This window comes from Thamnophis elegans, chromosome 4, assembly GCF_009769535.1.
Source record: "Thamnophis elegans isolate rThaEle1 chromosome 4, rThaEle1.pri, whole genome shotgun sequence".
NCBI lineage: Eukaryota > Metazoa > Chordata > Lepidosauria > Squamata > Colubridae > Thamnophis > Thamnophis elegans.
In genome coordinates, this window is record NC_045544.1 from 30,160,037 (window position 1) to 30,262,460 (window position 102,424).

The 102,424-nt window shown below is 38.4% G+C and overlaps 1 protein-coding gene across 4 annotated transcripts; it reads right to left on the reverse strand.

Moving 5' to 3' along the window:
* Positions 1–8,731: 8,731 nt before the first annotated feature.
* PDSS2 (decaprenyl diphosphate synthase subunit 2) lies at positions 8,732–99,987 on the reverse strand. 4 transcript variants are annotated; one of them, XR_004255274.1, is made up of 9 exons: positions 99,364–99,987; positions 71,141–71,275; positions 55,020–55,218; positions 37,163–37,237; positions 26,368–26,541; positions 25,584–25,715; positions 23,993–24,028; positions 13,358–13,574; positions 8,732–10,353 (listed from the first exon to the last, which is right to left on the reverse strand). XR_004255274.1 is itself a non-coding variant. In XM_032216565.1 (8 exons), the coding sequence occupies exons 1-8, from the start codon at positions 99,624–99,626 to the stop codon at positions 13,416–13,418; spliced, it is 1,173 nt and encodes a 390-aa protein (XP_032072456.1). In that variant the 5' UTR covers positions 99,627–99,987; the 3' UTR covers positions 12,417–13,415. The 4 variants fall into 4 exon arrangements, 2 of the variants coding, with proteins under 2 accessions (XP_032072456.1, XP_032072458.1); XR_004255273.1 differs by lacking the exon at positions 8,732–10,353 and adding an exon at positions 12,417–12,523; XM_032216565.1 differs by lacking the exon at positions 8,732–10,353 and having other exon boundaries at positions 12,417–13,574.
* Between the last annotated feature and the right edge of the window lie 2,437 nt (positions 99,988–102,424).

The window sequence follows — 102,424 nt, forward strand, 5'->3', positions numbered from 1 at the left end:
CTATTTGGGGCAGGCTGAACTTCTTACAGGGCACGCAGGTCGGGAGAATCCGCCATGAGCTAACTAAGCGTAGAGCTTACTTAGAAAAGCTTTCTCCCGATCGCTTTTGTACCCCACTCGGCGTGGGGCGAAAGGCAAGAGGGTTGGTGGTTGTGTTTTTTGGAGCCCTGCTGCTATGCGCCCATGTGTGAGCGGAAAAGTGGAAGAATTCGCCCTCGAATTGCTTAAGGCGTATCTTGAGAAAGCAGGAACACGTGAAAGACGCCTCTGGCTCGGTAGCCCTTGCAAGGCCATTAATAGGGTGCCTTGCATGGAGGCAGTTTCCTGACATTTGTCAGATAATATCTTGGAAAAGTCCTAATGATGACGGTTAAAAAGTATTTCTATGGACCTTTTGTAATAACTATATGCTATCACAGTTGTGTGGTAAGGTTTCTTCAGTAGTATGGTTTTCTTCAGGCGTTTTCTTTTTTTTATCCCACCTTTATCATTTTTATAAATAACTCAAGGAAGCAAACATACCTAACATTCCTTCCTCTTCCTATTTTCCCCACAACAACAGCCCTGTGAGGTGGGCTGGGTTGAGAGAGGGACTGGCTCACAGCTGGCTTTCATGGCTAAGGGGGACTAGAACTCAAGAGTCTTGGGTTTCTAGCCTGGTGATTTAACCCCTAGACCAAATTGGGTCTTGTCTACATTATTATTTTAATAATTTTATAATTAAATAATAAAATTATGATCTACAATATTTATTGGAGTTATATACCTTCAAATTCTTATGGATTAAATTTGTAGCACTGCAATATGTCGTGTATGGAAAAAGTTGCAATGCAAGATAGTCAATAAAAGTTCAATTATATACAATAAATCACTAGTGGTATAGATGGCAAACTGCAATGCTAAATTAATGAAGTGTTCCTTGACATAAATCATCCAAATGCTGTTGCTTCACACCTGTACGTGTGATAATCTCGTGTGTGCCATCAATTGCTCCCCCCCCCAATAAACTTTGCAAACAGACCTTTACAAACTTAGAAATATATAAATATATATGACTGTGTTACTGTTATAACATGTATCTGTAAATTGTAAAATAGCTTCATGGAGGGTGAATCCTCCCTTCGGATTAGATCTTAAATACCAGTTTTTTCATGGAGTATTTGATTTAACTTCTTAGGCCCCTTTATAGAAACTAAAACCAAACAACTGTGCTATATACACATAGCTGCCATAATCCCACTGGGTGCATGGGAACTTAACTAATAAATATTTGTATACTTCCCCTGAATGGCATATAATTAAACAATTTTACACAATACTAATATCCTTTCCACATTGCTTTCTATAAAAGTTTTGATTGCAACCTAATGAGAGATTTCAAATATATGGAGCTCTTATTGCTCTCTGAGTTGGTTCTTTGCTTGCAGACATTTCATTACCCAACTAGGTGTTAACCCATAATTGAATATACATTTATATTGGTTATACTATTCTTAAGCATCAAATACAATAGTTATTTCATTTAAATTGCCAAGAGAAGTGGGCATTGCTCGTGGATGCTCTTTGTATTCTAGGTTTTATAATTATGCTGATTACATTTCTCTGAATTATTCAGAGTGAATCAAATGTGAAGTATCCTTTTTAAATATCCCACAGTCCCATTATTTTTCAGAAACTAGACACTGTTAACATGACTTTGTTTACATTGGCACATCAATATTATTTATACAAAAAGCAAGATCACGTGAAGTGTTAATACCATTTTATAATGCCTTGGTAAGGCCACACTTGGAATACTGCATTCAGTTTTGGTCACCACGATGTAGAAAAGATGTGGAGACTCTAGAAAGAGTGCAGAGAAGAGCAACAAAGATGATTAGGGGACTGGAGACTAAAACATGAAGAACGGTTGCAGGAACTGGGTATGTCTAGTTTAATAGAAAGAAAGAAGGACTAGGGGGAGACATGATAGCAGTGTTCCAATATCTCAGAGGTTGCCACAAAAAAGAGGGAGTCAAACTATTCTCCAAAGCACCTCAGGGTAGAACAAGAAGCAATGGGTGGAAATTAATCAAGGAGAGAAGCAATTTAGAACTGAGGAGAAATTTCCTGACAGAACAATTAATCAGTGGAACAGCTTGCCTCCAGAAGTTGTGAATGCCCCAACACTGGAAGTCTTTAAGAAGATGTTGGATAGCCATTTGTCTGAAATAGTGTAGGGTTTCCTGCCTAGGCAGGGGGTTGAACTAGAAGACCTCCAAGGTCCCTTTCAACTCTGCTATTGTAAAAAATTGTGTAGATGTTGTTTATTTAATCCATTATTATTATATGTATTCAATGCATACAAAATGTAGAAATACGTATAATCTATAATTATTAGGCAATAAAAGTATAAAATTTGAATGCTTTAAATATAGACACATTTGGAACACTTATGTTAGATTCTGATTACAGATAGTCATTGATTTATTAGTAGCTTAGTGACCATTAGACGGTATGATGGACCTTCCAAAAGTATACTTTTGATCCAGATTTGAGGTTTAGATGGCTGCTTCTCCTTTATGCAGTCATGTGCCTGCATTTTGGGTGCTTGGCAACTAGCCTTCATTTATGGCTGTTTGCAACAACTGCAATTGTGACCATGTTTTACATTTTTGCCAGAAACCAGTATTTATTTCCAGTTTCTGCCAAAAAGCTCCCATAGCAAACAACTAGTAATGACCATCACATTTGCTTTATGATTGCCGTAAAAAAGAAAAAATGGATGTCATGTGACCTACTTAATGACCATTATGACATTACCAAAATTGTCAGCTCAATTGAATACCTATATTGGAGGAAAGTTTCTCCTATTGGGGATAATAGCTTTTTTCTCGAGCAATATTGTATGTACTAACGCTTTATTTACCTTTATAGTATTTCTATTAATTTCAAAAATTCAAAAAATAATTTCCTAAGGAATTACTACTTCAAGTAGTAATTCCTTAGGAAATTATTGTTTGAATTCCCTAAGGAATTACTACTTGAAGTATGAAATATTTCTGTTCTTTCTCTTATACATTCTTGCACTAGTACAGAGGAAGTCATACTGGTAGTAGTGCAGAGGATGCTACATTCCTTGCTGCTGGAAGCCAGGTTTTGCTATAGAATCTATTGCTATATTTGCATATCTTAAAAAACTACAAAACTTGAATAACATGGGTCATTTAACTCCAGCCAGCTCTCTAAAACAAAATTAGTGGCTTTTATAATCAAATTATATTTAAAATATGGTCTTGGTGACAAAGAAGCTACAATACTGGGCTTACATGTCATAATGAACGGAAAATGAAATAATACATGACTATGGTAATTACGGTAACCAAGATTTTTTGTTTAAAATATAGCCAACATGTACTTTTAGTTGTTAATTTTTATAACTGCTTCTAACCACTTTTATCAAAAGAAAGCTGTAGGGATACCTGTGTCAGACAACATTGCCCATTTATAAAATAAATAATATAAAATATAAAAAGGATGAAAATTTTGTCTGTATTCTAATATGGTAAATTATACTATCTATAGAGTGTATAATACATGACTGTATATTGTATGCACCTGTCTCTATCTCTGTTTTCTCTTTTGACTTTTCTCCCAATAGATCTCCCTAATCTTAAAGCCATTTTTACTGTCAGTGTTTAACCAGTTATTTGAGTATCACTTTGTTTTCTAGAGTCCAGAAATTCCTCATCCTTATATTTTACCTTAGGTCAAATTTATGACTTACTTTAACACACACACACACACACACACACACACAAAAAAAAAATACCATTCTCAACTCCAAATGTTATAATGAATTTATTTTAGCATATTATAAACCAAATTGGAACAATTTTGCTTGAAAATATCAACAACTTAATATATTGAAATCTAGTCTCTTAGGTAATGGATTTTAGTTATGATTAATTTTCTTCACCCCTACGTGATAAACTGAACTTGTTAGGATACATTTTTCATCTTCACATCTATTAAAAGAATGGAAACTATTGATATTTCTTTAATTTGAAGTGTAACTAGTGTTTTAAAATAACTGTACTAGTTACTAGTAACTGTAGTTTTTGTTAACCTGAAAAAGTTTTTTTTTACATTATGATATTTAGCAAACCCTGAACACACAAAATAGAAAAAAAGCATATTCCTGTAAACCCACTATGTTTCTGAAATAAACAAAAAAATCCAATTTGCACTACATCTAATTTCTACAATGTGTATAGGCCTCAGGCATCACTGCTATTAGGGGACTTAGGCCCAGAAGGGACCCTGCAGGATCTTAGTTATTCATTCAGAATGCTATTTAATTTTTTTCTCTAAGATTGAAAAGAAATAATATGCAAGCCTACTTCAGGTACACTGCCCAGTATTTGTAAGCTTATTTTCCACATATTTTCATATCTATAAAATATTTAGATATTTGTAACAAAAGCATTAATTCAGAAGTGCTTTCTGCTTCCTTTTCAATGTCCTTAAATTACTCTTCAGATGCTAAGGGAAAAAACCTTGTAACCAATCTGTAATTGAAAGAGAAATTTTTAAAGAATCATGGTTAAATAAAAAATTATCGTATTTTTGGAGAATAAGACACACCTCCCCCCCCCCAAAAAAAGAGGGTGAAAATTTGGGTGCGTCTTATACACTGAATATAGCATTTTTGGCCCTAAAACCCACTCCGCACATCCTGTTTTTTGCAAAAATGGATGCGCAGAGGATTTGGGAGGCCTACAAAGTCTCCTGGGGGCTGGGGAGGGCAAAAAAAAGCAAAAAATGGGCCCATTTTTCACAAAAATGTTTTTTGCCCTCCCCAGCCGCTAGGAGCATTCTGCAGGCCTTCAAAACTCTGCACATCCCGTTCTTTGCAAAAGATGGACCCATTTTCATGAAAAACAGCCCATTTTCTGCCCTCCCCTGCCCCCTACAGGCCTCCCACACCCTCTGAATGCCCCTTTTTTCACCTCCCAAACACCCCACGCATCACATTTTTGCCCTCCTCGCCCCCCAGGGCCATTTTGCAGGCCTCTCAAACTCCCTGCATGCCCCCTTACCACAAAAAATGGGGCATGCAGAAGGTTTGAGAGGGCAAAAACATTTTTTTAATTAACCTCTTCAAAATCTTGGTGTGTCTTATACTCTGGTGAGTCTTATAGTCCAAAAAAAATGGTAGCACTAAAATAATCTATGGAAAATTGCTGTTCTAATCTATGCTACAAATCTCTAACTACTTATTAAGAATAGTCGTTTTAAACTCTACTTCAAAAGAAAGTGATAGTTTTATGCTCTAATCTCACATCTGTATATCTTGGAATAAACTCCATTCAGTTCAGTGGCCTTTAGAGTAGATGTGTATAGATCTGTTCCAAAAAACTGCATGATTGGCTTAAGATAAGTAATTTGCATAACTAGAGCTTGAACAGTTACCATTGAATGGGGTTGTAAAGTACAAAGAAATATGCAATTATACTATAAATCTGATATCTGCTCCTAATTTAGTATGGACACAAGTAATAATGCCTACTGAAAAAAATGGACAATATACAGTATCTTCAACTGTTGTTCTGTGATCTTGCCATTTTTTTGTTCTAGCCTGATTTCTATTTTATGTATCTGCTACAGTGCTTGGCTTCAAATATTAATAATGTTCTAGGGCAATGCAAATTTTGGATTTGAAGGTAATATATTGTAGAGTGAGCGAGGCAACACTTTCCTGCAATTCCTTAAATCAAGGAAGGCAGTTGCACACTTGTAGAAAAAATACATTTTTTTTTACCTTCAGATCTTGTTTATGGTTATGCCAATGAATTCCACATCATAAGAAGGGAAGCCTAATATGACATTCCAGATTTGCTCTCTGGTCTCTGTGGAAGCACTAGTATGTTTTAATTGAAAATTTGAAACTATTTGCGGAAAATTTTTTAAAAGGGTAATCTTACTTAACGTAAGTAAACCAGCTAAAACTACCAATGTGTAGCTTTGTATTTATAATAAACATTTAAATACGAAACAAAACCCTATGGTGCAATTTTAATACTATCATTGTCAAAATTGTGGTTTTATGCTTTGCTATATACCCTATATATACACCATTAATTTAAGCAAATGATAGAATTCTTTTTATAGAATGGAATGGAATAGAATAGAATTGTCTTTATTGGCCAAGTGTGATTGGACACACAAGAAATTTGTCTTTGGTGCATATGCTCTTAGTGTACATAAAAAGACAAGATACATTTGTCAAGAATCACAAGATACAACACTTAATGATAGTCATAGGGTACAAATAAGCAATCAGGAAACAATATCAGTATAAATCATAACCAGCAACAAAGTTACAGTCCTGTAGTCATAAGTGGGAGGAATGGGTGATAGGAACGATGAGAAGACTAATAGTAAGAGTAATACAGCCTTAGTGAATAGATTGACAGTGGTGAGGGAATTATTTGTTTAGCAGAGTGATGGCGCTCAGGAAAAAACTGTTCCTTCTGTCTAGTTGTCTTGGTGTGCAGTGCTCTATAGCTTTGTTTTGAGGGTGGGAGTTGAAACAATTTAAGTTCAGGATGTGAGGGGTCTGTAAATATTTTCACAGCCCTCTTTTTCACTCGTGCAGTGTACAGGTCCTCAATGGAAGGCAGGTTGGTAGTAATTGTTTTTTCTGCAGTTCTAATTATCCTCTGAAGTCAGTCTGTCTTGTTCTGAGTACTCAATCATGCATATTCTCAACTGGCTCTGGACTTGTCGATTGCGAAGATAAAATCATAACTTTCAAACTATATGAACTTCCGAGATGTCCTCTTTGCACCTCCCCCCCCCAATTTCCTCCAATATTCTGTCTTCTTCCAGATACCTGATTTTCTCATCTGGTTTTTCATCTCAACTATTTACATGACTGATAAGCATGCTCTATGCTCTGTTTTTTAACCTTTGAAAGATCCCACTCTTCTTACATGTTTTTGTACTTTATCAAATAAAGTGTTAGGATAATGGCAAGTTTGCTTACATAAATACCCATATTGAAACAGCTAAGTTCGCTACCACTACAAATAATTGTCTTACTTTTTATTCATTTATTTGTGCTTTATGTGAAATCACCACTCATTGGAGCACAAAAGGGGAGAAATCAAAAATCTACATCACCGGGCTGAAAGTTTACCTACCAGTAAAGAGGAAAAAGAAAAATAATTAAAATACATCAAGGAAATCCTCAGAATTTTTAACTATCGAAACAGCCTTTATCAAATCCAGCCAAAGACCCATCAGGAGTTCCTCCATAACAAAGAAGAAAACAACAAACAAAGCAACATCATTCTATATTTTGCGGCAATATTTGAAAAGCTCAGGAGGATTTTTCAACCAACACTACATACATGCATACTTTAAACCCAAGAATACACCAAGACAGAGGGTTGTCTCCCTCAAGGATAAAATATTCAGACACAAATTAAGCAATGTGATATATGCAATACAATGCAGTGAGATATGCAGATCTATATATTGGAGAAACAAAACAAACACTTCACAAATACATGGCACAACACAAGAGAAAAAAAACCCTCAGGACATGATTCAGTGGTCCATCTGCATTTAAAAGGCAAAGGTCATTCTTTTGAAGTCAGCAAATTCCACATTCTGGATTGGAAGAGCCATTGGTTTAAAGAGGGGTAAAGGAGGCTATCTATGTTAGAATTGAACATCCTTGCCTCAACAGAGGAGAAGGAATACAACACCACCTATTTCCTGTCTGCAATGCAGTCCTTTCAGTAGTTCCAAGAAGATTCCAAACCCATTTGCACTCTGATTCAGGTGACCCTGAGTGCAGATTAACCCCCCAAATGGTTAATATGAAATATGATCCTTCAATCCCTCCCCCATCCTGTTAGAACAGGGGTTCAAACTCATCTATCAATTAGCAGGCTTAAATCTAAGAAGCCCTCTCTGGCACTCGCTCAACACCTGTCTTAAGAATTTTGACGTCAACACACAATGGAAAGCCGAATGGGCTGCTGAACATCCAGATACAGTCAGTTACATAGATGATGCTACACGAAAGGTGCCAGGTTTTGATCTTCCTCTCCAGCATTGGTCAATTCTGAACAGGATCCGTACCCAACATGGTGTCTGCCAGGACTCATTGTTTAAGTGGGGTCTTGTCTCTACCCCTCTACCTCTCAGTGTGACTGTGGTGCTCCTCAACAAAATATCCACCACATTATGTCCACATGTCCATCAAGAGCTTACACCAGCCCAATGTCTGATTTTTTTCAACATAGACCACCCTGTCCTTGAATGGCTGGGTGGACTGGACATTAACATTTGAACTACTATAAGTCCATATATTTGCCATATGCTAAATAGATAAAAGAGTTCAAACTGGCGTTTCACATGAAGGCTATGCCCACCTTACCTCCACGAAGGGGGAAAAAACATCACGATACGTCACGTGACGTGGCAAGGTTGACACCCGTGTTAGAACTAATCCATTCCCACAATATACACAATATACACAATAGCAGAGTTGGAAGGGACCTTGGAGGTCTTCTAGTCCAACCCCCTGCCTAGGCAGGAAACCCTATACCGTTTCAGACAAATGGCTATCCAACATCTTCTTAAAGACTTCCAGTGTTGGGGCATTCACAGCTTCTGGAGGCAAGCTGTTCCACTGATTAATTGTATTAACTGTCAGTTTCCTGAATCTGTTTTTTTTCCTCTTTTTTGAAGATGGGAACCACATCAGCTCTTTTCCAGTCCTCTGATAGTTCCCTGGTGCTCCAGAATCTCTGAAAGATACAGTTCAGTGCTTCTGAGATTCTCCCCACCATCCAGTCAGAACTGATGAAGCTTCTTGGATGAGAAGTGAAATGTCCTCTTGCTCAAGGAAAGAACACTGTCCAGTTGCCTTTTGAAAAAGCACGAGACTTGAAGCTTTTGCTTGAAATTAAAATTGCTTGAAATCTGAGTCTCAAGTCTAATAACCAATTATAGACTATCCTCCGTGAATTTATCCAACCCCCTTTTAAAACCATTAAAATTAGCAGCACTAATTATCACATCTTCTACTGTTTTATTCTACAGGTTTATTACATGCTGTAATTATACATATATTTTTCTGATCAATTTCATTAGTTGATTTGAGGAGAGATAAAATTCTATCTCCACCTTGTTTTTTAAAACTTTCAAATCGCTTATATTGCAATAAGTAAAATATTTTAAATGTGTGATGTTCACAAAATGATGTACTTTACCAAGAAGCACAAGTTATACAATTAAACAATGCACTATTGACAAGTATCATCAAAAATGTTTTAAAAAACAGCACTCAATTTTGTATTATGGAAGAATTATTCAAGCACAAGCATTAAAAATGCAGTGACATAATTTATTCAGAAATTTTGTGGATGTGAGAGAATCTGTTACACACGGGGGAGCCAAAGTATTCTTTTGACTAATGCAAAGAATGACTTTATACAGCACATCACCAAATCAATAATACAGCATGTCAGTAATCTTAGAAGAATATGAAAAACAATTACAAAAACAATGTATTTTCTTTGTGTACTCGTTTCCACTTCTGTAGGTTTATTTTCTTTTAGATTTAAGCCATGTGAATTTACTGATCAAGGCCACTAAGTTGTGTACTGCATTCAAACACTCTATAGAATAGAAAGATGAATTGTTGCAGGCAGCTGCTTGAAGATTTCATTTCTTAATAAACCTTCAGTAAACAAAAATGATATTGATGTCCTGTAGGGTATAGAGGATAGGTTGACCTAATACAGAAGTATTTATGAGTCTCTTGTTAATAACTATACTGTGTATGAAAATACTAGGTTTCACCCCCAGGTCTTTCAAAATAAGACACCAACCCTAATAGATGACACAAGTAACCCAAGACACTTTCATTTTAAAGTGTTTTAATAGAAACACTGGATAAAAAACCTGGATGTACCATAGAGTGTGCCTTTCTTAGGGGAAAAAATTCTGTCATTGAAAGTAAACATAAGAAAAAAAGCCAGTAGGAGGAGAGATGTGGTGTTAGTAAAGAATATGCTCTATTTTCCAGCAGTACATTGCTGATTGTTTTTGTTAGGTTTCAGCTATCTCAAAAAGATGTACAGAATGGATCAGTTTCTGCATTCTGCCTGTACTAATTACAGTGTTAGACCAAAAACCTTAATTCAGGAAATGGAGTGATTTCTAACACAATCCCAACAGAACTGAGCCACTTGATCATGTTTCCTAAAATAGTTAGTGCGTTGAAAGAAACAATCGTAGATTCAGGAGAGATTATGATTTGCCTTTAGTTAGAGATTAGGATTCCAATGCCTGAAATATAAAATAAAACCAGATATAAAAATCCTATGACTCTATGAATAAGTAGAATTACTATGATACACATCAACAAACTTGAATGGAAGAAATCATGTTATCTCTTACCGATGTAGTGTACCATTTTTAATTTATACTCATTTACATAATTGATTTGTTTGCCCTATTTAATCTTCAGTTATTTATTGAACCAAGTATTGGTTTACATAGCAAAGCAAGAAAACTTGATTAGAAGTGAGCTTGTATAGAAATTGGTAACTTGTGATTTTGCAGTGTAAGGCAGTACAGAAAATCTATTCAAATATATCTCCAACTTCCTATAGTTCAATTGGCTAATGTTTTTCACTGAACTCCCCAATAAAACTTGATTTTGCCCACCAATGCATTATTTTTTTAGTCTGTTTCAAGATGTCTGACATATCTCTAAAATGAAATTATTTCCATGAGAAAATGATCATTTTCTTTAAAACAATCTTACTGCAAATAGGTGCTAGATTGGCAGTTTCCCTTGATTTAGCATGTGTTCTAAGCCTAAAAGTATGGTATGTACTCCTGCACAAGAATCAAGGGGAGCTTTTCTCTTTTTTGGGTTTATTGTATTATTATAAAACAGAATTAATATATTATATTGAGTACGGTATTTATACAATATTGACTAGAGATTATTAACACCAATACTTAGAAAACAAACTTTTAAAGATGAATGGAAAGCTTATATCAAAATTAATGATTTCTAAAATGTCAATGTCGAGGAACAACTATTGAGCAGTATTAATGTCATCACAACCGTGACAAGCCACATATCTCCCCTATGAATTAGGCATACGTACAAAGTACCCACCTAATTTAGTTGGAATAGAATAGGCTTTATTGGCCAAGTGTGATTAGACACACAAGGAATTTGTTTCCGGTGCCTATCTTATCAATCTGTCTAATTTATTAGCCGCCCAATTTGCCACATGGTAACTCTGGTGTATTTAAACTTGATGTATTTAAATTATTCTGAAAATTCAGAATCAATTTAATTACTATTCAGTTATTTAAAAAAATTGTAGAAGCTAAATACTACACAATAATACCAAATGCTCCTATTTTCAGATTCCAGAAAGTATAGAAAAATTAAGATTGCATGAGAAGATTTCTGTTCATGTGACATAACTTTCCCCTAAGGTCCCTTGTGTATTTTATCAGATGATATGAAAGCGTCTATAGCCAGAAAGTCCTCCATAGATCAAGCAATTGTTAGGCTAAAAAGTTATTGTTAAATAAAAATTGAAGTTGTTAAAAATTCTGACAATTTTGCAGCCATTTCACTTTCCCATCTACTTTTATCAAAATCTGAGTATCTTAATAATTTAGCTGTATTGTTTCTGTGTCCTTTTTGTGGGTACTTCTACATATTTATTACAAGGACTGCTATAAGATTAGATTGGTGGCATATGTAGTGTAATATTGATAATAATTTTGTAAATTTCAAATTATGTTACATGTGCTAATTTTTAAAAGTAACCTTTAATGGTAAAATATATTTGAAACAAAAAAATTGCTATGCATCTGTCCATCCATCCTTCAAAACTGAATGTTCCTTAGGACTGAAATAGTTTGATTTATTCATGTAATTAAAAAATATTAAACGTGTGATAATATTTTTGGAAACAAGTAAAGTATTAAAAGTCCAGTCTAGTCAAGGTTTGAAAATTACTTCCTCATATGTACCTCATGAGTGAAACTAAATATTCATTTTTAAAAAATAATGTTTCTGTTGGTGAAATATTTGCCATTATGCAGAAGGTGTATGACACATCACTGGAGAGACACAGAGAAAAAAAAATTAACTAAAATAACTCCACTTAGTGTTTAAAAGAGCAATGTAATGAAATCTGTTTGCTGTGCTAGCTGTCTCCAGATTGGGCTGTAATTACACCACACAAGGAAGAAAGGTAGCTGAGTCTCAATCTGGATCATTTATGTAAACTCAGCCTTCTTGTCAACGATGTTCTCAGATTGCAAGCATGCAAACCACAAAAATCATCTCCTATGAACAAAATAGAGACAGTGTCTGATTGCAGGCTTCTGATATACCATGTATTCTCTCTGTAATTGGACTTTAACGTTTGACACAGTAAGGTTAAAACACTTCTTATACATCCATTCAGGGAATGAAATCCTGTACGGAGGGAAGAGAGGAAGAACTATCACTTAATCCTTTATGATAGGAAATTGAAGCAGAAATTGATTTAACATTTGTCAAAAATGAAAACAGAGAAAAAATTCTGGGTAAATGTAGGAAAATACAGTATTTGTTTTTGGACAATATAAAAAAAGCAAACACGATTTAAAGCTCCATTTTTTAAATCAGAATTACACAAACAGAACAGAATTTCACAAACAATTCAACATCACAGTAAACGCTTCCCATACTTACACCGCTCTTTCAGTAACCTGTTTAAACGTGAATAGTTACAAGATTATTTTATATTTCAGGGCACACAGAAAGTGCTACAGAAACATTTGAAGTAGTTTGACTAAAAAAAAAATCTGTTACTTTCTGCCAATTCATCAAGCTGCTTTTTTGTGTTGATACATTGCTACATTAATTCTACTTTTAAGCACTCCGCTTAAAAACGTGCTTAAAAACCACTGCTCCCAACACCTGCAGCCTCATGGCCCCCTCTGTCTTCTCTTCTGCAGGAAAACCACAGGCCACCATGCTGGCGCCATCCCTGACTATGTCCAATCAATAAGGACTTATTTCCTGTCCATTTGCTGAGGTCACAGAAGCTTGTGTCATTAATTATTTCTACCAGTGCAGCCTCAAGTGTGCTTCTGGCATGACAACTGAAAACTGTTTGACCTTTTTTTCCCTAATTTTGTTTGCAGCAGTTCCGAAGGAGACGTGTTCATTAGGGAATGTAGTGAATGGTACAGAAACACTTTAAAAAAAAAAAAAAGCCACAAGTGCATTTGGACTAGCAATGACAGATGTGACTTTTGCAATCACCTGTTCTGTTCGGCTTGTTTCCGCAAATGAACAGCAGTTTCTCCCTCCCAATTCTACGTTATGAAAATCTTGTCACAGCATAAACAATGTTTTCTAAGGCAGATCTGGCCTCAGAGGGAGGGAAAGATTCTAGAGCTTCCAGTGCGCTGTTTCCATGGCAACGACATAGGTCAATAGCTGAAGTCACACCTTTGCTAGCCTTGATTGCATCTTGCAACTGTGAGAAAACACATGCAGAGTATTACCAGCTTGGACAGAAATAACTCTATGCAGATTATTTAAAAAAACATTATGGATTTTGTAGTTTCATGAACTGGATTTCAAAGGCATATTTAACTATATTACTTAAATTATATTGGTATCTTCAAATCAATAAAACAGTTTAATTGATTTAAATTAGTCCATCATTTACAGATAAGTACAGATATTAAGCCATTTTATTACAGTTACAACATAACTACCATAAAAAGCTTTCAAATATTCATCTGTGTGATGTGTAATTAACTAGAAAGGATGAAACAAAGCACTCTGTATTTAATGAACACATGAATATACATTTTGAATTAAATTTCACTACTAGCAAGTACATTACTATACTATAATTTTCATGTTGCGCATTCCAATACAATGTGTATTGTGCTATTTACACATTTTTCAATTTGAATTGGATAGAGATTTCAGAATACATTTTCCAAGATGGTAACAATGATCTCTGGAGTACATTTTTTTTCTGCACCGAGACCTAAATAAGATTAATCAAGAACCAGAAATAATGTACATACACTTCAGTTCTTGGGAATATTCCACCAACCTGCAATCATGCAGGTCTTTGTGCTGATCTTGCATTGTGCAAATTTTTTTGAAACTTTGATTGGTAAAAGTATTTCATTATGAACAATTAAACAATCCTGCAGGATAGAACAATCTTGTGGAACCTTAGAGTTTAAATATACAGTATGGCACAAGTTTTCTGATTCCTAAATTGTAATATTTGAAAACTTTTGCCATAATATGTAACTTAATATTTATAATGCCCAAACACTGGCATTTTCACAGCAAAAGTATAATACACCTATTTCTCTGGGGGCAGAATCTAAAAACTAAAATGATATTAAAAAGTCAAAACAATAATTAACAGTTTCTTCTTGGATTTAAGGATCTAGATGTTTCAGACCATATCTGTCACTTCAGTCAAAACTCAAAATATTTGAGAGCTGTAGTTTGAAACATAAGATGGTACCAGCTTGCCTACCCTAAGTTAATACTCTTGGATCATAAATTCAGCTAGAAAATATGAAGCATATGTTTAATAATGTAGCTGGATTAAATGGTATTTGAAGTGTTGGAATTTGCAACACTTATATGAGCTTCTGTTTCTGCAAAAGAGAAAAGGGAACCCTCATCCTGAATGGAAAAAACATTGCTTTCCTACTAACATTTCAACTTCATAAGAAACACAGACAATAAGCCTTTTCTATCATTGATTTTTTTTAAAAAAATATAATTTTATTAAAATAATATTAAAGAATAAAAAACAATACAAATTTCGAAAGTGGAAAGTAAGGAAAGTAACAAATAAAAAAAGTGAAAAGAAATACAGCAAAGAGGGAAGGGAAGGGAAAGGAAGGAGAGGGAAGGGAAGGAAGAAAGGGGAAGAGGGAAAGGTTCCAGTCTTCTTAGCAGCAGTTGTAAGTACATTTATGTTTTATCCTCTCGCAATACAGTTACAAAATAGCCTTCTTCTTTCCATTGTTTACCCTCTCTAATTATTAAACCCACAAATCACAAGTTCATTTTTTTCTTCCTTCAGCAAAAAAGTCCAATTGCTAATAAATGTTAATTATTGCCTTTCTCTAGTCAAATCAATTTTGCCATCTCTGCTAATTCTGTTATCTTTGCCAACCATTCCTCCATCGTGGGTATTTCAGAGCATTTCCATTTTTGTGCATATAATAATCTCACAGACGTTATCTATCATACCCAAGGACAGTCTTCCACAACTCTTTCCTTATTGACTATCCATTAGTACCAACAAGAGCAGTTCTGGTTTCAACTGAACATTAATTTTCAAAATTCTTTATATCATTCTATCTATCTGAATCCCAAATTTTATGACTTTTTTGCAAATCCACCAAGCATGATAAAATGACCCTTCATGTTCTCTACATTCCAACATAAATTTGAAACACCTTTACACATTTTACGCACTTGTTCTAATATATCACTTTACAAAAGTTCTTTTGTATATTATAATATAATGTACATTTCAGTCTTTTCAGCAACATATTTTCGCATTGTTTTATCAGTATATTATATCCAAAGCCCATTTTATCACACTCTTTCACTTGTTCTTCTTCTGTTTCAAAGTTCAACAGATGTATACATTTTAGCAGCTACACATTCATTTGCACATTGTTCAGTTTCAAATTATGCGTTGTGCTGTTCAATTCCAAATGTTATCTACTTAAAATATTTCTCTTAACTGTGCATAGCAAAACCACTGAAAACAAAATCCCTCTACAGCCAATTGATCTCTTGATTTCATTTTATATCCTCCATCCTTCATGGACATCTGATTGTGAAACTGTCCTAACAGAGGTAAAAAAAATAGCACTTGATCAAACCTTTTTATTTTAGCCTTTTATTTTAAGCTCTGTTCTACTGAATTTTAAGCTCTGTTCCACTGAAGTTTTATTACCTTTCAATTTTACTGTTATTATTTATATGCTTAATTTTGTGACATTTTTCTCTAATTCTCTGAGAAAAGGCAGTTTAAAATACCAACATTAAAGAAATGAAGATGTAATAGAGAGGATATTTATATTGTACTTTATTCCAACAATCTTAAATCAATCTCCATGATTCTATCCATCCATCCATCCATCCATCCACTCGCCTCTCTCTTTCTGTCTTTCTCATTCAGAAACCACACATCTCCCTCACAACAATCTGTAATGATGTCTACAACTGAGATAGTGTGACTTTCCAGGACCTCTGCTAGTCACAGTGTTTCTTTCTTACTTGTTGAAGCTTTTGCCTTAGAAGGGTATTCTTTCTAAGTTTGTTTATACATAGTTATCATGAAGGGACAATTGGTATAAGCTACAAGGAAAAGATGCCTTATTCCGTTTATTTAAACTATGTCCAACTTGACCACCATTTCAAACCTTATAATATGAAAAAAACAATTTATCATCCTACAACATGGGCATTTTACTATTTGACACACATATCACCTTATTTCTTTTAAAGTGAGTAAAGCCAGCCATATTAGCAATAGCAATAGCAATAGCAATAGCAGTTAGACTTATATACCGCTTCATAGGGCTTTCATCCCTCTCTAAGCGGTTTACAGAGTCAGCATATTGCCCCCACAGTCTGGGTCCTCGTTTCACCCACCTCGGAAGGATGGAAGGCTGAGTCAACCTTGAGCCGGTGAGATTTGAACCGCTGAACTGCAGATAACAATCAGCTGAAGTGGCCTGCAGTACTGCACCCTAACCACTGTGCCACCTCGGCTCTTCAATATTCATATTCTTGTATGATAATACATATTCAAGTAAGAAATGGATAGTTAACACCACAAATGTGTTTGTACTTTCAGCTATGAGCAGGCAACTCGTACTTTAAAAGAAGCAGTTGAAATAGGAGGGCATTTATCTCAAATGGAGCTAACAACAGGATTGAAAAATCACTTTTAAGGAGGTGGTCATGTTCAGATAGAAAGGTTAGGGCCAGCCACAGATCCTGTAATTTAATGTACCTTAGAAACCTGAGATGTTCCATAATTGCTTTCTCCAAGTGTCCTTGAATTGAGATACAATGTGCTTTTATCTATTTATTTATATCATGTCTAATTTTTAAATAAACCAAAACTGCTGACCTAAGTCAATAGAGTACAATAAAAATTACTTCTACAATAAACTAAAAGCTGCAGTACACAGAAGTAAAACAATTATTATATTGCTTTCTAATAGCAAATGTCTATTCCTCAGAATTTTTTCCTACAGAGGAATTACTTATATATTTTTTAAGTCTTAGAAGTGAGGTTTTTGCAGAAAATAGAATAAGGCACACATTGATTTGAACTTGAAGTCTGGCTAATTCTTCATAACAAAACACTATTTTCTCTAAGGCCCTGATTCCCCTTAAGAGCCTTTCTCCCAGATTGTAGGGCATTTTTGAAGAATTTTGTACAGTCCTTCAAGTTCTAACTTACATTTTAAAAAAAGCAGTGGTGTTTCATATACTCCTATGAAATCTATCAACTAATCAACAAGAGATAACCTGTGCCTCAGGTAATTTTAAACAATAATTAGTTTCCCCCCTAATACCATTTCTAGTTCTAGATATTTAGCCTATTCAAGAAGTGGCATTTTTAACTCTGGCAATGTACATTTCTAGAAGTAAATATAAGCATTTAAGCTCCTTTACTAGAAAGGATTGTTGGTGGCACTGACGGTCTTCAAAACCGTGTGAGTTTTTTAAATTATTATTTAAGGTGAGAATACTGAAGGAAAATTCCACTTCGGTTCCAGCTAGATTGAACAAAATTATTCAAACATTTCACACCCAACATTGAGAAAAATCTGTTGATTCTGATTAGTTTCCTATATAGGAGAGACACTGACAGAGCGCTACAAAAGTCTGTCCAAGCTGAAAAAGCAGGGAAAAAGAATAGTTCAAACCCAGCTACCCTTGTTTTGCAAGCTCATACTGAAAAAGTACATTCTTTATTTGGAACTTCAACTTCTCACTGTCCCATCTGAATAAACACTGCATCTACCATGTCCAAGAAAGCAAATGTATGCAGCTACAACAGTCTCTCAAATATAAATAGAATCCAAGCCTATCCATCTTTAGAAAAAGAACAAAATCACAAAATAGTGAGGGTTTCCTGCACTAATTGGTGACCCAACTCTCACTCAGACCAACCATTCCCTGCTCTCTCTCGCTCTCATTTAGCTCTCATCCTTCTTTATTGGCTACTTACATGGCATCCTATATCAAACCTTGTAACTTGCTAAAGAGAAAAGAAAAGAAAAAAAAAGCAAACCTAAAATTGATTTGTGGTCAAGCAACTAACTAATCTATTAAGAGTTTGCCATGCTTTTCTAATTTTGTTTTTCTCTTGTGGAGAACCTTCTGCCTCACTAAGTGCTGATATTTCGTCTACCAAGCTGTTAGCCTGAAACAAGGCCAACACAATTTGTAGCTAATAGATTTACTTTTCCTTGTTACAGTTGGAAGGTCTCCGTATTTCTTACTACAGATCTGATTGGTGTTTGTGGCTTCTCTCCTTAACCTCTTCCTCCTTTTCTAAATGGCAGCTGGACAAACATTTATTTAAAGTGCTTCATTTTATATAACTTTTTGGCTGTACTATAATGCAGCTCTTCCTGTCAAAACACAAAATTGGAAAGATACTGCCAAATATTTAACAGTTTAGCTCTTCTATTATATATAGGGAGTATAACTTTACTACAAAACTATGCCTACTGGGCTGGATCCAGATTTTACCATTAAAAAAAATAGAAAGTCTCATTTGGGCTATAGAAAACTTTTGAGTCAATGAAGAGATTCTCTCACTAAGTTATAGGATATGTGATTTTGTTAATTTCCTTTTTTCTAGTGTGGTCTGCAGCAATACTTCCTCGTGATTCAAAGGAATTTCCACCTCCAATGAAAACGTTTCAAGGCTCCAGGGAAATTAGGAAACAATCTACAGGTGATTTGTCCTGCCAAATCTGGATTCTTAATCTTTATTTGGCTCACAAGGTGTGAATCTATGAAGTCTAAATGGCAAAGAAGGAAGGTTCAGTAAGATTGATTAAAAAAAAAAGCCAGCTGAAGCAATTGCATAAATTATTTACAGAAATACATTATTAAAGAAATGTATTAATATGGGAAAAGCACTGCTCCAAATCTGCTTATAGAATCAAAGCAAAGTTAGAAAATTACTTCCAAACAATTCAATTGTACTTATTTGTGAACCTGAATACTGTAAAGTTTTTAATATTACTTTTAAGTATGGCCTGAATGTGTAATCATATAAAAGCAAAAAAGTAAAATACATGGCACTTTATCCAATTTAGCCTTTCCCCATGGGCACACAGACATGGCACAAACAGTCCTCAGCAATCTTTTTATTTCCCCATGATGCTGTCGTCATCTCATCCCCAACTGTACCTTAGGCGGTCTTATTTTAGGTGTACTTATTTTAACTAGTGCTTAAGCAGGCAACAAGTCATAGCTATTTTACATAGCTGTGGATACAATCCAGAGGTGGTATTCAGCAGGTTCTGACCAGTTCTGGAGAACCAGTAGCAGAAATTTTGAGTAGTTAGGAAAACTGGTTAATATCACCTCTGACTGGCCCTACCCCCATCTATTTTCTGCCTCCCAAGTCCCAGCTGATAGGGAGGGAATGGAAATTTTACAATATCCTTCCCCTGACACGCCCACCAAGCCATGCCAGCCCACCAAACCACACCCACAGAGCCGGTAGTAAAAAAATTTTGAATCCCACCACTGATACAATCTGACATGCTTTCTGTGATCTGTTTTATCAGTGATGCTGTAAAGGCGACTGTAGCCAATCAGATCAGCTGGGCATCAATTAGCCATTTTGAGCTGTTGCTGAGGACACAACCCTTCCCTTCTGCTCTCTGGGTACAGTCTTCCAAAACCACTTCAAAATAAATTCTCCCTCTTTACCTGTTTGGTTCTTAAGTCAATCTCAGCTCGGAGACCTAGACCCAAATAGTACTTATCTGGTAGCTATGGTGGTGGTGATGGGGTGGCTGTGTCATGGAACAGGAAAAACTGGTCCTTCTCCCTGCTGCTTCACAATTGTGACCCCATTCCCCCTCTTTCCTTGTTGTTGTTTAGGCTGCTTGAAAGGTGGGTTTAGTATTTTTCTGGAAGAATACTAAACATTTATTTAAACATTAATGCAAACAAAGCACCTTTTGAATCAGTATAATTTTCAAAAATGTAGCCATAAATTTTGCACAGCTAACATTGCAGCTGCTTTGAAAAATGTCCCTAGTTGTCTTTTGGGGTTTATGAATGCAAAGATTCCACTTCCATTGGGCTTTTATTCCATGAATTTAAGTGCTTGCAATTCAAGATTCCGTGTAAGCCCAACCAGTATTTGTTATGTTTATTTACATTTAATTACACCAAGCCATTTTCAGGAAGGCTTTGTCATTTCCTTACATACAGCCAGAGGTGGTATTCAGCCAGTTTCCTCCGGTTCGGGCAAACCCGTAGTGACGGCTGCAGGAGGCTCCGCTCACCCGGCCCAATGTAATGCGCAAGCACTGGGCATAAGCAGTAGGCAGCACACACTCACATTTGCGAACCGGTAGGTAAGGTAAGTGAATCCCACCACTGCATATACAGCTATTACCAGTATTGTTCTTTTTCTTAATTTCTGAACAGAAGAAGAGACTACATCTGAAAAGACTATGTCTGCAGAGACAGTATACAAGTTTTGAGGACCTACACTTCAGCAGAGCTACTTCAAACACTGCTTCTAAGGTTTTTACATTTAACCTATATTTTTTATTCCTTTTTGTTCATGGGAGTTCAAAGAATCCCCCACCCCTTTTACCGGAATAGGATATTAATTGAGGATAATTGATTTTCATATGGTCACAATTCTCTAGAATATTTAACTAGTTTTAACAGATTTAAGTATCAATAAATGGTTTCTCATAGTAGTAACTATGGGCTTTTGAAGTGGGCCAAAATCATTTACAGAAAAAAGATCCTGCAGAATACAAAGGACATATTGGCATGAAAGATCAATGGGACTTTACATTTTCGGAGTGCGCAAGCCAAGTCAGAACATGTTAAGTTGAATGATTGTATATTATGGAAGAGGAACTTCAGCATGAGTCAAACTAGTGCTCGGGTCTCTCCTTGAACTAGCTCTGATTCAACAGAAAATACCTGGACATTTGCCATGGCGGATCTAATTAAGAATCTTTATTGTACACTAGACTGAAGCCAGTTAAATTAGTTGACTGCCTTCTATAAAACGTAGACAACACTTATTGCACCCTCCCAATTTAAGCCAGGACCTCTTTCTCCTGCCTTTTTCATGGCTTAATGGACACCTTGCTTTGAGTTCCTCATGTTTATTGTGAGGTAGCAGTTGGTTATTGACATATTTGGCATTCCTGCCAAGAGAAACTCTAGCTCCCAATGTATCTCCCACAATAGCATCATGTGTATCAAACTGAAAATAGATGATAGGATACATTACAGTCTCAAGTCATCTTTACTATGATTAACTGTGCAAAGTTAACATTTTCCATTTCCTTTGTTTTTGTTGTGAGAACAATAGCAGGGTATTTTATAGAACAGTGCAGTGTTATCATTATTAATCATAACACAGAATTTCCATCCCTTTCCCATGTATATTTTAAATGGTAAATGTGTTTTCTTCCTGCCCCACAATACGAATTGTAAAATTGCTTCAACTTCCATCAACAAGGTTCAAATCAGACAATTAAACATTAGTAAGAGATACAAGGGACTTATTAGTAAGATACAAGGGAATCGGTGGCTCAGTGGTTAAGATCCTGAGCTTGTCGATTGGAAAGGTCAGCAGTTTGGTGGTTTGAATCCCTAGCGCTGCATAATGGAGTGAGCTCCCGTTACTTGTCCCAGCTTCTGCCAACCTAGCAGTTCAAAAGCATGTAAAAATGCAAGTAGAAAAATAGGGACCGCCTTTGGTGGGAAGGTCCGTGTGCCTTCGGCATTTAGTCATGCCGGTCACATGACCACGGAGATGTCTTCGGATAGCACTGGCACTTCGACTTTGAAACTGAGATAAGTACCACCCCCGAGAGTCGGGAACGACTAGCACATATGTGCAAGGGGGAACCTTTACCTTTTTAAGAGATACAAACCCCTACAGTATTAGGCAGGGTTTGAAACTTAAAACTCAAGCAAAGTGATAAAAACAATAGTCCTAACTAAATGTCCTTGTTAAAAGTATTATAGTTCATACATTCCTATAATGTTATGCTTGGGATGGTGTAGCTAACTACTATATGACGCATATTTTGTATGTAGGACAGGAAATATTCACTCAAGGCATTCACGTTACAGTTCACTATGGTGGCCTTCTCAAAGAGTTATTTGTAATTTTCAGTGTGTTCTTATAGGAGGATATAGTTTGGATGCTGATATGCACAGGATCAAAATTTATACAGGTAGTCCTTGACTTATGATCACATCCAAACCCAAATTTTCTGTTGCTAAGTGAAACAATTTTGAAGTAAGTTGTGCCTCATTTTACAACCTTTCTTTCCAGTTGTTTAATTAGTAATAAGGGTGTTAAATGAATCTGGCTTCCCCATTTGACTTTGCTTGTCAGAAGATTGCAAAAAGTGATGACATGACTTTGGGACAGTGCAACCATCATAAATATGAATCAGTTGCCAAACATCTGAATTTTGATGACATGACTATAGGGATGCTGCAATGATCGTAAGTGTAAAAAATGGTCATTAAGCGACTTTTTTCAGTGCCGTTTTAACTTTGAACAATCATAAAACGAATGGTTAAGTCAAGGACTACCTCTGTCATCTGACTATACTAGCAAATTCAACAAGCCAAGACTGTTATAGAATCCACATTTCTATTGATACTTAAGCCTTGATAATTAGGGCTCAAACACTTGCCTTCTTCTGTCTCCCTGGTGCCCTTAAGTTTAGTACTCAAAGGCAAAAGCTACAATGAGAAAATAGCAGCAGGTTGATCCACAACAACAGACCAGAAGTGGTATTCAGGCGGTTCTCTCTGGTTTGGGCGAACCGTTAGCAGTGGCTGCAGGAGGCCCCACCCACCCGCCTTGACGAAATGCAGGACCTTCTGAGCACACTCAGATTTGCGAACCGGTAGGAAAGATAAGTGAATCCCACGACTGAACCAGACATTCATGCAAATCATCCCTTTTCTCTGGGGAATCTGGAAAATGAGACTTTCAAATGAGACTCAGCAACATGATTCCATTACCAAAATTTGTGAAGCAGCAGAGATTTTAATGCATATGTCCATTCAGGCAAGTCCAACCTAGGGGAAGCTCTTCCTATAACCACTCTTTTGTTACAGTTAAATTCTGGGGACTGACAGAGAATATAATTGGTAGAGAATAGCGATGCATATAAGCTGAAGTTACATGGGTTCCCCAAAAGTAAGTTATTAGAATATAATTAGCCTAAAGGCTGTCAAATCTGATCCTAATTAGTCTTCTAAAAACAAGAACAATAATAATTGCATCAGTAATATACAGGAGCAATAAGAAACACACTTGGATATGGGAATATTTGCTGGCTGTACACCTGATTGCTGTGCTATTTTGTAAGTGCATCCAGTTCTGAGTCTATCATGCCTGAAATCAGACTCAGCTGAAAATCCAATCCTGCCCTATTATTGCAGTTTATATACCTGTATCACACACACTGTACTGTAATTGTTATAAGCTGCTTTACGAGGCAATTTGTGATTGAAATCTGAGATGAAATACTATAATTTAATAGCAAGGCTCATTCATATATTCCTTCAAACATAAAAGTTAACAAGTCTTTAGAATGAAGACATATTTTAGCTACTCACCTTGCTATAGTCTATTAAGTCTTCTTCGCCTTGAGTCTTAAACCATGTAAGAAAAACAAATAAAATTATATTACTACAAGCCTGTAAATCATAAGCTGTACAAAGCTCTAAGAAAAATCTAACACATTGTGCTAAATAGGTAAAGGTTTTTCTGTCAGTCATGTCCAACTCTAGGGCCCGCTGCTGATCTCTGTTTCTTGGCCAAGGGAGCAGTGTTGTCTGAAAACAATTTCTGTGGTCATGTATCCAGCACAGCTAAGCTATACGCCAAAGGCACACCAAAATGGTACTTATTAATCTATTCTCATTTGCATGCTTTTGAACTGCTATGTGGGCAGGAGCAGAGGCAAGTAATGGAAGCTCACCCTATTGCATGAAGCTCGAGTCCCAATCCCAGGCTATCAGTTCTCCAGCTGAGAAGCTCAGCTTCTTTAATCATTGAGCCTTCATGCCCCTGTGCTACATAGTAAACCCATATATTTTTTCATCAGGTTTAAGGGCTCACATTTGGCTTGTCAGGTGTCTACTGGTTTCTGTTCTACTGACATCTTTCAGAGAGTGGACATGATACGTGCTGCTCAAAGAAACTAGTTCTTTCAACTACCCCTCAAGTGGAATTCTTTCTTTTGTTTCTGAGAAAGACTGTGATGAATTTATGGATCAATGAAGCATGGCCCTTAGCCACATTCTGCATTACTTTCCTCTATGCAATTACAGTCTCATGAGAAAGAATGGGAGCAGGCAAATTACGTCCACCTCTGCATGTAACCCATAGTAGAAAATACAGCTCTGAAGGATCAGCCTCACATAAAGACAGAGCTTGCAATGTAGAAAATACACACTGTCAAACTTTTTGAAGGGTTCCCCAGGAAGAAAAGAAGCAAGGGAGCAAGGTGGGGTGCTTCACTCTATTTCCCATTTAAACTACCCATTGAAGAAAGAATCATGTATTAAACGACTTATATCAAGGCTTACATTAAAATGCTTCTATTTGAGATAGCTTTTGGGAAGGAACCACAATCATAAGATAAGCAATAATATCAAAGCCAGTAGGCTAACATGTGCCCAACCAGCTGTGTTTTGAATTATAATCATATATGCATGAGCAGCTCATTCCCTCTGCTTTATGCTAGAAATATTCAATTATTGTAAAACTAAAACTGTAGGGAAGGAAGGCATATTTTAAATTACATTTATTTTTGTATTTTAATAAAATTGAGTCTAACCGGATGAATTTTAAAAAGAAATTACCATAAGAATCATAGACTTTATGCACATAAACACACTCAACAGTAGCACATTTAATTTCTAGTTCTACTAAATAATAAACATGCAAAATGGGAAAACTATTTCTTTTCATAAATGTTTAGTGTTCTTCAAATGGAAGAGAAAAAAAAAAGAATTATAACATTAATACCTTTTATGGAACTGAATAGTTGGATTCAGACTCTATAACTGTGGTTAATATTAACTATTAACTATAATAGCTATTAACTGTTAACTATAACTAAAAACAAATTAATATGAGGGGATGATTATGATTTTGTAAGATGTACAAACATAGCCACTATAGATGTAATTACTTATTTACCTCTTTAATTTGCTTAATCCAGACTTCTCTTCCAACAAACTCTTGATGGAATACTACAGGAGCAGAATTTAAGTTAAATGGCAGGGAATCATTCGAATTTCCATCAATAAATGGCTGAATATCAGCATTTAGCTGAAAGAAGGGGATTAAAATAATGAAGTTAAGAGTAGTTATCCACAGGAAATACATTTCACAACAACTAATATATGAAGATTGCAAAAGACAGCTGATCTTTATACAGCTATTGAGATTTGATTATTCTAATATTTCAACTGAATTTTTATGTTGATGGTTTCATTTGTTAGTTGTTAACATTACATCAATTACTTGCCATACGTACCATGAATAAGATGGGATGCAATTTTCTAGATAAATACATTGACAATTTCCAAGGAGGCCTAGTACCCTCTTTTGTCCCCTTCCACAGATGTTCCAGCAGCTATCATAACTCCCCAAATCTCTCTAATTCCATACTGAGCTCCCTGTAAACCTTCTGCTCACTCCTCCTATTCGCTCACATTCGCTTCCTGGGATTAGTTGGCTACTTTGACAGCTGTCTCAGTTTTAAAGGCTGTAAGTATATCGAATCAACATAGCACAAGGAAATGAATTCTGTGATATGCTAAATACTTCATATAAGTATTTTTCCATGCAGTTTAGTCACAAATGAACTAAATGTGTATGTGTTTTTTTAAAGAAACATGTTATCTACAGAAAGACATGCTTCTTGAAATATGTATGCTGGCTGCTTGGCCATTCGGGAAGCTTTTAAAGGAAGTCATACCTTGTGACACATAGACATGTGCTTCCCGTAATTAAATGCCATCTTCTGAATTCCTACAGCGTGCTTTGCCAGCTCCATTGCAGCATGGCAGCTTTTTGCCAGCAAGACACAATGAGATTGGAAAACCTGCTCTTTCCAATCTGATATTCTGATGTCGTCTGTGAGAATGTTTTCCTAGAAACACAAAGAAAGATGTTACACATTCTAAAAATAATCAACAATGATAGAACAATGTAATTGTTCAATACGTGCCATTTGAAGCAATTCATTCTGCTGGCTTAAGAGACAGAAATGATAGAAATAAATGGTTTTTCAAAAAATGTTAAGCTTCTGCGCAATATTCTCAATATCTTTCTCCCCCCCCCCCTGGCATTTACCTTTCTTAACTTATAAACCAAACTATAAATTCCTGTGATCTATCTAGATCTCTATGTTGGGATTTTAATGTGACTGAATTATAGCTAACTACTAATTATCACACTACTAATGTAAGTATGATTACAAAACAAAACAAAAATATAAATATTAGCCTGGAAGAAAATATGAGTATAAAAAATAGGTGGTTACAGGAAAAGCTTTGTGATGGACAGAGGGAAAACTGAACAGTTACTTGCTTTACATCTAGAATCATCCTCTTCTATTGCTTTAAAAGAGTAGTGACAAAAGAGGTTTCAGGATGAAAGACATTTAGAGAGCCAGTTTGGTCTAGTGGTTAAGGCACCAGGCTAGAAAGCAAGAAACCATAAGTTCAAGTCTTGCCTTAGCTATGAATTTATAATTATTGTACAATTTTAAAGGTGGGATATAGACAAACAAACAAACGTCAAGATGCCTTCATATAAATCCTGTTCTAAAAGCATTTAAATCTGCCTGGGATAGTCCAACAACTATGGATACTCAGTGTCTTAGGAGAAGCCTTCAGAACCCCAGATACTGCTGATTTAACTTGAGATCACCTGATAAACAAAAATCCCATAATGTACAGACAGAACATGCATTTGTTTATATGAGAAATGTAATATCCATAGACTGTATGTTGATATGATATATATTATTCAAAGTGGTTCACCAACATTTTGATTACATCTAGGACTTTTTATTATTGCAGTGACTTCTCTTTCTTTTCTATTATCTACCATGAAGAGATTTAATGGTCTCTATCAGGGGTGGGTCCCGGCTGCCGCTACTGCCGGTTTGCTCAGGGACATGCCGCGCATGCACACTTGATGTGCGCTGTGAGCACATGCTCAGTGCAACAAAAATTGCTATGCGCAGAAGGCAAAAACATGATGGTGTCATCTATGGCACTGCTGAGAGAACCGATTCAGGGGAGTGGCAGGCCTGGGTCGCTGCCGGTTCCAGCGACTCAGGCCGCCAAGTTACTACCGATTCAACTGAACTGATAGGAACCCACCTCTGGTGTCTTATCAAGAGTAAATAGCTGCAAAAAAGCACAGAACCTATTTGGTGACTGCCTTCAGGATGGGCTGGAAGACAGCTAAAGATCCAGGCAAAAAGTGATTACGCCAGCTACACAATTCTGGCTCTATGAGTTACTTCAATTAAGTTGCTTAGAAGAGAGAACTAAATCTGCATGACACTATAATTTTCTAGTAAGGTATTATCTGACATAAAATTGGTAAAAAATGAAATAAAATCCCTGCATTCAGTTGTAATCTTCCTCCTTTGTGGCTACTGCCAAAGAGTGCTGTGTTGCAAGGAGATAATATGAGACTGATGGGAAAAGTAGTACAATTCCTCAAAGCCAGCTTGCTGAACGTTGTACCATTTCATTTCATTGTTTTCAACTTCCATGAAGGGAGGTGTTAATGGGAAAAGAGAAGGCAACAAGGGAAACCACACATTTGCTCTTCTATTTGTGACAGTTCAGTAAATGGCAATCACATTTACTTTAGAACAGGGATCTCCAACCTTTTGAACCTCAGGGACCACCAAATCCATAATTTTAAATCCCGCGGACCACTGGAGGGGAGGGTCATCTGCCTTTCGGGCCTAGGTATGCTTCTGCGAGGCCTCCGGGTAGGAGGTCCGAGAGAAAGCACCTGGTCCAGGCACACAGCATGGAAGCCTCTTTTGCGTTCTTTCTCTCAAGAAGCTTGGTCAATCTGAGTGAAGGAAAACGAAGATGGGCAGACTGACGGTGGCTTGCTGACGTTGGTGGGAAAGTCGGTCCCATATTCCAGAGCTGTAACAGTCACAGGACTGGCCCTTTGGTTATCCTGGAGAAGCTCCTCCACCTAGGTGCATGGGCCTGCGGAGGAGCTCCCCATCAGGCCGGTGTACCCAGGTGGAGGAGCTGCTCTGGGATGACCAAAGGGCCAGTCCTGTGACTACTACAGCTCTGGAATATGGAACCAGCCCATGGTGGGGCTGGAAACCTCTGCCATAGGTGGGTGGCATGTGCAATGTGCAACTTTGCAGGTGGTGCAACATGCAAAAGGAGCGCAGCCCTCGACAGCTGGAACAAGGTAATGACGCTATTGCGGGGGGGGGGAAGCGGCCCGAAGCAGTGGTAGTGATGGCTGGAAGAAATGAAAGCAACGTCCTACTTACATTTGCGCGGCATCAGCATTCCACCTTTGCTGCGGTAAATTTACACCAGCTGGTGGTGCCAAGGCAGCCCTCGTCTCCTGCTGCTTGAGGCTCGGAACGGTAAACCACATTCAGGAAACATTACAGCAAAGAGAAGCAGCCGGAGTCAACCCTACCTTTGCTGCCCATTGTGGACGGTAGATCGGCCCCCTACAAACTCTTGTCACTCAAGGAGCCTGGCCAAAGTTTACTTCAGTGCTGCTTCAGCGAGCACGCGAGAGATGAGAGTTTGCAGGGGGCTGCTCTAGCGTCCGCAATGGACAGCAAAGGTAGGATTGACCCCGGGCGCTTGTCTCTGCTAACAGGCAGCTAAGCTAACTGCCTGAAGGACCCCATCCTGTCCCTGGGAGTCAAAGCGGTGAAGTGCTAGTGGTATGGGAAACCTCTGCTGGGCTCCTCGAGTGAAATGCAAAGATTTCTCTGTGGACCACCGAAATGTTCTTATGGACCAAGGTATGTGCTCTAAAAGTATGTTCACCTAAAATCTGAATTACTATTTACTTATTAAATTTATATGCTGACCACCTCATTCTGAAATGTTATTTTATTCATTTTTATTTACATGAGTATGATTCCATTTAAACGCTGTTAAATCTTAATCTTTATTTATGCAGAAGAATCGTACGGCTGGCAAAAAGTAACAGATTTTGAAAGGAGTTATGTTTGTTGTCAAGTAAGGCACATGTTCATTTTCATTTTTTACATTTTACCTAAAATGAATAATCTCACTAGGTTGGGTATAAATGTTTGGCTATTATCATTTGCAGAAATGTAGCAACCGCTTCCTCCAGAACCAGAGATTTGATGTGACACTGAATGAATGTAAGAACAGAAGTGGAAGATGTAGAAGAACGGGCTGAAACAAGGAAGTGTATTGTTTCCAACATTGTATAACATATATACAATTGATTAACCAGTTCCCAACAACACATGTCTATTCATCTATGCAGATGATACAGCAGTGGCTGCACAAGGATCAATTATTGATGAGCTATCTGGGAAGCCTACAGTAGCACTTGTAGAATAAAGACCATATTACACTATCAAAGGATAGTCTATGTTGCACACATCAGCTTTGGCCTTGATGTCTGCTCCAGTGTGGGGCACATCTGCACATACGAAACACATTGATATCACCATCAATGAAGAAGGAACAGAATGTCTCAAACCTACACCAATTGAGAAAATATATCATCTTGCTGGCATTGCTCCATCTAAGATCAAGAGAAAGGTAGCAGCAGACGCCGAGAACTAAACAAGAGAATGATCCTTGACATCCTCTGAATGGCCCCAAACCTGCTGCCTTAGATCTAGGAACAGCTTTATGGCACAAATAAACATTATTGTGGATACACAAAACCAAAAACAAATTAAAAGATGGAGGAAGAAGACCATCAAGCAAGGAATAACATTAAAGGAGGATTTGGCTGAAGGATCCGACCTACCTTATAGTACCTGGCGAACTCTGAATAGGTTGGCGTGCCTAAGTGTAAAGTCAATGTGTCAAGTGAAGGCTCTTAGCAGATAATAACATGCTGTGTGAATGTGGAGAGAAACAGAACCCAGCCTATCTGCTAGTATGTCATCTACTACCAGAAACATGTACCAAGAATGACTTATTTTTGGCCAGCGACAAAACCAAGAAGGTGGCTTCATTCTGATAGTTTAAAGTTTGATCTAGACATGGAAGAAGAAACAACGGCATCCAAAGAAAGCATTCAGTCTGAGTACCTATTAATAATGGATGCAAATCAACTGCTTCATTTATTTGAATTAACATTCCACAAGGCTTGTCTGCCCACATGTGAAACAGATATCGTCCTATAATGTCAAATGTATTTAAAAGTAACTAGTATACGTACATAACAAAGGGTGGGCCCTGTCCTGAAAATAACTTGCAGACCCAGACATTTCTGTTATCAGTCCATAGTAACTGCTATTATAAATATATATATTTGTCTTGACCCTTAAAGAATAATTACTGAATAAAATGCTACAGTATTATGAAAATGATCACTTTTAAATATGGAAATACATACATTCCAATCAGTAGTGGGATTCAATTTTTTTAACTACTTTTTAACTTTAACTTTTAATAAATTTATATGCCGCCCAATCTCGTAGGACTCTGGGCAGCTTACAGAAAAAGTTAATATAAGGAGTTAAAAATAAGGAACAATTTAAAAAGAAACAATTTAAAAAACAACAACCATACACTCAATCTGGGTGGGGCAGGACCTCATTCCTGAAGTCAACAGCCCCAGGCTTGCCGGAAGAGCCAGGTTTTGGTGGCTTTTCGGAAGGACGAGAGAGTGGGGAGGGTCCAGATCTCTACGGGTAGATCGTTCCACAGGGTCAGAGCAGCTACAGAGAAGGCCCTCCTCCGAGGAGCCGCCAGCTGGCATTGTCCGGTCGACGGCACCCGGAGAAGGCCCAGTCTGTGAGTTCTTATCGGCCGTTGGGAGGTATGTGGCAGGAGGCGGTCTCCCAGATATCCAGGTCCTAGGCCATGTAGGGCTTTAAAGGTGATGACCAGCACCTTGAAGTGTGTGCGGAGACAATCGGAAGCCAGTGCAGCTTGCAGAGGATAGGTGTAATATGGGTGTATCTAGGAACACCCATAATCGCTCGCGCAGCTGCGTTCTGGACTAACTGTAGTCTTCGAACACTTTTCAAGGGCAGCCCCATGTAAAGCGCATTACAGTAATCGAGCTTAGAGGTGACGAGGGCATGAGTGACCATTCGAAGTGCCTCCCGGTCCAGATAGGCTTCATGTAGATGTTAAATAGGAGGGGGGACAGGACCAAACCCTGCGGCACCCCATATTTAAGGGGCCTAGGGGTCGACCTCTGTCCTCCAACCAACACTGACTGCGACCTGTCCAAGAGGTAGGAGGAGAACCACCGTAAAACAGTGCCTCCCACTCCCACCTCCCGCAACCGCCGCAGAAGGATACCATGGTCGATGGTATCGAAGGCTGCTGAGAGGTCAAGAAGCACCAGGATAGAGGAATGTCCTCTATCCCTGGCCCGCCAGAGATCATCGATCAGCGCGACCAAAGCAGTTTTGGTGCCGTAACCAGGCCTGAAACCAGACTGAAAAGGGTCTAGATAATCTGTTTTATCCAAGGACCGTTGGAGTTGAAAGGCCACCACCTTCTCAACAACCTTCCCTACAAAAGGGAGGTTGGAGACTGGACGATAGTTGTTAAGGATAGCTGGGTCCAGAGAAGGCTTCTTAAGGAGGGGTCTCACCACCGCATCCTTCAGTGGGTGCGGGTCCTGTGGGCATGGCATGGCTTGCTGGGCATGGCAGGGGAAGGATACTGTAAAATCTCCATTCCCACCCACTCCAGGGGAAGGTTACTGCAAAATCCCCATTTCCACCCAATCACTGGGACTTGGGAGGCAAAGAATAGATGGGGGTGGGGACAGTCAGAGGTGGTATTTACCTATTCTCCGAACTACTCACAATTTCCACTACCAGTTCTCCAGAACTGGTCAGAACCTGCTGAATACCACCTCTGAATCCAATGTAGGAGGTCCTGAGAAGATTCTTGTATAAGGATTATCTATCAATAAAGATGTGTGCATATACACACAAAGCAGGGAAGCTGCTTTCTCTTAGGATATTTCTAAGTAATAGCAAGATGGCATCAGCATACACAATAGTGCCTTTGATCTTACAATGTTGAAAAAAAATTAAGATGGATGAAACTTCCTGAAGATAGCCAAGTATTATGAAATCTCTGCATTTTGACATAATCTATGAGATTTTAGCCATTTACATTTTAAACTTCACACTTTATAATAACTAACTTTCTCTTATAAGAATTATGGCCATGCAATCCTTCACTTTTGATTAAAAAAAAGTTTTGGAATGCCCAGAAGCATGAACACAGAACTTGCTTGCAATATTCTAGCTAGAGAAGTCTGGAAGTTGAAATCCACATATCTTAAATTTGGCAAGTTGGAAAAACACGGACCTAAACCTCAGTGCCAGGTTTCTGGAGGACATCCTTCTCCCAAAAACATCTGTCCATACAATAAGCTCCAATAAGGAGGACCTGCATCAGGTTCCTCTTTTAAACTTCGCGATCTCATGGGACCTAGAAAGTGTGCTTTTTCACACTGCTCCTATGGTCTGGAATAGTCTCCCATCCAATACAGGACAGGCCTCAACTCTGCTTTCCTTTCTACTTTCATATACCCCCCCCCCCAAAGAACCTTTTATAAATGAAGCTGAAACTTTCCGCAGTACTAATAGAAACACCATACAGTATGATAAATTGTGACACATACATAATTCAGAAGTAAACTGTAAAGTCTTAGTATAATTTAAAGCTCCATAAATATATTTAGGATGCAAATACAAAGATAACATTTCTGCCAAAGTTTATATAAATGCAACCACATTTTAAAAAGAAAGTTAAAGTATGACAGTTCCTGCAATCTGGTGAAACTGTTCGATATTATTAAACACACACAGCATATATTATACTGTACACTAAAATGGACAAAGTACTGGGAGAAAAATTTAGAATTTGGAAATAGGATATTCTGATTCCATCTTTCATTTTTCTTCTAAATTCTATCTAGTCTTCTCTATGGTTAAGCATTTGCCCCCATTCCTATCCAGGTAAGTCTCACATATGCAGGCCAAGCAGGTCCACTTGTTCCACAATTAACAAATTGTGGAGGATTGTGGTCTTATTACAAACAAATCTGGCATTAACTAACAGAAGCTGAAGCAATATATCCAGAAGAACATAGGGAAGAGGCAATTAATTCTGAAGAGGACGGCATATCCTTCTAGAACTCCATCTAGGACTTTCCATCTTATCTCCCTCTGCCAGTCACTGTGGTAATTTGTCTTCTGTCCCTATAACTCATACGAAATATCCTCAGTTTAAGCAACATCCTCAAGCCCTGAAACATCCTTCCAATCAAACTTTCTCCTCGCTGTCAAACGTCATTCGAGTCTGACTATCAAGCTAAATGGGCTTTTCTGTCAGCACTATTACAGTATGCTGTATATTCTGCTTCCAATTGAGTTCATATTACTGGCAAAAATATGTTTGGTTGTGTATAAGAATATGCACTATACCTGCCCTCTCCCCAAAGGTGGGTTCCTACCGGTTCGAGGGATGGAGGGAGGAAGAGAGAGAAAAAAGAGAGTAAAGAAGGACCACAAGCCTGGCACTAGACACAGCTTTGAAACAGCAAAGCAATCCAGGGCTGGAAGGGACCTCAGAGGTCATCTAGTCCAACCACCTGCTCCAGCAGGAGACCATCTAGTCCACTTTAGCACATAATATTGTCTTGGGTATTTAAAGCAGCCAATGGAACTCTCAATTGTCTTGGGTATTTAATGCAGCCAATTGGACTGAATTCTCCAAGCCATCAGGCTATAGAGCAGTGATGGCTAACCTTTTCCGGAGCAAGTAGCCAAAGCACATGTGTGCCATAGGTTCGCCATCATGGCTATGGAGAAAAGAATAGAAAATAATTATAAAAATATTTGAAAATGAAATGCACGAACTGCAATAAACTAAAGTTTCTTTTAAAAACAACCCGGATTCTAAATGATTTGAAATACATCTTAATTTGTGACACTGCTGTTCGTCACACCCTGTCACAAAGACAATATGGCATTGCAAACTTCAGTTAAATCTAAGTCAGAACAATGCACAGGCTGGAAAAAAAAAACATGGCAATTTGGATCATTCAGTGCTTCAGCTATAAAGTGAGATGATTCAACGATCTTTATTTTCCCATCTGTGTAGGAAAAAAGCCAATAAAATTGTGAGTCTTCAGCAGCAACACAGTAACCCTGCAAACATCTTGCATGTGATTGATGTCTCACTTAGCAGATGTCTTACTGCTTGTTGGACATGACAGGACATATTTTATTGGTCTATTAATATATGCCTTTGATGTTTGTGATAAAAAGGGTTAGAATAAATGGACCCATAAAATGCATTATTTTATTCAAATTCCACAGTAAACTGTGTTTAAATGAGAGAAAAAACAGGGCTCCATCCTTATTCCACAAAATATACCTTAAAGGGAAAATGAAATGTGAAAGGAGAAAGAAAAATGAAATGAAGATAGATAATAAGAGAACACAACTTTCTCTGATTACACTATTATTTAGAGGTAAACTTCAGCTGCAAGCTGACCTTCATTCTCTTCCATCTTTCACCACTCAATCTTTTCTCCATTCCTTTTCAGACAATTACAGAAACACATTGAGAAATCTAGCTTTGTCTGAAAGGGCTCTGACAGATACTACAAAGATAAAAGTACACTATATAGAACTTCCAAAGAGATGTATACAGGTAATCCTTGACCTACACCAACTCAATTTCATTGAGGGCCTCATCAGGGTTGTGTTTGACCTCGGGGGGGTGGGGTGGGACTGGGGTAGTTGTGGCCAGGGTAGGTGTGGCCAGCATGATGTCACACAGTAAAAACTTGCTTCCGAGCCGTTTTTGGCTGCAAGGGCCCCCTGCAACCCTCTTAAGACTGGATTTTGGGTTCTACATTGTTGCGGTTGTTAAGCGAGATACCACATAATAGACTGGATATCATGATGACTTCGATGATAGTCATTAAGCAAGTCACCACAGTCATTAAGCTAATCCAACATTTTCAATGGGTGTTTTTTGCCATTTTCTGTTGAAAACGTGAAAAAAAATTGCAAACCCTGGTGACATGATGTGAGATGCTGCAAACGGTCTTTAAGGTAAACCAGTCACCAAGCACCTGAAATGCAATCACACAAGTGTGCTCAGATATCTATCTGAAAGTTGAAACTTCGAGATTGTGTCATATATAGCTTTTTAAAAATCCAGCTTGGTTTTGAATAGTTGTTAAATAGCACTAGAACTTAGATTTATATACTGGTTCACAGTGCTTTACAGTCCTCTCTAAGCGGTTTACAGAGTCAGGACATTGCCCCCAATAATCTGGGTCCTCTTTTTACCGACCTTGGAAGGATGGAAGGTTGAGTCAATCTTCAGCCAGTGAGAATCGAACTGCCAAACTGCTGGCAGTAGGCTGTCAACAGAATTAGCCTGCAGTACTGCATTCTAACCCATGACCCGTCAAAACCGAGGTCCACAAAAGCGCGCTCGCCGAAAGCGTGTATGTGACGTCATCACAGCGCGACGAAAAAAATTAAAAATTGAAATAAAAATAAAATTAAAGCAAGCCGATTCACATAAAGGTAAGGGTTAGGGTTAGGGTTAGGGTTAGGTTAAGGGTTAGGTTTAGAGCATTAGGGTTACATTTAGCGTTAGGTTAAGGGTTAGCATTAGGTTTAGCGTTAGGTTAAGGGTTAGGTTTAGGGTTAGGTTAAGGGTTAGGTTTAGGGTTAGGTTTGGGGAGGTTAGGGTAAGGTTTTCGCTTTAATTTTACATTTACCAATCACAGCGCGATGTTTTCGTCGCGCTGTGATGACGTCACGTACGCGCTTTTGTCGAGCGCGCTTTTGTCTACCGCGGTTTTGTGGTGGAACCTTCTAACCCACTGTGCCACCATGGCTCTTAAGTCATGTTAATGCTATTTGCAACCTTCCCAAGGGCCTTCCAACAAGACAGACAGATATTCCTCAACTTACAACCATTCAAAGTTACAATAGCAGTGAAAAAAGTAACTTATGACTATTTTCACACTTATGACCGTTGCAGCATCCACATGGTCGTATGATCAAAATCTGGATTCTTGGCAACTGGCATGTATTTATGACAGTTCCACTGTCCCAGGTTAATTATGTGATTACCATTTGCAATCTTCTGACAAAGAAAGTCAATGGGGGAAGCCAGATTCACATAAGAACTGCAGTGATTTGCCTTTATAACCACAAAGGTCACAAAGGTCGTAAAATGGGATGTGACTCACTTAACAACTTTCTTAGTAACAGAAACTAAATTGGGTTAAATTGTGGTCATAAGTGGAGGACTCCCTGTATTTACAAATACAAAACATACTAAGAAAGAGAAACGTGACATTTTATATAATTAGAGCATCTGACTAATGGGGCTATGCTCTGAAAAGTTACGCTCTAATAATTGTAACATGAAGGGAAGTTTTGATTCAGATTAACCCAAGCTTTATTTTTTAAACTAAGAGGGAGAAAGTGATTTAAACACAAGGACATTTGTGAACTATCAATTTACCTTTCCCGGGCTTGAATTTTCGCAATATATTCCTTGTATTAAGTCGCCAATGGCACTTGACATTATCTCTACCACCTGAAAGAAAAAGAACAAGTTTTCAGCAAGATAAGTACACCGTTACTAAAGGATGCTAAACTAAGAACACAGGGAGGCTTTAATAAAAAAAAAATCTGTATCCTGAAGGCACTTTATGCAGAGATATATTTTTAAAAAACTACATTTCAAGTTAATTTAAAAAAAGCAAAACACATTTGTTTGTTTTTATTTATTAAAGTGAAGAGTTCTCAAATTGTACATTGAGACACCCCCATCCCCAAGGGACTATGAGCAATTTAGAGATTTTAAAAAAAACCAAAATCAGGTTTTGTGCAGACAAAATGGGAATACTGTCAAAACTCACCCTATGGTTGGTTCCTTATTTTGTATGAACAAGCCCCAAGTGGGGAGCTGCTAAATTACAAGGTTGTATGATGTATAGGTTAAAATTTAATTATTAAAAACAGTATACTTATTTCTTGCACAAACCCAACACCAATAAAGTATTAGTTTTATTCATGAGGGAGTTTTGTACAAATACGTCTTTCATATTAATGGGTTGTGGTACTACAAAGTTAGAAAACCACTATATTAAAATATAAATTAAATAGGCTACCAGGCGTACAGAGATCAGAACAACCTTCTGGGAACTATTAAAAATTCAGCCTTTTATACCTAAGATGTTTGTTTTTAAACCCAGTTAATCTTTATAACTCATTTCATATACTGGACACACTGTATTTGCATTTAGCAGCCTATCCCAGAAATGACAGTGACTTGTACATATATTTTTTTTGGCCAACATGGAATTGTTATTTAGCAAACTGTTTATCTTTAAGGTTCTCAGATTTTCCCATTAAAAACTGAATAGAATCCAAAATAAAAAACCAAACATAGTTTCAGCTAGATTATGGTCTCACTGGAAATAAGAAATCGGAGCTCTGATTACGAACCCCCTTTGCTAGAATAATATAGGACTATTCAGAGCAATATATTTAATATATACCTACCTTACGGCTATCCTGCCTGCTATAGGTTTATTCTTCCATGATTAATTTCCTAGGTATATGGGTCTATATCAAATTCTCCCTCCCTCTTGCCTAAAATGGTGTCCATTTATTATTGAATTAAGAGTATTCAGTTTCAGGTTTTTATCATTCTTGTAACTGAAGCCGGTATGGAAAATAAAGGCCCAAATGTTACTTCTATAAACCTCTTAACATTCTTGATGACCATTATAGCTTCATATACTGTATAGGTCTTCCCCCACTCTATTATGTTTAGATTAAAATCCTATATACTTTAGCTATGAAAGAAAGCCACACTGAGCCTTATATGGTTTACTTCTGAGTAAACATGGACAGCAGCATGCTTTTGATCTCTTAAACAAACATGCTTAGCAAGACACCTTTGCAAATGGAACCAATTAATCTTTTTTTAAAATGATGTACGGGAATTAATTTCTAAGTCTCTTTAAGAACAGCCTCCTTTTCAGAGAGAAAATTTGTCTTGCCCTTTCAGTAATCAGATACTTAAGGAAATATTGTAGCAATCTGATCTGCAGGAGAACTGAAAGGACAATGATCCTACAGTGTTAACCCAGATGTGTTGAGTTATTTAAGTGGGGAACGGAGAAAATGAGGGACTTTTTGGGAAGGTATCAGATAAGCCTTATGCCCAAATCCAGGAGGATTGTGTATCGCCAATGGGTCTATGAAAGCCTGAAACCAAACACTCAGTGTCAGATTGTATTACGGTTTATACAAGCAACATCTCAAGATTCCTCTGATGGCCGAGACACATAATACAGATCAATCACTCACTAAAAAATATTATGGTTTGTGAAACGGTTGGAGCCCAGAGACATGGCAGTAATATGAAGAAGAAGAATTTACAAAGACACTGAGTCCTACCTCTAAATGTCAAAGTGATAGTATGAGCTTTAACAATGCACCTAGCTGTGAATAGCCAGAACTCCCCCTTCTCTGAAACTCTAGACAGAACTTGACCCAGAGAAAGATCCTTTACTTTAATCAACACATGGAAGCAAATTCCATGCTATAGTGATTTGGGGAGGATAAATTTGTAGAAGAACCTAAGGGAAAAAAAATTTTTTTTGGTACAATTATAGTATGGCTTTCCTATGAATGAGTAATAGAGGTCCTATAAAGTGCCTAACGCTTTATTAACTTACTGGCAAGCTAAATTCTAAATGATACAACTATGTCTTCAACCATAAGAGCCATTATTTTGATTGGCAAGTGCTTTCAGCTTCACACGTTAACTTTGTCCTCCCCAAATTTAACTCACTATAAAGCACTCTCTAAAGTGAAGTCAGGTGATTTTTGTTTGTGTTGTTTGACAAGAAATTATACATTATTTAAAGGCTTGGTGTTTAAGTTGTAACACAAGGCTTTGGTTCAATTTCTGGACAAATTACCTATGGAAATGGATGATAATTCAGTGGTAGAACATATCAATCAGATGCAGAAGTGTTCAAGTTCAATCCTAGGCTTGTCTAGTACCTGAGAAGACCTCCTCTGTGAATTATTAAAAAGATGTTGCTGATCAGCATGGATGATGCTAAATTTTGGTTGGTTTCAGTATACAGTTGGTTTTCGTATACAAGATTATCTGAGGAGGTTTCTGGATTATATACAGGATTATCTGAGATTGCAGCAACAATTTTCAAATTTTGACTCTCAGGACAAAAATGTTGACAAATATAAGCATGTCAGGATAAAACATATCAGAAGCATTTTAGTGTCATATAAATGTATCCTTGGCTCAAGCTAAGTTAACCTGTCTCAAGTTGAATCTGTTGGTGATTCCATAATACCACTATTATGTGGGGACACACATACAACTGCTTTTGAAGTTGCACATTTAGATGGTGATAGATAATTCTGGATAAATTGTTTTTAGGGAATCATTACTTATCCTTTTGCAGAGAAATCCTCAGTGAGTCGATTAAGTTTTCTGATTCTTCTTCCTTGGTAACTTCCTTTTGGACTTTAAACTATGTCAGTTGGCATGTTAATCCCTTTTTCTGTCATGAACGGAGGACAAGCATCTAAAATAAAGAGCCTTTATGGACTTGTTATTATTACAGTTCATTAGATATTCCTAATAGTGTATAATTGAATCAAGATATTTTATAGAAAAACTGTAAATGACACTGCAGGGATTAATACTTTATCACTACTTATGATTTGTTGTTTTAATTATTTTAATATTGTATTATATTTTTTTAAAAAAAACTTTGGCATGCATCTCTAGGCTGTCATTTCAAAAGGGAATGATCTATTTAAGTTTAGTTCACTCATTCTCAAAATGTAGACGTAAATCAGCTGGTGGATATTCAAAGTTAGAGCCAAGGTGGTGCAGTGGTTAAATGCAGCACTGCAGGCTACTGCTAGATCAGCAGTTCAGCGGTTCAAATCTCACCGGCTCAGGGTTGACTCAGCCTTCAATCCTTCCGAGGTGGGTAAAATGAGGACCCAGATTGTTGGGGGCAATATGCTGACTCTCTGTAAACCGCTTAGAGAGGCCTGAAAGGCCTATGAAGCGGTATATAAGTCTACTGCTATTACTATTGCTATAAAGTTGCAAACTGTTCCCTGGTCCAGAGAAAGGTTAATTTATGGATTGTGCATAAAATGTCTTACAGTCAGTGATCTGTGTCTCAACGTTTCTGAAAATATTCCTCGAAAACAAAACTCTTCCTCATTTACTATTTGTTTTGCCTAGAACCAAGTTCCCTGGTCATAAGTAAATGGAAGAAAAAGACCTTCACAATGACATCTGTCTGGGACAATACTTTTCAGCCTTCTTGGAAATAGAGAATTTGATACGTGCCCATATCCATATTGGTAATGCAGCTCAAGGCAGAAATGTATCAGATATTCAGTAAGTATGTGAATTATAAGATTAGTATTAAACTGCTGAAATAAATACTGCCTTATGTCTAACGATTTTACAGGAAGTTTCATCTACCTAAAGACTCTCCCCTCCCCCTTACCATTGCTTCCTATCATGGCAATATAAGTTCTACTCTTGGGGCCAATGAACTAAATCAAGACTAATGTTTTCCATTAGCAGATAGAAAGTATGTTATGAAAATAAACTCACTAGGTAAAACCAAAGCTGGTTTAATACAGATCAGTTTCATGAGAACACACTTTTCTGTATAGTAGCAGCATTTAAGGAGTTATATCTCCTTGAATATCTCACCATCAATGCATGTTTTGTATCATTAAAATCTGCACTGGGATGTTGATCATGGCACAGAACTCAGCAGTTGTTGTTACTCAACACAAATTGTATAAAACTCACTACAGCTATGGGTCTGATCTGCAAGACATACTAAACATCTGTTCCATTTCTTTCTCTCCCATTTCTATCGATTGAAAATAGAAACAAATAGACTCAAATTCTTGCCAGCGTGACATGTGTAATTGCAGTTTCCCGAGTGTCATTTATACACTTGGTTTATTTTTCTGCAGAAGACTTTGTTTGAAATTTTGTAGAGTTTGCAGAACTCTATTTAACTGGAGCACCTTCCTATGCAAACCACATGAATTAGCATGGGTTATGCTGATCTCTTCAGTGGTAAGGTCAATGAGACCAAGCAGATAGGAAGACAGTTGTGTGAATTCACAGAGGATCACTTAAAGTCCCTCAGCTATGGGTACCAGTGGTGGGTTCCAGATCCTGTTCCAACCTGTACGGTTGGAACGGGCCCAGCGTCGCCCACATGGACACGCGCAGTGCACGCATGTGTTGTAGCTGCAAATGATGCTTCCGCAAGACTCCATGACACTCCAGCTGCTCAGCAAAGCATTGCGCAGGTGCTGTATGCACCATGTCCGTGCGCCGAAGCGCCAAAAGCTTTAAAACACGGTAAGGAGCTCAGGCGGGCAGACAGACCATCTGGAGCACCGTACCGGAATGGTATCCAGTGCTCAGGGCAGGCTCCGGTACGCCCATATCGGGGCGTACCACCTGCAACCCACCACTGGTAAGTTGCCAGTTTTTTCTTAAATGTGCTCTATGTGATTCAGGTACATTGGTGCATAGCAATTTTCTTACCTGTAATAGGTATGGTTCTCATAAGGTAATTAAAGAGAGAGCAGTTCTTCTAAAGGCAACATCAAATTGGGAGCAAATATACAAGCTATGGGATGAAGCCCCTGGGACCCAAGCTGAACTCTGATAAAGGAATATCTCAGAGATAGGCTGCTGCTGAGCCCCTGGGACCCAGCCGAACTCTGATAAAGGAATATCTCAGAGATAGGCTGCTGCTGTTACTCTTGTTCATGTAGAGCCTGGTTATTTGACCAGCTCACAAGACTGGAGGGGGGGGGCGGAGGGGGGTAGGGAAAGAGACAGTTCATAAACTTCAAATAACTCTGGAAGGCCAGTAATAAACGAATAAACAAATGTTCTAAAGGAAAAAATGCTTTATGTCCTGGTAAAAAAAAAAAATGTCCTGAATGTGATAAGCCATCCAAAAAATGGAGTAAGGCTCCCAATAATCGAGCAAAATAGATAATATACTGTATTTTTCAGAGTATGACACATCTTTTTCCCTCAAAAAAGAGGCTGAAAATCTGGGTGCGTCTTATACACAGTATAGCATTTTTTGCCCCCTGGAACCCTGCGTCCTTCACCAAAATGGCCATGCAGAGCCTCTGGGAAGCTTTCAGAGAGCTCCTAAGGGCTGGGGAGGGCAGAAATGAGTGAAAATGGGCTGTTTTTTGCTCAACTTTGCCCCCACAGCCCCCAGGAGAACTCTTTTAAGCCTCCTAAAGGCTATGCGGGCTCTTTTGGGGGGGGGCACCCCCAGGAGCACTCTGCAAGCCCCTTAAAAGGCTATTCATACCTTTTTTGGGGGGGAAACAGGCGCGTTTTCATGAAAAACCTTGGTGCATCTTATACTCTGAAAATTACGGTAATATTCTGATCTAAGAATTAGGCAGTACACGAACAGCCAATAATGGCAACATTAAAGTCAAAGATGCCACCTGAAGCCTGGTACTAATGGCTCTGCTGAGCAGGATGCGCTGGTGGTACAGACCAGCAGTGAAAGGCCCTAGGTGTGGGCCATGGTATATTCTTTCTATCTGAAAGACTGGTGAGCCTCAGTCATGGTGTGAGAGTGTCATAACGATCAACAGCAGGAAGGGGCGAAGCACAATTTCTGCAACTTCAAATTTGTACGCTGCTGTACAAAGCTTTGTACCTTGTCCAGTACAGTATATCCTCAGTGCTGAGGTGGGTTGCTCCTGATTCATCCCAGATCGGGCGAACCGGTAGTGGCAATGGCAGGAGGTTCCACCCACCTATCCGGACACTTCTGCGCAGAAGCGTCTCGTGCACGCACACAAGAGAACCGGTAGTAAAAATAATGGAAACCCACTACTGCCTCAGTCACATTGTTTAGTAATTCTGTTGTCATCAAAGAGTAGATACCTAATTTCATCCCTGACTTCCAATATTATTCCACGGGAACAGACCCAAACGTGGCAAAGTAGAACAATGAAAGTTTCCATAACTTTGGTTAATGACTCAGTTGCATAATGAATCACATCTGATTCTACTTAGCAAAACATACTGTTTTTATCTGAAAAATAACATTTTAGCCTACACGGTGCAGCACTAAAAATGCTGAAACAGGACAGGAAGATGCAGATACAAAACCATCATTAGCAACAGGTTGGCTATTGCCTTGTTGCTGCTCTCTCCCAGCCAAACTTACCTCACAAGATTATTATAATGAAAACATTAAAAAACAGTATGTTAACTCCAGGAAGAAAGGTAGGATGCAGTTCTATTAAATGAAAACAAACAAAATAAATAATTTGCCAAACAACAAAATGTATTGTTTAATTCAAGGGAAATCCAATTGGACTGGTTTAACTTTGAATTTCTTAGTGTTTCCTTTACATTTGCCTTCAGGTGGGCGACAGATATTTGCCCATCATTTAGATCTATGGTGGGCAGTTTCCCCATCATACAGTAGTTCTCTGCTTACAACCACAGTTGAGCCCAAAATGTATGTTGTTAAGTGAGAAATTTGTTAAGTGAGTTTTCCCCCATTTTACGACTTTTCTCACCACATTTGTTAAGTGAATCACTGATCTTAAATTAGTAACACGGTTGTTAAATGAATCTGGTTTCCCCCTTGACTTTGCTTGTCAGAAGATTGCAAAAGGGGATCGCATGCCTCTGGGACACTGCAATCATCAAAAATGTGAGTCAATTGTCAAGCATCTGAATGTAAATCATGTGACCATGGAGATGCTGCAATGGTCATAAGTGTGAAAAATAGTCCAAAGTCACTGTTTCCACTGTTGTAACTTCGAACGGACACTAAATGAAGTGTTGGAAGTCAAGGATCACTTGTACTTGGGTATCTATCTAGAAATGTTAGTATTCAATTATCTGTGGCTGTTCACAGAATATTTATTAGTTAGGGATGCCCATTTTGTTTGTGTGATACTTACTTTTGCCATTCTGGAATATAAAATTAATTGCACTTAGTTTATAAGATAAGTTCAATGACTATTTCTTCATTATAGCTCTGAAGAGAAATTAAGAGAGTCATCAGCAAGATGCATAAGAACAGAATTCTCCAGTGGCATTTATTTAGAACAAATCAAAGCCTGTCAGTGCTGGATTGTCAGAAGTAATAACTTGAGGTAATTCTAACTATTTGGGGTTCAAATCTGCAATGGACCAGCTGTGGTTATCTTGAAAGCAAACCATACAAGCAAACCTTGTATGGAAATTATTGGAGACGAGAACCTGTCTAGTTTCATGAACAAGTGTTCATACAGTACAGGTTTTTAAATCATAAATATAAATGTATAACCCATATCACTCATAGAGTCAAGATATAATTATAACTGAACATATAGCAATTATGAAAGATTAGTTAAGGAAGTACCATTCCTCAGTGATGGAACACGTTTCGCATTCAAACGATTCCAGAATAACTTCCTGTTATCTCAAAGTACAGTTTACAAAGATGTAAGCTGACTGAACTCTTAGAATTTCAATATCTAGGTACTGAGAGCAGGCAACCTTCAGTTAATTTTAAAGAAGATATATTTAGTCAGCTTTCCGCAACCTAACACTCTGAAGGTCTTCAGCTAAACTTCAGCTGCCATTATCTCCAAGTCTATATAATACCATGTTTCCCTGAAAATAAGACAGGGTCTTATTTTCTTTTGACCCCCAAAATAAGTGCTTGGCCTTATTTTCAGAGAGGTCTTATTTTTGAGGTGCAGGAGGTGGCGAGCGTGGTCACCTCATGGCTGCTGCTGTGTTGCAATATTTTCAGCGAGGGCTTATGTTCAGGGGAGGGCTTATTTTAGCACATGTGCTCAAAAGCTTGATTAGGCTTGTTATCTGGGGAGGTCTTATTTTCAGGGAAACAAAGTACTGGCTGCATAATCCGAGAGTTTTGAGTTTTGTATTCACCAGATTGGAGAAGTGATTATTAGTTAGCACTAGCTGATTTTGCTCCAAAAGGATCATAATATGTAGCATTCAACTATTAGAAGATTGGACTATTTTATTCTATGGAGTCCTTGAATTATCTTATTATTATTTTGTTGTATATACAAGCTAGGTTTTGTACTGTTCATGGGGTTTTCATGGCAAAGATACTGGGCGTGGGTTGCCATTTCTTTCTCCAGTGGATCACATTTTGTCAGAGCTCTCTGCTATGACCTGTCCGTCTTGGGTGGCCGTGAACTGCATAGCTCATAGCTTCATTGAGCTATGCAAGTCCCTTCACCATGACAAGACAGTAATCCATGAAGAGATTTTAATGCTGGGAAAGATTGAGGGCAAAAGAAGGAGAAGACAACAGAGAATGAGGTGGCTGGATGGAGTCACTGAAGCAGTTGGCATGAGCTTTAATGGACTCCGGGGTATGGTACAGGACAGGAAGACCTGGAGGAACATTGTCCATGGAGTCACGATGTGTCGGACATGACTTTGCAACTAACAACAACAAGCTAAGTTTATTTAATCAGTTTTGGTTCACATTGAACAGTTACAGTCAAGGAATGTGTGATATTTCTTTTTTCCTTAAAAACGGACTACAAAAAAAATGAAGACAAGTTATATCACAGAGCATGAATCTACATTACTGATTTCTGTCATCTCAAACTGAGAGTGATCAAAGATATTTCAATCCTTTCTATTAGCTGCTTCTGAGAGAGATTGCTGACTGGCACTCAAGCATTTATTGCAGGAGTAGAAGCAATCATGATCAAATTTATTACTTTTCTCTTAATAAAAACAGCATTAAAAACTATCATGTAGAAAGCTGAATGCTCTCAAGGGGAAATTTAGCTTCTGTTTATATGCTGAATGGGAGGGAAATATATTCAAGTAAGGAGTTTAGTATTCAGAGCAAGATCGGATGAAAGATTACACACGCACACACTTGTAATTGACAATGCTAACTCAAGTCAACTCTTGTAGCTCTTTAGAAGTTATGTATATTATCGGGAGATACATGTTAACTTTCTCTCTTAGCAGAAATGTAATTATATATTCATTTTCTAATATTGCTCATATTATTATCATTTTATTTGAGCCTGAAATACAGGCTTTAAAATAATATATCAAAGAGTACCTTCTACCTTACTTGAAGCAGTTCCTTTAAGCTCAGGTTCACCAGATGCAGTTATTTTCATTGTTGTGGCTTAGTATGAATGAACATTGCAAACAATAGATCCAGGACTGTTTCTCCATGAAAAAATACTGGATGGTGGGAGGCTACCGGTGGCAGTAGGCGGTCTCGCAAGTAACCTGGCCTAAGCCATGGAGCGCTTTAAAGGTCATAATTAACAGCTTCGTACCCTGTAAACAACCGGCAACCAGTGCAGGCCACCTAAAAGGGATGTAACATGGGAGCACCTAGGTACCCCCCATGACAACCACGTGGCCACATTCGGGACCAGTTGGAGCCTCCGGGTGCTCGTCAAGGGCAGCCCCATGTAGAGAGCATTACAGTAGTCTAGGTGAGAAAGGACGAGGGTGTTAGTGACTGTGCACAGGGCATCCCGATCCAGGAAGGGGCAGAACTGGCGTACCAGGCAGATTTGGTAGAAGGCCCCCTTGGTCACGGCTGTAAGATGTTCTTCTAAACTCAGCCGCATATCCAGGAGGAAGCAACAAGCGCATGCTCATGTCCTGCTGCGTTGGAGGAGAACTTCAGGGAGATGGTTTTTTCCTTCCTTGGGGTATGCAGGGGGTTCCCTACTCCATCGTTGGTCCCAGGTCCAGCTATGGGAACCTCCTGGGTCCTCGGGGGTACCCTTGTGCTGCGATTTCCTGCACTGTAGCAGGAATGTTGTGAGTGAAATGGGGTGGATTGGCTGGAGAGCATCTTCGGCTGCCGGTGTGGGTGTGGTTGTCGTTGTTGTCGGGACTCCTTGTTTAGGGGTTTCTCCCACTGCCACCGCTGCCCACACTATGGTACTATCTCAGTTGCTCCCCCTTTGCTTATGAACGTTATAAAGTCATCTCTTTGTCCAGAAAGGAATTATAAAGCTGATTTAGTCACTAGCTCTTCATTCTGCTATGGTCGCTGGCTACGCTTTTAATGCAGTTTAATTTAGTTTAGTTTCAGTTTTAGCTTTCAGTTCACCATTATTTCCCAGAAGTACTTTTTGTGTGTGTTCTCTGTAGATTAGTATCATATTACAGAAATACAGTGAAGTAGGTGTTGTTGTTTTTTGCAAAGCTGTCTTTTTCATAAATTTTTTAGCTTCCCAAGAGTTGTCACAAAATGGATCAAATGTTTTAGAACAGGAACCTATCAAGTTAGCATAGCTTGTATTGAACCAGATCCCTGGAGCATTTAGCACAATACTGTCTACATCTGTTCCCAGCAGCTATCCAGATTCCAGATTGGACTTTTTTCCTAATCATCCTTAGAATGACCAATGTGGAGGATAATATTGCTGAGTCTTGCTTTTCTCTTTGTTGTGGAAATTTTTTATCTGTATTCTGTGGAATGTGTCAGCCAATCCAGTGTGGAATATCTTCTATGATAAAGAGAAATAGCTAGACATGTCTGCGTTTTGGAGTTTGCTGGACATTCATATTGCTCAACAGTGAGCTTTCCCATCAGTAGCATAATATAGGTTTGCATTATTTACATATGCAACTGCATGCTTGCTTTAAGGGAACTGTGTATTTTGCGCTGGACACACATTTCCTTTGTTAAAGCCAGGACTACCCGATCTGGGCTGCAAAATCTTGATAACAGCAAATGTTTTCCTGTATCTCTTTGCTGCCATCTATGGTAATCCAGATTTGTACAGTCAGAGTCTCTAAAATATTCTCATATTCATGTTGGCCAGGGTTCTCATCACAAAGCAATCTGGGCACAAGGATTGCCAAAATAGGTAATTTAGTATACAGAGTTTTCCCCTCTTTTCCTTGTCTCTTCTCTTCCAGCTGGCACGCTAGAGTAACCTATGTTTAATAATACTGTATGTGAATGTACTCATTTATAAATTAGGGTGTCATTTTGTTATTGCACTACAAATGTACAGAAATTAATACTACTACTTTTAGGGTTTTTTGTTCTTTATGAGTTTAATGAGCGGGGGCGGGGGAGAGAAAAAATGCATTAGAAATCCCTCTGAGCGATCAGAGATGTTGAAACATACTAGTTTGGATCCAACAAGGTCCCAGCAGTAGCAGCAGTCATCTGCTGATATAGTGGTAGCTCAATTCTCCCCCACTGATGATACATCTGTAGCTGATTCACACAGAATCTAACACTATTCCATATGGTACCAAGGTCTATCAGGAACACTTCTTCAAAGGATGCAGAGACAGTAACAAGAAGGTGTTGAAAAAGCTTTTTTTTGCAAACAAAATACCATTAAACTGCCAAATGAGAGTCAGTCTCCTCCTCCCCCCCCAATCTATCTGAAGCTCAATGGTACTACTAACTGATGAAAAATTATTTCTGGCATAAGCTTCAACTGCATCAATATACTTATTTTCAAGTGTTTTCTATTTTCGGTGTAAGTTGCATTTGGCTTCTTGTTCACCTTAATTTCTTATCAGTGATTTTAGATCACGATTTCATTCTTCACAGTACACCCAAAATACTTCCCACCCCCCCCCCCCTTGGGATCAAGGATTTGGTTAGGCTAACAATAAAAAATGACAATGACTTACATATCTAAATAATGGAATTTGAAATAAAATGTATTATTGACCCAAGATGTGCCAGCATGCTATGGTAATTTTATCTGTATATTGATTGTATAAAGTCTTCAACATACCTTTATCTCCAAGACATGGAACGACTAAATTCATCCATGATTTTGTGAAACATAAGATTATTCATTTCAAAATAGAAGTACACAACAAGTAATATTTGGCCTGAATTTATTGCGAAGTTTATAATATTGCAGTAGAAATTAAAATGTGTTTTTCAATATGATACATTACAAACACAGAAATATATTGCTAATGTATGGTGAAAACTGCAGTGCAATTTAGCTAAATGGAGAGCTTAAAATCGAATGTTTATTTGATGGGATTAATTTTGTAAGAAACTACAATTCAATCTGAAGAGATAATTATTAATCAAAATTAGTCTGAATTAAAATACAATAAACTGCTAATATGTATGTAGTCATTCTCTCAGGAAATCTAAGATCAGTAAGTCAACATTTAGATATCAAAATTGTTACAAACATAATATAAACCGTCCAGACGATTAGATCTATTCTTTGTTGAGATCTTCAATAACATAAGAAGCTTTTTAAAAAAAAATGACATAAGATGTTCAACTGGGCCTCCAGAGCTCACAAAATATCTCCACGCAGGCAGAAGAATATGAGAAGTAGTCAATATTGATGGGCTTCCTGAAATTTCACCCTAAATGGCCTGCAATAGCTATGAATAGCTATGCTTTGTCCATAGAAGAGGGCATTTAAATTCTGTTTTTTATTTGAAAAAAATCTATTAAAAGTCTCTTGCAAGTTCATCCTCTGTTTGAATTTTAAATCACAAATCTTATTTCTCTGTTGAGCCTATGCAGCAAGCCTGTTGCTAGCATTCACTGCTCAGGAAACAGTGGTGTAGCAGTTAAGGCAGCATACTAGAGGCTGGAAAACTGTGAGTTCGCATTCTGCCCTAGGCACAAAGCCAGCTGGTGATCCTTGGGCCAGTCTTTCTCCCTCTCTCAGCCCTAGGAATAAGGCAAGAGCAAAATTATTCTGAAAATCTTGCCAAGAAAATTGCATAAATTTCTCCAAGCAGGAGTCAAGAATAACTCAAAAATGTCCCTCTCCAGATCATAAGAAATTCCTACTAAAAATATAATTTGGACTTATGGGTTTGTTCCTTTTCTACAATAAATGATAAAAAGAGACCCTAGAGATTTAGAATATCCCTCATGAAAAATACACCCAATTAATTGGATTATTTTATGTATTTGTACATGAGTGAGAATAATTGGTTTAATTAAAACTAATATTTGTTTCTTTTCTTTTGCTTCCAATCACTGATACCATATCTAGTTTTAAAATTAATGGCAAAATACAGCAAGATACTAAAGATGCAATTATTGCTTTTTTATTTCTGAACATTTAACGTCACAATCAAATTTACTTATTATTAAACCGAGTTAGCCATATATTACAGATTCTTAAATTGACATGGCCATTAAATACATCAGTATTTTCTACCAGCTTCACTCATAATGGAATTTTTGGCTAGACCTGCCACATGAACATTACATTCAAGCATCATGGCAAGCCAAAATTCCCCTCCTACCAATCAGCATTGCCAGAAAACCACAGATGGCCGTATGTAAGATTTGCTAGCTTATCATACAAACCAGAGTGCTCCATTTGGAACAAGCCAGAGAAAAAAAGCTATGCAAGAGATGAGAACAATGTCTTTCAAACACAACCATGTCTATATCCAAAGTATCTTCACAAACAGAATACCCTTTCTGTGGATACAGCTGATACTGTTGTCTTTAAAATCAGAAACTTCTCAACACTGCCAGTTTGCTTTACAAATAGAATGGTTTATTGGATTCTGTGCAGAAGGAAGCACTGTTTGCATAAATCAATGCTATTTATGTAAACAAACAGTTTATTTGGTAAGCAACATATTTATGCCTTTAGAAATATGTAAAGTTAACATATGGAAATTCATCCACTCTATAAGTAGTACATCTGCGTAATTGGTTATTTTTAAACAACTAATGCCTAACAAAATAATACTGCCTCACATTGATCAGTTGAAGCTATTCCATATATGTGAAATACTATGCTCCATACAACATTTTTATTTTATTATCCAGCTTTAAAAATTCTGATGTATACCACTCAGGAGGATTAATCCAAGAAGCACTTTTTTATATCAATGGGGCGCAGGCCATCTCACTTTGCATTCAACTCACTTTGAATGCAAGCCACCTCAGTTGAAAGCACTCCATTTGAGTTTAAAACAGTTCTGTCAAGTTTATAACAACTATTCCGATCATTTTGCAAATGATTCAGGTTTTGAATGCAACGTGATTTCAAAACTTTGTATATATCCCTGCATGTCTACACAACAAACCACCACGTCGGTAAATAGTTATATTTGTTATATATTGATCTCTTGACTCAGAATTTATATCTAATCTACACCTATTTAAGAATGAGCAAGCTTAACTAATAAACAGAAATACTAAGATAGTGAAATGAACATGCAATAAAAACTAAAATCCATCAGATATGGGTTTTCTTCTGTAACATCCCACTGTTCGGCTTCAGAGTACTCCCAACTATCAGATATTTTATCATTGAGTAAACTATATATTTTTTCAAGAGATAATGAATTTGACAGCCCTTTTTACATTATGAAATTGCAGATTAATTTAACCGTTACCCAGTGCATAATGAAAAGACAAGAAAATAGAATTCAAGAACTGAAAATAGTAATTTTAGTTAGACCAAACAAGTATGAAATTGTCACTTTCTAAACATGATCTTCATATGGTACTATGAAAAGGGTTATGTGCATGGCAAGAATTGAGAAAAGTCATAACATGATTTAAAATTACAGATACAATTTGCTTGCTTGGAACAACTGCATGCAATTTATAACTGACATTTCAATAGATTCACTCAACAGTGATATATTTATATAGTATTATCGCAAAAAGATACATTATGACAAGATTAGCAACATTCTTAAAGTTATGATTATTTAAGAATCATAGTGTTACCTAAGGCAATTACCATGCTCTCTTTTAACATCTACTGGGAAAGATCTGAAGGGAAAATAATTGACTTCACTAATTTTACCCTTGATAATTATAAAATAGCTCTGCATTTCATTATAAGCCAAAATTTTCACATATAATTGTCAGCCTTGATAGAAACAAGATAAATGCTTTGCAGAAAAGCTCTGACAATTAAGCTATAAGATCATGATACAATTAATTTTGGACTTGTAATGCAAAGTAACACTAGGAATCTTAGATACTTATATTATAATATTTGCTTCAACAATCAATAAACACATCTGTGCTTATTTGCTCTCTGTAAATTCTCATGGCCAGCATTGTTACTATTGTAATGAATTAAAAAATGATTAAAAATTATTTGTTATTCTAGTTAACAAATTGCAAAATATAGGGTTTGCAAGTGGTATAGAAAGAATTAAAAGTTGAAAAAATTCATGAAGTAGAACTTTCATGAATTCATCCTGCAAATTTTCTCCAAGTACCATAAACAAAGCAGCCTATAGAATCTTTAAGATACGAATATTTTATTAAAATGACAGCAGATACATTATTAATGGGGAGCCATGTAGGTTTTTAACTTAAAGATGGTTGAATGTTAGAAACATGCTGGATATTTTGGAATACTCTATTTGGAAAAACAAAATGAAAAACAGGTCACTTTGATCTTTTTAGATGCAGAGAAGGCTTTTGATAATTTGAATTGGGCTTTTAAAGGTAAAGCCTTTTTAAAGGTAAATTCCAATGTGAGCAATTCATAATAATGAACATAAAATGATAAAGATGTATTCTTTGCTTCCATGTGCAAAGACTAATGCAGATTCTGTTTTTCTATTATCTGTCTATACAGGTAGTCCTCAACTTACGACCACAATTGAGCCCAAAATTTATATTGCTAAGTGAGAAATTTGTTAAGTGAGTTTTGCCATCTTTTATTATTTTTCTTGCCATATTTCTTAAGTGAATCACTGAAATTGTTAAATTAGAAACATGGTTGGTAAGCAAATCTGTTTTTCCCATTGACTTTGCTCGTCAGGAGGTTGCAAAAGTTGATCACATAATCCTGGGACTCTGCAACCGTCATAAAACTGAGTCAGTTGTCAAGCATACAAATGTAAATCATGTAACCCTGAAGATGCTGCAACAGTCATAAGTGTGAAAAATGGTCATAAGTCACATTTTTCAGTAATGTTGTAACTTCAAACGGTCACTAAGTGAACTGTTGTAAATCAAGGACTACCTGTAATATGTAATATGACTATAACATTTTCTTAACTGGGGGCAGCATCAGGGGTGGGATTCTACTGGTCCAGACTGATTTGAGTGAACTGGTAGCTCCAAAGATCTAGCAAGTGGGTCCGCCCATCCCTGTGCTTTACCTACCTTTATCTTCGCAGCTGAGTCGTGCGGCAGAATGGATTGCCCCACCTCAGCTGTTTTCCTTCCTAAGCAGTAAACCTGAAGGTAAGTCTTCTCTAAACTGCACATCCAATGCACACATGCAGTGCACGCAAAACATGCGCTCAGTGAACCAGTTGTTAAACCGATAGTTAATTGCACTATGCATGTGTGCGCTGTGCACATCAAGTGCGTACACGCTGTGCACATCAAATACATGCGTGCACGCACATGAGCAAACCAGCAGTAGTGCCTGCCAGAACCCACCGCTGGAGAGAATGAGCTGATATAAATACTGAGTTGATTCCATTTAGGTTATATACTCTAGAAGTTTGTTAAGTTTTCATTTGTCTAAAATAGGAACAAAATGACATGTTTTGCCATTACTTTCAGAACAAGAAGCTTAATTAGTTGAGAAGTCACATAATTCTGTAGGTCACTGTTTTAAATCTGAACTGTGGCAAGCTAAAAATAATTACATCTATTTGCTTAGAAATAGTATTTGATACAGAATAACAGAAAGCATTTCTGCTTCATTGAAATCCATGGCTATTCTTCTGTCTAATTTTAAAAACAGATTTAGTAAAAGAGCCAATTCACAAAATACATGTTTGACAGACATGCAAAGAATATGTTTATAGATTATAACTTAGCTATATTGAATGAAACAGGTAGCATGGCCTGTGATTCCTGTGATCATTCTTGTTATAAAAATCCTATTCTACTAATGAATATTTGCTGCCAGCCTATCAGTGTTCACTTGTTCCCCATGTTTACACTTTTTCATGTTTTGAAAAGATGCTCAATGAATCAAAACTGCTATAATTCATTTACTTTATTTCACTCTTTCTTCAAGGACAGATCTTCCTGCTAATCTCACTAGTGACTCTTTGGGAATCAGTATGAGAAAGAATTTCATAGTACTCATTTTATATATTTAGTTCATCTGACATAGCTGACACTTCATATTTAGTAAAATTTAAGATGGAGGGGATGTATATACAATGTAAAGTGACACTAAATGCCTCAAAGCACTAAGATTTATAACAAAGTAAGCTCACAAAAAGCAGCAATTGAGCAGTTTTTCAAAATAAAATACATATAAAAATGTTCTCATCACATTACCTTAGTATTTTGCAGCTGAGCAAGACTTGTGCAGGCATTTGCTAGAAGAAAATCACCACTCAGGACAGCCATTTTATTTCCAAATTGCATATCTTTCAAAGGTCCATCTGAGGATGTCAGTTCACTAATGTTTACTATTCCACGATGCACAAGGAAAGCTGTGTGGATCAACTCTGTGATCTCTGCAAGAGTTCTTTGGCTTTAAAGTAAAGATCAGACGTAATACAGTTAGTTGCTGAACCATTGTATGAGTCACAGATATTTTTAAAAAAACATTGAGCACAACTGGGTGCTTATCAACGCAAATATAACATTCACTCTGTTTGGACCTATTTGACTAAAAATCACTTTTGATTACAATTTCTATCTGGAGCAGAATATTTATTTCTTGGAAACTTGAAACAGTTTAAAATGTAAATCCTTCCTCCATTCTTCAAATGTGGACTGGCAATTTTAATGCATCAATAATTATTAAGAAAAAAAAGTTAATGATGTAAATTGACCAAAAGAGTCTTAAGGGTATATCATCATTTTGTATTCTATTTCAGCAGCAGTAGTATTGATTCAATGGCTAAGCTAGTATTGCCATAAATCACATTATGGAGGTACAGATGGTATCATGGGACAGAAACATTCTAATCATTGTTAAACTTTGCTGTCTTCCAGAATGAAACAGAAATACAAGCCATTTATATTCTAGAACAGAAAACTGCATTCTGCTATAATCCAAGGTTTAAGGAAGGGTTAATATATTCTCCTGTTGATGTGAGTGAGAGAGAGAAGACAGAGACTAATAAGGCATCCTGATGCTCCTGCTGTCATTGTCAGGGCAGTCCTCCCAGGAAAATGTCCATATCAATTCAACTTATCAGATGGACAGCTGATCAACATTAAACAGATTTGCTCTGGGCAGATTGAGCTGAATACCTGCCATGAATCACAATGAGAGCCCTCTGGTCTCAGCAACTGAGATCTGCCATTTCTGACTTCTGAAGATCCAAGGGCATATGGAGATCTCTAGTGATGAGGACATAAAGCTGCAACTTCCTCAACAGATAGCTTGTTTTCCCCAAAGTACATATTAATATCCTGAGGAGAAAAGTCTCTCTTTTTTTACCTGAAACACAACCCTTCATTATCCTACCCAAATTACTACTGTTCTTTTTCTTCCCCTATTAAGCTTTTAATGAAAAATTGTCATTGTTCAGCTCATCAGACAAAACTTCAACAATATATAAATGTAGTATTTTCCAACTTTCCCTTTCTATTTTATCCTTCCTTTCTGTTTAATCTCCAAATAGCATCTATAACATTTAGCTAACCACATTAGAATTCCTCTTCAGGTTCCTTTATTTTTAATTGAAATAGCATAGAATTCTGGTACCGTGAGAAATTATTAAATAGCTGTAGGCAATTTTGAAGGATTTGAACATCTCCTAGAGAACATCAGATTTTTTTTTTCAGCAGCTCAATTCAGATTAATGTTTAAAAGGAAACATTTCCATATAAATCCTGGAGCATTCAAACAATTAATTACTGCATTCTACCCCCAAATTAATTATAAAACAATGACTTTTAAAATCACAAATATTAAATTTATTAAAGTATGGTACAAAACATGTAGGCTGAGAGGGAATTTTATTTATTTAATCAATGAAGGCTAAGAGTACAGTATTTATAGAGCTTTTAAATTCCTAATTTGCAAGCCAATTCTACAGAACATGTATAGAAAAATAATTGTAAGCAACTCCTCTTTTTCAATCATATTGCCCAGTAATTGGAGAGCTGAAGGCAAAAAAAAAACCAATACAACACACAATTATTTTACAAGTGTCATGACATCATTGCGCAAATGATGTAAATTAGATAATATCATTTGCATTGTGTCATGATAGACATGATGTCTCTTTTCCCTTTATCCTATCCACAAATACTTATGACTGAAGGCAATATGTTTTAGGCTACCTTCAATGGTAGAAATCCAAAGACGCTGTATGTGTGGTGTGTGAGAGGGAGGGAGGGAGGGAGGAGAGTGGGAGGAGAGGGGAAGAAAGAGGAGGAGAGAGAGAATACTCTGCCTCTGGAAAAGCATAACAAAGGAAAGGCCAAGAAAAGCTGTAGGATGATATATGTAATTGATTCTTTTTTTACTCACTTTTATATATCTATTTATTATTTATTAAACAAATTTATATAACTGCCCAACTCATATATAGGTAATTCTGGGCAGAGTTTCTACAATTCCACAATGTCTTTAAGTTTTACAACTGTGGACATTAGTTGTAGAAGAAAAAGTAGGTTATTAAAAAAACAATAAGAAAATGTTTAATCCAAGACAAGCTTTGCTGCGTTCATTAAGGCGTTCATAATTAATACACATAATATTGCAATCTTATCAAATTATCTCTTCACAAATAAATCAATGAAGATAATCACAGAGAAAATATTGTAGATGGAAGTTAATATATGGCACAAAGACGTAACATTAAAAGGGGGGGGAATTGCCTAAACCAAGAGTCTTACATAATGGCCATCTAATTGACAAAGTGGGGACTATCACCTTATCTTTCAGTATCAGTATTTAATCCTAGAACATATTTAAAGGAAGAAAAGAGAGAGAGCAGTAGTTCCTTTTTTCGCCACTAAACAGTGAAGCTACTGTTCATACATTTTTAGAACAAAGCTACTAATTCAATGACTCTTATGCAGCTTTTTGCCTCTTGCACTTTTTTCATTTCAAAATTAATAACTATCAAATATTTTCAACCTATTCCAATGTAGAATAAACAGTTCCATACTGATCTCCATCAAATCATTCCTAAACATTAATTCCCCAGGCAACAGCATTTGCCTGGTATCCTGCTATACAGTAATTGTGTGATTTAATATTTGTAAACAGAATGTGTCAAAAAGTGTATGTTGAAGAAACATGGCAAGTAAATTTAAACACAAACACAGCCATAGCTAACTCTCAAATTTAAAACTATTCGCTTATATTATCTTATAATCATTATTTAAAATTAGCCAATCATTAAAAAAAACTTTAAAGCTTATAAAACAAGCTTTAAAAAGCTGAAATTAGACTATAGCATCAGAAAATGCCTCGATATCTTCACCTTGTTTATATTGATTGCATAAGCCAAAATTAAGAGACTTTAAAACCAGTTTTTATTATTCACCAACTGAGCAAAGCAGCACTGATAACTAATTAAAAAAAATAAAACACTCTTGACACAATTCTGCTTATACTTGTATTTCGAATATCTAAATTGGGACAGGGAAAAAAAATCGTATTTCATCTTTGAAGAAAAAGCAGGAACTTTAAACATTTCCAGAATAGGTAGACTCACCATCTAGCTTATAGGCCTACCAATGTATAGCAAAGATATCCTAGTTAAAATGCAAGAGTAACTATGGTTCATTGTCACTTTCTTGCCTATTTTCTCACTTGCGCTGTGTAAAATGGAAAATGAGAAATTAATGGATTAATACATCCTGCTATACATGAATATCATTTCAAGAAAAAAAATTTTTTTACTATACATTCAGCTTCAATTAAAAATATGTTTTATTTTTATTAAGAGCCGAGATGGTGCCGTGGTTAGAATGCAGTATTGCAGGCTAATTTGACTACTATTTGATCCTGACTGTACAGTTCGATCCTGACTGGTTCAAGGTTGACTCATCCTTCCATCTTTCTGAGGTCGATAAAATAAGGACCCAGATTGTTGGGGGCAATATGTGACTCTGTAAACTTAGAGCGGGCTGTAAAGCATTGTGAAGCGGTATATAAGTCTAGGTGCTATTGCTATTAATTGTTGCCTTAATCTGAACAATAACAGATTTGTTACTTATACTTCTACCATTAAGGAAGGAAACACACAGTTATGCATGAAAACTATGATTACAAATACATATTTGAGGCACAAAAGGAAACCTTGAAAATGCAAACTGTAATAATGTATTACTGATCAATATTTGAATTATTTCAATATTTATTCTTCTCTTCCATTTGAAAAGCACCATCTTATGTCAGTACCAGGTTACGTAGTAATCAATGGCATTGATTAACAGCAATGATCAAACCTTATGTATACATCAGCATGCATTCTAGAAACCTCATTAGAGTATAACAAAACTCATAACCACTGTTATGCAGCAATATGAATAAAACAATAAATTAAAATAAGTTGTATCAGTCATGTGGTTCATTTAACTACTGCAGTGATTTCCTTAACAACCATGGCAAAAAATAGTTGTAAAATCAAGTGTTACTCACTTAACAACCACTTTTTGCTTAGCGATGGACATTCTGATCTCAACTGCGGTTGTAAGTGGAGGACTACCTATATATAAAATCAAATCATCTAGTTCTTATTGGAAGTAATATATCATGATAAAAAGGAGAGCAATAACTCATTTAGGCAAAATGTTTAAGATTTGTTTATTAAAAGGTTTTCAAGTTAAAGCCTCATGTTATTGGAAATTACATGAAAATAATTCACATTTATTAAAATTTATTTCCACTTAGTCATTGTTATAACCTAGCTGCATTCGTGTGTGCAGAGAGCAGAAGCCAGTGAATGACCTGGCAGGATGTGAGGCATTGCAACCCAAGGTGAGGCAAGACCAGCGGAGGAGCCTGGAAGAGCCAGAAACCAGAATACTACTAGCTAAATGGTGCAAAGTCAGTTCGCCTCGCCCCTCCACAGTGCACCAAGGATAGACATGCATGCGCTGAACAGAATGAATTAGCAATCTAGGCTGTCAGCACTGCATTGTGTCTAGCATGTGTAGATTTCCCTGACATGTATGCCATACGCTAAATAAACAAAACATTATAATGACCAGAAGCGTATATAGTAATCCAAGTGTAGTCTCACTACTGATTGCAAACATGGATGTTTTCTGTCCTTTGCTTTCTATGACATGCTTAGTGGAGATTCCTTCCCATTCATATTCAGGTGCAGTTACTTATTTAACAAACTTTTCAAAAGGCAAACAGCTGAACTGGGCCATTTGTATCAAGGTCAGGAGCTTTTATAATTAATACTATAAAGAAACTGCTATATATTTTATTATATTTAATGTATGCCTGCTATGAGATAATGTAACTTAACCAATAAAGATAGTGCTGTGTTTCCCCAAAAACAATACAAGGTCTTATTTGCTTTTGACCCCTGAAATAAGCCCCTGGCCTTATTTTCAGAGAGGTCTTATTATTTTTGAGGTGCAGGAGGTAGCGAGCGTGGTCACCTCATGGCTGCTGCTGTGTTGCAATATTTTCAGGGTGGGCTTATTTTCAGGGGAGGGTTTATTTTAGTTCATGCACTCAAAAGCCCAATTGGGCTTATTATCCAGGGAGGGCTTATTTTCAGGGAAACAGGGTAATAGAAAAGCTGGACTGATCAACCAGAAAGTCTTCAACCTTTTTGCAAACAAAATTTTACAGAGTGGATTTTCATTTGCGCAAAAGATCCTCCTTTCTGCCTGCAAACTTCCACATCTGGTTCAGGAAATATTACAAAGGATGGGCAGAGTTGCTGTCTTAATGATGTGTGCTGCACTGGCAGACAGCCACAGTTATATATCCTTCTGAAAAATAACAGATGAAAATGAAATAAATGTATGAAAAAAGTAGAGATTGTGGGCCTGGGATAATGATAGACACGAGAATATTCAACTCTGGTGGAGAAAACAAGGTTCTAGTATCAATGCAGCCACTTGCAAACAGATGGCTACAAGGAAAGCAGGGAAAGCCCTAATCCAGCATGGCCAAGGTAATGCAGCAGATGGTTGGCAGAGATGTCTCTAAATACTATCAGCATCACCTGTTAGGGCTAGATTTATTCCAAGCACACACTCCCAAAATACAATCCTCACTTTCAGAACTGACAGATCAGACCATCTGTTCTTGGAGAAAGATGGTAAGGAACTGCGCGGGTGGATCCATATAGGTGGTTCTTAGTTGTGTAGCTGGTCTTTATCTGCATACATGGATACTGGACTGGAACCTGATGTAGAAGACTTTCATTCTACTTCTCATGATGTGTAGCAAGACTGACTGTCTGTAATTCTCTTGTTACGTTTCCTATACACAAGTCCTAACCAGGCAAGTCACATTTGTTAAAAACAGCATGTCAAATAGTTCACCATTACAGTCTATATCAATACATATTATGCCAGGTGGTAATGAGCCGTATACAAGGACTTATCCATCCAAAATAATCATACAGATTTCTACATCATTGTTCAAAAGGTTATGGTTTATTACACAGTACTCATTAGACATACACTGCCACCATTAGCAATTTTTCCTTCATTTGTATCTCATTTAAGATTCTACTTTCACAAGCAAATTCAAATTAGTACACAAGGTTAAAACCATTATGGTTAGGAATAAAATTATCCTGTCATTTTATGATATAGCAACAGTGGATCAAAGATCTCTAGTCTAGCACATTTTAAAGAACTAGTCAACTGAGTTTTAAGTAAGATGATAGGAATATACTCATCACATATTGTGTTGTATACCATAAAAATGAGTTAATAGTCAGGTTGTTCTAAAAAAATATATTTTAAACTAGCAAAAACTCAAAAAAGTCATATTTCTTTTTAGCTAAGTGCTATTGTTTAAATACATTCACAGAAAACTAAAGAGAGAAATTTAATGCAGATAAGACATATCCTATCCTATCCTTTGTTGGTGGAAGGAGATAATTGACTAGTTTACACCTGTTCTGGATGGGAGCATATTTTTCTATTAAAGAATTGTAGCTTCATGGACTGTTGGATTTGGCACTTCTGCTGTTATATAGGTGTTTCACTATTATAGATAGCAATAGTGGTAAGATTATCTTTTATTACTAAACAAATAATCAAGATAGAGTACAAATAAGGAAATGCCAAACACAATAAAGAAACTCTGGCACCAATAAAAATTAATTAATGTTTATGGTCCATGCTTTCAGAGCCTGTCTTTAATCTTTCAAATAATATAATACTTAGTTTTGCTGAAATTGTCCACTACTCTGGAGGTGAACAATTTCAATTGAATGAAATTGCAACTTTAATTCACTTCGCCATACATTTAGGTATTGTATGGTTCAGGGGTGGGTTCTTACTGGTGTTGGTACCAGTTCGCTCAATAGCAGCAGCCACCGGGGAATCAGTTCAGGGGCATGGCCAGCCTGGGTTGCTGCCGGTTCTACAACCAAGGCTAAATTACCACTACGGTTCACCTGAACTGATGCAAACCGGTAGGAAGCCACCTCTGGTATGGTTATTAATGTTTTCTCTTTTTATCTATTGGGAGATTTCTTTTCTCCATAATGTGTAATTCATGAAAATTGCTAACTACCAAAAAAAGTCAGTGTGACATATGCGTTGCAGTGTGATACTGTTTCTCTTGGATCAACTTTAACAATGAAATATTTGAAAGGAAAGAAAATGCTCATACTTAAGGAATCAAGAGCTTCCTTTGTATCCAAAAAAGCTTTCAGTAGAATATTGTCTTTAAAGAGCAACTTTCTATTATCGGTCTCATGTATTTCCACAGCTGGAGACTTAAAAGGCTCTCAGTTTTTATTTGTTTTGTTATGAATGCTTTTATGCTGCTTCAATGATCTAATTCTAAATGACTACAGCACAACATACCATACAATATGATAGAATTTAAAAATATCAATATTATCAAATAACAATATTAGTTTTGAGGACAGTTACGCTATATAAACGTCAATATTGTTTATAATTGCCTAAATAGTAAAAAAGAACAGGGAAATCAACTCTTTGATTCCATCTGGTGATTGTTTAGATTTTTGCAGTCCAGACATGGTAGCCCTAATGTTGAAAATAGTAGTAAAACATCACCAGAAAACAGTCCCTGGGCAACATTCACCAGAAATATGAACAGCTGATGCAACAGCTTACCATTCTGCAAACTGCTAAAGTTTACAAACTGGTGAAAAAGATGAATCTGGGAATCCGTAACTTACCCTGTTTCCCCAAAAATAAGACCTCCCCAGATAATAAGCCCAATCAGGCTTATTTTAGCATGTGCTAAAATAAGTGTTCTTCCAAAAATAAGCCCTCCCTGGAAAATAAGCTCTCCCTGAAAATATTGCAACACAGCAGCTGATACGAAGTAACCACGCTTGCTGCCTCCTGCACCTCAAAAATAATAAGACCTCCCCAAAAATTAGGCCACACGCTTATTTTAGGGGTCAACATAAAATAAGACCCTGTCTTATTTTGTGGAAAACACAGCCGTGCCAGAAGATACCTAGCTTTTAACGGTGTTTTTTATTTTATTTTATGTTTAGAAAGTATGCTAGCACGTCCCAAAGCAAAGAATGATCTTCATTTATTTTCAAAAATATCCTTGGATTCTACTGACGCCCACTGGCATAGTTAAAAAATAAAACTGCGAGTGGCTGAAATCCAACATTTTGTTACAGATGGGACAACCTGCACAGGAAAAAAGGAGTTGACAGTGAGTTCCAGGCAAGGCCATTTTAGAAGATGGTATCAAGAAATTGTGCAGGCCTGCATTCTGATAAATTGAGTGTTCTACAGTGAGCACACCCACTGTGCCAACATTTTCTGAATGGACAAGCTCTCCCCCACCCCACTTTCCATGGCAGCTATTTTCTTTGACTACCTGGGATAAGCTATCAGCATGTCAAATGTGCCCACTGACCCCAAAATTCAGGGACTCCTGTGATACTCAAGGACCAACTTTTCCAAAGAGCAAGTTCAACAAATTTAACAAAGCTGACACAAACAAAATTCACAACAAAGGTTGTGCTTTACAGTGCTTAAAAGAAAGTGAATGCCATCATCACATGAGCAGGCACCAGACCTTGTCTATGGTGAACTCCTTAGCTGTGGTAGTCCCAACATGATCGTTCTTTGCATCTCTGCTCCTCATTATGAAAACAGAAAGAATTAAACAACTAGCAACTACATTTGTAAGTATTTGGAAATCAGGTTGTAACCCTGCAGAGTGTATTATTTTTCCCTGTGATAATTTTTTAAATCATTTCTTTGGAGGGAGGGCATTCTGCTTTCGGCTCAAACTTAAGCAATTCAGTTAAGTTTATATGCAATGATTGCATTAGACTAACTGAATGAAAGTAAACAGATTCCCATTAATATGCATTGCCAATTATGTACAGACACTACCAAGCCTGTGAACAGATGCTCATCTGTCCAAGCGTTTCCCCGAAATATTTCCACACAGCTTTTTAAAAATACATAACTACATCAATGTAACTGAAAAGTGATAATACCAATGAATTCAGTCCTAACAATGCATGAGCAGAAATACATTTCTGGATTTAAAGTGGCAGTTGTTTCAAAATATTTGTTTCATTCTTCAAATCAAGCAAAATGAAATAGCCAAGCATCCCATGAGTCAAACACATAATAAAAACAGTGTAATAATTTTTTTCTCTTATTCACATAAGGGAAGAATGTATTATTGGAACATGTTAGCACAACTTCAGCCAATCTTACAGCTCGGTTTCCAAATTATGAAACAAATGGTCAGAGGGAGAAAATACTGAATCACAAACGATCATGTTCTAGTTACCAATATTAACACATTTTTTTCTTAAGTGTGCATATATATGTAAATCCTGTGCTGCAGGGTAAACTTTAAAAAAAACAACACCATGTTTTGTGAGTGAATTGTGCAAATTACACTGGTCACTTTCTAACAAGTGTCAAACAACCTCTTTTATTTCAATTGTTTATAGAGACTTTTCACACCATTGCTAGGAGATAAATGTAGCAGTACAAATGTTTAAAATGTTAATTGACTCCATTGTTCAAATCAGAAAAAGAAAAACACTTAGCTCAGGTGATTATTTTTCAAGAGTTGAAGCCTATCCGCAATGTTAATTTTCTTTTAAACCTGTAAATTTTACTATCTCAGACAGACTTGATGGATCCTCCCCAGGTTTGAGCAACAACAGGAGTGTTTTATCAGAGAAAAACACTTTGGTGGTTATAGCTTTGAGAATAAGCATTCATTAAAAGGCAAACCCTGGAAGTATGTTGTAAATTATGAACTACAAAAATATGAAGATTACCCCACAATTTCTTCACAACATTTAACGTTCGTTATCTTCTAGCCCCTTCCCAGTTTTATCTTACCAGAAGATCATTTTCTGTGGCTCTTGGGAAAACATAGTCTTGAAGCAGATGGATCTTATAATATAAATGCTCTGATAATAGTTAAGGGCAGGGGTGAGCTGCTACGGGTTCGCCCGGGTTCGGGAGAACCTATGGTTAATGTTATGGCCAGTTGGGAGAACCTCCAAATCCCACCTCTGGCTGGCCCCTCCTCTCCCCTCTCCCTCTCCCCTCTCAGGAGTCTCCACACAGGCCAGTTTTGGATGCGAGGTAAATGCAGGGCCCGCGTGGAGGCTTGGGGAAGGGGAAAAATGGGCCTCCCTGAAGTTTCCAGCCTGCGGAGGGCCTCCAGAGCCTGGGGGAGGCAGTTTTCGCCCTCCCAGAGGCTCAAGGAAAACCTCTGGAGCATGGGGAAGGCGAAAATGCCCCCCGCCATGGTGTAGGAGGCTGACTAGGTGATGCCCATCATGGCTGCGCCCATCCAGCAACCGGGCAGAGGACCCGTTGCTGAAATTTTTGAAGACCATCCCTAGCTAAGGGAGCTAGTAAGTAGCCTTTGATCTCCTTCCCCTATCATATGGGCACAACTCTAAGCAGCATCAAGGAAGGATAAGAACCCTTCCTGAGCAACAAAAGCTGCTGCTGCTTTCAGGACCAGGTGATATTAACCAGATGCATCTTGGAATATTTGAAACAACTATCTTCCATCAAGATCCATTTTGGTCTAGTGATTAAGGATCAGGCTCTAAACTACATGACCATGAATTCTAGTCCCATCTTGGACAAAGCCAAAAAGGTTGTCTTGGGTTAGTCACATGCTCTCTGTCCTAAGAAGGGAAAACCACTTTGGAAAAACCTTACCAAGAAAACTGCAGGGGCTCATCTGGGCATTAGCACCAGAGAGGGTAGCACTTCCCCATTCATGTCTATTGTACAATTTGAGGGTTTTCTTGAACTCGGAGGTCCAACCCAAAGAGCAGGTGACAGATGTACCCAGGAGGAGGACCTTTGCCACAATCTATCTGGTGTGCCCTCCAAACAGTCAGTCATGCCCTCGTCACCCATTAGTGGACCACTGCAGTGGACACTACAGAAGCTGCAACTAATTCAGAATGTGATGGCATAGTCTAGCGCTACTGAGCTGCAAGTGGCATTGTTTGCCAGAGCTTCCAAGTGCGATTGAAAGGGATGATTCTCAGCTATAAAGCTTTCATGTCATAGGGCCTGGTTATCTGCGGGACTGCTTATCTCTGATAGTTTCTGTCCACCATGAACAATCAGACACAGTGCACCTGAAATGCGTCCCTACAATCAAAGAATGTAATCTGACAGAACCTAGGCCAGTGAGGGCAAACCTTTTCAGCATCTAGTGCTGAAAAGGGAATACTTTGTGTGCATGCTTGTCTGGGCCACGATCAGGAAGAAGACTTGCCCAGGGGGCATGTGTGCCCCCCAAAATTAACTTCTGGTTTCTGGCATGCACATGCGCGCCGGACAGCAAGTCTTCCGGTTACTGCTGCACATGCGCACACACTGATCACCTCGCCAGTGCGCATGCTCGCACCAGAAAATGGAATACCTCTTCTGGTTTCTGGCACTGACACACGCACAAAGGCCAGCTGATCGTCACATGCACGCCAGAAACTCGGAAGAGGAATGGCCGACATTGCACATACCAAGCGAAATGGCTCTGTGTGCTACTTCGGGCACGCATGCCATAGGTTCACCATCATGGACCTAGACCTTTTCTATCATGATATCTGCCTTTGGAACAGCATCCCCTGGAGACACCTACAGGAAGTTCTCAGTTAAACATAGAAAATGGAACCAGAATTTCCATCACTAAACAAGGTGGTTACAAAGCACATCTCATGACCACATCACTTAGTGATGGAATTCTGATACTCCCCATTGCCATTATTAAGCCAGGATTGTGGTTCACTAAGTGTCCCCAATGGGTTACAAGCAAGCCAGAACATAAGACACAGTGCGAGTGTGGTAGGGGCAAAGATGGCTGCTGCCAGGTATTGGAGGATGTGAGGGACTTGCCAAAATGACTTGCAACTTTCCCTACCAGCTTCCCCATTGATTTTACTTATGGGAAGCTGACAGGAAAGGTTGCAAATGGCAAAACATATATGCTACAAGTATTGTTAAGTGAGAGTCAGTTGTCAAGCACCCAAATCAAGATCACATGATCATGGGGGTGCTATGAAAACCAAAACTTCGCAAGTCTCCTTTTTCAGCATCACTGTAATTCCAAAGGGTCACTGAATGACTGGCCAAGAAGTGTTGACTACCTGTATACTCCCCACCTTTAATTTTTTTTAAAAAATCTGGCTTCATCCACAGGCCTTTGGGATGTTAGGATGTTATGTGTTAGTTGACTGTTTTCTTCCAAGAGGTGCACTGCTCTTTATTTCTTTTGTTTTATTTCTTTTGTTTAATTGGTTTCTATTGCTTTTGATGTTGTATTCGACCCAGAATCTTCTGGAATTGGGAACTTTCATAAATAAAATAAAGACATACTTACCTAATATACCTGATCCAATATCCATATATGCCTCACTTACATGTATGGTATATACCTACCATGGTTAGTAACTTTGAGAACTTTTCACTGTGCTGCGCAAGGCACTGTGAGAACAGCAAGCAGGCCATGGAGGCATCAACAGCAAATACACCACGACAAAGGCGGAATGCTCTTTTGTCAAATGCAGGGGTGCTTTGCTCCCACACTGAGACTCCAGCCATTGCCACCGCTGAAACAGGGTGACAGCTCTTTCATCCCTCTGCCGCGACAGGGAGCCGCAGCAGAGGGATGAAAGAGCCAGTTGAACACCCGGAATAGGCCAACAAAACTGCACAAAACAATGTGTGAGCGAGTCCTAATATAGAACAGCAGAGGTTAGAATCCATTGTTATAGCCTGTCATTTACAAATCTAAAAGTCAAAGACCAATTAACTACCCTACAAATATGATATATTACTATGCAATATGCAGCTGAGTCTTACAATTCAACTTTCTCTAAAATCTTGGTCTTCAGAATTGCAGCAATTTCTTTATAGTTATTCTGTTCTACTGAAAATCATGTGTACTTTCACAAACTACATACAGCCCTCATTTTCCAAACCCCAGAACTATTAAATGAACCAAAAATATGAATTCCTAGCCTACAAAATAAATGTCAACTAACAGCTATTATGGCACTACAATCAGGCTTCAAATACATAACCAAATATTATACAAAATTCTATTAATAGCTGATGATAGAAACACTGTTCTTCATCCAAGTTGAATCCTAGCTACAGAGCATTTCAGTGAACATTTCTGGGGAGTCTCAAGTTTAATTTCAGAGGAAATGGGAGTAATAATAGTTCTTGACTTACAATCATAATTTAGTGACTGTTTGAAGTTACAACGGCACTGAAAAAAGTGACTTTTGACTCTCTTTCATACTTACAACTGCTGAGGCATCCCCATGGTCACAAGTTCAAAATTAAGATGTTGAGAAGATTTTATGAAACCATTACCGATACTTATTTCTGAAATTAATTTCACACTGAAAGAGCCTTTACTAGATAGATTTAGAAATTTGGTGCAAGTACCAGTAGTCCTTGACTTACAATTAAGCCCAAAAATTATTTTGTTAAGTGAGAATTTATTAAGTGGGTTTTGCTCCATTTTATGACCTTTCTGGCCACAGTTGTAAGGCGAATCACCGCAGTTTATAAGTTAGCAACCTGGTTGTTAAGTGAATCTGGCTTCCCCATTAACTTTGCTTGCAATAGGTGATCATATGGGCCCGGGACACAGCAACAGTCATAAGTATGAACTAGTTACCAAGCATCTGAATTTTGATCGCATAATCATGGGGATGCTGCAAAGGTTTGAACTGTGAAAAATGGTCATAAGTCACTTTTTCCAGGGCCATTGAAACTTTGAATGGTCACTAAATGAACTGTTGTAATTATACTCACAATAACAAACACTACTCACTTTTCCTTCCATACTGAGATACACTATATTGCCAAAAGTATTCGCTCACCTGCCTTTACTCGCATATGAACTTACAGTATTTAACCTGTGATTATGTCTTCCCGATTGAATTGCTGTTAGTATTTTATTCCCCTTTGGATTCATTGTTGAATCACTGACACTGCATTGGTGCCCATAATGTAGCTAGATATTTCCTTAGTCTACTCCATGCTTCATTCATTTTTATTATCCTACAGATGCATATTAGTTATAACGTGACTTCTGCAAATTAATGACTTTTTTCATTATTCTTTGTGCTAATTATAGTTAGTCTGGATTTTATCAGACTGATTTTCATTTATCTATTCTGTATTAATATGAATATTGGGTAGAGAATTTCCAACAACATCCATTAGGCATCAGTCAGCAGAGATCTGGAGCATGCGGCAAGTCCATATGGGAATACATGGGGCAGGCAGAGGTTGAGGGCGTCAAACTCGTGATGACACATTGTCGTCATGTGACATTTTGCAATTCCCCCTTTTCTAAAATGGGGGTGGGCGTGGCCAGCTCCTGACGCATCTGGCCCGAGGGTCGCGAGTTTGGCACCTCTGATCTAGGTTTATAAAGATCTTTTGAATAGCAATAGCCTAAGATTTCCGCTTACTTTTAAACTGAAAATATCATGAATGCATTAATAAAGCAACATTTTTTTAATAAAGCTAATACCTTTCTACAACTTTATTTCTAAAAGAAAAGTGATGAGCCATACATTTTGAATAGAAAAATCAGTCAAATAAAAAAGTCTTTGTCCATTCCCCATGCTCTTTTTTTCTTTAGACAGCATCATCCTATTGCTGCTTTCATTAACAAAAATCAGAGAAAGTAATGTGGGTCTGCCCTGAATCATGACCCCTAGCTTACTAATTACTGAAACAACTACATGAGATTTCACACTCATTACTTTGGTAAATAGCAATAAAGGGTATTAGAGACAGTTCATGGATTTTGAAAAAGTAGTCAACTTCAATCATCCAACCACTGACCAATAATTCACCTAACATTTCTCCTGGAATGTTCATGAATTAAGTATTTAGAACAAAAGTAGTGTGATAAAAATATATATATATAGCAATTTTTAGGCAATAGCAATAGCAGTTAAACTTATATACCGCTTCACAGGGCTTTCAGCCCTCTCTAAGCGGTTTACAGAGTCAGCATATTGCCTCCACAGTCTGGGTCCCCATTTCATCCACCTCGGAAGGATGGAAGGCTGAGTCAACCCTGAGCCGGTGAGATTTGAACAGCTGAACTGCAGCACTGCAGTCAGCTGAAGTAGCCTGCAGTGCTGCATTTAACCACTGAGCCACCTCGGCTCTTATGTTGACAAGTCAACATTCACATGATGTTCTTCAAATTATGGAGAAGTTCAGTCCTTTTCAGATGTACTTCTCTCCTCTTTTATGAGAGAAATAAGAAAAATGAAAAGCAAAATCTATTGTTGCTTGAATTTGACTTCCATTTGAAAAGAACGAAGGCCATTTTTAACAAAGTATTCACAGCTAGCCACATATAAGCAAATATCCAGGTTAAGTAATTGTCTAATTGCACAGGTAATTAAGATAGGCAAGGGTATTGTAGTGGTTAGTGGAGGAATCCAATTATTAAGCCAATCTATTTCCCAAGGTTGCTGGGATGAAACAAGATAGGGTTAATAATACGTTTTAAAAACTGTTTCCTGCAACCTCAGGAATAGTTCTGTGAATATATTTTTCATTGCAACTATAATATGTTTTCTAAGAGCGGGCTGTAAAGCGCAAACAATATATAATTTACATAAACACTGAAAATAATTTTTCCATGCTGTAGAAATCTTTAAAATAGAACACAGCTGATTCTTATTCATCACTCTATCGATCTATCCACCCACCTAAAGTAAATATATATATATTGACATAAAGGCGACAATTTATATGTACCTTTGGATTATCCAAATACTTGCCTAGAATATATCCCACTGACAATGTCATTCTGAATGGAGTCTTCTTTTGACAAATTGGGGCCAGCAGCCTTAGACACAAGTAAAACCACCAGACCTCTCATCTGCAAATTATTCCTGGTGTCAGACACAAAGCCCCTAGAAAAGAGGAAAAAGAATCACATAAGTCCAAATACTTTATAGAATTCTCCTAAATTGATTTTTTGTCAAATGTGTTAGCTTCACAGAACACCAACCACTCATTATTCATATAATATTCCCAAATAGGGGCTCCAATGAGTTACACAGGGAGTTCTCGACTTACATCCATTCATTTAGTGACCATTCAAAGTTACAACAGCACTGAAAAAAGTTACTTGCTATGACCATTTTTCACACTTACAACTGTGGCAACATTCCCATGGCCATGTGACAGCTGCACTGTCCCAGGGTCTTATGATCAACATTTGTAACCTTACCAGCTGGTTCCTGACAACCACTTAACAGTCACAAGATTCACTTAAGAGCTGAAGAAATTCACTTACTGTATTTTTCGGACTATAAGATGCACCAGTGTATAAGACGCACCAAGATTTTGAGGAGGAAAGAAAGGAAAAAAAGGTGTTGTCCTCCCCAGGCTCAGGAACACTTTGCAGGCTTCAGCAGGGCTGAGGGAAGGAAAAAACACCCCCGTTTTTGCTAAAAATGGGGACATTTTTACCTTTCCCCATCCTTCCTGAAGCGTGCAGAGTGCTTCTGGGGGCTGGGGGAAGGGAAAAACGCCTCAGTTTTTGTGAAAAACAGCCCATTTTTCACCTGTTTTTTGCAAAAACGGGGGCATTTCTGCCTTCCCCTAACCCTGCTAAAGCTTGCAGAGTGCTTCTGCGGGCTGGGGGAAGGAAAAATGGCCCATTTTTCACAAAAATGGGATGAGGGTGTGGTGCTTTGGCAGGCCAAAAATGGCTGTATTCAGTGTATAAGACGCACCAACCTTTCCATGCTCTTTTAGGGGGAGGGAAAGTTGCATCTTATACTCCGAAAAATATGGTAATAACTATGGCAAAAATGATGTAAAATGGCACAAGTCACTTAACAACTCTCTTGCTTAGCAATGGAAATTTTGGGCCCCATTGCCATTGTAAGTTGAGGACTACCTGAATAACCATTTAAATACTGAGGTTATTTTGAATATGCTAAATAACAATAATTTCTAATCATGTAAAGATACTTTAAACCATGATTCAGGCTACTTTTCTCAATGGTTCCCATTCTGAGACCTCTAGATTGCCAAAACTACTACTAGTCACAGAATTCCCAATTACTTTGTCTATTGGCCATTCTAGCCGAACATTCTGGAATTCAGAGCTTTAAAACTTGGCCAACAATGTGTCAACAAAAACCTCTCTTTATTCCAAGTTATACTTTAATTTTTAAAGATTCTTTCAATTAAGAAATAACTAAATTGAAAACTGGTGTGCCAAAGTTAAGTGCCAGCCTCAAGCTGAATTGTTACTTCCAAGAATGTTTCTTGTCCCTCCATATATGCCAGAGGCCTTTGTAAAAAGTCAAAATGACACAAGATTGAATCTCAGGGCTTTATTGGAACTATACTACATAAGTATATATTCAGAGAGTACTAAAAATCCGAGGTTGTGTTCTTAAGGAGCTATGCAAAACCAATTTCTTTCTGAGAACTACAGAAAACATTAATGTTTATTATGATGCTTGGATACTATAATAAATTAGCATAACATAGATAACTGGTTGATCAAAAAAATCTAACCAGGATCAGTCATGGAGACCAACAGGGAGTCTCAGGGCTATGAGCTAGATTGAAAACCAAACAAAAATTGAAAAAGGCAATGACAATTATTTTAATTGTTGCCAAGAACACGATATTTTTGCAATAACAATTTTAAACTAGCCAGATGCAGCTGATTTAGTTGTCTTTAAACCAAAAAATGAAAAATGAATAAAATGTGATTCTGGAAAAACCAACATGTATTTCCTACATTTGATCCTGTTTATTAGACAAACTTCTTGATATATATTTTTCATTGTATTTGTATTTTGTATTTCTCACTGTTGCAAAACTACTAAAGCAACAGTTCATGTATTGGAGGCATTATGTTCAAGAGGTTCATTTTATGTAGCATATACGGAAGGGTGTAAAAATGCAAATAAAATTAATATACTATGGCATTAGAGATTGTATAATTAAGCAGCTAACCATGAAGGTATTTTGCAAGTTGTACAACTGATTTAAATGAAATCAGTATTCAAACTAGGTGCTCAAAATTCTAAAGTTAGGAGAAAAGTTCTGTCTACACATCCATCTTCACTGAGATTGAATGAAAATGTAAATGAAGTAAATTACCATATGACAGAAAAATAGAATATAGAGACAGTGAAGCAATCTCTGAAATACTTCGTTTTTGTGAGAACATTGCTAATTCATAGCAACTCCATGTAGAGAAATAGTAGCCACTATGGTATTAAGCAAGGATACAGGCAGAAATTTATATAATATTCCTGCATATGATCTAAACCAGTGGTTCCCAAACTTTTTCAGTCCACCACCCCCTTGGTGCTACAAACTGATCCTCCCCCATGGTGGAATTCAATTTTTTTTACTACCGGTTTTGTGGGCATGGCTTGATGGGCGTGGCTGGTCATATGACTGGGCTGTTTGCACGACGGAAGGAAGATAGTGCCAGTAAAATTCAAAACTGTAACAATTAATTGCACGTTTATTCAAAATCCAATTTAAAAACCTTTTTAGTTAATGTTAATTCAACAAAATTGTTGAACATGATCCAGTGATACCAGGTTTTCAAAGTCTGATAGTCATTTATCAAGAATCTTAGTAACTAGTAACTTAGTAAACTCAGTAAAATTTAGTAACTACTTCACTGTTCAGTAAATTCTTAATGTGATGGAAGGGCTTGATGAAGGGATACCAGTTTCCCAATGTCTGGTTTTAAGTCACTTAGCAGGAGTCTTAAATCAGCACGTTCAGTAATCTGGAGTTGATTTCTTTGCTTGGAGAGAAGTTGGATGACCACATTGAAGCCACGTCCCACCAAATATGATGTTGGAAATGCAACAAGGAGCTTCTTAACCACTCTCCATAGTGCAGGATAGTGATCAGAATTTTCTTTCTGTAACCAAAACTCTTGGCATGATATCTTAAATCGTACATTGGCTCCAGCTCAATGTCATTTTGCAGCTCTATGAGATGTTCCTCCACTATCCCATCTTCCTCAGTATCTGAAAATGGATTTATCACCCAATCTGGAATTTCCATGAAAAGAAGATCCTGATATCACTCAGACATATCTTTATGCAGCTTGTCCAAATGGTCACAAAAAACTTGAAGATCATCATCTTGTATCCCACCTTTCTCTTCTAGCTCAGAGAAGCTCGGAAATTGGTATAGCTCGCGACGACCTATATTGCGCTTGAATAGAGTTAACTTTGAAATAAACATAGAGATGTCAGATTTGGCCTTAATAAGATTGACGTCATTTCCTTGCAACTGCAAATTCACTTCACTGAATTTTGCAAATAGTTCTGATAAATAACCAATGTCATGCCTGATCTCTTTGAGTTCACCACTGAGCAAAGTATTCTTGTCTTCAAAAAACTCCACAACCATGTCAAAAAGATTGTAAAAGCGTCTCAGTTGCCTTTTAATAGCCAACGAACTTCTGTATGAGCAGCAAACGATCAAGATTCTAGGAAGGGAAGGAGCAGCATAGCAGCAGCCAGAGACGTCAATTACTCAATCAGAATAGAGCTGGAAGAGACTTTGTAGGTTTTCTAGTCCAACCCCTGCTCAACCAGGAGCAATCCTATACAATTTCAGACAAGTGGCTGTCCGGTCTCTTCTTGAAAGCCTCCAGTGATGGAGCATCCAGAACCTCTGGACGCAACTTCTGTTCCACTGATTAATTGTCCTCACTATTAGGAAGTTTCTCTTTAGTTCTAGGTTGCTTCTCTCCTTGATTAGTTTCCACCCATTGTTTCTTATCCTGCTTTGGAGAACAGGCTGACTCCCTCTTCTCTGTGGCAGCCCCTCAAATAATGGAAGACTGCTACCAGGGGTCCCCCCACAATCCTTTTCTCTAGACTGGACATTCCCAATTCTTGCAACTGTTTTTCCTATGTTTTAGTCTCCAGGCCTTTAAACATCTTAGTTGCTCATCTTTGCACTTCTTCCAAAATCTTCCAAAGTGCATGGAACACTGTTACCTTTCCACCAAAGGTGGTCCCTATTTTTCTACTTGAATTGTTTATGTGCTTTCGAGCTGCTAGGTTGGCAGAAGCTGGGACAAGTAACAGGAGCTCACTCCATTACACGGCGCAAGGGATTCAAACCGCTGAACTGCCAAATTTTCGATCGACAAGCTCAGCATCTTGATTTAGTAAATGTTCAAAATTACAACAGCACTGAAAAAAGTGACTTAAGACTGTTTTTCACACTTAAAACTATTGCACCATCCCTGGGGTCACGTGATCAAAATTGGGAAGCTTGTCAACTGGCTCATTTTACGAAGGTTTCGAGGGTCATGTGATCCCCTTTTGTGACCTCTGACAAGCAAAGACAATGGAGAAGCCAGATTCGCTTAACAACCATGTGACTCACTTAACAATTGCAAAAGTAACTGGCACAAAAGGTTGTAAAATTCACTTAACAAATGTTTCATTCAACAACAAAAATTTTGGCCTCAGTTGTGACTGTAAGTGCTGGCTGCCTACCAGTGAGCCTGGGGGAGAGGGGGGGCATCAGATGGGTTTCAGAAATTCATCCCTAGCATTTTTCTCCAGTCCCCGGGGAGTGTGGGGGGAGGCACACCTGGCATTCCTCCAGATGTTCAGAACCAGCTTTTCCCTGTAGAATGCGAGGGAGACACCACCCCAGCAGTGAGTCTCCCCCGGATGCTTGGAGGAGTCACCCATCTAGGTCCCCTGGGCTAAGTCCAAGCCTGCAGGAAGTAGCAGCGTCTCCCTTGCCTCCCCCCCCCTTAGATGGGGAAATTTCAGCAGACGGGATTGGCAGGCAGCGCTCGTCCCCTAGGAGACGGGAGGGCAGGAGGGTTTCACGATCCTCTGCATTGGCCATGTGTTCCGACCGGGGCTCCGTGGAGTGCGGAGAATTCGGGGCCAAGAGACATGTGTCCTAAGTCGGCCTTGGACCGCATCCCCCCGCCCTCCCGGTCCATGCGCCAAGGCTTGTCCGGGTCCCCAAAGAGCATCTGGCGCAGCTGCTGCCTCACCCACCGCTGACTGGGAGAGGTGGCGGGAGGAGACAGAGCCCACAGACTGTGCAATCCTCCACTTGTTATGGAGCGAATGGAGACAAAGACAAATCGGGCGACGAAGCAGGAGGCTGACATGGGGCAGCATCTGTGGGACAGAACTGTGTGGGGAAGGGCCGCGGCTGGCCGTCCAGCCCAGCACCTGCTGCTGCAGGCGAGCCGTCAGGAAAGGGATGGGGCAGGGTTTTGGGGGCATTATCCAATTCTTGGGGATAAGAGCCATGGCCTCGGGCAGCTGCCCACATCCTGCCCTAGAAACTCATGACAGACTTGGAGGGGACCTTATAGTTCATCTAGTGATCTAGTCCCTTGCCTCTTAGTGCCCCCCTGCCACCCCCCCATGCCTCTTAGCATCCCCCTGCTGCCCCCCTTGCCTCTTAGTGCCCCCCTAAGTCGTCCCATTGCTCCCCAGGGGGCGGTACCACCCACTTTGGGAACCACTGATCTAAACCATCTAGTGTTCTCTAAGATTATTTATATTTCCTTTCAAAATTGTGAGCTAAGAAACTTTTTTTCTAGCCATTCAAAGTTATAAACAGACTTATATTAAAGACATGGAGTCAGTCTTCGCTAAAGTTAATTGCAAGAGATTTGAAACAAATAAACCCTACGGTAATCCTCCTTTAGTAATCAGAAGCTACCGCAATCACTTGAAATGGCTTCGGGGGTCATATTCACATTCTACCTGAATCCATATCCCTAGAGATATTCAACCCATGTCACAGGTACATAAAAGTCTTCCAGATGGTGCAATTATTCTTGATGGGTATGTAGCAGAAGACAGGTTCCTCTAGGGGAAATAGCGGCTGGAAGCAGCAGAAGTGGAATTGGGCGCATGCATACACACAACTTAACATCAGAGTCAGATTCCTTCCTAAAACTTTGGGCAAAATATTACCACAAGTGTAAATATAAACTCATAAGATTATGAAGTGGCTTATTCTAGTTTGTCCATCTGATTATTATTAAACATTATGCCTTCAAGCTAAAATTGAATTAGACCTATACAATTCTCCATTGCAAATCCAGGTTTACAGAGCAACTAAACAATAGGAGGGAAACACAATTTTTTCCATGCTATTCTTGTGGCAAAAATAAGTTTTAAAATTAACAAATTTCTACGTAAATGAAGAACTCTTTTAATGTTCTTGACTTGCTATGAAGAGGGAAAGCCTAGCTTAGAAACAAGCATGCTATTGAATGTGCTGATACAAAGACTCGCACCACCCACACAAACAGTAACACTGGATAATAATTTTTATGCTAAAAGAATTACACCTCCTACTACTGTCCATCTGTTTAAGAGAATAAATCAAGCAAACATAAGCATTCTTATAAAAGCTCTGCATACAGTACTCAAATTTCTAATGTTCAGCTAGTTCTCTTCTCAGTAGACATAAGACATAAACCTATAATTCCAGTGGTTTCTATTCATTGAAACGTTTTTGGCAAAAAGAGGGACAAACTTTGGAGGATAATTTACACAAAGGCCATTCAACAATTACATTTTAGCAATCGTATCTATAGATCATCAGACAAATAAGTGTATAGTGCAAAGACTAAACACATACCTTTTAAAATGCTTAGAAGAATTCAAGGAAGAAGTTGAAACATGATTAACAATTCACGTCCACACTTTAAAATACAATGTAACTTTAATGGCAGCATTTGCAGAATACATTAAATCTGTGTTGCATGTGACAAGAAAAATAAAATGAATAATTGCAAATTACCTACAACATATGTCTAAAAATATGTTGGGTATAAATGAATTTCTGTGCCTTAGTGAATGTTCATTAAATATTAAGAAATTTTAAGGCACACAACTGCTGGTAGAATAATACTCAGTAAGTACATGGTCTCTTATAAATAATGAATATTGAAACCATGTGAAAATAGCTCTGCATAGATTGTCTTATATCTAACAAGAGGGCAGTACAGAGTCAAGAGTCAGTGGTAACATAAAAAATAAGTTAAACATGGAAACAAAGTACTTAGGTGCATCAAAAAACATGACAAGAAAGGATCAAGAATTAATGGATGCTGAATGACTGTGGACTGAAAACAGTGAGTGAACAGTATGAAAGAAATGCCCTGATATAAATTGATTAGAAAGAATAAACTAGAAGCTGAAAAAAATATGATGGAAGAGCAAGTGGATTAAAGAGAAAGGGCAGACTGAGAAATCATGGTTGGATTGGGATTATTTCTACCAGATATAAATGCACACACAAGAACTGTCAGGAACCCCTTATCCAAAACATAATTTCACAATGACTGTACATTACCTGTGGAGGGAAGCTATATAAGCCTAGTAAACGATGCAGCTACTTGAACATGTTTCCTACAGTTACCTTCTGAACCTAGATTTCTGGACAGCTCTAGCAGGTACCGTGTTTCCCCAAAAATAAGACAGGGTCTTATTTTTTTGACCCACGAAATATGGCCTTGGACTTATTATAGGGGAGGGCTTACTATTTTCTGGGGCAGGTGAGAAGCGAGGCGCACCTTTTACCTTTCCAACTCTATCATGTTCCTCGCCATTGCATCCAGAGAAGCCGCTAGTTAAAAAAAAACCTTCTCGCGAGTTCTATCAAACTTCTTGAAGTCGCGAGAAGGGTTTCTTTCTTTCTTTTTACCAGGGGCTTCCCTGGACACAATGGCGAGGAATGCAACAGACCTGGAACGGTAAGAGGTGGGCCTCGCGGCCCAACACCACCCACGTTGCCCCAATGATAAGGGCATCTTGCTTGGTTCCCTTCCCCGCCATCCCTTTAGCGAGGGGTGGCAGGTGGAGGGGGAGAAGCGAGGCATGCCTCTTACTTGTTCAGCACCGCTGCATTCCTCGCCCATTCGTCCAGTGAAGCCCCTTGTAAAAAAAAACCTCACAAGTTGAACTCACAAGGTTTTTTTTTACAAGGACGAAAGGGCAAGGAGCACAGCGGAGCTGTCAGTCTCCCGTAGCACTAGGACACACGTCTCGCTTCTCCCCCCCATTGCTACTCCTCACTAAAGGGGTGTCGGGGAAGGGAAGCAGCCAGGCCTGCCGTTATCATTGGGGCTTGGTGGGAGGTGTTCTTTTTGTGTGAGAGGGAATGGGGTGCGAGGTGCGTTGCTGGCCTGCCACCTCCCACCCCACCCCCAATGTAATAGCTGCCTGGCTTCTTCCCTTCCTCGATGTCCCTTTAGCGAGGGGTGAGGGGGAGAAGCGAGACACGCATCCTAGCGTGGAATGGGACTGTTTTCCTCCTGCCCTTTGCCCGCCTATTTCGCTCCCAAGGTTTCTCCCCCAGTCATCCACCTCTTATCACTTTGCCTCCGTTGTGAGGCACCTGGCTGTTTGTCCTCTCTTCTGTCCCCAGCCCTTCCTCACGGGCCTTTGGGAGAGATACTCTTCACCCTGGCCTTTTGGGCTCAAGAGACAATTAACTGCCAGCCAATCGGAGGAAGGGAAGGGAGAAAGAGAGAGGCACAGAGGGAGAAAGTGTTTTGTGTCATGTTTCCAGTTGCCTCGGGTCCGAGCTAGAAAATCTAATAAATCCTTTGCATTCCCCCCACCCCAAAATACTGGGGAATAGCTAATAAACCCTTTGCAATCCCCCCACCCCAAAATGCTGGGGAATAGCTAATAAATCCTTTGCAAAGGGGCCCTCGCTAAAGACGCGGCGGGGAAGAGAACCAGGCAGGCTGCCTTTACCATTGGGGCGAGGTGGGGGTGTTGGGCCGCAAGGCACACCTCTTACCTTTCCAGGTCCGCCGTGTTCCTCGCCCTTTTGTCCAGTGGATCCCCTTGTAAAAAAAACCTCATGAATTCAACTTGTGAGGTTTTTTTTACAAGGGGCTTCAATAAACGGAAGGGCGAGGAACGCAGTGGAGCTATCAGTCTGGTAGCGCTAGGATGCGCGCCTTGCTTCTTCCCCCCCCCACCTGCCACCCCTCGCTAAAGGGGCGGCGGGGAAGGGAACCAGGCAGGCTGCCTTTACCATTGGGGTGGGGTGGGAGGTGTTTTTTTGTGCGAGAGGGAACAGGCAGGAGGGGGTGATTGCATTGCTGGCCTGCCGTTCTTTTTGCAGCAGGCTCTTTGCATGGGAGGGAATGGAGTGTGAAGCACTTTGAATAGAGGTCCAAAAAAAGCACCTAGGTCCTATACAGAAATTCCAGTTTGTAAAACGTACGTTATGATACTTTCAGTCTGTTGCACAATCCCATCATCCATATAATATTATTGTGTACAAAAGCAGATGACAGTTAGTTTTAGTAACTAAAGTACTATTGTTTCCACAATATCAAGCAATCTATTAACTGTGAACAAAGATTATACTTTTCACACAACATAGATATTGAACCCTTTACAGTTAATAATTTGTGGAAAAGTAACTTGAAAATTCTGATATATTTCCCATAGATGTGTTCCTCCCTGAGAAAGCTCAAGATTTCAAAAGGTGAGACATTTAAGCAACTTGTGGTTTTGGAAATGTTCGTTTCCACAGCAACCAGCATCATTTTCTTTATATAGCATTATAAACAGATGGCAAAAAGAATGCCTGTGTTTCTTTGCCAGCATGTCAATAAAAACTTTAGTACTACAGTACTGTATATTTGAATTATTTAACAATCCAGGTATACTACCCACAGAACTTACTATTGCAGTCAAATGTTAGTAAATTTTCATTCTCTCACTATACATTTTGTTTCTTAGGTAATCTTTTGTTAATTAGCTATCTTTTGTTAAATTCCTTCTGACACCCACATTTTCAAAATACAGTGTTTTAAGACAAAAGAATGAATCTTTTTCAGGAGACCTATAAAAACCTGAATGGAACACTTAATGAAATGAGAAAGGACGTTAGTAACTTATCTGATATGACTCTTCTAATAAGGTGGAGATAGCATCCATGCCTGGGTTGACACTGTCCGTGCTCTGACTGGACTGAGTCTGATTGCTAATTAATTAACCCCCTATATAACCCGCCTCCATGAGTATACCACTCAGTTTCTGGCGAAGAGGAAAAAAGACAGACTCCACATGGTATCCAAACAAGATCAAATTTAGTGATTCATAAAAAAAGGTAGCCAAAAAAACATCATCAACCTGGCGAGATAAACTTCTCAGAACAGAAAAACAGTCCTGTAGAAACAAGGAACAGTCAAATCCTGGGCTGGGGCGGGATGCTATCTCCATCTTATTAGAAGAGGCGTATCAGGTAAGTTACCAATGTCCTTTCTCAATAAGGGTGGAGGTAGCATCCATGCATGGGACATACACAAGCCGTACCATCCTCAAGGGTGGGCAATTGACTGTTCCAAAACTGACCTGCCCAACCGAACGGCCTGCAGAACTCTTCTGCCAAAGGAAGCGTCTGCAAATGCGAACTTATCAAGCTTGTAATTGTGGATGAAAGGGAACGGAGAGGCCCACGTAGCAGCCTTTGCAAATTTCCTCCAGGGAAGCCTGAGTCGCCCAAGCCGTCACAGTGGCAGTGCTTCTTGTAGAATGGGCCGTTACCACTGCTGGCACCCTCTCCTGGCGTGAGTCATACGCTGCTGCTATGCAATGTCTGACCCACCTGCCTCGATAGTAACCACTGAGACCTTTTGTCCCAGGGAAGGAGACTGGAACAAAATAAAAAAGGCTTCTGATTGTCTGGTTTCTGCCGTTCGCTCAAGGTAAATTTGTAGCACCCGACGCACATCTAACTTGTACCATCGGTGTTCCAATTCGTGTCTAGGAGAGGAACAAAAATCTGGCAACAGTACCTCCTGTGTGCGGTGGAACCAGGAACCAACCTTCGGCATAAAAGGGGGATCCAGTCTAAGGACCACCCTGTCCGCATGGAACCTACAGAGGTCCTCCCTCAACGACAAAGCATGTAGTTCAGATATGCGTCTCGCTAATGTCACTGCCACCAGGAATGCTACCTTCCAGGTAAGTAATTGTAAGGACACCTTCTGAAGGGGTTCAAAGGGCAGTTCTACCAGAGCCTCCAGGACTTTTGCTAGATACCAGGTCGGATATCTATGCACTGTGGGTGGTCTTACATTAACCACACCTTTAAGGAATCCCCGCACGTTGGGATGATGTGACAGCAATTGTCCCCCACCCCAGGTGAGTACGGTGCTCAATGCAGCCACCTGTCTCCTAAGAGTACTAGGTACTAACCCCTTCTCCAGACCATCCTGGAGAAATTCCAGGACCTAAGGGATGGTGGAGTTAACCGGGGAAATGTGCTTGGCCGCACACCAACGAGAAATATTTTTCCAGGTGGTATTGTAGATGCGGACTGTTGATGGTCTCCTGGAGGCTTGTATGGTGGAGATGACCCTGTCCGAGAGACTGCTGTCCCTCAGCATGAGTTGTTCAACCACCAAATGGTCAACTGCAGCCACTGGGGATCCGGGTGTTCCAATGACCCCTGGGTCAGGACAACCTTGTCTGGTGGAATCCTCCAAGATCTCTCCATGGACAGCGACTGCAGGTTGGCAAACCAAGGGCGCCTCGGCCAGTATGGTGCCAGAAGGATTACCTCCGCCCTGGTGCAGATGACCCTGCGGATGACTCTGGGGAGGAGAGGGACCAGGGGAAAAGCATAGAGACCCCTGGGCCAGGGGCTGCGAAGGACATCCACTCCTTCCGCTCCAGGTGTGTTGAACTGTGTGAAAAACCTCGGGAGCTGGGGGTTGGCTGGGATCGCAAACAGGTCTATGATCTGGAATCTGTACCGCTGCGTGATCTCCTGAAAAAGACAAGGATGCAGTCGCCATTTGGCTTGGTCAACTGTAGCCCTGCTCAGCCAATCCGCAGTGACATTAGCAGTGCCAGAAATATGCTCCGTTGAAATGGACAAGAGATTATCCTCTGCCCAGGAGACTAGGACATTGGCCTCTGACATAACACCACCAGACCTTGTTCCCCCCTGCTTATCAATGTGGGCCTTAGTTGCCATATTGTCGGTCATAATAAGGACATGCTGCGCCGAGATGGAATCCCGAAATTTCAACAGGGCCAACCTGATGGCCCGCAGTTCCAACCAGTTAATGCTTTGCTCTGCCTCCTCCAGGGACCATTGTCCTTGTGCCATTTGTGTCCCCATATGGGCACTCCAACTGTACAGGCTAGTATCTGTGGTAACCGTCACTCTTTCGAAAATCCTAAAATGACACCCCCTCTCAATGGCCGGTGACTTCCACCAATAGATTGGCGAACCGCCTGGGGTAAAGGCACTTTAGTCAAGGAAACACTGCGGTTAGACTTCTGGTAGGGGAGGAGGAACCATTCTAATTCCCTTGTATGTAATCTAGCCCAGGGCACAATGGATATAGTAGAAACCATTTTCTCCAATAGCCTGGAGAGCGTAGCTAGGGACATCTGGTGACTGCATAACACCTCTGTGACCATCTGCTTGAAGCTGTTAAGGCGATCCTCTAAAAGGAAGACCTGACCCGCCTCAGTATCCATTAAAGCCCCCGGTAAGTGAAGGCGCGTTTGATCTGCGCTGCCCTGCCACCGGGTGGCAAAAGGGCTCCTTCCCCAACTCTGGAGGCTATTAAGGCCCAGGAGACAATCGCCTCAGTAGCAACAGCAGTTCGTTTTTCTGCAAGGCGTTCAAATCAGCGTGGGGAAGGATTAGCGCCCTGTCAGAACAAGGAAGAGTAGCGCGTGCGCGAGCCTGTAGCCAGCAGCCTTGTCAGCAGCCAGGCTTTAGAGCCCTGGATATAGCAGTACCCACAGTCAATGCAAGCAGGAATTGTCAAATTATTCAGATTAATCAGCAACATATATCAGAGATGGAATGGATAACACGACCGTCCAAGAGTGGACTGAGTCGGAAACTGGGGGCGGGTTATATAGGGGGTTAATGAGTAATCAGACTCAGTCCAACCAGAGCACGGACAATGTCAACCCATGCATGGATGCTATCTCCACCCTTATTGAGAACTGATAAATTGTCCCCTTTCAGACTTAATACCAAATCAGGATTTCAGTTACATCAACAATGCAATGGCCCTCGAAATTGCATTACGACTTCTTTTTCTCTACTCTTCCCTTGCAGGCTGCATTCTCCTAAAGAAAATCATAAATGAAAATATTTTCATGTGAACATGAAACTAAACTGTACACAGTCACACTCTGCTCATCTACCATCTACAATGTTGATTAGGATTAGGATTAGGATTACTTTATTTATATGCCGCCCTTTTCCCTGGGGGGACTCAGGGCGACTCACAATCCATGATGTTCTAGATATGACATGAAACCACAAGTAATGGATTTACAATCACAATTGGGACTGGGAAGGCTGTCATAATTCAGTGAGGTAAGATGTCATGTGACTGCAGTGACTTACAATGGCAGTCCTGGCATACATACACCCTACCCCAGTTGCAGTCAGGAACCAGGAATCATAAGTTGTTAAGCAATTCTCTCTCCCCCCCCTCTCTCTCCCTCCCTCTCCCCCCCCTCTCTCACACACATACTCATCCAAGCCCTTCTGGGCTTGGTCCCTTCCAACTAGGAGCCTCAATAAGGGAAGTAATGCTTGTCTCCAAGTCTGGTTTTAGAGTGTCCTACATTCTGCCTTCTGGAGCTGCGAACAGCCCCAAAACTCATGTGGCTTTGGGACTGTTTACAATGTCCCAAAAAATCTCAGCCAATCCAGTCCACCACAGCAAGCTATGTTGTCTTTATAAAGCTGAGCTGTCACACATACTTCCCTCCATGTTCAGCTGATAGTCACACTTACAACCTATTGAAGCATGCAGATCTTCTATGCCCCACCTTACTTTCTACCTGGACTTTCCAAATAGGTGCAGTTAGAGAACATTAAACACACAGCTTTGAACAACAGCCAGGAAATTAATTAATTAATTAAGCTTTAAAGCCCTACATGGCTTGGGACCTGGATACCTGCGGGACCGCCTCCTGCCACATACCTCCCAACGACCCATAAGATCTCACAGGCTGGGCCTCCTTCGGGTCCCGTCGACCGGGCAATGCTGGTTGGCAATCACTTGGGGGAGGGCTTTCTCTGTAGCTGCTCCGGCCCTGTGGAACAATCTCCCCGCAGAGATCCGGACCCTTCCCACTCTCTCGGCCTTCTGAAAAGCCACTAAAACCTAGCTGTTCCGGCAGGCCTGGGGCTGTTGACCCCAAAATACGGTCCAGCCCCATCTAGAACTGAGTGCATGGAGTGTTGGTTTTAAATCTATCTTTTCTTTTCCTTATATTTTTGTTTTGATTTTATTTTGTATTGTAAGCCACACGGAGTCCTACGGGATTGGGCGGCATATAAATGTTATTAAATTCAAATTCAATTCAAATAAAGACACATTCAAATAATTTTCATCCAAACACTGAGGCATGACAGATACTTTGGAATACTTGGAGACCTGTGAATTTAAAGTAACAGCACAACTTTACTGGTTATTAATGTTCATTTCCTCTTTCCTACGTACAAACACACACACACACACACACACACACACACACACTCATCCATGCTTACCCAAATCCTGCTCAACTAGTTGCCTAGGTAGAGCAGGGGTGGACAACTATGGCCCCTTTACGATATGTGTTCTGCACATCCCAGAATCCCTGAGCCACCATGGGTGGCTCTGGAAATTTGGCAGTTGAAATCCACTGGTCAAAAAATAGTTGTACACCCCGAAGTAGAGGGATGGAAGCTGCCAAATCTGGGTTCAAAAACAACTCAAAGAGTGAGCAGGATTCAGGAGCCTATTAACCTCCAAAATCTTTGCTTTCTGATTCACAGGACTGGCTGCTAATTTTGCTTGATACAAGCTTCGTAGCTGTTGATGTGACTTTGGGTGGAGGGGTGTTCCATGTACACAAGCCCAACTTTTTTGGCCTGGTTCACATGATATTTTTTTCTTTTGTTTCCTTAACAACTTGGTTCCTTCTTAACAACCTTCCCAATGGGATCTTTTAGACAAGATTCCTGGCTTTTGTCCACCCTGCTTACATGTTGACTTCATCTTTCAGTATGGCTGCTTCAACCTAGTCTCCCACTGCTACCTTTCCGAAAGCTTTCTGAAGAAAACACAGCTTTATAAAGAAATTGCAATTATATTGTTTATTTTAGTTCTGGAAATATTGAAAAACGAAAAGACAACGAGAGAATTGTAGGAGTGAAGATTTAAAAAGAAACTTACAAATTAAAGGTTTTTGTGGATGATATGGTGCTGGTTCTTAAAAATCCTTGAAAGAGGGTAGAAATATTATGGGAAATTTTAAAAATGGTACATTAGCAGGTTTTAAAATTAATAAACATAAGATGAAGATGTTAACAAAAATATAAAAGCAGAAGATCAAACAGAACTGATAAGTAAAACAGACTTTAAGATTGAGAAGGTAAAATATTTGGGCATCATTATGACAAACATGTACTGTATGTTATTTCAAAATAATTGGATTAAGGTATGGAATGAAGTTAAAGATATGTTGATGGAAGTAATTACAATTGTCATTGTTTGGGAGAATTCCTGTGATAAAAATGTCTTCTTGAATGATGTTTTCATTTCAGACAATAACTGTTTTGACAACTGATGCACCATTTAAATGGTAGAAGAAGAATATATCTAAATGTGTGTGGTAGAGGAAAAAACTGATGCTACAAGGTGCAAAGGAAAGAAGACTGGGGTTTTTGCAGCTAGCTTTTTTATTTCAATGAAAGAGTCAAATGCTGCTGAAAAATAAGGCTTTGAAGTTAAAAGGACATGACCTGAGATTTGGGTAGCGTGGATTAAGGTTAATACGGATTTTAAAAACCATTATGTTAAGAGTCACCATATTGAGAATATAAAATAGATACAAACCTAGTTTGTGCCCCAAAATACCCCTGTAGCTCTCAGCATAAAAGCAAATAATATGAAAACACAAATGGCTAACCTTTCGAGATACCAGAATTTTGTCAAGGGGTATGTAAAATAAAATCATGAGAACTGGTGGTAGAGGGATATAATTATATCAATGTTCTCTCATATGCAATTATTAAAAAGATGTAAAACAGACAAAAGAATGTATGGTTTTAAATATTCTGTGAAACAGAATTGTGCACAAATGGTGAACAATTGCTAAAATGTATTTACTTATATTGAAAGCTATATGATAAAATAGGCTAAAAGTTTTGGCTATAATACACAGATGGAACAATGGGCAAATATGTGGTTGAAAGGATAGAGATTTACATTGTTAAAATCTTAAAAAGAATGTTTATCAGATGAAAGTTGGTATTTTTCACCAAGGAAATTGTCTAGAACTGTGATGGCGAACCGATGGCATGTGTGTCACCGGTGGCATGTGGAGCCATATTTGCTGGCATGGCAGTCCTCAGCTCCAGCGCACATGCACACACCGACTTGCTGATTTTGGGTCTTCTGGAGAGATGGGGGAAGCCCATTTTTGCCCTCCCCAGACTTCAGGAAAGCCTCCAGAGTCTGGGCAGGGAAAAAACTCCCCCCCCCATGTGGGGGGCATGCGCCCATATGTGCAAGTGGGTGGGCACACGCACACAATTTTGGCACACCTTTAGAACAAGGTTAGCCATCACTGGTCTAGAATGTATAAAGGCACTTCAAATTTATGCTGGAAATGTGAATGAGGGTCTTTGATGCACATGTAAAAAACTAAAAAATCCTGGATTCAAGTACATCCACTGATTTAAAGGAACTTAAAAGATCAATATACAATTGAAACCAGAGATCTTCCTTTTGGGACTGGTACACAAACAATTGGAAAAAAGTCATAGAACTTTCCCTGCAGGGAAATTATTCTATGTATAAAAATGCGGAGATTTGGCATTACTTGAATGGAAAATATTTGAGAAAATGATGCATCTTGCTGAGAGAGCCTTATTGACTACTTTGATGAAATATAGTATCTACATTTATTATTGACTGGAAATCCCTTATAGACTTTTAGCATGAAATTGAAAAAATGAACATGATTTATGGTTTTCATGATTAAACCAAATAGAAAGAAAAGAGGTCAGTTGTAATCTTAGAGTAAGACATAAACTTACACTTGTACTATAACTGCTGTACAGAAAATCGGAAACTTTACATTAGTTTAAAATCTATATTAGTTTTTATATTAAAAAAATATTTAATAAAAGTTGTGTGTATCTGCAATATCTGCAATACACATACACACAACTTTTTATGACCTTTTAATCCCTTTATTTGGGTGGAGTCCGGGTGACCAAATGAAGCTGAGCATTTACTGGCCAGAAGCCCTTCCTGATGCCTACTTGGAGTTCACAGCAGATATTTTCTCTTGGCACCCTGGGAAACATCTGCCGCTGCCTAGGATTGAATTCTCAACCTTCCAAATGAGAACATCTTCCCCTCTAGGCCACAGTGCCACTCTAAGTTTGGATATTATATTTTCTAATAATTTGGAAATATTACTGGTTCAAATACCTTGCATGTATCCTTAGGTTGGTTGTGTGGATGTAACTGTGTTAATCTGATTTCAATACAAGATGTAGTCTTGGTAAAAATGTTTGATACACACCGCCCCCCTCATTTGGTAACTGCAATCTGTTCCTTAAAATTGCAAGCAAAATAATCAGCAAGTTAAATATCTACTAAATAAACCACATAAATGAATGGAGAGGGAAAGGGGGAGGGGAAGAGGGAGGGAGAGGGAGGGAGGGAGGGAGGGAGGGACAGAAATTGCTGGTTCCTGCTGTCCCTTGTATAGTTACGCCAGCATTACTTTCACTCCAAGAGAAATTTAGTTGAAAGTGCACATATTAGTTGGAATATTTATTAATACAATTATATTTGTGAACAGTTGCTAAACAGCAGCAATCTAAACTGGCGCAGCCAATTGCTGAATCAATATGGTTACACAATGAAATGTTGTGGCTCCAAAAAAACCATGTTCTGAAACAAAATGTTGCAAGGACTCAGAAAATTAGGATCAATGAATATTAATATAGTGTCAATATATAAAATATTTCATTCATAATTTCTGCATGAACCAAAATATACTTGTGCATTACTAAATCATCCTCACAATGTAGACAATTTTTCAGGGCAGTAGCAATAGCTCTTAGACTTATATACCGCTTCACAGTGCTCTACAACTCTCTCTAAGTGGTTTACTGAGTCAGTATATTGCCCCCAACAATCTGTTTCCTCATTTTACCAATCTTGGAAGGATGGAAGGCTGAGTCAATCTTGAGCCGGTGAGAATTGAACTGCTGAACTGCTGGAAACCAGGAGTCAGCAGAAGTAGCCTGCTGCTAACCTGCATTCTAACCATTACATTAGAATGGTTGAGTTAGGGGATCAGTTGAGCATCTTCTTGTCATGGCTTTGAGACAAATATTGAGTACAATGTATTCATTCTCTCTGGTGGCTATGTACACCTATATATAAATTGGAATAGTAAAGAAATATGTGGCTATATATAGAATAGCTGCCAAATTCTTTGGTGAATAACACAGTCCTATAAACAAGTCCATCCCAAATGTCTTGGTAGGCTGAGTTATTAATCTTCTGCTACCTACATTTGCTGTTTTAGAATATTCAAAGAGAAGGAATGAAAGAGGACCAACACTGTAGAGCACCTATATAGAACTCTGCTGAAATCCCACACAGCAATCTGAAATAAGTATATAAGAGCCACCCACAGTGAGACACACTTTCTCTAAGCAACAAAAAGATCAGGAGAAGCTACCTGGAAAGATATAAGCATACATTGAGAGTGCTATATTCAGAAAACATCTCCCAGGCTTCTTATTCTTTTCATCCAGTGTTTCATAAATAATAAGTACAGGTTTATTTTTTTATATTCTGAATCAAAAATTGTATGTCCATGCATACCTACCCAATTCTAATTGGCCAGGCTACATTTGAGTTCCAGAAGAATTCCTATACATTTTTATATCTTCCAACAAGGTTTTAAGTAGTTCATCAAGATTGGCAAGTCCCATTTTTGTCACCCCTCCTGCTGGTTGATAGTATTTATGCCACACTCACTAGATTCTTGGCCATTTACAATAATGATAACAAAAACAAGGTAAAAGAGTTAAAATTTTACAGTAAGATTAAATAATGCAACAAAGCCATCACTCACTATCAAACATTTGGAATTAACCTTTAAGGTAAAGGTAAAGGTTCCCCTCACACATATGTGCTAGTTATTCCTGACTCTAGGGGGCAGTACTCATCTCTGTTTCAAAGCCAAAGAGCCAGCACTGTCTGAAGATGTCGCGGTGGTCATGTGGCCAGTCTGACTAAATGCCAAAGGCGCACGGAACACTATTACCTTCCCACCAAAGATGGTTCTTATTTTTCTACTTGCATTTTTACATGCTTTTGAACTGCTAGGTTGGCAGAAACTGGGACAAGTAACGAGAGCTCACTCCATTATGCAGCACTAGGGATTCGAACCTCCAAACTGCCAACCTTTCTTATATATATATATATATATACATATATATATATATATATATATATATATATATATATATATATATATATATATATATATATATATATATATTTATGTTTTCATTCTATACAATCACATATTTACTGTGCTTGATCAGGGCATATAACATTGAGTAATAAGCACGGCCTTCACTTATATAGAAAATGCCCTCTACAATACAAACCCAATATACCACCTTGGCCCACCATACACCCTCTTTCAACCCCCTCCAACTTTCATTCTTCCTTCTCACACACCCCTCTACGCCTACTTCCCCTCCCCTTCTTTCTAACCCTAACCCTGTCACTCCCTCTAATCCATTCCCTCCCTCCCTTCTCCTCCTCCTCTCTCTCACCCTCTCCACCCTCCTTCTTCTTTCACTCGACTCTTTCCTTCGGTATATTTCTATTATCTTCCAGTATATTCGGTTTGTTCTATTTTCGCACTAACATTGAAAAGCCACAGTATACAAATGCAATCATGGAATTTAACACATATTGTATTTCCCCCCTCCCCCCTCCCCCTAAATCCCCACCTCCCTTCCCTCCCCCCACTTCCCAAAGACCGTACGTGGTATAACTTTTGGACAATCACAGTCTAAAATATCTCTACATTGAACTCAGCTCCTTACTGTTACCCAAATTTTAAACAATTTAAATTGTTACTGATACTAAGCATAAGCTATCTGGAGTTTCTTAGTCCCATATTTACTTTTTATGTAATCAGTCCATTTTTTCCAGTCTCGTTTATATCTCTCGTTTGAATGTTCTTTGAGATATGCTGAAATTTTGGCCATTTCGGCTAAGTTCATAACTTTCAAAGTCCATTCTTGAATTGTAGGTAAATCTTTCTTCTTCCAATACTGCGCCACCAAGAGTCTTGCTGCCGTTATTAAGTACAGAACCAAATTAGTCTCTGCTGCTGTAAAGTCAATACATATACCCAGTAAGAACAACTGGGGGGTGAATTTTATCCTTCTTTTGAGGATGTTTTGCAGGATCCACCATATTTTTATCCAAAATGCCTTGACATTACGACATGTCCACCATATATGAAAATATGTAGCATCACAGAAACCACATCTCCAACATTTAGGTTGAACATTTGGATACATAGAGGCAAGCTTTTTAGGATCTAGGTGCCATCTATAAAACATCTTATAAAAATTTTCTCTCAAGCTTTGTGCTTGTGTAAATTTCACATTTCTTATCCAGATTCTTTCCCATGTTTCAAGCATTATTGGTTCCTCGATATTCTGAGCCCATTTTATCATGCAATCCTTAATCAGTTCCGTTTCAGAATCCATCTGAAAGTACATTAGTACATTATATATCCTCTTTATATGCATTGAGCTTTGATCTCTTATTTGTTTAAACAAATTATCCTCAACTTTTACAAAGCCAATTTTTTGATCTGTTTTCCACCTAGCCTGTAGTTGACCATACTGAAACCACGTTTGAACTACCTTCTCTTCTTTAAGTACCTCTAAAGATTTTAGTTGCATCACCCCTCTTTCTGAGATAAGAAGTTGTCTATAGGTGGTTCTATCGTGTTTTTGTTCTACATTCATATTTTCAATTGCATGTCTAGGAATTGCCCACATGGGCACTTATATAAACTTTAGTTTATATTGATATTTTTTCCAAACCCGCAGTAAAGCATTTCTTAAGATATAATTTTTAAATTTCTTATCCATTTTTTTGTTAAATAACAGGTAAGCATGCCAACCATATAACAAATCATATCCCTCGATATTCAAAATTCTATCATTAGTTAGATGAATCCAGTCACTAATTGCAGATAATGCCACTGCATCATAGTATAATTTTAAGTTAGGTAATTTCAATCCTCCTCTTTCACATGCATCTTGCATTATTTTCATCTTTACCCTCGGCTTCTTTCCTGCCCACACAAATTTGTTAATACCCTTCTGCCATTCTGAAAGGTTCGCATCTCTTTTAAGTATTGGTAACATTTGAAAAAGAAATAAAAATTTTGGTAAAATGTTCATTTTTACTGCCGCTATTCTACCCAGCAAGGACAAATGCAGTTTTTCCCATCTTTTCAACTCCAACTGTATACTATGCCAAAGTGGTTCATAATTATGCTTATATAATTTCCCATTTGAGATTAAAATATTAACTCCAAGATATTTAACTTTTTTAACTACCTCACATCTTAGCATCGCCCCCAGTTCTTCCTTCTGTTTGATAGTCATATTTATAGCTAATATTTTGGTTTTTCCTAGATTTATTTTAAATCCCGAGACTTGACCATATTGATTGATCGTGTTCAATAATACCCTACTAGATTCCTGCGGTTGTTCCAATATTATGACCAGATCATCCGCAAATGCACGGACTCTATATTCTTGCTGTCTAATTTTAATCCCTTTTAGACCGCCCAAGCCCCGTATCTTATTCAACAGTATTTCCAAAGTTATAATAAACAATAATGGGGACAGAGGACAGCCCTGTCTTGTACCTTTTTCAATTTGAAAGGAGTCTGTCAGACTTCCATTGACAATGATCTGGGCTGTTTGCTGCTGATATATTGCACCAATTGACCGTAAAAAGCCATCTCCTATCTGCATTTTTTGCAATGTCTTCAGCAGGAATTGCCAATTAACTCGATCAAAGGCTTTCTCCGCATCCAAAAATATGAATGCGGCTGGGATTTGATTGTTCTTTCCCAGGTATTCTAAAGCGTTAATAATTAATCTAACGTTGTTCTTCATCTGTCTGCCCTGTATAAAACCAGTTTGATCGGTATGTATCAATTGTTGAATTACCACCATTAGCCTATTTGCTAGTATTTTAGTAAAAATTTTATAATCTACATTGAGTAATGAAATAGGCCTATAGTTTTTTGGTTGGGTAAGGTCTTGGTCTTCTTTGGGTATCAACGATATGAACGCAGTCTTCCACGAGGGGGGCACTTTCCCTCCCGATTGAATTTTATTAAATAGTTCTCTGAGGGGTTCTACCATTTCTAACTGTAAATTTTTATAATAAACAGCTGTTAAACCATCTGTGCCTGGTGCTTTCCCTAACTTTAATTGTTTAATTGCCTGCAGAATTTCCCCAGAAGTTATAGGTTGATTCAGCTTATGCCTATGTTCTTCTCTAACTAGGGGAATTTTCTCTTTATCTAAGTATTTGTCTATATCTACATCCTTAATTTTATCCCCTTTATACAACTCTGTAAAAAATTCCCGAAATACCTTTTGAATCTCTTCCTGTTGAAACACTTCCTTCCCTCTGTAACACAATTTGGATACATTTCGAGCTTTCCTTTTTTTTCTAATCTGATAAGCCAACCACCTACTGGGTTTATTTGCATTACAGAAAGTATTATGTTTAGCATATAATAAACTGGTGGCTACCTGGTCAGAGATCAGCATATCAAACTGAGATTTTAATATAGCAATTATTTCCCTAATCTTTGTATCTCCTGGATTCAATGTTAATTCTGACTCTTTCCCTTTAATTTCCTCTTCCAATTCTTTTCGTTTTTGCCCTTGTTTTTGTCTATGTATTTTGTTTATATTCATTAATACTCCTTTCATATACGCTTTGCTTGCATCCCATACATATTCCATAGATGTACCCTTATTCATATTGAGAACAAAATATTCCGATAGCAATTTTTTACAATCATTAACATACTTTTCATCTCTAAATAAGTTTTCATTCAACCTCCAGGACCTTCTTGCCTGGGCTACCCTTCCCAATTCCATCCAGACTGGATTATGATCTGAAAGAACTCTCGCCATAATCTTTGTCTTCTTCACCCTGCAAAGTAAATCATTTGTAATTAGTATAAAATCAATCCTTGAAAGAGATTGATGTCTGTTGGAAAAAAAGGTAAAGTCATATTCTTCTGCATGCCTCTCGCGCCAAGCGTCTCGCAATTCAAAGTCGTCCAGCATGTCAAAAAAGGGTTTGGGTAACTTAGCTCGGAATTTGGTGTTCGGGCGAGATGTCTTCTTATCTCTTTTGGTGTCAATCACGCCATTCCAGTCACCCAATAATATACAAGACTCAAAGTCCCACTGTACTAATTTAGCATGGAGATTTCTATAAAATCCATCTTGTTGTTGGTTAGGAGCATAAATTCCCAAAAGTAACGTCTTTTTCCCTTCTAAGATTAAATCTAATGCAATATATCTTCCGAAGGGATCTGCTTCAATTAGCTCAGCTTTAATGTCTTTTCTTAAGTATACTACTATGCCGTTTTTCTTTTCCATGGCTGAGGTCGCAAAATGTTGGCCCAGTTTGGGGTTAAACAAATATTTTTGATCGGTTGATTTGATATGAGTTTCTTGCAAACAAATTATGTCATTCTTAAACTGTTTGAGATAATGAAATATTTTCTTTCTTTTCTGTGGAGAGTTCAGTCCGTTAACATTCCATGTCAAAATCTTAGTTGTCATTTTTGGTTGCCTGAAGCTTTTTTAGAGCCTCCCGCAAGGCCTGTCTCACCTTTGGTTTGGCTCCTCCCACAGCTTCTGAGCTTGTTGCAGTAGCTCCTTGATCAGTGGCCAACGATTGTTGAGATTGTTGCATGATAGTTTGTTTATCCGTTTGTCTGGTGGTCATACGGTTGGATCTTTTTTCCTTGACTCCTTGCCCCTCCGGGAGAGGGAGATGATACATTTTATCTGATGGTTGTGTGGTTTGTTGTTTGTCTTGTTCGTCTCGTGGTTTTTCACCATGTCCCGAAGATTCAGGGTATCCCATCTTCAGAATCTTATGATAGAAATCACGAGCTTTCCATACAGAACTGAGACGATATCTTTGTCCATTGTAACTATAATACCGAATGGGGCATCCCATCTGTACTGTATCTGACGCTTTCTGAGCTCTTCCACCAGAAAGGCATAATCTCTTCTGGCTCTTAGCATTTGAGGTGGAATTTCTTTCAAAACAATCAGGTCCTGTCCACCAATTTGAAGCTTAGTATTATAAGACTCCCTACCACATCTCGGGGAAGTTGCCTTTGTTTTGCCGCCCACGAGTTAACACGAAAAGTCTTGTCAATCTGCCAATCAAAATTGGATCCCGGTTTTCCCACCAGACGGTCAAAAGCTTCAGAAAACATTTGCTTTAAGTTCTCCTGCTTTTCTTCACGCAGCCCCCTCACTCTTAATGCAAGTTCCATCTGCTTATACTGTATCATAATAATTTGTTTTTCAGCATTATCAATTTTTTGTTCCACCACTTCAGTTTTGGATATCAGGTTATTTTTAGCTTCATTGAGAATTTCTAAATTATCTTCCATTCCAGAAATATATTCTGTTACCACATTTACAATTCCCATCATATTATCATTCATTTTAGTGACCCTAGTATCGAATTTGTCATATAGAGCTTCCATCTCATTCCTTATTTCATCTTTGAACTCTCTAAGCATTTCTAGATTCTGTTCTCTGGACTCTCTAAACATTTCTAAGTTCTGTTCTCTGGATTCTTTGAACATTTCCAAGAAAAATTCTTTTGTTAGTACATCTCCACTAGAGGGCATAGATGGTGGGGGCTGCACTTTTGTGCCTGGTATGGGAGACGTTTTCGGAAGTAATTTCACAGAGGTTGATTTGGATGCCATTATTTTGCTTTTAATTATTTATTCTAAATTGCTAATCCACTGTGCTGTTTGGAGAAAAAGAAATTCCTCCCCCCACCCTTTTTTTTTTTACAAAGGGTTTTACGGAGGGTTTCAAAAGAGAAAGTCCGTTTGGAATGTTTGGAATGTCTCTGTATCAACAACAAAGAGTCTTTGAAAGCTTTAAGGGAGTAGATCTAATTAGATTATAAGAAGTTATTCCTTTAATTCTGTACCAGGAAGCCGGAGATAACAAATGCAGAAGCTGTAAACGCCATTTTGAAGACAATTAAACAAAAGAGATTTTTATAACATTGAAGCTGGTATTTCAGATAGGGAAAAATTTTAAAGTTCACAAGTTTGGTCTATTAATTTTCAATAGTCTGTTTTCTAAAAATTGTCCTAAGGGGGAGGGGTTCCTGTCTTGTGCTGTAAATAACAGCTGCGAAGTTCAGGTCGGAGTTGAATGACTCAGCTTTGGGTTGATCCTCCCCCTCCGTCCACAGCCCAAAAAGAAACAAACTGTGAACTTCAAAGAAGATTCTTACCTGCTGAGATTCCTCACTGCTTTTTTCTTGTCTGAAAAAAGAGTTATCTTCTTGATATTGAGTAGATAACGAGCCAGAACTCTGGGGGCAGCTCTGTTAAGCTGCCGACGGCAACAGGTCCCTCCCCGGAAGTCGTCCAAACTGCCAACCTTTCTGATCGACAAACTCAGCATCTTAGCCACTGAGCCACCACATTCCTCTAACTTTTAAAGATAGACAAATCAATAATAGTTCTGCTCTCATCTAATTATAATAGAATACAGATATATAGATGAAACATTTAAAGAACTGAAGGTGATTCATACTAATTACCTTATACAACTTACATTTTTAAAAAAGTTTAAGATAACTGTCTCAATAACTGTCTTTTTAAAATGAAAGCTAATTATTTTAAGAATTTTAAGAATTCTAGTCTTTTAAAAAGTAAAGGTATGTAAAACCATACTAGCACATTCAACATCTCCTGCCAAAAACATGGGAAAACTGTAAACCAACAAAGAAAATATTCAACCACTGGATTAGCTCCCTTCAATAACTTCAATAACTGTTTACATTCTCTTAATTTTATCAACTATTTTGCTTAACTGTATTAGACCCTGAAAATATCTGTTTAACTAGCCCTCAATCATTACTGGCTGAGAACTCGACACTTCTCCACATAGGATATTACAATTGTGGGGGGGGAATCAACAGTGAATTATGTGGTGCTTACATACATACCCATTTTAACTGACAAAAGGAAATATATGTTAAGAAATGGAAGGACAAATTAATTGGGTCATCAGCTATTTTTTAATCAATTATACTGAATCAAAACATTTTTTTCAAAATTGTTACATTAAAAAATTACTGAGATCATCAAATAGTTTTAATTTACAGTGGTATATCTTTAAATCAAGTTCCTTAGAACACTAAGACACAACATTCAAAGGTAATAACAAGACATTCAATTCCCTGAAGCAAAGTACTCTCAATATTATGTTTCATGGTTCTTCCAAGTTAATCCAAGTGTGTAGAAGTGCCACTGAAGCCTATAAAAAGTCAAAATATCTGGCACACTAATAGTTTTTAAAAGCCTCATAAAATGATTTTACCTGTGTCAGCTAGGGAACGATTTTTTTTTGTCTTTTGAAATCACTGTACTTAGTTCCTATATTTCTACTGATTATTTTATAAAGGTACTTTTGATAAATTCCTTTATGATGCAGTAACACTAACATCAGACCTATTTTTGGAACATACAGGTAGTCCTTGAGTTACAATCATTCATTTAGTGACTATTCAAATAACAGCAGCACTGAAAAAAGTGACTTATAACTTATGACTATGCATCATCTCTATGGTCATGGGATCAAAATCTGGGCATTTGGCAACTCGCTCATATTCAAGATGAGTGCAGTGTCCCAATGTCATGTGATCACTTTTTGTGACTTTCTGACAAGCAAAGTCAATGGGGAATCCAGTTTCACTTAACCACCATGTGACTAACTTAATGGTGGCAAGAAAGTTTATAAAATAGGACATTTAACAGCTGTCTCACTTAGCAACAGCAATTTTTAGTTCAATTATGGTCCTAGAGTTGAAGACCACCTGTAGTTGCCCCAAACTATTTATCTCAGCATTATTAGAAATCCATTGTAAGTAAAAGAAAGCATGATCCCATCTATTTCATAAAGGAATAAACAGAAAGGTAGAAAAGATGAGTCAGTGTAAATAATATACTGCACGCAAACTAACAGTATGATCATAATGCAGTTCCAATAGTAAAAAAACACATTAAGCCAACTCTAAACAATCCATTCTAAACAATCCAGAATTAGCAACGTTCTTGATTTTTTTTTTCAGAGAGGCCACAAAAGTATAAATCTCTAGCAAAAAAATCTTGATGAAACTAATTCCCTATGAACCTCTACACCAGACTGTAATCTTCTTAACATACTTCTTAGAACTTAGCATATCTTAAATGCTCTTTGCTCTAAAACACGCTTGACATTCAAAAGCAACATACCAATAGCATCTGCTCTAGACTTAATTCCAAGCAACTCTAATTTAAAATGACTTCAGACAGCCAGTGTTTACTCAGTCAACACAGGTAGACTCAGACTCCAAACAAGGAAGTATCATATATTCAGTCAAAGAAATACAAGAAGTTTTGGACAGCAGAAGAGTTCTAATTATGGAAGAGCAAGATCAGAATGTTAATAGAAGTCGGGGGAGGGGAATATGAGCCTTTGGGTGTAATAAGAACTCCTGGCAAGACTTCAAAGGCTTACTAGAAATGTGCTGGCCAACAAAGACCAGTTGAACGCTCACCTGGCCGTGTTAAGCAACGGGTGGTTGGTTCCCACCAATTTGCGAATCTGCATGGCGATATTGCTCAGCTCGTCGCTCAAGAGACACCGCAGGCTCATGAAAGAGGTCGGGTAGCCCACGATTTTCTCGGCCTCCGAAACCACTTTGCTCCAATAGGAAGCCGAAGAAAGCTGCCTGGGCTTTCCACATCCTTCAGCCCAGAACTGAGCAAGTATCCGGGAGCAACTTTTAACACAAGGCGACAGCAACACGGGGCGCAGCATCACTTCCAGAAAGCCGAAGTCACCCACGCGGCTCTTGCTGCCACTTGTCCGTCCCCGAATTGTATCTGGGCAACAAACAAGCAAGAATCCGCTACAGGCCTGATCATCGGTATCAAGTCCTGCTCCAAGTCCTCCAACCTTTCACTACCAGTAGTTTTTGCTTCTTCTCCGCTCGTATTTATGCGCGCCTTTCCGCTTCTGCCCCGCCCCTTTTTGCAATCTTCTTCGTCCGACCACGGAGGAGAAGGAGCACTACTCCCGCTTTATAAACTCCTTAAAGTCGGTGGGTGGGGGTGGAAACTCTGCTCTAAGTAGCCTTCCCGGTACCGAAGCGGCACGCTAATCTCATGGAGGCAGCCATCTTAAGTGTCGCAAAATGACAGCTAGAGAATCGGGGAAATTACACTTTTGCACCGTTTCTTTACCTTACGGTATTGCCAAGGAGTACAATCCTCTCTGGAGGATGACGAATAGTTAGTACGGTTCATAAGTATCGAGGTCTGAGTTCCAAATTGCCTGGTCTTCCAGGCTCACCGTAAAGTGGAGGGTAAAGTTCGTGATTCCTGAAATACAATCTCCAATCCGGTTGTAAAGTAAATACTCTGAAAGTTATTCCTTGAGTTCGCCGCCTCTTCTTCTGTAGGAACTTTATAGAAGAAGAATGCAAGGAGAACCCGCCGTGTTAGATCGCTGGTATTTTTGAACCCGTCCCGTTCGCTTGGTTTGGCTTTTAGCTTTATTGTCCCGCAGAATAATTTGCTAAATAAAACAGTCTCCACTCGAGCAACCTGAATTTAGAATAGTACAGTTATGTGCGCGTTTTATTAAACTAAGTATTTTTTCGGTGAAACATGTCTTCATGGAAGTATACCTAAAATTATGCAAATGGAAGCAAATTATTGCTAGATTGTATGACACCTGGCTTCCAATGACAGGAGTCAGTCACCCTTGAGCAGTTGCATTTCAGCAACTACTAGTGAAATCGATTGCATATACTTAGAGTAAAGTTAAAGTTACAAATTTCCTGATGAGCACTTTTTCCAGCTCAACGTTATGAATCGTTTTAACTATGAAAATTCATCCATGATGTATTATATTGATATATTGATCCATGATATATTACACTGATAAGTGGTCACAGACATGGAATAGCTTGCATATATTATAAGTTAGAGACAATTTGACAGAACATCCATTCCAAGCCTACTGCTGCACACTGGATTAAAGAGAGTAGTGGTAATGTTTCTTCCACTAATAGTCCATGTTTGGCAAGAGAAGAAACAATACTGGAGGGATTCCAGTAATTGCTTTCCTTAATTTGTCCCATGTCAAGAAAGTAATGATGGCACCAGACTCTGGCCTAATTACTGTACTGAGGCAAAATAAGCCTCAGGAATTGGGGTAGCACATTTTATGCTGGCCTACTTTTCTTGCTTAAGGACTAGTGCCTAGCTCTAAAGCAACTGTCTAGGTACGTGATGGTGAACCTATGGCACGTGTGCCAGAGGTGGCACATAGAGCCCTCTCTGCTGGCAAGCGCTCCATTGCCCCAGATCAGTTCTCTGTGGTGTTTCTTTCATGAGCTTCTGTTTCCCTGAAAATGATGAAGCAGATGCTCACAAAAAAATAGCATCTTATCTCTTGCCATGCTGCCGGTGTTGAGATGCTCCCCCTCCCGCTGGCCAGCTGGTCTTTGGGTCTCTGCTGCACATGTGTGCGTGTCAGTGCATGCCCATGCACGCATGTCAGTGCATGCACGCACATGCAGACATTTGCACATGTCTATGCATGTGCACACATGCACATATTCACACACACATGCACCTTTCAGTTTTGTCCAAAGGACAAAAGGCTAAGGGTGAAAAAGGGTTATTGAGAAGGTTTTTGTGATTCTAAAACTGCTTCTGGCTTTTATATTGCCTTGAATGTTGGTGACCTCAGCTAATACTTCATTGTTAGGTTGCCCACCCTTCGGGTTCTGGATTGATCCATTAATACATCTGCCCTTGTGCGCTTAGGTTAATGTTTCTTAATTAAATGTGCAATGTATGAATCTACTATCCCTACTACTAATCAGGTGGAGGAAGAAAGCTATTCTCCTTTATTCATTCACTCAGTGGAAGCTCATGGACAATGAGATCAAATTCTACTCTTTTTAAGCAGATCAAGCTAGATTGGTGTTTCATTTAAGAAAAAAAAGGGGGGGGGTTATATTCATAAAGTCTTTGCCCTGCCCATGTGAATGACACAGCCTATCACTAATGAGAAAATAGTTTAATAGGATCTGGGAAAATTTGAAGTACCAATGTTATAAACACCCGATATGCAAATTGTGCACTGCATGAAGGCACTCCAGGTGCTGGAAGGGGTATCAATTGTAAGTTTTAAAAAAATGACAAGAAAGGTTCAGCCACCAAAACCAGTGACTGAACCTATAACCATAACCCAGCAGGTCAGCACTTTTCTTCTTCTGTAATTATATTTTATCAGTTTTGAACATTAAAAAGTGAGGATTGCTATGTGAAATCCTGGCAAGAGCACTTTGTATGCCAGAATAGCTTCTGCTTATAATGTATCCTTACATCCTACATAACGATTTAAATAAGATACCTATAAATTATTGGTATCCTTGCTGGAAATGTACATACCATATTTTTCGGCGTATAAGACACACCTTTTTCCCTCAAAAAAGGCCAAAAATCTGGGTGCGTCATACTCTGAACATAGCATTTTTTGCCTCCTGAAGCCCCACCCCCTTCACCAAAATGGCTGTGCAGGGTATGTAGAAGGCTTTCAGA

Coding starts and splice junctions, on each gene's coding strand:
- PDSS2 (XM_032216565.1), bottom strand. CDS start 99,626: ATGCTGCGCCCCGTGTTGCTGTCGCCTTGTGTTAAAAGTTGCTCCCGG. Junction 25,716..26,367: donor ACATGTCTATGTGTCACAAG/GTATGACTTCCT, acceptor CCCTTCTTTCAG/CTAAATGCTGATATTCAGCC. Junction 24,029..25,583: donor GGATTAAGCAAATTAAAGAG/GTAAATAAGTAA, acceptor ACATGGTTTAAG/ACTCAAGGCGAAGAAGACTT.